This window comes from Tachyglossus aculeatus, chromosome 2 (genome assembly GCF_015852505.1).
Source record: "Tachyglossus aculeatus isolate mTacAcu1 chromosome 2, mTacAcu1.pri, whole genome shotgun sequence".
Classification (NCBI taxonomy): domain Eukaryota; kingdom Metazoa; phylum Chordata; class Mammalia; order Monotremata; family Tachyglossidae; genus Tachyglossus; species Tachyglossus aculeatus.
The window spans coordinates 72,447,791-72,591,969 of record NC_052067.1 but is presented as its reverse complement, the minus strand read 5'-3'; the positions used below and the strand labels follow the sequence as shown (position 1 = coordinate 72,591,969).

Genomic DNA, 144,179 nt, shown 5'->3' with positions numbered 1-144,179 from the left:
TAATGCAGAGATGGGTGGGCAACCATTGGATGTTTGTGAGGGTTAGGGAACCATAAATATCTGGGCACCAGAATAAAGTATGGATGGGATACAGGGAGGCTGATGCAGTAGTTGAGTCAGGATACAACAAGTGCTTGGACTGGTCTGGTGGTAGTTGAGATGGGATTATTCACTCAATTCATTCAATCATATTTATTGAGCACTTACTGTGTGCAGAGCACTGTACTAAGCATGGCCTCTGACTCCCAAGCCCGTGCTCTTTTTACTGAGCCACGCTGCTTCAAAATAAAGATAAAGATCAAGAGACTGTTTGGTAACTTCTATTTCCTCATGCACCACTACTGTTACTAAAACTTTGCAGCAACAAAGCGTATGGTTACAAGGTATAAAAATGAAGAGATTGGTGGAGGTGAGGGGTTTGTGTAATTGAGACAAAAATAATAGCTGAACTCCATCATAATTCATACAACTGCTTTCTTACCTTAATGGCTACTCCATGTGACTCTAATATATTATTAAATCCATCATTTGGTGATGACAACCTCAGTATCATGATTTGTCCCCTTCCTCCCCATTATATAAAGGCACTTACTGAGGAGATAAAAAGCTTTTGGACTCTGGTGAATTATTTTCTGTATCATTTGGTACTCACAAAGTAAATTGATTTATTATGGCTCTTGTGGAAGTGAAGGTGGAAAGCTTGATTTAAAGTGGTACCAAGTTATATTAAATGTTCTTTCACAATAAACCTCAGCCTTCTTCACAAGTTAGAACTCAGAAATGTACTTGTATGACCAAAAATTAAAAAGAAAATGAAAAGAATTCATCTCTATCCTCTCCTCTCACCAATATAAAACAAAGGCCATTCATAATCTCCCCTGCTGCCTGAAACAATTTAAAACAGTCACAGAAAGAGATTGGTGGGATCATTGGATCATAGCCTTTATTTTTGTGTTTCACACTTTCTGAAGGTGATCAGTTAGAATGCCATTCTGATTCAATCAAAGTTAACTTTGAAGCAGGCAGCAAAGGGCCTGAGGGTCTGAGAGGTATTACAGAGAACACCTGCTTCCCCAACATCCACTTTGAACTCCCTGCTAATGCTGAAGTGGTTCTGAGGGCAGTGAGCAACCTAGCAGTGAGGCTAGTGCAAAGTTTCAAGCTAAATCCATTCTGAAATGAAATGGAGAAGCTAAAAATGCCAAATGTAGAAGAGTCTCCTGGAATCAGCCAATTTGTTCACCCTTCGAGTGAGTGAATGGAAAACCAGAGCCCCCTTTCCAAACGATATTCAGAGTCTAAATATCTGTCAGATAAGTGATATGTGTTAACATCCCTGAGAAGTTAACTGGTGGTCTGGAGCAGGGATTCATATCAGACAGGTCAAATGAGGGTCTGAGGAGGCAGTTCTGGACATGCTTAGGCCTCATAGGTTGTGATTGGGGCTCATAGGAACCCTTTGATGAGGGGCTATGGCCCCCCAATTCCTTGAACTGGACTCCTAGCTTTGCTTATCTCCCGTCTCTGGAGAAAAATGAGCCTTTACAGTCAGGGCTGAGAAGTCTCGAAGTCATGGCATTCTGACCTGTTAGCTCTTTGAAACCCTGCCCCTTGTTATCCCTGAACAACGATGAGAAGTTGGCACCTCTGATGAGGACTTCCAGACAGCTAGAAGAATGGGTGCAGAGGAGCTGGGTAAGGACATGGGTTGGTGATGGTAACACAGAACCAGGGCATTCCTAACAGAGCATGCTATGGAACTAATGGAGGTGGCAGGAGAACAGAGCTGGAGGAACAGCAGCTATCCACAGAACCTGAAGAGATCTGTAAGTAGCTAAATCCTATACTTTTGTTCTATAAAGCATGCAGTGGCTGGTTTGTAGAACAGCTGATTTAACTTCATGACTTCAACTATAAACAGTTAATTATAAATGTTTCGAGATCAGGGACTTTTTTTTAACTTTACTCTTCCAAATAGCCACATAGTAGGCACTCAGCTACAAATGACTCAATGAATTGTCATCTTCTGATTCTTGCTGCGTCTTCTGACACTAGAGGTGTGGGAAAATCATGTGGTTCACCAATAGATTTCAGAGGTTAATGACTTGTAGAACTATTAATACAGTTAGTTCTGGCACTATGAGAAGTAACAAGGGGACTGAAGTTGACCAGATCAGGCATTGGCCAGAAGGCTATTGATGTCCTTGCCTTCTTTGTTAGCCCCTGGGTTTGGCTTTGCTGGAAAGCCTAATGGTATTTGAAAACTATGTGCAAAGCTGATAATAATAGTAATGTTGGTATTTGTTAAGCGCTTACTATGTGCCGATCACTGTTCTAAGTGCTACAGTAGGTGCAAGGTAATCAGGTTGTCCCATATAGGGCTCACAGTCTTCATCCCCATTTTACAGATAAGGTAACTGAGGCACAAAGAAGTTAAATGACTTGCCCAAGGCCACACAGCTGACAAGTGGTGGAGTCGGCACTAGAACCCATGCCCTCTGACTTTAAAGCCCATCTTCTTTCCACTAAGCCACGCTGCTTCTCAATGTGATATCACATTGGGGGCTGAAAATCAGAATGAGTGGCTGGATGAGAGAAAAGATGAAATAGAATGGAAAATCCAAAATGGATTACAATGCATCTTGATTAGTGGACTTTGCTTAAGATAAAAAATATCCCAGTCCCATCTACTCATAAAAGAAAATACTTTTCCCAGTCATGAAAAGGCCTAAAAGATTAATGCATCTCCAAGTAATAACCAGTATTTAAGGATATATATTTTCATACATCTATACCCCCATCCACCCCAATGTCCAACACACTATTTCAACCTACATGGAATTCCCAATAGAAATCCCCAAAATGCCATTACTTAAACTAATGTTCAATCCAGCCCAGAATCCTTTCTGGCAGAATAGAGGATCAGTGTGGCTTAGTGTTAAGAGAACAAGCCTGGGAGCTAAAGGACTTGGGTTCTAATCCCTGCTCTGTTGTCTGCTGTATGGCCTTGGGTAGCTCACTTAACTTCTCTGTGCCTTAGTAACCTCATTTGTAAAATGGAAACTAGGATTATGAGCCCTATGTGGGACAGGGACTGTGCCCTACCTGATTATCTTGTATGTACCCCAATGCTTAGTACAATGCTTGAGACATAGTAAGCACTTAAATACCATTAAATCAAAAAAAGGAAGGGTTAATGCAATGACTTTCCTCCTTAACCTCCTTCTTCATACCTACACACCTAACTTTGAGTAATCTACTATGGACTGCTCATTCTTTAACAGTTCATTGTGGATAGGGGGCGAATCTGATGATGAAAATGGCATTTCTTAAATGCTTACTATGCGCCAAGTACTGGGCTAAGTGCTGGGGTAGACTTAAGATAATCACATAGTCCCTTGTTCCTCATGAGTCTGTCTGTGGTCACAGACCAAGTACTAGTATTTCCCAAACTCATAGTTCAGTCCACCAATTTCCTCACCTCCAAAACTCTCCTGAAATCATATCTCCAAGAGGCCTTGCCTGACCAAGCCTTCATTTCCCATGCTTCATTACAGAAGCAGCGTCGCTCAGTGGAAAGAGCAGAGGCTTGGGAGTCAGAGGTCATGGGTTCTAATCCTGACTGCCACTTGACAGCTGTGTGACTTTGGGCAAATCACTTAACTTCTCTGTGCTTCAGTTACCTCATCTGTAAAATGGGGATTAAGACTGGGAGCCCCAGGTGGGACAACCTGATCACCTTGTATTCTCCCCCAGCGCTTGGAACAGTGCCTCACACAAAGGAAGCGCTTAACAAATGCAATCATTATTATTATTTGCCCCACCAATCCTCCTCTCTGCCTCAACTATGCACTTGGCTGTGTACCCCTTAAGCACTCTGATACTCATTCCACCCCCAGAGCACTTATGTACATATTCTTTAACAGCATTTACCCTAGCTGCACCTTATTTTGTTGTCTGTCCCTGACCACTTGCTACTTTACAGATGGAGAAATGATAGCAGACTGAATCATCCAATGAACTCTTCACTCCTGTCAGAATTTTAATCCATTCTAACATCTGGGCCCAGGTAATAGCAAGTTACTAGTGAACATTTATTTTTTCAGTTGATATGATTTTTTCATATACTTCATAATTTTTCTCTACAATATTGAGCACTTGAGATTTAAATATTTGGTAAAGTCAGAGAAGCAGCGTGGCTCAGTGGAAAGAGCACGGGCTTGGGAGTCAGAGGTCATGGGTTCTAATCCCAGCTCCACCACATATCTGCTGTGTGACCTTGGGCAAGTCATTTAATTTCTCTGAGCCTCAGTTACCTCATCTGTAAAATGGGGATTAAGACTGTGAGCCCCACGAGGGACACCCTGATCACCTTGTATCCCCCCAGCACTTAGAACAGTGCTTTGCGCATAGTAAGCACTTAATAAATGCCATTATTATCATTATTATTCAAGTATAACAGTATTACTCTATTTTACTTGTACATATTTATTCTACTTATTTTATTTTGTTAATATGTTTTGTTTTGTTCTCTGTCTCCGCCTTCTAGACTGTGAGCCCACTGTTGGGTAGGGACCGTCTCTATGTGTTGCCATCTTCCCAAGCACTTAGTACAGTGCTCTGCACACAGTAAGCACTCAAATACGATTGAATGAATGAATAACATACAAATAAGTGAACGGAGATTGATATTAAAATGATGTGGTACATTGAAGTGTTTTTTTCGTTTAGCGTTTCCTCCCTCCCCCCATAGGCGGTGCTGGAAGTAAATTTTATTGAAATATAGTTTGTATGCTGCACACTGAATTAGCCTTCAAGACAACACCTAAAGCTATAATTTTTAAAAGGAATTAAAATGGAGTGGATGTATTGTGGCCAATTTTGTAATAGCAACTCCCACAGAAAGTTTTGTTCCTCCAAGTACTGTTTTACTACATCAACTTGAATGAAAAGAGAGACGACAGTCTATCTGGTGAGCACTGTAATTTGCAAGTTATGAAAGCCTGGTTAGAGAAGCAAAAAATTGTAACTGGATGCCAGAAAAAGCTAAAATGAGTTCCTTTTGCAATATGAATAAGTTGTTTGCCACCTAATTATGCATTGAAATGATTTTAATACAGATTCACTATGAATGTTATCTACCATGAGTCCACATTAAAAAAAAAAGAATCATTGCTAAGTCCTAATACTAAAATTATTATTCTTCTGGAAAACGCTGATGGCAAGACATTAATTTTTCACTTTCCAGTTTTTCTAATAAACACACTAATACCCATATCTTGATGCCGTTAATATTAGGATTACTGAAAATGCATGCTCTTGGTTTCATGGATGTATTCAGGAAAGAACATAATTACAGATTACTTTCCCAGGAGTTCAGATCCTGCAGAAAGGAAGAGACCCATTACCATAAGGGATGGCCTTATGACAGATCCTGATAAGGCACACTCCTGTCCCACCTCCTCCTCCTGGGTGGGTGGAGAGGTGGGCTGGAGTGTCATTAAGAGGAGGTGGAGAAGGAACACGAACAGATGAAGAGGATACCCTTGTTGGCAGAGAACTGCTGAGCCTGCTGTTTGTTTTCCCTACCTCCATTCTCTTTAATCAACTACAAACCCCATTTAGGGCACTGAGGTCCCGGGTTCTGGGGAAGAGCCTGCTTTCTTGTCAAGGCTGTCTTCACTGGGCACATCTCAGAGTCCCCCTAAAGTGGAGATGTGTAAGACAAGAAAATAGAGAGCCAGAGGATTTCTTCAGCCACCCATCAGACCTTTGATTATCGGGTCAGAGAGGCTTAATGATGGCTCAGGAGCCTGGTGACCCCAGGCATTGTGGAGGTGCTGAAATTAACTGATTCAGGAGACAGACTTCATTATCCAATCTGGGCTCCATATAGCATATTTCTGGAAGTGCCTTACTGCTTTAAATTTCTTAATTTCAATAATTTTACCATTAATTAGCATTACTTATGTAGCAGAGCTCAGTAACTTACTATTCCTCCTAACTTCCTGGGATTTTCATGAGCTGGAATATCCTCTGGGAAAGCTAGCCATATCAAAAGTTCTGTCAGACTCAAGGCTCCATTTTTGTATGGGGTAGGGTGCCCAACAGTACCCCAGAAGAAATTAGAAGATTCTTTTTCCAAGTCACACTCCTTGCTTGTCCCTAAAATTATTCAAGTCTAAAGCAGTTCCTCTGTGTTTCTATGCCCTGTCAGGAACAGTCCTGTATGAGCAATTTCTCAATAGTAATAACGTTTTTCCCTCACCAGGAAGTTCTGTTTGTACAAAAGGATAGTCTAGACTTCCAGGAGCAGGTGTTATTTCATTCTACAGCTAAATGCCTGGTGCTCTGAGACTCGGGGTCACTGATTCAACCCAGCGGGAAGCATCGGAGCCAGTGGCAGAGCCAGATTGGAACATTCATTTATGATGGTTCAATCACAAAGACTTTTCAAAAACATCACAACTCATAAACTAAAGCAGCATGACCTAAAGGATAAAGCACAGCCCTGAGAATCAGAGGACCTGGGTTCTAATCCCAATTCTAGCTCTGGTCTGCTGTGTAACCTTGGGAACAATAACTTCTCTGTGTCTGTTACCATTTTTTTAATATGGTATTTGTTAAGCATGAACTATGTACCAGGTAATAATTATAATGTTGGTATTTGTTAAGTGCTTACTATGTGCAAAGCACTGTTCTAAGCGCTGGGAAGGTTACGAGGTGATCAGGTTACGAGGTGATCAGGTTGTCCCACGGGGGGCTCACAATCTTCATCCCCATTTTACAGATGAGGTAACTGAGGCACAGAGAAGTTAAATGACTTGCCCAGAGTCTCACAGCTGACAATTGGTGGAGGTGGGATTTGAACCCATGACCACTGACTCCAAAGCCCGTGCTTTTTCCACTGAGCCACACTGCTTCCCCTTAAGGTACTGCTTCCCCTTCCAGGTACTGTTCTATGTGCTGGAGTAAATATAAGGTAATCAGTTTGGATATAGTCCATGTCCTGCATGGGGCTCACAGTCTCAATCCCTATTTTAAAGATGAGGGAACTGAGGCACAGGGAAGTGAAGTGTCTTATCCAAGGTCACAAAGCAGACAAGTGGCAGAGCCAGTATTAGAATCAGGGTCAATCAATCAATCAATCAATCGTATTTATTGAGCACTTACTGTGTGCAGAGCACTGTACTAAGCGCTTGGGAAGTACAAGTTGGCAACATATAGAGACGGTCTCTACCCAACAGTGGGCTCACAGTCTCCTGACTCCGAGGCCCGTGCTCTATCCACTAGGCCATGCTGCTGCTTATCTGTAAAATGAGATTAAAACTGAGTCCCAAAGAATATAAACTGTTTACACCCTGTTTAGATTGTATCTACTCCAGTACTTAGGACAGTGTCTGGAACATAGTAAATGCTTAACAAATGTCATAAAAACCCTATATTGCCCCTACTCTCCACTCATTTGCCTCCTTCTCCCCTTCAAACTTGACCAGACCCAACTGCATCAGTCTTTAGCTGTATCGCTCCTTTTAGAGCAGAGGTTTCTTCATGCAGAAGATAGAGTAAGTTCCCTCTGAAAGCTAACCTCAAGGGTATCAAAAAGAGGAAGAAGCTTCCTGGAGGCCCCTCCTGTTGTATAATCCTCACTCGTTGCACCTTGGTTTCTGAAGGGCCAGGATCTGAGTTGGTGTTTATTTTCATTACAGATCATGTACTGTGGATGAAGCATTGTCCAAAGTGCTTAGGGAAGTATCTCACAATAGTTGGCAGACACAATCCCTACTATTGAGGTTTACAATCTAGTGGAAGGTACTTTATCTTATAGGTCAGAAAATTCTGGAGCATGTTGAATAGATTCAACTACCCCTGGAAGCTTAAATCTAAAACTGGATTTTCACTGATGGAGTTTTTCCCCCACTGAAACACCTCCTCCTTTGGATGAACAATGATTCTAGGGTATGGCTCTGGTATCTCTCAACATTTATTCTGCCAGCAAACCAAGTAAAGGATGATTTGTTGCTGGGCAATATTGCCCAATGAGAGGGAAGTACAGTTATCCAGGAAGTCAGTGGATTAATTATCCATAAAATCATCACCTAATATATGAAATTCAAACCTTGAAGTAGATTATTGGCAAATTACCTGATCAGACTAAACATGAAATTCAGTCAATCAGCAAATGAAAATTTGTATTTGCTCATGTGACATGTCTGAAATAATACAAAATAATACAAAAAAATTTTTTTTGGGGTGTAGACATGGAGGTTCCCAGCCAATTGAATGCCTATGTTTCTAATTTTTTCCTCTCCATACTGTTTTTTTTTTTCTTGATTCCATTTTTTTTCATACTCTACTTTTATCAGGCCATTATGAAGTGTAGTGCTTGTTGTTCATTTGAAAATCAAGATGGTACTGCTCTATTCAATCAAGGGTTTTTGAGCACTTACTACGTGCAGTGCACTGTACTAAGCACTTGGGAGAGTACAGTGCAGCAGAGCTGGCAGACATGTTTCCTACCCATAGTGAGATAGTCTAGAGGGGGAGACGGATAAAGATAATTCATAATTACAAAGATATGTACATAAATGCTGTGGAATTGGGGTTGGGGCAAATACTGCAGTACTTCATGACCTCAAAGGAAACTTGAGGAGGAGTGTTGTGCTGGGAAGTATTGGGCATAGATGGCCAGCTGTCCACCTGCTCTGTGAGTTGGGTATTGGAACTAGCAAACATCAAAATTGCCTAAGTCTGGTAGTTGAAGTGGATGTATGGACTGAGGAGAGCATTCAATTAATGCCTGAAAGCTTTGGGACAGGACAGTATTTTGTGTATGTATAATTTTAGGAGATTAAATTTCAATTCATATTCTCTGATACATGTTTACACTGATTTCCATACAATAATTACGATATTTAAGTACTTACTATGTGCCAAGCACTGTTCTAGGCATTGGATAATCAAGTAAAGATAGATACTGATTATTACCATAAAACTGTTAGTCCATATTTGGATCCATAGTCCATAATTTGCATTACATTATGCCCTAAGGGAAAACACTGTTATTTCCGTATAATAATCATGGTATTTAAGCACTTACTATGTGCCAAGCACTGTTCTAAATGCTGGGTAATCAAGTAAAGATAGATACTGATTATTACCATAAAACTGTTAGTCCATATTTGGATCCTGGAAAGTCATTAATTTTCTTTACATTATGCCCAAAGGGAAATTGTATTTCCCTTCACTGTCTTTCATTTTCATTCTATTTTTCCAGAACTAATTACGAGGTTAACCAGGTCCAAAGTTCCCGAAGAAAAGCCAAAGAGAAGAAGCATGGCCTAATGGCTAGAGCATTATCCTGGGAGTCAGAAGGACCTGGCTTCTAATGCCAGTTCTGCTATTTGTCTGCTGTGTGACCTTGGGAAAGTCACTTAACTTTTCTGTGCCTGTTACCTCACCTGTAAAATAGAGATTAATACTGTGAGGCCCATGTGGGACATGGACTGTGTCCAACCTGATTAACTTTTATCTCCCCCAGTGCTTAGTACAGTGCTTGGCACAAAGCAAGCACTAAAATACCATAAAACCCTTAGCAATATAAAGAACTCTAAAGGAGAACAAAGTGCATGAATTAAATGTTTCAGTGTGTTTAAAATTTTTGTATTATTATTCTCTAAAACCTGTAAGCTCATTGTGGGCAGAGAATGTGTCTGTTACATTTTAGTCTCCCAAGAGCTCAGTACAGTGCTCTGCACACGGTAAGCACTCAATAAATAAGATTGACTGACTCCTGCAGATGTTTTTATTTATTTTGAAACCATTTCACCCGCCTCTGCCCCCTCCATAAAGACACTGAGGACAGAAAAGGAAACACTCATGAGCAGGGTGTGATTTGCAGATGAGGAATTTAGATGATGAGATTTTTCTGGACATCTTATCAGTGCTACCAATCCTGAGTCAAAGAGGTTGAAGTACAACCCAACATGGGACCACTTCCCTCTTTCAGTCCTTTGATGCAATCTGATGCAGGCCGCCTGGGCCCCCCCTCCCATATGCCTCCTGTGCAACTGCATTGGAGGCAGCCCAGGCAGTGCTTCTCAGGATCAGGCAAGGGGTCCCAGGTGCTTTCCTGCTTATGCTGCCCTGGAGCACCAGCAATGAGCGAGGAGACAGATTTTGTTTCCCCTATTCCCAGAATGACCTTTCTATCCCCTATCAGGGAATGGCTTCTCTCTATCAGCAGGGCTCAGTGGAAAGTTCCCACAAAGCCCGGGCTTTGGAGTCAGAGGTCATGGGTTCAAATCCCAGCTCCTCCAATTGTCAGCTGTGTGACTTTGGACAAGTCACTTCACTTCTCTGTGCCTCAGTTCCCTCATCTGTAAAATGAGGATTAAGACTGTGAGCCCCATGTGGGACAACCTAATCACATTGCAACCTCCCCAGTGCTTAGAATAGTGCTTTGCACACAGTAAGTGCTTAATAAATACCATTATTATTATTGTTATTATTATTGTTAGGGATAGTGGATAGACCACAGGCTGGGGAGTCAGAAGGTCATGTTTCAGATCCCCGCTCCGCCACTTGTCAGCTGTGTGGCCTTGAGCAAGTCACTTCATTTCTCTGGGCCTCACTGTCCTCATCTGTAACATGGGGATTGAGACTGTGAACCACACATGGGAAAGGGACTGTGTCCAACTCGATTTGCTTGTATACACCCCAGTGCTTAGTACAATGTCTGGCAATAGTAAACACTTAACAAATGCCATTATTATTATTATCCCCTGGTCCAGTGATGGAAACTGGGGATGTGCATCGATCTACATGCACTCCCTTGGTGACCTCATTCGCTCCCATGGCTTCAACTATCATCTCTACGCTGATGACACCCAGATCTACATCTCTGCCCCTGCTCTCTCCCCCTCTTTCCAGGCTCGCATCTCCTCCTGCCTTCAGGACATCTCCATCTGGATGTCTGCCCGCCACCTAACGCTCAACATGTCGAAGACTGAACTCCTTGTCTTCCCTCCCAAACCTGGCCCTCTCCCTGACTCTCTCATCTCTGTGGACGGCACTACCATCCTTCCCGTCTCACAAGCCCGCAACCTTGGTGTCATCCTCGACTCCGCTCTCTCATTCACCCCTCACATCCAAGCTGTCACCAAAACCTGCCGGTCTCAGCTCCACAACATTGCCAAGATCCGCCCTTTCCTCTCCATCCAAACCGCTACCCTGCTCGTTCAAGCTCTCATCCTATCCCGTCTGGACTACTGCACCAGCCTTCTCTCTGATCTCCCAATCTTGTGTCTCTCCCCACTTCAATCCATACTTCATGCCGCTGCCTGAATTGTCTTTGTCCAGAGACGCTCTGGGCATGTTACTCCCCTCCTCAAAAATCTCCAGTGGCTACCAATCAATCTGCACATCAGGCAGAAACTCCTCACCCTGGGCTTCAGGGCTCTCCATCACCTCGCCCCCTCCTACCTCACCTCCCTTCTCTCCTTCTACAGCCCAGCCCGCACCCTCCGCTCCTCTGCTGTTAATCTCCTCACCGTACCTCGTTCTCGCCTGTCCCGCCATCGACCCCCGGCCCACGTCATCCCCCGGGCCTGGAATGCCCTCCCTCTGCCCATCCGCCAAGCTAGCTCTCTTCCTCCCTTCAAAGGCCTACTGAGAGCTCACCTCCTCCAGGAGGCCTTCCCAGACTGAGCTCCTTCCTTCCTCTCCCCCTCGTCCCCCTCTCCATCCCCCCATCTTACCTCCTTCCCTTCCCCACAGCACCTGTATATCTGTATATATGTTTGTACATATTTATTACTCTATTTTACTTGTACATACCCATTCTATTTATTTTATTTTGTTAGTATGTTTGGTTTTGTTCTCTGTCTCCCCCTTTTAGACTGTGAGCCCACTGCTGGGTAGAGACTGTCTCCATATGTTGCCAACTTGTACTTCCCAAGCGCTTAGTACAGTGCTCTGCACACAGTAAGCGCTCAATAAATATGATTGATGATGATAATGATGATGTGCATATGCTCTTTTTACCTTCTCTCCCCGCTGGTCCTCCAGTACATATTGGGTGTACAGCTCTCTCTTCACTCACAAACACCTTGGTTTTGGAGGAAACCTTACCTCCTGCCTCCCTCTTCCCTGGTGCCAGTCCCTGCTTGGAAGATTTGACAACGTAATAGTTCAAACTATGAGCCAATTGATCAGTAGCCATTATAAACTCCCTATCATCCACTGGAAGAATTTCACCAGGTTAACCTCTTGGAGCAAAATGCGCGAACTCATAGTGGAACTATAATGAAGCCTTTTTCCCCATCCAAGTAAACAGGGAGAAACCTGGGCCAGGGTCACTCCAGAGAGGTGGGGTTCATTCTGGTCTCTCCACCTTGCAGAAGGAGGGAGGATAGCCATTCTCCTAACGATAGTGCAGTCCTGGGAGCTTGGAGAGCAAATCTGGGCACTTAGTACAGTGCTCTGCATACAGGAAGTGCTCAATAAATACAAATGAATGAATCTGGGGCTGAGCTAGGAGTCAGGATAGTAGCCGTTTAGGTGGCAGTCTGACCTCCAGCCCAGAACAGCCGGGAGAAGTCTCTGGGCTAGGTGCAACATACTAGAACTCACTCCCAGTGCACAGAGGACCTAAGCACAGCTTTGGGTCCACACTGACTTATCCTGAGGGGTCTGAGCCACCCCCAAGACTTAGACCTGGAACCCCTGCCCTACATTAGAGGTCAGGAAGCCCATACTGCAGAGCATCCAGGGGCCTGGAGCAGCTCAGGGGATTTGGAGCTGCTGGGATCCAGGTGCCTGGATGATTCAGAGACTGAGCCAGCATTCACAGAGTAAACCGGTCAAAGAGATTTTAGTTAAAATGCTCCTTAGAGAAATAAATTACATAACGGGACCTCTTTGAACAGTAAATCTTCCTGACTTCCTTTCACTACATAAGCAAACACAGCCTGGCAATAAAGTTTACAGTGAAGTTCATTCAAAATGCAACAGCTCATCTCTCGTTTTTTAAGGTATTTATTAAGCACTTACTACATGCCGGGAGGCACTGTACTAAGCACTGGGATAGACACAAGCTAATCAGGTTGGACACAGTCCCTATCTCATGTGAGGCTCCGTCAATCCCCATTTAATCCCCAGTCTTAATTTTCTCACTTCCTCAGCCCATTAATATAGTTTGGCACACTCATTTGTCCAATCAGAATAACATACTGTAGCAAATTTTTTTAAAAAATGCAAATATATTAGTTTTCCAAACAATAACAATATCATCATGACCTAGATTCCCCTAGAGTGAGTGTCTAGGAGAATTTCCTCTTCCTTCTATAATGAATGCATTTGGCATAATTTTCCTCACCTAAATTGAGTATCTAAATGGTTCCAAGGCTTTACAGCGTGGTTAAGCATCATAATTTCCATATCGCAAAGTACTCTCTCAAAATTTTCAGTAAAATGAGCAAGATTTTCTTTTAAATATTTCACCATCATGTCATTCCACCACATTAGACCCAGTGCTATAATTCCCTTTATCTGATCAATCACCTACCAATATTAAAGCCTGTTCAAGTCCCACCTTGCAAAGAGTCACATGCCTGTCATTGATAGTGTTATTAGGTTCCTTGTTTTAAGAATGAAAGTTTGATTTTTAAAATATTTTTCATGGTGTAGTGTATAGAGAACGGGCTTGGGAGTCAGAAGGTCATGGGTTCTAACACTTGCCTGCTTTGTGACCTTGGGCACATCACTTCTCTGTGCCTCAGTTACCTCATCTGTAAAATGGGGAGTGAGACTGTGAGCCCCAGTTGGGATAGCCACTGTGTCCAGCCCAATTTGCTTATATCCACCCCTGCACTTAGTACAGTGCCTGGATCATAGTAAGCACTTAAATGACAAAATTACCATTATTATTACTATGATCATGTCTACTCAGTAATTCAAGAATGCTCTTTTTTGAATGGTATCAAGTGTGCTTAGCACATAGCAAGTGCTTAACAAATACTATTAAAAAAAGTGCTTACTATGTGCCCCACACTGTACTAAGTGCTGGGGTAGACAGAAAATAATCCCATATGGATCTCAGTCTTATCCCCATTCTACAGTTGCAGTAACTGAGGTATAGGGAATTTAAGTGATTGGCCCAAGGTCACACAGCAGGTAAGTGGCAGAGCTGGAACTAGAACACAGGTCTAACTCCTAGGTAGTCCTATGCCTCTTCCCCTAGGCCATGCTGCTTGTGCTCTTCTTTCTTTCCTATCTCTTTAAACCTACACATCCTGCTCATCTCACAAGCCCATAACCTTGAACATCTCTATCATTCAACCCACGTATTCAATCTGTCACCAAATCCTGTCCTCAGAGAATCACTAAAATCCATTCTTTCCTCTCCATCCAAACTGTTACTATGCTGATTCAAGGACTTAAACTAAACCTATCTTCACTACTGCATCAACCTCCTTATTGGCCTCTCCCTACTCAATCCATATGCCACTGTCCAGATAACTTTACTAAAAAAAAAAAAAAAAAAAAAAGAATTCAATCCAAATCCCCCAAATTCTCACGAACCTCCACTTGAATCAGAAAAAACTCCTTAACATCAGCTTTAAAATACTCAGTTTGGCACCTCCTCTCTTACCTCCTTGATTTCCTACTGCAGATTGCTTTGCACACTTGGATCCTCTAACACCAACCTTCTCACTGTAGCTTGATCTCATTTAACTGGTCACAGACCCCTTGCCTACATCCCCCCTGTGGCCTGGAATTCTCTCCCCACCTTCAAAGCCTTATTAAAATTACATCTCCAAGTGACCTTCCCTTACTGTGTTCTTTCCCTACACCCTCTCCTTTCCGTGTCACCCTTGCACTTAAATCTGTGCCCTTTAATCACTTGATATTCTGTCACCCTCAGCCCCACAGCTCTTATGTACATTTCCATAATTATGGTTAATTTCTCTCTTCCCCTCTAAACTGTAAGCTCGTTGTGGGCAGGAAAAGTGTCTGCTAACTCTGTTGTATTGCTTTGAACATAATAGGTGCTCAGTAAGTACCACCGATTGATATATTATTCCAAGTACAGTGCTCTGCACACAGTAAACACTCAAATACCACTGATTGACATATTTATTCATTCACACCAAGCTCCCTCCAATAGCCTGGATAGAAATGGGCATGCTTCTAAGGTTCCTCAAAAACCATTCTCTCTCTTCTCACTCTCTCATGGTAGATTCAAAATAATCAGATCAGATACAGGTCCTCTTCGAAATAGGGCTCACAGTTTAAGAGGAGGAGTGGATGTTTCACTCCCATTTTACATATGAGGAAACTGAGGGAAAGAAAAGTTAAGCAATTTGCCCAAGGTCACAGAGAAAGCAAGTGGCAGAGGTAGGATTAGAACCCAGGTCTCCTGATTCCCAAGCCTGTGTGCTTTCCAATAGACCATGCTGCTTTTTTATAATGACATTTATTAAGCACTTACTATGTGCAAAGCACTGTTCTAAGCGCTGGGGGAGGTTACAAGGTGATCAGGTTGTCCCACGGGGGGCTCACAAACTTAATCCCCATTTTACAGATGAGGTAACTGAGGCACAGAGAAGTGAAGTGACTGGCCCAAAGTCACACAGCTGACAATTGGTGGAGTGGGGGTTTGAACCCATGACCGCTGACTCCAAAGCCCCGAGCTCTTTCCACTGAGCCACGCTGCTTCTAGGAATTACCTATGGATTTATAGATATTCTTGCAGTTCTTTTGTAATGCCTGTTTTCTCTTCATGTTTTGTAAAGACTTAGGGAATTAGTGAATGTTCTGTTGTGGATAGAACAATGGTATGACGTCAGAAGAAGTGATTGTGTTCATGTGAACTACAGTGCAGCTTTTCCTTAATGTGAGGCTTGTTAGAAATCTTCTCCCCACATTCTAGGACAACCAAGTGCATCTGGAATTCTTTGCAAGTTCAGAATAAGATTGACATTTCTTAGGTAATATAAAATGACTTCATCCTTTTAGCAATAATGTATTCAAGCTCTACCAGCTATTGGCACACACTTAGATCCAGTTATCCATACACCCCTACAATAAAAACCCATTGTAGACAGGGAACATGCCTGCCAACTCAACTGTATTGTACTCTCCCAAGTGCTTAGTACAATGCTCTGCATATAGTAAGTATACAATCAATACCATTGTCTGATTGATCTCTTTAACTTAATATCTTAACATTTACATCTAGTAGCAGTTGCAAAACTTACACTATATTTCTTCTCTAAACCAGAATCTTCCTAGGGCCTACATCACCCTGGAAGTAATACAGCACTCAGTGTGGTTGAGCCAGATTGCTCCCTTTTCCCCAGTCTCATCTAGATCACCACCAACCCATTCCCAATCATTCCTCTACTCCCTACCACTCCATATATGCCAGACCACCACTCTTGCATCTTCAAACCCTTAAGGTCACATTTTCTCCAAGAGGACATCCCAGATTAAGCCCTCCTTTCCCCAACTTCCTCTACCTTCTGCACCATCTATGCACTTGGGTCTGTGACCTTTGGGCACTTGATATTCACCCCACCCTCAGCCCCACAGCACTTATGTACATATCAATAAATTATTTTAATGTCTTTCTCCCCATCTAGGCTGTAAGCTTGTTGTGGGAAGGGAGCATAACTACCATCTGAAGATCACTTTTTTTGGTAGGGTGGGCAGGAGGCGGGGGTGGGTGTTCAAATGGAGGCAACATTAGAAAAAGTGAAAACAAAGATGAATTTCGTGGGGAAATAGTATAAGGTAAAATATTAACAATTTTTGTTAAAGAGCCCAATCAATACTTACAGCAGTTAACCCAGAAACTATTTATGGGGTGGTAGCATTAGGCAACAGAAAAAATATGATAGAGTTGGAGCCTTGACAACCGAGGAGAGTATGCTCAAATAACTGGAATTGGATTAATTAAAACTTCTTCATCTATTACATTGAGATTACCAGACTGTGTCAAGTGAAAAGTCTATTCACTTGTGGGATGAAATGGCTTCCTCCAGAGACCCAAATTGCAGTCACGTACATCTTTTCCCAGAAGTAGCATGGCTGAGAACCCTTGGGTGAAGTTGTAAAATATCTCATTCATTTCCTACTACAAACCAGCCCAAAAGCTTCACTTTTTTAATGCCAATTTACTCCCTATACCTCAGTCTCATAGCCGACCCCTAGCCCACACCCTCCCTTTGATTTAGAGCTACTTCCCCCTTCATTTATGACAGACTCCAGGCAATAAGCTCTTTGTGGGAAGGAATGTGTCCATTATATTGTTGTTTTGTACTCTCCCAAGCATTTAGTGCAGTGCTCTGCACACAGTTAGCACTCAATAAAACCAATAGATTGATAGATGGATTACTACTATCCCCACCTTCAGGACTTTAATAAAAGTCACATCTCCTCCAAGAGGCCTTCTCTAAGCCCTCTTTTTCATTACTTTCTTCTGCATCACCGTTGCACTTGGCTCTATACCCTTGAAGCACTTGGTATTCACCCCACACTCAGCCCCATGACACTTAAGTACATAACTGTAATTTACTGTAATGTCTGTCTTCCCCTCTAGACTGTAAGCTCCTGTTTGGCAAGAAATGTCTACCAACTCTTTATTGTACTCTCTCAAGTGCTAGTACAGTGCTCTGCACACAAGAGCTGCTCAATAAATACACTGAAAGATTGTTCCTGGCACAGGTCAGAATCTATGAAAGCCATTCAAGGTGTTATCAAATGAGCAAAGCAGGTTATCTATGAAGAAATTGTCTTCATATGAGGCAGGCAGGTACCAGTCTGAGTCAAACTCCAAGGACCCCACAAATTAAAAATTTCTTACCAAATGGGAAGCAGGGGTTCTTACTTTTGACTGCTGAAATCCAAATTCTCATTCTTCCTCCAAGGCTGACTGACCTTGAGAAAGTTGTGATGCTCTTATCCTCCTAGAGATAGTGGTGGAGATCTCAGCCAATTGTATACTAGTAATTAAAATGGTCATATTTGTTAAGCCTTTGCTTTGTGCCAAACACTGTATTAAGTGTCAAGGTAGGTCAGTTGGGAGCCTTGTGGCACATGGGGCTCGGAGACTAAGAAGGGGGAAATTATTGAATCCCCATTTTACAGATGAGGAAACTGAGAACAAAGAAGTCAAGGGAGATTAAGGAGAAAGATTTAATCAGTGTTATGTCTACAAGAACTAGTTTGGGCTGTCCAATTCCTTCTACGCTCTTTATGTAAGGATTTTCTTTTACTGTGTTACTGCGTTTACCTTCAGTTCTCCCTCTTGGTGAATTGATTGGCCAAACAGCTAGACTTCTTTGGGTTTAGCCAAGCAAAAATGATTGGAAGTCTCTTTTACTACTTAATACAAGAGAAATAGGAGTCTCATCAATAATACGGCTTGCTGTCTGTCATAGCCACCCACCCCAGCCAGCTAGCCCAGCCAAACCCTACAGCCCAGAGCATCCATGTAGCTCAGCCCTCTGACCAATCCTAGCCACTCAGCCATCCAACTCAATCATCCAACAACTCAATCAAGATGTCTAACCCAGCCCAGCCATCCAGGCCAAATCAGTCCAGCCATCTAACCCAGCCCAGCACAACTGCTAAACCTGATGCAGGCCAGCCCAGGTCAGCCCGACTTAGCTCAGCCATGTAGATTAGCTAAATGCAGCCCTCTCACCCAATAATAATAATATTTATGTCTTTGGTAAGCTATTACTATGTGTTGGGCACTCCACAAGCTAATCAAGTTGGACTCAGTTCATTGTCATACATAGTGCTCATAGCCTAAATCTCCATTTTATGGGTAAGGTAACAGGCACAGAGAGGTTAAATGACTTTGCCCAAGATCTCACAGCAGACCAATGGCAGAGTCAGGATTAAAAACCAGGTCCTTTGACTCCCAAGGCCCATGGTCTGTCCACTAGGCCATGCTGCTTCTTAATAATAGTGGTATTTGTTAAGCACTCATTATGTGCTATGTGCCAAGCACTGTACTAAGTGCTGGAAAAGATACATCTATCTTGGCCTAGCACAGTAATCTAACCCATCTTGGCCCAGCCCTCTAGCAAATTTTCATTTCCAAGTTATTAAGCAAATCATTTTTAGAATAATTATGGATACCAGGATGAATGAATACTTAGATTGGAGCTTCATAGCTCTTCTTGTGGCTCTCTTCTATAGAGAAGCAGCATGGCTTGGTGGAAAGAGCACAGGCTTTGGAGTCAGAGGTTGTGGGTTCTAATCCTGGCTCTGCCATTTATCAGTTGTGTGACCATTATTATTATTATTTTCGGCAAGTCACTTCACTTCTCAGTGCCTCAGTTATGTCACCTATAAAACGGGGATTAAGACTGTGAGCCCCACATGGGACAACCTCATTATCTTGTATGTACTCCAGTGTGTAACAAAAGTTACATTTTTTTTCTAAGATTTTTAGTTTCCATCATTTTTCTTTAAAACCAGTTTTGATCTGGATTCCCCCTCTAAACATGATCTGTTTCAGTGAAGTCATGCTCACTATCAGCTTTAGTAGTTGTTGATATTCTTGCTAAATGTGTTACATTCATGGAACAAGATTGGCCATCAAAATATATGCCAAAGAGTGATACATTAAGCCACTCTCTAGCATGCCAGCCTCACCCCACAGCTGAGGCATCAATGCCAGTTGTTTGCCAGCTGCTGCAAACTCCAGTCGTTGCCCATTCACCTCCACATCAAATAGAAACTCCTTACCATCAATTTTTAGCATGTAATCACCTGGTGCCCTCCTACCTTATCACGTTGTTTTCCTACTACCATCCAGACCACAAACTTCACTCTTCTAATGCCAATTTACCCACTGTACCTCGATCTCATCTACCTCACTGCCCACCTCTCACCCATGTCCTGTCTTGGGCCTGGAATGCCCTCTTTTTTCATATCTGACAGTCACTCTCCCCACCTTTAAAGCCTTATTAAAAAAAAACAACTCCTCCAAGAGGCCTTCCCCAACTAAGATCTCATTTCCTCTTTTCCCACTGTCTTGTGCATCATCCTTTCAATTTGATTCGCACACTTTATTCACACCCCTCCCCCCAGCCCCATAGCACTTAAGGGTACATATTCATAATATCAATTATTTATATTAATGTTTGCTCCCCCTCTAGACTGTAAACTCACTGTTGGCAGGGAATCTGTCTACCAACTGTTATATCGCACTCTCCCAAGTGCTTGGTAGATTTCTCTGCAAGCACTAAGCACTCAATATGGCCCAGTGGCAAGAGCACAGGCTTGGGAGTCAGAAGATATGGGTTCAAATCCCAGCTCCGCCACTTGTCTGCTATGTGATCTTGGGGAAGTCATTTCACTTCTCTGTGCCTCAGTTACCTCATTTGTAAAATGGGGATTAAGACTGTGAGCCCCACGTGGGACAACCTGATTACCTTTTATCCACCCCAGTGCTTGGCACATAGTAAGGGCTTAACAAATACCATCATTATTATTATTATTATCTACATGACCATCCCAAAGCCCCTCTCCCCTCTCCACAACCAGCTTCTGATTGCTTATTCCAGCACTGCACTGGTGACTGGGAGGTGGAAAACAGCTGGTTTCTCTAGGGTGGGTCTGGTGTCAGTCCCTACCTCTCCCTCTCGGAACCCCAGGTGTAATCACTTCCTGAACCCCTACCTGGGTTCAGAATGGCTGCTAATACCTACTGTAGAATTAGTAGAAAGTGGACTGATTATATGCCATTCACTTCTGGAAAATCAAATCCACCTCAGCCTGTCTTTGTGCTTTGGCTTCACGTAATTCTACCTTCAGTAGCACACTCTGCAATCAATGGTATTTACTGCTTACTATGTACAGAGAACTGTACTAAGCACATGGGACAGATACAAAAGAGTTGGTAGCCACATTCCCTGACCAAAATGAACTTACAACCTAGATGGGGAGGCAGACTTTAATATAAATAAGTACAAGTGACTTAAGAAAAAGTCTCACCATGAACATCCTATATACTTATGATATGCAGTATGGTCTAGCAGAAAGATCCTAAGCTGGAGAATCAGAGGGCCTGGGTTCTAATGCTGGCTCCACCATAAACCTGTTGTGTGACCTGGGTCAAGTCACTTCACTGTGTCTCAGTTCCCTCATCAACAAAATGGGGATTCCATCCATTCCCTTCTGCTTTGCCCTGATTTGCTCCCTTCCTTCAGTTCCTGCCCCACAGCACTTTTTTATTTCTCTGTCATTTGTGTATTAATGTCTGTTTCCCCCTCTAGACTGTGAGCTCATTGTGGGCAGGGAATGTATCTGTTTATTGTTATATTATACTCCCTCAAGCACTTAGTACAGACTGTGAGCCTGTTGTCTCTGTTACTGAATTGTACTTTCCAAGCCGTTAGTACAGTGTTCTGCACACAGTAAGTGCTCAAAAAATACAATTGAATGAATGAATACGGTGCTTTGTACACAGTAAGGGGTCAATAAATATGATTAAATGAATACCTGTTCTCCCTCCTACTTACACTATAAGCCCCATGTGTGGAACCTGATTGTCTTGAATCTCTTCCAGAGTTTAGAACAGTGGTTGACACTTAGTGAGTGCTTAATATATATAATAATTATTATAATCATTACTACTATTATCTTGGTATACAACCATGAAAGACCCAGAAGTTTCTAGAACAGCATGACTACTTCTTTCCCAGGATCCTTCCCAGAGGGATTGTTGTTGTGCATGGGCTGTCAGTCACTCATCTAGTGACAGCAGCCAAGACCGTGTCCAACCCACTTTACTTGTAACCCCCCACCCCCCAGTGCTTAAGAAAGTGCCTGGCACATAGGAAATACTTAAATACCACAAATTATGATGAACAGGGGAGCATTTGGGACAAGGAAGAGGAGGCTAGGATTGTAAGCTCTCAGAGGGCAAGGGTCAAGTCTACAAACTCCATTGTTCTCTCTCAAGTGCTTAGTATAGTGCTCGGCACACAGTAAGTGCTCACTACCTACCACTGATTAATTGATTGCTAAGAAAGAAGAAAAAGCCCCAGAGCCAGGAGAAGTTGGAGTCCATGTTAAGCATTATCCTTGAGCAATGGATGTGGAAAGCAGAACTCCTGCTGTATGACTAAAGGGAAGAGGCCGGGGAAGCCAATGTCCAACACGAAGGCCTTGGGGAGCTTGGTGAACTGCCAGGGCAGGATAAGAGGGCTGGTCTTCAGGAGAGCTGTTGACACACACCCAGGCATGGGTTCAAGGAACAGCAAAACCCCTGGGTTTAAGACAAGTTCCAGAACAATGATAGGATGTTATTCTGTTGTGCAACTACTGATGATGAGGAAAACCTTTAACAGTAAATATTAGTGATCACTTTCTAACCAAAGTGTGTGCTTGAGTAAGCTCTCTGTATGAAACCTTCCAATTCAGAGACTCACTATTACAAGGAGGGAGCTAAGGATGAAGGTATGGGCAAAGCCAAGAGTGAAGGTAAGGTCAAAGGTCAAGGCAAAGCCAAAGCTGAAGCTGAGGATGAAGATGAGGGCAAAACTGAGTGTGAAAATATGGGCAAAGTACAGGTGAAGGGAAAGAATGAAGGTAATAATAATAATAATAATGATGTTTGTTAAGCGTTTCCTATGTGCCAAGCACTATTCCAAGCTCTGGGATAGATACAAGCTAATCAGGTTTTCCCACATCATCATCATCATCAATCATATTTATTGAGTGCTTACTGTGTGCAGAGCACTGTACTAAGCGCTTGGGAAGTACAAGTTGGCAACATATAGAGACAGTCCCTACCCAACAGTGGGGGCTCACAGTCTTAAATCCCCATTTTACAGATGAGGTAACAGGCACAGAGAAGTTAAGTGGCTTGCCCAAGGTCACACAGCAGATGAGTGGCAGAGTCAGGATTAGAACCCATGTCCTTGGACTCCCAAGCTCATGCTCTTTCCACTAAGCCATGCTGCTTCTCTAGCTTATGGCACTAGTGAAGGCAAAGCTGAGGATGAAGGTGAGAGCCAAAGTAAGGGCAAAGTACAGCTGAAGCTGAATGTGAAGGCAAAGTTAGAATGAAGCTAAGGGAGAAAGGAAAGGTGAAGTTGAGGCTAAAGTAAAACTTAAGCTGAGGGCAAAGTAAGCGGGGAGGGAGGGTTATCCTAAGAGTGAAAGTAAGGACAAATGACAAGAGTGTAGGTAAGGCAGAGATGAGGGGCAAAGTATGGGCAAAGCTGAGAGCAAAGGTGACTACAAAGCCAAGGGCGAAAGGTGAGGGTAAAACAGAAGGTGAAGGCAAACTAAAAGTAAGGGTGAGGACAAGGTAAGGGTAAAGTTGAGAGCTGAGTTTGAGGATAAATGGAAAAGACAAGAGTGAAGGAAGGTAAGTGTAAAGCTGAAGATGAGAACAAAAGTAAGGGCAAAGGGAAAGGTGAAGCTGAGAGAGATAGTAAGGATAAAGCTTAAGGCTAACTAAGGGAGTAATAATAATAATAATTTTGGTATTTGTTAAGTGCTTACTATGTGCAAAACACTGTTCTAAGCACTGGGGAGGATACAAGGTGATCAGGTTGTCCCATGTGGGGCTCACAATCTTAATCCCATTTTACAGATGAGGTAACTGAGGCACAGAGAAGTTAAGTGACTTACTCAAAGTCACACAGCTGACAAGCAAAGCCACGAGTGAAGATAGGGGTGTAGCTCAGGTTGAAGCAAATGTTGAGGCTCTGTGTGAAGGTGAATTCGAGTATGACGGCAAGGATAAAGTAAGGTTGAACTGAGGGCTAAAAATGAAAGTCAGGAAAAAGGCAATAGTGAAAGTAAGGTCAAAGCTGAAGGTGAAACCGAGGCTGAAGCCGAGATTGAAGTTGAGGGCAAAGCTGAATGTGAAGGCATGAGCAAAATACAGGAAAAGGGAAAAAGTGAAGCTGAGGCAGTAGTAAAGGTCAAGCTGAGGGTGAATGTGAGAGCCAAAGTGAGGGCAAAATAAAGGTAAAACTGAGGGTCATGAAAGGGTGAAAGGAAAGGTGAAAGTGAGGCCAAAGTAAGAAGCACCTGGAGAAGCAGCATGGCCTTATTGAAAGAGCACAGGCCTAGGAATTAGGGGACCTGGGTTCTAATCCCAGCTTCTCCACTCCTCTGCTGTGAGACCTTGGGCAAGTCACTTCACTGTGCCTCAGTTACCTCATCTGTAAAATGGGAATTAAGACTGTAGCCCCATGTGGGACAGAGACTGTGACCACTTGGTTAGTTTGTATGTATCCCAGTGCTTTGCACATAGTAAGAGTTTAACAAATACCATCATCAAAGGTGAAGATGAGGGTGATAATGAAAGTAAAGCTGAGGGCTAAATAAGGGAGAAGGCAAGGGAAAAGTCACGAGTGAAGGTAAAGCTGAGGCCATAGCAAAGGTTGTAGCTGATTCAAGGTAAAAGCAAAAGTGAGTGTGAAATCAATCAAGCAATTGTATTTATTGATCATTTGGTATGTTCAGAACACTACTAGGGAGGTTCTTGAGAGGGTACAATATAACAAAACTGGTAAACGTACTCCCTGTCTACAAGGAGCTTACAAACTAGAGAGAGATAAATTAAAGTAACTTATGGATATGTACATAAATGTGGTGGGGTGAATATCAAGTCATTAAAAGGTTCAAATCCAAGTGCAAGGGCACTTGTTAACCACCCTGCCTCTCCCCACTCCAGTCCATATTTCATTCCACTGCCCAGATCATCTTTCTACAAAATCATTCAGGACATGTCACCTCCATCTTCAAAAATCTCCACCTCCTTATCAAACAAAACCTTCTCATCATTGGCTTTAAAGCACTCCATTACCTTGTACCTTTCTACCTCATCTCACTTCTCTCCTTTTTACAACCAACCAGCATACTTCACTCCTCTAGTGCTAAAACCCTCTCACTGTGCCTCAATCTTGCCACTGACCCCTGGCCCACATCCTGCCTCTGGCCTGGAATTCCTTCTCTCCTCAACTCCGACAATTACTCCTCCCCTCCTCAAAGCCTTACTGAAGGCACATCTCCTCCAAGAGGCCTTCCCAGATTAAGTCCCAGCTCTGCCAACTGTCAGCTGTGTGACTCTGGGCAAGTCACTTAACTTCTCTGTGCCTCAGTTACCTCATCTGTAAAATGGGGATTAAGACGGTGAGCCCCTTGTGGGACAACCTGATCACCTTGTAACCTCCCCAGCTCTTAGAACAGTGCTTTGCACATAGTAAGCGCTTAAAAAAAGTCCATTAAAAAAAGTCCCACTTTTCCTCATCTCTCACTCCCATCTACATTGCCCTGACTTACTCCCTTTGCTTTTCCTTTCTCTCCCAACCCCATAGCACTTATGTATATATCTGTAATTGTATTTATTTGTATTGATGTCTGTCTTTCCACCTCTAGATGAGCTCATTGTGGAGATTGTCACTCTTTATTGTTGTATTGTACTTTCCCAAGTGCTTAGTACAGTGCTTTGCACACAGTAAGTACTTAATACAATTGAATAAGTGAATAGGGGATATTAGGGCATAGTGAGGGAAGGCCTCTTGGAGTTGTGCCTTCAATAAAGCTTTGAAGGTAGGGAGAGTGATCGTTGGATAAGAAGAGGGAGTGCATTCCAGGCCAAAGGCGGGACATGGGTACGAGGTTAGCGGCAAGAATAGATAAAATCAAGATGCATTGAGTAGGTTGGTGTTAGAGGAGGGAAGTGTGCTGGCTGGGTTATCATAGGAGAGCAACAAGGTGATGTTGGATGGGGGGTGGGGGGGGCAGGTAGTTGAATGATTTAAAGCCAATGGGAAGGCATTTCTATTTGATGAGGAGATGGATGGGAAGCTACTGGAGGTTCTTGAGGAGTGGGAAAATGGACTGAAAGTTCTTGTAGAAAAATTATCAAGACAACAGACTGAAGTATGGACTGGATGGGTAGAGACAGGAGGCAGGGTGGTTAACAAGGAGGCTGATGCAGTAGTCAAGGAGGGATAGGATATGTGATTGGATTAACATGGTAGCAGTTGGAATGGAGAGGAAGGGTGTATTTTAGCAATGCTGTGATTTAGTGACATTGAATATGTGAGTTCAATGAGAGATATGATTTGAGGGAAGCACCAAGGTCATGGGCTTGTGAGAGAAGGATAGTGAGGCTGTGACGGGAGAATCGGGGGGAGGACAGGGTTTAGTTGGAAAGATAAGGACTTCTGTTTTGTATGTGTTAAATTTGAGGTGTAGGTGGGTTATCCAAGTAGAGATGTCCTAAAGGCAGTAGGAGATGCAAGTCTACAGAGAAGGAGAGAGATGAGGGCTGGAGATGTAGATTTGGAAATCATCCACATAGAGATGGTAGTTGAAATCATGGAAGGGAATGAGTTCTCCAAGGTAATGGGTGTAGATGGAGAATAGAAAGGGACATCCCCAGCACCTAGAACAGTGCTTTGCACATAGTAAGTATTTAACAAATACCATCGTTATTATTATTATCCACAGTTACAGGGTGGGAGGTAGAGGAGGAACCCATGAAAGAGACTGCAAATGAGTGGCCAAAGAGATAGGAGGAGAACCAGGAGAGGACAGTGTCAGTGAAGCAAAAATTGGATAATATTTCCAGGAGAAGCGGGTAGAAGGCAGCTGAGAAGTCGAGGAGTAGTAGGATAGAATAGAGACTGATGGATTTGGCAAGAAGGAGATCATTTTTCACCTTTGAGAGGGTGGTTTCTGTGGAGGGAAGTGGGTGGAAACCAGATTGGAGGAAATCGAGAGAAATGGAGAAGAACTGAAAACAGGGAGGTGTAGACAATTTTCTCAAGGAGTAGGATTTAACCCTCCCACCACAGTACTCTCCCAAACACTTAGTACACCTAGTGCTCAATATGATTTAACAATTGAAACACCACAATGTCACTTTTTTTTTTCTTTTACGGTAACTGTTGAGTGCTTACTCAGTGTCAAATATAGGCCTCAAAGAAAGAACGTGGGTTTGGGAATAAGGCTAATCTGACCCAGGATAAACTGAATCTAATTTGGTCCCCAGTAAACCAACAAAGGCTATTTGACACCCCCTACTCCCCCGGTAAACTAACAAAGTCTCAACTGAATAGGGATAAACTGTTGCAGGCTAACCTGCTGTGGAATACATTGATACAAGATAAACCTACTCATGATGAATTGATGCAGATGAATCTAATTTGGGATGAAGTGATGTAGGTTAATCTGATCCCAGATAAACTGATGCAGGCTAATCTGACCCACAATAAACTGAAAGTGGATAATCTAACTGGGATAAACAGATGTAGGTAATGTGACCAAGGATGGACTGATGCATGATAATCAGATGAAAAATAAACTCAGGTGGTCTGGGATCTATTCAAGGAGATTATTATAACAATATGACACAGCAAGAATTTATAACAAACATAAAAGGGATGATGATTAGTCAAATGAAAATCATGATGGTTCCCACCAAAATTAGGTACTTGTTAAGTACAAGTTTTCTTTTTTTTTTTAAATGGGATTTGTTAAGCAGTCACTATGTGGCAGGCACTGTCTTAAGGTCTGGGGTAGATACAAGACCATCAGGTTGGACACAGTCCCTGTCTCACTTGGGCCTCACACTCAATAGGAGGGAATAGGTTTCAATCCCCTGCTGCCACAGGAAACACTATAATATTATGTTTCTGATTTGTTTTGGGGTTTTTTTCCTTTTATGGTATTTATTAAGTGCTTACTCTGTCACACAGACCTAGTGGAAAGAATGTGGTCCTGGGCATCAGGAGACCTGGATTCTAATCTCAGCTCCACCTCTTATCCTCTGGGTCACGTGGGCTAATTCACTTCCCATGCTTTCAGTTTCCCCATCAGTAAAAAGGGAATTCAGTTGGAAGGGCAAGGGCACAATATAAGAGATTTGGTGGACATGTTCCCTGTCCATAAGGAGCTTACAGTCTGGAGAACAGTCCACCCACTTATTGTGGGAAGTCATTGTAGTGGTCACTACTGTGTAATCCCTCTTGCCCCTACCAAACAGCCCATTAATGAGAGGAGTGGGCAGTGAGATGCCTATCACATTTTAGTTCAGGGATGAGAGAAGGGAGTTACTCCTTTATTTCCACATTTCATTTATTCATTCAATTAGATTTGGGCACTTACTGTGTACAGAGCACTGTATTAAATGCTTGGAAAGTACAATTCACCAACAGGTTCACATTTAAAGTGATATGTGGATGCAGGTTACCATTCGCTTGACAGTTCTTCAGTCACTTCATTTATTAAACATAAGCTTCTTTTTTGGCCTGTTATAATTGTTGTTGTGGATGTCTTGGTATTCACCTCAGATATCCCATAAAACATTTTGGCTTTGGAGAAGGAGAAGTGCTAAACTTGAATTGAGCCTGCTCAGAGGGTTTCAAAGAAATGAAAAATTAGAACAAAGTTTTAGACAATTGATGGTATGGAAGGAGTGTTGCTTTTTTAGGGGGACATCAAGTTTAAAAGACCTGAAGACATTTGTGAGGTTCAACGTTGTAAGCAGAATAAGATTCCCCAGGGTATCTTAGTAGGCTATTTGTTGAACCAAGTATAAATTTAGTTATGATGGACACAGTATCTGTCTCACATGGGGCTGCTCCAGATAATCACAAGAAAAATGTTGTTGGAGATGGAAATATTGTGAACAGGCAAAAACAGGATAATATTCATTCAAGTCATCCTTCTCCAGGGTGTTCAGATAACAGGAATCCTGTACTATTTTAGTTTTCATCCCCATTGAACACTGGAGAGAAAAAAGAAAAAAGAAAACAGGACAATCTATGGTATTTAGTATTTAGACTCAGTGCTGCATAGTATATGGGCTGTTAAGTCTTGATGTGTCTAATTCATGGGACATCTTCAGTTTCTCTGATTTGACTAAATACTAGTTCCATGCAATTTTCAAAAGGAATAGGTCTCAACCAGTGAATTGACCTCATCTAACTTTGCTCATCACGTTGAACAGAAAGCGCTCAATACAAATGAATGAACAAAGATTCTTTTTTTAAGTAGTATTTGTTAAATGCTTACTATATGCTGGACACTACTAGACACTAGGATAGACACCATACAAATCAGATTGGATACAGTTCATGTTCCACTTGGGGCTCAGTTTTAATTCCCATTTTACAGATGAGGGAACTGAGGTACAGAGAATTGAAGTGCCCTGTCCAAGGTCACTCAGCAGATGAGCAGTGGAGCTGGAATTATAACCTAAATCCAGGCTCTATCCACCAGGCCCTATTCTCATGCGTTCTAAGTGTGAACACATGTGTATAGCTATCGTTCAGGTTCAATGAGATTTATTCTCTAATCAAAAATTTTGTAAGTGAGAATTTTGTATGAAATCTGGTCAATCCAAACCATATGGAGTTGAACTCTTGACTCAACTTTGGTGTGGCAGAGAATAGGAAAATTGAGCACCTTCCTTGATTGTGAGCTCCAAAGGAACAGGGACCATGTCTACTTCTGATATGCGTATTCTCTCCCAGCATTTAGTACACTGCTGGACATCCATTAAGTGCTTAATAACCAGTAGAAGCAGGGAAGCAGCGTGGCTCAGTAGAAGGAGCACAGGCTTGAGAGTCAGAGGCTGTGGGTTCTAATCCCTGCTCTGCCACTTGTCAGCTCTGTGACCTAGGGCAAGTCACTTAACTTTTCTGTGCCTCAGTTCCCTCATCTGTAAAATGGGGGTGAAGACTGAGCCCCACATGGGGCAACCTGATTACCTTGTATCCCCCCAGCACTTAGAACAGTGCTTGGCACATAGTAAGCACTTAACACATGCCATTATCCCATCTGTCACTTATCGGCTGTGTGACTTTGGGCTAGTCACTTAACTTCTCTGCTCTGTGCATCAGTTATCTCATCTGAAAAATGGGGATTAAGACTGTGAGCCTCACGTGGGACAACCTGATTACCTTGTATCTACCCAGCACTTAGAGCAGTGCTTGGCACACAGTAAGTGCTTAATACCAAAATTATCATTATTAGCACTATTACGGTCATTTGACCATTTCACTGGGCTTCTGTGGAGCATGCTAACAAAGGAAGAATTAAAAGGAGATTTTGTGAAATTCAAAATCAGTCAAAAAAGTTCTCATTCACTAGCAATTACAGGCCAAGTGTCTGGAAACTAAGTAGCTAAAATTAAGTTTACCTAAGAGTTTTACTGATCAATTACTATGGGTATTCAAGAATTGCAGATTAGAAAATTTCATTCTGAGTTGAATTCAAGTCACTCAAGCATTTCCATCTACATAGACAATTTAGCTACTACAGTTATTTCTGATGCAGTGGCAAGAACAAAGTAATTGATATTTGTTCTTTTACAGGGAACAAAATATTTTTTAAAATTCCAACTTGTCCTTTCACAATGAGAAACAGCTAGTGGCTCAGGAACCACAAAAAACATTATTTATGACCAACCATAATTGGGTTATTACTGACCATTCACCATATAGCTACCTGTAAGTGCTTAAGATATTATAGCGGCTAAAATGGAAAAGTTACTGCCCATTTCAATATCCAACTTCATAATGATCAACTTCAAAGTAATCTCAAACAACTTGTAGCACTATCCTTCTTTATATAAAATGAACCAAGAGGAGAATTCTGGGAAAGATTGCTACTGCTCAGGAGACTAATAACAGCCAGAATTAGCCAACCCTAGCCAATAGCACCAAGACCTAGCACAGAATAACCATCTGGAATATTGGGCCTAAACCCCTTAAAATTCCTTCCATAAGCAAAAGGGGCAGAAGCCCAAATTGGTGCCCAGCCACAAAGTGTGGAGGATCAACTATAGGAGAGAGGGACAAAAAAAAGGAGACATCTGTTGACCACTGAAGGGGCAAGAAGTTATAAGGATGGATAAGTATTAAAAAATAGGCCACAGTGGGAACTCTGAGCAGGTATACCCCAGGTACAGCTACAGGACTCTGCTCCCCATTCTAATAATAATAATAATAATGATAATAGTGGTGTTTCTTGAGCACTTACTATGTGCCAGGGACTGTGCTAAGTGCTGGGGTAGGTACAAGCTAATTGGGTTGGACACAGACAGTCCCATATGGGGATTAAGACTGTGAGCCCTATTTTTACAGATGAGTGAACTGAGGCACAGAGAAGTTAAATGACTTGCCCAAAGCCACACATCAGACAAGTGGCAGAGTCATGATTAGAGGCCAGGTCCTTTTGATTACCAGGTCTGTGCTCTATGCACTAGACTATGCTGCTTCTCTGTTATTTACAGTGGAATCTAAAGTTCTGGGGAGCTCCTGGGTGCTAACCCACCAAGACTGTCTCTTGCAGTAACCCCTGGACATCATGTGGCCCGTGTGACATTTCCAGAGTGTGCATTTGTGGTAAGCTCTGGTAATTTGGGACATTCTCTGATGTCAGGGCTTCTAAGGTTGAAGGGTAGGCAGACCCATAAATTCACTCTTGCTAGGGGTTTGTACACATATGAGGGCTGGTCATCCCAGAGAGGTTGGGCTCAGCCACTCCAGCCTGTGTTCAAGAAGGTTAGGCAATTGGGCCAACTCTACCATGAATGGCAGAGGAACAGGGCTCAGTGGGGTTGAAAAAAAAAATGCCTTCTTCCCATCAGCCTCCTATTAGGATATTTATTATGCTACTGATGAGTTCTCACCCATTCATGTGGCTTTGACTGAAAAGCCCAATAAGTCATCAACAGTCCACTCAACACCACAGGCACCAATGCTGAAAGGTTGTTTTTTTTTTTAAAAAAAAAACAAACGATTACTCCCAAAAGGCCAGAAACGCCAGCCACTTAGGGCCGCAGGTTTTCCCAGAATTGGAGAGGGAGTGGAAGCAGTGATGCCAATGGTGGCAACAAAGTAGGCTGCCAGCCAGCCATTAAAGACTATGTCTGACCTTTATATCCAGGGCTTGCAGCAGGGGAGAAAGTGAATATTCAAGTATTTAGGTGATGAGGAAGCGCTGGAGTGACAGTAGGGAGGAAATAAGCATGGAGATGAGCCAGCCTTCTAGAAGAGTTGTGAAAGTCTATTAGATATGAAGGGGGAAGGAGTGCATGAGCATGAAGTTGGTAGCAAGTTAGCTAAGAGTGGGGCACAGTGAATACATGTTCCTTTGAGGTACAGAGAACGTAAGATGGGTTCTAGTGAGAAAGGAGCAAGGATAAGTAATGGGGAGAGCTGATTGAGGGCCTTAAAGCCAACTGACAGGAGTTTCTTCTTGATGCAGAGATGAATCAATCAGTTTGATGCAGAGGAGAATAGGAAAACTAGGGAATTTTGATGAGGATGTGTGCAAAATGTTGTTTTATAAAGTGATTCAGGCAGGACAGTGAAGTGCAGTCTGGAGAGGGGATAGACCAGAGGCAGGGAGGTATGAGAGAGAAGTTACATAAATAACTGTGATATTTGTTAAGTGCATACAATGTGCCAAGCATTGTAGTAGGTATAGGATGATCAGGTCTGATAGTCCCTATCCTACATGGGACTCACAGTAGGAAGAATCGATATGGAATACCATTTTACAGATGAGAGTGGGGAGAAGATAGGGTAAATTTTAAGTGGTCAATGAAAAGATGCTTTGACCCAAATTGAGTGCTAGCTGGCATTTCCTATTATACACAGTCATGCAAAGCTTCCTGGCTAGATACAATTTTATACATGATTTAAGTGAGTAAAGCAGATGCATGCAGGAAATTATGTAGATGACACTGGGCCATGAGGAAAAGAAGTCAAGAACCAGGATATGGTGTAATGTGAAGTGGGGAGAGTAGGAGAGGAAAACAAAGAAAATTAAGTGGAATTTTCCCCCATAGATGTAATGGCATCGTGTATCAAGGTATTTAAAATTTTAGCCTCTTGTTATACAAGTCATAATAGACAAAAAAAAGATTTTGCAGGAGTTAGTCTTCAACACCACAAATGGCTAGCTTTGCAATTAGAAAACTACATCTAAAGCCATTTTCACCCAAGTATGCCAAGTGGCAATTTCACAGATGTATAAGGACCTCTCAGGCTGAGGAGCCCACATTGTCCCACTGCTGAAGGCAGTCAGGGGCAGAAGAAGCAGACTGCCCTGGCCAAACCCAGCTACAAATCCTGCCAGTTCTACACTATTGCTGTGCCTTACTTTTCAAAAACATACCTTGGTTTTATTTAGTAAGTGTTAAACTTTGAAGTATCATACTACTATTCAGTGATACAAGCAAGCTACCTTCCCCACCCCCAGTGCAGATTTGAAACCAATATAGCCCATTTGATCATCATTTGATCAGGACACTGTACTAAACACTTGGAAAAGTATAACAATAGAGTTGGTAGACACGATCCCTACCCATAAGGAGTTTACAGTGTACAGGAAGGAATTTACAGTCTGAAATCATGAGCCATGGAGACATAATATGGGGAGGGGGAAAAAAAAGGGAAAAAAAAAGCCTTTCTTTGCTGCTTGACTACCCTAAAGTTTTCAAAGGCTCATAGGAGCAGGGAAGGGCTTGATTCCAAACACTCACACAGAATGGACCTGTATCCTAAAAGCTATCAAATTCTGACACCATGAAGGGTTTCTTCCTCAAGTTTGTCAGTATCTGTGAAAAGGGGAAGCAACAAAATAACTAAGCCAAGTAGAAAGTTTATGGAAATCAAGTGTTCTGTGTGAAGGTGGATACTTTCTTGCAATAGTAGCAAGGGGAAGGGAGGCAGAAGGGGTGCAGGGGGTGGTGGGAAAGAGGCCCATAGGGTGCCCTGTTTTGAGTTACAAGCCAACTATGATTCTACAGGAGTAGGATACTATTGCCTGAACTTGCATCAATCAGTAAGTAAAGCCTGCTGGTGCTGAGGGATGGGGAGAGAAACTGAGTATCACAGAAATAGCATGGCCTAATAGAAAGAACATGGGCCTGGAGGCAGAGGACCTGGGTTTTAATCCCAGCTGTGTCAGTTGCTTACTGTATGACCTGCTGGGCCTCAGTTTCCTTGTGTTTAAAAAAAAAAAAAAAAAAAAAGAAGTGAGGATTCTGTACCCTTTCTCTCTCCTATGTAGGACTGTGAACCCCATGTGGGACAGGGCATTTCTGACTTATCTTGTATCTACCCTAGTGCTTAGAACAGTGTTTGACACATGGTAAGTATAAGCTAATAATATCTTAACTTCTCTGGTGGACATTTTGCCAACATAAAATAAAAATTAAAAACCCATATACCCAGAGCATCAAAACCAACTATCTGAGCACTAAATATATGGAGAGTACTGTAAGCAGAATGCTCAGAAATATAAAAACTAATTGGCTTATACACTGTGAGCCCGCTGTTGGGTAGGAACCATCTCTATGTGTTGCCAACTTGTACTTCCCAAGCGCTTAGTACGGTGCTCTGCACACAGTAAGCACTCAAATACGATTGAATGAGTGGGGCTACACATTAGCCAGGCAGAAGCCACTTGGAATGATTTTCTTTCCATATTTAAGCATTAACTATGTTCAAAGCATAGCACTAAGCAATCCTTACCCTCCCCACAGCATCTGTATATATGTATGTTTGTACATATTTATTACTCCATTTTACTTGTACATATTTATTCTACTTATTTTATTTTGTTAAAATGTTTTGTTGTCTGTCTCCCCCTTCTAGACTGTGAGCCTGCTGTTGGGTAGGGACCATCTCTATACGTTGCCAACTTGTACTTCCCAAGCGCTTAGTACAGTGGTCTGCACACAGTAAGCTCTCAATAAATACAATTGAATGAATGAATATAAAGTAATCAGATCAGAAATTTTGGTCTCCATTGTTTTAAGTTAACTAGAGTTGTTTCACCCATTACTTCCTAGTTAGCCTCCCATTGATTTCCTGGATTCTTTCCTGTACCCAAGCTTACAACTCCCTCTCATCTCTATTGTAGAAAAATTATTTTTGTATCTTCTGCCCATGGCTCCCATGAGGTGGACCTCATCACTGCTTCTGGTGACCCCTACCCCCTAGTCAGGGGGCGGAGTATGGACCAGAGATGCCATAAATAATAATACTACTACTAATAGTGACATTTATTAAGTGCTATGTGCAAAGCACTGTTCTAAGCACTGGGGAGGTTACAAGGTGATCAGGTTGTCCCTCGCGGGGCTCACCGTCTTAATCCCCATTTTATAGATGAGGTAACAGGCACATAGAAATTAAGTGACTGTCCCAAAGTCACAGCTGACAACTGGCGGAGTCAGGATTAGAACCCACGACCTCTGACTCCCAAGCATGGGCTCTTTCCACTAAGCCATGCTGCTTCTCTTAAGTCTAACCCTCTCCAGAATGACTCAGCATAGTTGATTCTCACTTCTCCATTCCCTTCAGTCTTCAGCCACCCTTACATTCTATGGGCAACAGCACCTTGGGCTCTCAGGGCACAAAGCCTCTATTCTGAGAGGTGGAGGGGAGGGCAAGTTGCTGCCTAGGCTAATGCCCAAAGTTTTACTTTTTAAAGTTCCAGACAGGTTTATTTCTAAATGAAATATGCATATTGTTGTAATGTACTCTCTCAAGTGCTTAGTATAATAATGATGGCATTTGTTAAGTACTTACTACATGCAAAGCACTGTTCTAAGCACTAGTGCTCTATACACAGTAAGTACTCAATAAAATGATTGAATAATAATAACGGTATTAAGCACTCACTATTTGCCAAGCACTGGGGTAGATGCAAGGTAATCAGATCGTCCCACATGAAGTTCACAGTCTTAATCCCTATTTTGTAGATGAGGTAACAGGCTCAGAGAAGTTAAGTGGCTTTCCCAAGGTCACACAGCAGGCAAGTGACAGAGCTGTGATTAGAACCCATGTCCTCTGACTCTCTAGCCCATGCTGTTTTCACTAAGCTCCACTGCTTTATGACACTAGCATTCCAATGGGGAAACAAGTACATTTAAGGCCTGCATAGAACAACAGAGGAATTTTTTCCATAGGAGTACCCAGACCTGATCATGTGCAAAGTGAAATCAGAAATAGCAAAATCCTTCTGGGGATAGATAAGAAAAACTAACTTTGAAGCTTGAAAAGTGTTACAGGTTAGTTGAAAAACCGTGCATTTATACAGCATTTTCACAGCAATCATATTGTTTTCAACATCTGTGAGGTAAGGAAAAGAGCATAAGTAATTTAGTTAAATGCCAAAGAGCATTTTGGAACCATAGTAGGAGACTATCAAGAAAGAAACATTCACCAGAAAAAATTTCACCCTTAAGCTCATGAGACACCTGGTGCAAAATGCTTCCAATTAAAATTTAGATAATTAAACACAGGCTCATGTTATATAAATAAAAGTAACTATCACCCCAAATCATTTAAAATTTCTATTCTTTAAAAACAATATTTAGAAGGTAGACCAGCCAATTGATTACTCAAAGAATAAGACTTCACTTGAGTTGGGTCCTTGTTGGTTATTCTTCTTGGATACCTACCTGTAGCTGGTTTCACTGTTACCTGACAATCCATGAGGTGGGAAACCACAGATGGGTAGAGAAAGGGGAGTACTGGATTTTCCCTAGGCTTTTTATTAGCAGCCCTGTTAAAAGGTTTGCTGGAGATTGAAGGCCAGTAGCTAAAATGGGTGTGTGGGTCTCAATTACCCATGTCCCTACTAAACCCAAGTCAGAACTGTCTGTAACAGTCAATTCTCATTTTATACACAAAACAGCAAAAAATAATCATTCCTAAAGGCAAGTTAAGAGTAAACTGTACTTCACATTTAAGCCTATTAAAACTTGTAAGTTCTCTTTTCCTTGATTCCTCTGGCTCAGAGTTGAAACCCCCATGACTTTCAAAAGGCTAGTAACACCCTTCCTTATGTCCTTCTATTGCCTCTATTTATTAAACAAAACTCTTTATAGTTATCTTACCTGGTCTAGGAGCAGTTGGGAAAACATCATTCCTCTTCTTGCAGGGCAAGGCCAAACTCAATCCTTCAACTCAGACCCTCTTTAGGAGAAAGAATGATCTAACATCCAAACTTGCCTCTCCCAACCTCAGCTGAATTATATTCTCATTGTAATTAGCCTTCATGAGGTACAGCTGGGCTCAGTGCAGCCTATAACTTGAACATGGAGCTCTTTTAAAGTGGCAGGATTTCCCCCTTGTCACTGAGGTCTAAAGTTGTTCTTGAATGTGGGAATTTAATATTTGCCCTATTCTCAGTCCCACAGCTCTTTTGTACATATCTGTAAACTATAAAGTATTCATTTATATGAATGTCTGTCTCCCTCTCGAGACTGTAAGCTCTCATGAGCAGGAAACATATCTACCAACACTGTTGTATTGCACTATCCCAAGTGCTTAGTACAGTGCTATGCACATGGTAAGCACTCAATAAATCCCATTGATTGATTGAATAAATACCATTGATTGATTGAATTTGATCTGCAGGGGTTGCTGAAAATCCAGAATATTGACTGACAAACCCTTCATCCTGCACACACCTACAAATCTCCCCTGCTGGGCTTGTGCCTTTGTGAGCTGCATGTGGGGTCAATTTCAATGTTCATTTTTAGTATGCCAATCTTCTTTAAGTTTCTTATTTAAAAGATCCATCATTGCCAATCATGGTACTCCAGATTGTTCAGCCTGACACACCTGTCTCCTAACAATTCTCTGGTATTTAAGCTACTTGAGAACAGGGATAATAATAATAATAATAATAATAAGGGTTTTTGTTAAACGCTTACTATGTGCCAAGCACTGTTCTAAGCACTGGGAGAGATACAAGGCAATCAGGTTGTCCCACATGGGATTAAGTCTTAATCCCCATTTTACAGATGAGGTAACTGAGGCACAGAGAAGTGACTTGCCCAAAGTTACACAGCTGATAAGCAGGGTGGCTAAATGGAAAGAGCCCAGGCTTTGGAGTCAGAGGTCATGGGTTCAAATCCTGGCTCTGACACTTGTCAGCTGGGTGACTTTAGGCAAGTCACTTAACTTCTCTGGGCCTCAGTTACCTCATCTGTAAAATGGGTTAAGTCTGTGAGCCCCCTTGGGACAACCTGATCACCTTGTAACCACCCCTGCGCTTAGAACAGTGCTTTGCACATAGTAAGCGCTTAATAAATGCCATTAAAAAAAAAGTAGCAGAGTCAGGATTAGAACCCATGACCTCTGACTCCAAAGCCCGTGGTTTTTCCACAAACCCATGCTGCTTCTCAGGCCTATTCACTCTCTCCAGTGCTTAGAATAGTGCTCTGCACCGAGTAAGCATTCAATAGAAATCACATATAGAAAGTCATTAATTATGATTTTAAAGTTCTTCTTCTACCCCCTTTCTTAGAGTGACCCTATTTCAGCTCACTGCATAGAATCTGCTTGGATGTGTGGGAGCAGTGCGGCCTCATAGAAGGAGCATTGGGCATGGGATTCAGTAGACCCGGCTTCTAATTCTGCTTCACCATTTGACTACTATATGATCTTGGACAGGTCACTTCACTTGACTCTGCCTCAGTTGCCTCATCTGTGAAATGGAGATGCAATAGCTTTTCTCCCTCCTACTGTGACTCTGAGCCACATATGGGATAGGGACCGTGTCCATCCTCTATAACTTGTACCTTCTCCAGAGCTTAGAGGGGTATATTCTCATTCTCGCCTGTCCTGCTGTCGACCCCCAGCCCACATCATCCCCCTGGCCTGGAATGCCCTCCCTCTGCATATCTGCCAAGCTAGCTCTCTTCCTCCCTTCAAAGCCCTACTGAGAGCTCACCTCCCCCAGGAGGCCTTCCCAGACTGAGCCTCCTCCTTCCTCTCCCTCTCCTTCCCCTCCCCATCTCCCTGCCTTACCTCCTTCCCCTTCCCACAGCACCTGTATATATGTATATATGTTTGTATGTATTTATTACTCCATTTATTTATTTATTTTATTTGTACATATTTATTCTATTTATTTTATTCTGTTAATATGCTTTGTTTTGTTGTCTGTCTCCCCCTTCTAAACTGTGAGCCTGCTGTTGGGTAGAGACCATCTCTTTATGTTGCCAACTTGTACTTCCCAAGCGCTTAGTACAGTGCTCTGCACACAGTAAACGCTCAATACGATTGAATGAATGAATGAATGAATGTGACACACAATAAGCATTTAACAAATACCACAATTACTATTGCTATTATTTTTATTAGTATTACATTATCACGTTTATTATTTCTGTCCTGATGTCTCTCATTCTTCTCATTTCTCTTCCAGGAAGTTGGGTGTTGATTTTTTTTAAAATAACTCCTTCTTATACATCTTCCTGCCTGCCAAACTCATTTATTCTTCATCCTTCACATGACTTACTGGAAATACCATGGAACAAGTGAATTCTATAATCTTCTTCTTACCAAATGATCTTCTTGCCAAATACAATGGCCTCTACTCCATTCTACTCCTCCTTGACCACTCAGCTGCCTTCGACACTGCTGAATGCCCCCTTCTCCTGGAAACATTATCCAACCTTGGTTTCACTGATACTGTCTTCTCCTGGTTTCCTGCCCATCTCTCTGGCAATTTATTCTCATTTTTTTTTCGTGGGCTCCTCCTCTGCCTCACATTCCCTAACTGTGGACTGTGAGAGTCCCTCAAGGTTCAGTTTTCGGTCCCCTTCCATTCTCCATCTACACCCACTTAGTTGGAGAACTCATTCCTGTCCACTCTCTCTGTGGGGTTGATTCCCAAATCTACATCTCCAGCCCTGATCACTCTCCTTCTCTGCAGTCTTGGGTTTCCTCCTGCCTTCAGAATACCTCAGCTTGGGTGTCCTGCTGACACTTCCAACTTAACATGTCCAGAGTAGAATTTCTTATCTTCCCACTCAAACCCTGTCCTCTCTCTGATTTTCTAATCACTGTAGATAGCACTGGAGAAGCAGCATAGCTTAGTGGAATGAGCACGAGCCTGGGAGACAGAGGTCAATCAATCAATCAATCAATCGTATTTATTGAGCGCTTACTGTGTGCAGAGCACTGTACTAAGCGCTTGGGAAGTACAAGTTGGCAACATATAGAGACAGTCCCTACTCAACAGTGGGCTCACAGTCTAAAAGAAGGTCATGGGTTCTAATCCCAGCTCCACCACTTGTCAGCTGTGTGACTTTGGGCAAGTCACTTCACTTCTCTGTGCCTCAGTTCCCTCATCTGAAAATGGGGATTGACTGTGAGCCCCTTGTGGGACAATCTGATAGCCTTGTATCTAACCCAGCACTTAGAACAGTGCTCAACCCATAGTAAGCGCTTAACAAATACCATCATTATTATTATAGCACCACCATCCCTCCGGCTTCACAAGCCCGTAATCTTGCGTTATCCTAAACTCATCTTTCTCATTCAACTCACGTATTCAATCTGTCACTAAATCCTGTTGGTTCAACCTTCACACATGGGGAAAATCGGCCTTTTACATATAAATTGCTTCCACGTTTATCCAAACACTTATCCTAACCCGTCTTCATTACTGCATCCGTCTCCTTGCCATACTTCACTCTGCTGCTCAGGTCATTTTTCTACAAAAATATTCAGTCCACTCCTCAAGAACCTCCAGTGGTTGCCCATCCACCTCCACATCAAACAGAAACTCCTTACTAATAGCTTTAAAGCACTCAATCACCCCGCCCCCTCCTATCTTACCTCCCTGCTTTCCTACTGCAACCCAGCCCACACTCCTCACTCCTCTGATGCCAACTTACTGTAACTGGTTCACGTTTATCTTGCCATTGATCTCTTTCCCGTGTCCTGCCTCTGGCCTGGAACATCTACCCTCTTCATAGCTGACAGATGATCACTCTACCTACCTTTAAAGCCTTATTGAAGGCACATCTCCTCTAAGAAGCCTTTTCTGACTAGGCCCTCATTTCCTGTTCTCCCACTCCCTTCTGTGTTACCCTTCCACTTGGATTTGCACCATTCATTAACCCTGACCTCAGCCCCACAGCACTTGTGTACTTATACATAATTCATTTGATTATATAAATGTCTGACTCCCCCCTCTAGACTGTAAGCTCCTTGTGGGCAAGGAACGTGTCTATCAACTCTGTTACACTGTATTCTCCCAAGCGCTTAGTACATTGCTCTGCAAAAGGTAAACACTCAATAAATATGATTGACTGATTGAGTGATTGAGTCTAACCCCGGCACTGCCTCTTGCCTGCTGTGTGACCTTGAACAAGTCACTATTCAGTTTCTGTAAAATGGTGATTAAATGCCAGTTCTTTTTCCCCGTTATATCATGAATAAATCAGTCACATTGATTGAGCACTTACTATTGAATGATATTGATTGTCATATTGATTGATTGAGTCATGTTGATTGAGCCCTCTCCTCTCCATCCAAACCGCTATCTTGCTGTTCATCCTATCCCTCTCATCCTTCCCAGACTGAGCCCCTTCCTTCCTCTCCCCCTCGCCCCCCTCTCCATCCCCCCATCTTACCTCCTTCCCTTCCCCACAGCACCTGTATATATGTATATATGGTTGTACATATTTATTACTCTATTTATTTATTTATTTTACTTGTACATTTCTTTCCTATTTATTTTATTTTGTTGGTATGTTTGGTTCTGTTCTCTGTCTCCCCCTTTTAGACTGTGAGCCCACTGTTGGGTAGGGACTGTCTCTATGTGTTGCCAATTTGTACTTCCCAAGCGCTTAGTACAGTGCTCTGCACATAGTAAGCGCTCAATAAATACGATTGATTGATTGATTGATTGATCCTATCCTGACTGGTTACTGCATCAGCCTCCTCTCTGATCTCCTATCCTCCTGTCGCTCCCCATTTCAGTGTATACCTCACGCTGCTGCCCAGATCATCTTTGTGCAGAAACGCTATGGGCATGTTACTCCCCTCCTCAAAAATCTCCAGTGGCTGCCAGTCAACCTACGCATCAAGCAAAAACTCCTCACTCTCGGCTTCAAGGCTCTACATCACCTCGCCGCTTCCTACCTCACCTCCCTTCTCTCCTTCTACAGCCCAGCCCACACCCTCCGCTCCTCTGTCACTAACCTCCTCACTGTACCTCATTCTTGCCTGTCCTGCCGTCGACCCCCGGCCCACGTCCTGGGCCCCTGGCCTGGAATGCCCTCCCTCTGCATGTCTGCCAAGCTAGCTCTCTTCCTCCCTTTAAAGCCCTATGGAGAGCTCACCTCCTCCAGGAGGCCTTCCCAGACTGAGCCCCCTTTTTCTTCTCCTCCTCCCCATCCCCCCCGCCCTACCTCCTTCCCCTCCCCACAGCACCTATATATATGTTTGTACAGATTTATTACTCTATTTTACTTGTACATATTTACTGTTCTATCTATTTTATTAAGGATGTGCATCTAGCTTTATTTCTATTTATTCTGATGACTTGACACCCATCCACATGTTTTGTTTTGTTGTCTGTCTCCCCCTTCTAGACTGTGAGCCCATTGTTGGGTAGGGGCTGTCTCTATATTTTGCCAACTTGTACTTCCCAAGCGCTTAGTGCAGTGCTCTGCACACAGTAAGTGCTCACTAAATACGATTGAATGAATGAATGAATGAATACTATGTGCAGAGCACTGTACTAAGCAAGTATGCTCCATATGGACAGGGACTATGTTTGATCTGATTATATCAATCTAACTCAGCACTCAGTATAGTGTAATTAACAACTACACCACGCCTTATCATTATTCATCCTTTTCCCATTGTTCCTCACTCCTATCTCTCTCCCACCCCAGCCCAATTCTTCATCAATCCTCCTGTATCGTTTACCCCAACTCCTTTGCTTAACCTTTCAGTCACCCAAATCCTCTTTGCTTTTCCCCTCAGTATTCCAATCTCTCATCATCTCTCCTTGTTGTCCATCTGCTGGACCTCTTGACCTATTAACCACATCCTTCTCCACCTTGTCCATCCTCTCCTCTCCTCCCATCCTCTTCCCTCCCTGGGACAATCTTCCTGCAGTGTTCATGGGCAACTGCTTGGGTGCCAAAAACTGCCTCCAAGAAGTAGCCTGTCTTTGGGGAGAGGAACTCTTGCTGATACGGGTATTTGGTAGCCAGGAGAACAAAGCCATGGAAGCCTGTGGCTTCCAAAATTCCTTTGCCTTATCCCCAGATAAACTAAAATGAATATAATTAGGCAATAGCGGAAGACTGCCAGGAAGGGAGGAGAATTCTTTCTAGCCAGCACACCTTCAGCAAGGCATCCTATACAATGAGATATAGGGCAAGAAGCAAACTCACTACATCACATTTTCTTTCATTGAATTCAATCAATCAATCAATCATATTTATTGAGTGCTACTGTTTGCGGAGCATTGAACTTAGTGCTTGGGAGAAGCAACATAACTGAATTGGTAGGCACGTTCCTTGTCTACAGTGAGTTTATAGTTTAGAGGGGGAAGCATACATTAATATAAATAAATTACAGATATGATCATCTGCTGTGGGGCTAAGAAGGTGGTGAATAAAGGGTGCAAATCCTAGTTAATTCCTATGGTTTCTATTTCAATCCTGTCACAAAGCTGTATCCTAATATATGATGAGATGGAACAAAAATGAACCATGTTTCCCACATGCTCTGAGATTCTACTTCTAAAGATTCCCCTCTTCTACCTCACTTCCTGCTACTTCCTTTGATTTTCTTTGGTCATTGCCGCTGTCCATGAACACTCTGATAATATTCTCAATGGTGCAGGTAGTAGGAATGTGCTTGGGGAGCTCTCTGAACCCACTTCAACACTGTAACTGAAGAGAGTCCCTTCTGTAACTGTTCAGAATTCCCTTTGAGGATGGCCAGCAGCATCTATAAGGGTTTCTTTGTTGTAGTTTTTCAAGCCTTGGAGAAACCAAGCCTATTAAAATAGTATCTATCGTCCCTTGTCCCCATCCTTTGATTTTCCTTTTTTTTTTTTGGAGTTCAGCCTAACCAAAAAAATTCTTTTCATCACTTTGTCAAGTAGCTCCAAGAACAATTTCTACTCTGGTTTTGTCAAACTGAGTTATTCTGTGTCTCTCCTTGCTCCTTTGCTGTACCCTCACGTTTTAGTCATGCCACCAATATTTTGATCAGCTAATGAGGGAATGGGGGTGATTGTCCCCATTTTGAATTAAGCAGCCTACTCCTATGAATTTCAGATAGAATCAGTCACTTTTTTTAAAAAAAAGGAAAAGTCTGAACTGAATGCCATTAAAATGATTTTATTAGCAACACACTTCTAATCTTGTTTCAAACTGCATGATACACATTATGTATTAAAGATAATGGAATAATGTAATGTACTTTTAATTAGCCTTGCCTTCCCTTCACAAATTAGAACAAATGGAAAAAAAGGTTTAGGAAAGCATCATAAGGAGGCAAGTTTTTGTCACGTAATATAGATTTTCTAGGGATAAAGGCAATATGCATCAAACATTTTGAATGCCATTGATTTCCAACTCCTTGTGACTGAAATGCTAACAGGTTTTGGTCTCCAGCAAATAACCTTGAGTGGTTGCCATGCAGAAAGAAAGTTTCACCCTTTAAAAACAAGACAACCTTGCATCCCGCCCATCATCTAGGCAAGGAGTGTATCCTACGGAACACGTGGTCTTCATTGCTCATGTAATCTGGGAAGTCTATGGATCCTCAGAGAGCCCACTTGCATCTGTCCATACTACCTCATGCCCTTTCAACCCATGTGAAGCAGATATGATGTGCTTGCCCCCAGAGAGCTAGCAGAAGCAGTCTGTATCATGTTGAGTACAAGAGGTCATGACAGGAAGTTGCATGGGTGATAAATGGGGTTACTAAGATAGGCAGCCTATATTCCTAGACTTACCTAGGCATGAATCTGGCCTCCTTCCCCAGTGAGGCCCAGGAAAATGGAAAGCAATGCTCAGTCCAATTTTCCTCCGGGAGCAGAGGGGGACAGAGAGGCATGGGAGGCATAAGAATAGCGCCAGACTGCTGATAGCAGAGAGAGGAGTGTAAGAGTGCGTGATAAATTAAGTGAACAGTGCTGCTGTCACCACTCCCTCCCACTCTCCTGCTGAGACTGCCTGACCTTAAGGCAAGATTCTGCAGGTGAGCAAGAGGCTGGGACCCCAGCACCTTAGCTGTTCTTGTCATCAAAAATCTCCAAATCAATAAACTACTGAGCACTTATTGTGTGCATAGCACTCTACTAAGCACTTAGGAGATGGCTGGGGGTAGTAGGAAATCAGTGAGGTAAGGCAGGAAGGAGAAAGGTAATTGTGTGTTTTAAATCTGATGGTAAGGAGTTTCTGTTTCAGGTGGAGGTGGATGGGCAACTATTGCAGGTTCTTTAGAAGTGGGGAGATAATAATAACATAATAATAATAATGGCATTTATTAAGAGCTTACTATGTGCAAAGCACTGTTCTAAGTGCTGGGGAGGTTACAAGGTGATCAGGTTGTCCCACGGGGGGCTCACAATCTTAATCCCCATTTTACAGATGAGGGTAACTGAGGCACAAAGAAGTTAAGTGACCTGCCCAAAGTCACACAGCTGACAATTGGCGAATATGGGATTTGAACCCATGACCTCTGACTCCAAAGCCGTGCACTTTTCCACTGAGCTGAACTTTTTTGAAAAATGATCTGGGCAGCAGAGTGAAATATGGGCTGGAGAAGGGAGAGAGGAGGCAGGGAGATCAGCGAGGAGACAGATGCAGCAGTTAAGGAGGGATATGATAAAGTGCTTGGAATCCAGGATGGGGCCTCGAATGGCCCTGTAGAAAGGCCAGGCAGGCTTCGAGGCACCTAAAGGGTCAGAAAGCAGTTCTAAACGCCTTTAGAAACAGTTTAGAATGCTGCTCTGCTAAACTGTAGGAGCTGGTGCAGAGCCTGGTCTGCAAGCTTGAGCCTGAGCCCTTCCGAAACTGTCTACCCAGCCCAAACAGCACCAGCAGGCCAACAGCTTTTGGAATGATTCAGCCTATTTCAGGATGGCAACAGCTCGCTTTCAGAAAAGACACCATCTGCATAACTAATTTCTTCCCTCCTGTATGGCAAGTAGTTAAGACCCATACCACAGTAAAATTCAGCCTCAAAGGTTTTACAGAATGGGTACATGGAAGTCACTCCTTTCCCTCCTGACACCAATGTGGTCAATCTCTGTGCCTTAGAACTGCCCAGGCCAGTGCCCTTTGGCTTTTCTCACTAGTTATTTTCTAAAGCATCCCAAACCAATCTATTCTAAGAGCAAAAATCACATATCACAAAATAAAACCCTGCCTCATGCAGATAGACTCTTCATTATTGTTTCTTCATGGAGAGGTGTGTGAAGGTAAAACGTCACCTAGAAACAGCAGAGAGAAGTATGAACCTTCCCAAATTTCTGATAAAAATCTTCCTCTGCACGATCCAGTGCTTCTTCATCGATGTATACAGCGGGTCTTTTGGCCATCACGAAGTACTGCACTTTCCTCATATTCCAGCCCTTGACGTACCTCAGCCAGCCACACACAGCAGCGGTTGATCTGCCGACCCCAGCATTGCAGTGAACATAGACAGTGTGTCCATTCCTCAGTAGTCCATGCAGAAGGTGGACAGCCTGAGGCAACATCTGTACTCTACCTGTGAACGGGAAATTGAGGCACAGTCACAAGAATAACAAAATCTTACATCACAGAAATAACTCTTCCGATATTCAACAAAATCAAAATACCACTCAGGGTGAGACCTATGCACTGTGGCTTGTTTCTTTCCCTTTTGGGGGGGAAATGAGGGAAGTTGGTAAGTTTTTTTTTCTTTTTAATCACATTTTGGTCTAGGCCAGATGGGAAAGATCCATCAACTGTCCCCAAAGGACTTTCATTTTTTTTACCTGCCTCTCTGCCAAACACAGCTCGATGAACCTATTTCAGAGTTGTGTAGCTACATTTGACAGAAAGTGACAAAGATCAAAGGGGATGTGATGGCTTTCTGATAAAGATGACAGCTCTCAGATGTGGCAGCTGTAGTCTAGGCAGCAGTTTAAATGATTTCACAGGTCATTTCTCAGCATCCATTTTATGGCTAAGTCAACCCAATTCCCAGTCCTCCATGGATGTTTCCCCAAGAAGAAGGAGGGGGGACATTTGCTTCCTCATGCTTCATTTTTTTCATTCAATTTAGAAGACTTGACAGAATCAGGACGCACAATTTAAAGAGGTCAATTTATGAGGTGTAGCATGTGCTCATTTAAATTTATAAAACTGGAATGGATACAGCAGACACAACGTATGACAAAATTAGTTGATGATGTTAATTAAATTCACCATCCCCAAATATAAGGATAACTGCAAAACAGAAACTCCCATGTTGTCAAACCACCAAACTAATGAAAAGTTGTTTTTACACATATTCACACTGATTTATGAAGTTTATTCAATTGATATTTTGAATAAAAACTAAGACAGTTATATAGAAAGTGACTCTTCTCCTTTAAATCTTGGGACCCAATCTGCATATTCCACTAAATGTGTGTGAGAGTTGTAGTTATGAAAAATATAAAATCAATCTTCATCTTCCACAATATGTATGCGGCAGTGGTCTTTATAGTGTACTAAAAATTTAAAATCTACTGTCTGGTTTTAGGATGACATTCTGATAGTGAGATTGTGTGTATGCATATGGATGGGGCGACAGGGAAGGGTGGAGGAGGGAGGGCTGAAAAAGTCATGCATTATTAACAATTCCTATTTCCTGAAACCCATATGAAGGACCACAGACTAAGAACAACTGTTTATACCTTCAGTGACTTACTGCCTGACTAGTTATTGTCACCATATCTGTTACTTATATCTTGTTATTCACAAGACACCCTGATTTGTCCCTTTGTGAGGAAAGTGAATGGTCTGTCTCAATTCTGTGTGGAGACATTTGTGCAAATAATAATGATGGCATTTATTAAGCGCTTATTATGTGCAAAGCACTGTTCTAAGTGCTAGGGAGGCTACAAGGTGATCAGGTTGTCCCACAGGGGGGCTCAGTCTTAATCCCCATTTTACAGATGAGGTAACTGAGGCACAGAGAAGTTAAGTGACTTGCCCAGAGTCACACAGCTGACAACTGGCAGATCAGGGACTTGAACCCATGACCTCTGACTCCAAAGCCCGTGCTCTTTCCACTGAGCCACACAAATGTAAATAGAGGGGTTGGAAGAGAGGAGGAGGGTATTGTATCCCTCAACAGTGCTTTCTGTACTCGCCCAAGAGCTTAGTACGAACGTTCTGCACATTGTAAGTGCTCAATGAATATGACTGATGGATTGGCTCTTCTCCTCCTGGCTGGGACACTTTGAGGTTGGAGGATCTGAAATTCTTCTAATTCCACATCACATCAGCTTCTGGGGACCAGTAACTATGGATCACAGACCTTCATCAGTGTTTAGTTCAGTGCTCCATACCCATTAAGCATTTAATAAATCAATTTACTACTACTACTACTACTACTACCACTACTACTACTACTACTACTACTACTACTACTACTACTACTGCAGGAATGTGTCTGTTTGTTGTTATGTTGTATTCTCCCAAGCACTTAGTACAGTGCTTTGCACACAGTAAGTGCTCAATAAATACGATTGAATGAATGAATGAATAGTCCCCTTAGCAGCTGTCTCCAGTCAATTTCTGAGGCAATGCCACCCTGGGATCAGTTCACCCAGCCCAGTATTCTGGATCCAATGGGGCAACAGAAGATCCTGGGGAAACAGTATGATGGCTATCCTCTTGAAACCCCTCCATCTTCGGGATTATATATGAACCCTCAAATGGAGAATAAAAGAGGGGCGGAAGGTGGTTGCTTTCCTCCCTTGAGCTCCAGAGTGTGCACTGCTGCCCTCTCTAGAGCCACGGAAAGGGGAGATGAGTTTGTAATTCATATTTCATTTCATTGTTTCAGCCTCAAATGGGAACAGCAAAATTTCTTAGCAGATAACATATGATCTCCTGAGGCTTGTATTGTCTTTATATATAATTTTAATGGTCATTTTTGTGACTGCCAGGGAAATACTAAAATGGACAATAGAATAGGACTTACTGAGATGCATACATAGATATGGCAATTCCAAAGTCTTGCTGGGCCATTTGAAGAGCAAAAGAAAGACAGAAATGTTACCCCTAGGACCCAGTGAAATAAAGTTGCAAGAGAAGACTTTCAAGTAAATAGTAGGCTGAGGGACTTTTTGTTCTTAAGCCAAATAGCATATGCCAGGAAAAATTTAAACAATGATGCCTGCACAAGACAAAATGAAAAGAATATCTACTGTTAGAACAAATAATTTTAACTTGGTTATGACTATTATAAATGGCAATCTTACCTAACAGCATAAGACACCTTCATTTTTATCCAAAAGTATTTTCCTGCTAATTCAAAACACTTTCAGAGGACTTTTCTCTAAAGCTCTAAAAACAAGCTGCTGAATTCAGCTATATGTTCAATGGGCCATGGCAGATGCATTGGTTCCTTATGAAAGCATGTTTCTTAGATGCAGGACTGTTCATCGGCCCTGCAATTACAGAGCTCAGGCCTTGAAGACAGAGGACCTGGGTTCTAATCCAGTCACCACTTATATGCTGTGTGACCTTGGAAAAGTCACTTCACATCTCTGTGTTTTGTTTTCCTCATCTGTAAAATAGGAATATCAAACCTCTCCTCCCTACTCTACTTAAACTCTGAGCCCTCAACAATGTGGTATAGGGACTATGACCAACCTTATTATCCTGAACCTACCAAAACACTTAGGACAGTACTTAGCACACCATGAACACTTAACAACTACTTGATTTCTAATTACTCCTACATGTAAAAGTGCTTCCCAGAAAAAAGGAAATCCCTTTAGCCAATGAGGCTCAGCTAGGCAGCGTGGCCTAGTGGATAAAGCATGGGCCTGGGAATCAGAAGGACCTGGGTTCTAATCCCGGCTTGGCCACTCATCTGCTCTTGGACTTGGGCAAGTCACTTCACTTCTCTGTGCCTGTTACCTCATATGTAAAATGGGAATTAAAACTGTGAGCCCCACATGGGACAACCTGATTACCTTGTATCTCCCCCAGTGCTTAGAACAGTGCTAAGCACATTGCAAGCACTTAACAAATACCATTCTTATTATTATTTTTATTATTATTATTCTCCATGCCTTAATTCTCTCATCTGTAAAACGGGGATTAAAAGTGTGAGCCTCATATGGGACAGGGGCTGCGCCCAACCCAATTTGCTTGTATCCAGTGCCTAGTACTGTGCCTGGTACGTAGTAAGTGCTTAACAAATATCACAATTATTATTATTCTTAGGCACTACATCTTCTTGACAGGCATTGTTCCTGCACTTTATTTTCCCTCCATTGTGCATTTTTACCCCTTGGTAGGTGCCTCATCTGTAAAATGGGAATTACAAACTTCCCTCCTCCACTTAAACTAATGACTAATGGAATGAAGAGCTGTGACTCTTAGATATTAAAAAGGCCTTTGGTTAAAACCATAGTAGGTCTTAAGTGTACTGGGTTTTGACTCACCTTCTGGCATCCCTCTGGCAATTAATCAACATGGGGCAAGGGGGTGAACTTCAGCCAGTCAGTGTTCAGAGCACAGGATGAGATTTGAAGCCAGAGGAATATGTTATCTCTTGTCTAGTTCAAGGGCATCCTAGCAATGATTCTGCTTATAACTGGATCAGTTCAAACTTGAGGAAAAGACATGGACAGGGGAGCAGAAAATTCTATTTCCATTTTCCAAACCACATTCCACATTTTGAAACCTTAAATTTAGAAATAAAACATGGGTGCAGACTGTGAGCCAAGCTTCCCTCTCCTGCTGCTGGATAAACTTCGTGGTGGAGAGGATCTCGCCCCCTCCGTGAAAACTTCCTTTTCCAGAAAGTCAGTCCTGGTCAGCCCTGGATCTGCTTGGTGCATCTAGTCCAGTTTGGAGTGGTCTCTGCCTCAGTGAATGGCTTGTCTCTGGGGAGTTCTCAGGGGTGACTATATGAGTGGACTCAAATCCCGGGAAGGGCCTGGAATCAACCCACCTCTCAGGTCCCTCTGACAAGAGATGAAGGCCTCTCAGACCTTCAAGGGGGAGATTGCACCTTTTCAGGTCAACCCAATCAGAAGCAACACCAGGAGATTCATTCATTCATTCATTCATATTTATTGAGCACTTACTGTGTGCAGAGCACTATACTAAGTGCTTGAGAGAGTACAATGCTACAATAAACAGACACATTTCCTGCCCACAACAAGTTTACAGTATACACTAAGGGAGGCAGATATCTATATAAATAAATAAATTACAGATATTTACCTAAATGTTGTGAGGTTGAGAGCGAGGAAGAACTAAGGGAGCAAGTCAGGTTGATGCAGAAGGGAGTGGGAGAAGAGGAAAGGGGGGCACTTAATCTGGGAAGCCCTCTTGGAGGAGATGTGCCAGTACTTTGGTGGTAGAGATCAAAATGTACAGGGTGCTAGGAGGTGGGGTGTCTTTTCTGAGCCCTGGGTCAAGGCAGAGATGGCAAGAAAAACATGGCTAAGCACTCGGAATCGATGAGGGTGCTGATCTGAATGCATAATGTTGCAATCCTAGAATAATTTAATCACTATTCTGGAAGGGATTTGGACTCTTCTGTCTGAAAAGATAAAGACGGAGAAGGGAAAGTGTTGAAGTTTTCAAAATTGATGATGCCGATGATGGAGTCTTCCATTGAGAGAGTCAGTGAGGCCTCAATCCTGAGACTTCAGAACCAAGAACCTGTATGAGGGAGAAGGGGGGTGACCAAGAAGACGGATCACAGGTCTGGAGGTCAGAAAACCTGGGTGCTACTCTCAGTTCCACCACTTACCTGCTTTGTGATACTGGGCAAATCACATAACTTCTCTGTGCTTCAGTTTCCTCATCTATAAATTGGGGATTCAATAGCTGTTCTCCCTCCCACTTAGACTCAGACTGCATCCAGTCTGGTTGTATTGAATCTATCCCTGTGCTTAGTTCAGTGCTTGGCACCTAATAAGTCCTTAACAAATGCCAAAATTCTTATAACAGTTATCATAAAGGAATTTATTCAAGTGATAGTTTGCATAGCACCCATTTTACAAAGGATTTGGTGGGGCCAACTGGCCCCCTGACATAAACTGGAAAATCTTGGGAGGACAATGTCTATGGGCTGCCCTGGGCAGAGACTGACTCTGACTGACTTCTTGCTTACTTATTTGGAATCCAGAGCAAGCAAGGGGTCATCTGAAGCCAGTTGGGGGATCAGCTGGTAAACATGAAGGGAGGTGGGCTAAAGGTCTTTTATTATTATTATCATTAACATTATATTTGTTAAGCACTATAAGTAGAAACAGGGTAATCAGGTTGGACACAATCCCTGCACCATGTGGAACTCAAAGTCTAGGTAAGAGGGAGAACTGGTATTGAATTCCTACTTCACAGTTGAGAAAATTGAGGTCCAGAAAAGTTAAGTGACTTGCCCAAGGTCATACAGCGGGCAATTGGCAGAGCTGGGATTAGAACCAGATCCTCTGATTCCCAGGCCCATGCTCTTTCCACTAGGCCACGCTGTTCCTTATCAATCAATCAATCAATCAATCAATCGTATTTATTGAGCGCTTACTATGTGCAGAGCACTGTACTAAGCGCTTGGGAAGTAAAATTGGCAACACATAGAGACAGTCCCTACCCAACAGTGGGCTCACAGTCTAAAAGGGGGAGACAGAGAACAGAACCAAACATACCAACAAAATAAAATAAATAGGATAGAAATGTACAAGTAAAATAAATAAATAAATAGAGTAATAAATATGTACAACCATATATACATATATACAGGTGCTGTGGGGAAGGGAAGGAGGTAAGATGGGGGGATGGAGAGGGGGACGAGGGGGAGAGGAAGGAAGGGGCTCCCACAGTCTTCCTGACCCTAAGAGGAATCAGGGTACCCAAGGTATTGTTACTTACTAAATAATAATATTTGTTAAGAACTACTATGTGCCAGGCACTGTACTAAGTGTTGGGGCACTGTACTAATCTCACAATGTCACAGCGAGGGGACAACACTGAAGTGAAAAGGCCAAAACAAAGACAAAGAAGTATTTCACAGAGCAGGTGGGAAGCATAGGGAAGTCTTATCATAGAAAATTGAGCAGGCTGAAAATCTCAGTAGGTTTATGCAGGATCTAGACTAAAGACTACTAGAAGAAAGTTAAGGAAGTAGATGGAAAGGAAGGCGACATTGGAGGAGATCAGGGTGGGCATCAAGAAGGGAAGCCCACAAACTGTTCCTCCAAGAATTGTGTTTCCACGATGGGAAGCACGCAGATCACACCATTAACGGATGGTCCACCTATCTCATCCAGTGGCATTGCTTACCGTCTTATATTCTCAATAAGGCTTTATTTTCCAGGCAGAGTCAAAAACAGGAAAATCATATGTACTTAAATCTATACTTAGTGCTTGGAGTTAGTGCATTAAAAAAAACCCTCTATACTGTTAGCTACCCCTCTAGTGAATCCCCATCTTGACTGTCAACTTGTTGTGGGCAGGGAACATGTCTACCAACTCTGGTATTCTCCCAAAAGCTTTGTAAATGCTCTACACACAGTAAGCTCTCAAAAAATTACATCGCTGATGAATACCTGATTTTAAACTTTGCCTGAGCAGACAGATACGCTCACCCCCTTTTTCATTCTCAAGGAAACAGAAATGTAAGAGAACTAGAAATGTAAGAGGAAGATAGGTTTTTATCACTGTTATTTTGTGTCATCATCTGAGGTATGAATGAAGGTCATAGGCAGTTATTATTGACATTGATAAACCATTTAAGTGTCTTCCTGTCAACTATCAGCCATTTTACCTGAATTCTAAGGCCAAACCATAGATACCTATAAGTTATATACATGACCAGAATTCCAACCTAGAACTATTTCTCAAAAATGCATATATTTTACCTGAATTTTTGCAAAATGCATTTAGCAAAAAAATCTAAAGAGTAACAATCATGCTTACTCATAGGTGACTTGTACTTCCATTGATGTCTCCTTTGAATATGGACTATGAGTACTGAGAGCAAGAATCAGCTGATCATCCCACTTGCCTCCTTACCTTCTGTACACATATCGGGTGTAGGCATCCATATATAGGCCAGGCCTTCTTCCTTATACAGCCTGATCATGGTCTCGGGGGCCATGGGTTCTGGATAGCGGTTGCAGCCTGATGAATTTTGAACTACATCCCATTCAGTCTGGAAGTTCATCACAGCTGTTATCCCCAACTCGTGTTTTAGCTTGATGGTTACATGTTCGACCTGCCGAGGACAGCTTCCCAACCAGATGTTTGGGAGAATTCTAAGATTGAGAAATAAGATGAAAATATTTGAATTGTTTCTATTCAGTGTGCTGTAGGACATGTGTTGGCAAAAGGCCAGGTGTGGAATTGTTCAAACTACTACTGCAGGTTGAATTACAGTTGGATCATAGGCTCCAAGAGGCAGCAATTGTATCTATCTACTTAGTTCAGCTCTGGGCACAGAATAAATGCTCAATAAACACTCTATTAAAGGCACTGAAAATTCACTAGGATGCCTATCTATTCAATTCTTTCTCCTAGGAATTACTGCCTTTACTTGTAAAATTGCTCCACTTTTTTGGATAATTTTCCCAACTGAAAAAGGGGAGGGGCTGTTAGTGTCACAGAAGAATTAAGTCTAGTAATAAGGGAAACAGGAGAAAAAGAAGAAAATAGAGGAGGAGGAAAAGAGGGGAGAAGGAAGAGAAGGGTAAGAGGGTCCTTGAGACTGTGCCTCTTAGTTCTACTGCACTCTCTGAAGTGCTGCTTACAATAGACAGTCAATGATTAATGACCCCTCCCTCCTCCTTATCTTCTTCCTAATTCATAATTCACACAGATCAATCTATCAGGTCATAATCACTGCTGAAAAAAATAATCTTTAATTTCCTCCTCAAAAATCTGGTACATTGCCCAGAGTTGAGCAAAATGACATTTACCAGAATCCTTTGGGAGACAGGGATTCTTTAGGGAGAAAGGTGAGAGCCAATCTGGCTCATCTCTCTCTTTCTACTTGAATGGATGAAGGATAGGGTGGTCATCTGGCTGGCTTCACATGAAACAATCTGGTTTTCTGCTGTTCTGGAGAACCAGTATAATGGTCACAATATGACATATATCTCTTCTTTAAGGGTCATTAAAGATCTGTCCAGTATCTGCAAGGGCTGTTGGTGGCCATCCTCATGAACGAAGCACTGACCTTGCATAGGGGTCATGCAATTGCCGGATTATGCTTTTATCTTCCAAAATCGGATTACATAAAGATCAAAGTGCTTGAATTTAATTGTTTGAATCTTTTGATAGTCTTACATTGCCTGAAGCCATTCATATAGCCCTTCATATGGGGTTTATTAGACTGATCACACGCTAAATAATAGTTGTGATAGTCCCAGAATGTGGATTTCCTAGTACCCTGGCTAGTTACTGAAACTTTACACAACATTCTATTTATGTCCAAGGTCTGCCTTTGGGGACTTTAAAAAGCAACCAAGAAATGCTATAGCCTGGTAAGAGAAAGCAGGAAGTGGCCAGGAGGAAGGGAAATGTTTCCCAATAGGTCTCTGTTTTAGACCATGGAAAAATTTAGACTTTATTTCTTAAATCATTCATTTTGAATTTTTTTTACTTTAAAAATATCTACCATTAGTTACAGCAGCATGATTTGAATGTTGCAATAAAAAATTCACATTCAAGCCTGTGCAAGGTCTTCGTTTCCTTAACAAAATGATATAGTGATATGACCGGACGCTTTAGTTCCCTTGAAGCCAGGAACCTCAGGCCCGACATGAAAGTTCCCAAGCAAAGGTCAGCAGAGACCTCATGAGGGCATAGTTACCCTCAGGGCTGAGAATTCCAAGAACTAGGGTTGCATTATTCATCATTGGACCAGACATTCAGCTTCTGATACAAGTACATTTCAAAATAAATAATTCATCACTGAGCTAGGGTGATCAGAGTTATGGCAATCCGGAGGTAAGGTGCCTTGGCTCCTTATGCCACCCCTCCTCCCTAAGCCCCCAAGTCCTCAGTTCTCGATTTCAGTGTGTGAAAGAGATTTTCTTGGTCATCAAGCATCTGAAACCCCTCTCAGGGTTGCAGTAGAGTTTCCAGTTCTCTACCAGTCTCAACTTTGGGAGGGAGAGTCAAGCAGATGCATATCCATGCTCTGCACACAGTAAGCACTCAATAAATACAATTGAATGAATGAATAAATGAATATCCATTCCATTCCTAGCTGGGGCAGTGGCTAGTGAGTGGAAGGCAATCTGCTGCAAGTCAAAACTAATCTGTACTGGGCAGCAGCAGCATGGGAGAGAGTCGAGAACAGAGACTGAAGTTTACTGCGTGGAAGGAGTCAATGGTAAACCACTTCTATATTTTTACCAAGAAAACTCTATGGATACACTACCAGAACGACTGCAGATGGAGGTGGGGCCTTCTGGGAGAGATGTGTCCATGGCATCACTATGGGTCAGAGATGACTCGACAGCATACAAGACAAGCATCTGAAAATGCAACTAAATGATTCTCTGGGGAGCTGGGGATAAGGAGAGGAGGTGGGAGAGTAGCCAGGGCATACTAATTGCCTAAGGTGCATGTGATATTCCTGGGTGCCCCATCTGGTCTTCCTCCACCCAACTGAAGGGGCCAATTTACCACCCACTAATGAGCCATGTCCTCTGATTGCTTCCTGCAGAAGGTATCAGTCAATTAATCGGTGGTATTTATTAAGTGCTTGCTCTATAATAACAATAATAATGATGGCATTTATTAAGTGCTTACTATGTGCAAAGCACTGTTTTAAGTGCTGGGGAGGTTACAAGATGATCAGGTTGTCCCACGGGGGGGGCTCACAGTCTTCATCCCCATTTTACAGATGAGGTAACTGAGGCCCAGAGATGTGAAGTGGCTTGCCCAAAGTCACACAGCTGACAAGTGGTGGAGCCGGGAATTGAACCAAAGCCCGTGAACTTTCCGCTGAGCCACACTGCTTCTCTAGTATGCAGAGCACTATACTAAGCGCTTGGGAGAGTACAGAGTAACCGCATTTGTTTGCATCACGTCAGCCATATGTAGCAGGCAATGGCCAAAATTAAGAACACATAAAAGCCTAGAGCAGGGATGATAGCCCATTATCTTTGTAACTGTCCTCAACCATTTCTTCACTGCTTCCAGCTGGGTTAATTCTTTCATGACTGGAGGGTACAATTATATTCACTGAAGTGATGCTGTATTGTATAGCTGCAATTATCTTTAGGAATTAAAACAGACACAGTCAGGGAGTAGCACAGACACTGGAAGAAACAAACTCTAAGCAAGCCTTATAAATTGTCGATAAATGTCAACTATGTTGTTTATTGAGCCACAAGAAAAATTTCCTTGCAGGGGGTGGCTTTGAGATATCTCACACCACCTGAAAAGAACTAAAGGTGGGGTGGGTGGAGGAAGGGCAGGGAAGAGAATTTAAGAATACTTAAATTATGCTCTTCTCCCTTTTTCAGAAATGGCCATGGTAGAACCTGCCTTTGCTGGTAAATTCATTTATTTTCTAGGTTGTTGGAAAGTTGGGAGTGGGGGCGATTTTATTACAGATGAGCTGACTGTTCCCCCTTCTAGACTGTGATTCCGTTGTTGGGTAGGGACCATCTCTATATGTTGCCAACTTGCACTTCACAAGCGCTTAGTACGGTGCTCTGCACACAGTAAGCACTCAATAAATATGATTGAATGAATGAGTGACTATGACCCATCGGAGTCCTCGGTGTCTCTTTCCTCGCCTTCCACCCTCCCCTAAGAAAATCAAGTGTCTGAATTTCATTCACTCATCTGTGATTGTTTAGAAAATATTCCATCCGTAGTTTCTGTGATTTGTATTTCATCATTTTCTTCTTGATCAACTCGTTTACTTAATTATAAACGCAGCCACTCTCCTTTAAATTATGTTTTTCATACCTCTCTGAAGTGAGTCAATCAATCATTAATTTTATACTAAATTCCCACTATTTATTCATTCATTCATTTGTATTTTTTGAGTGCTTACTGTGTGCAAAGCACTGTACTAAGAGCTTGGGAGAGTACAACACAACAATAAATGGACACATTCCCTGCCCACAAACGTGTTGAGTGCTGTCCTGGACACTGAAGAGGATGGCTGCAAATTGGATGAATGAATGAAATCAGTATGAATAAAATTACTCCATTTTTTTCAGAGTTCATTATTTTGACCATCAATTCTCAATTCTGAACTTAGTTTCTATTTTAAGCCAACTCTGGTTTCTACAAATAGTTGTTCCTATGTTGAGACAAAATAAGAGAAAAATCACCCATTTGAACATTTTCATTTTAACATATGATGTTTTTCACAAGCCTTACTTTTTTCATAAATACTGAGGATATAAATTGGAGAATGAGAAACAAATTTAAGTGTTATTTTTGCACTGACTATGCAATCTGATTTTTATAATAATAATAATAGTATTTGTTAAGCACTTACTATGTGCCAGGCACTGTGTTCTAAGCACTGGGGGAGATACAAGGTCATCAGGTTGTCCTACATGGGGCTCACAGTTTTAATCCCCATTTTACAGATGAGGTCACTGAGGTCAGGAGAAGTGAAGTGATTTGCCCAAAGTCACACAGCTGACAAGTGGTGGAGCTGTGAATTAGAACCCATGACATCTGACTTCCAAGCCCGGGCTCTTTCCACTGAGCCACGCTACTTCTCTATAATGATGGTATCTGTTAAGCGCTTACTATGTGCCTAGCACTGATCTAAGCACTGGGGAGGATACAAGGTGATCAGGTTGTCCCACGTGGGGCTCACAGTCTTAATCCCCGTTTTACAGATATGGTAACTGAGGTACAGAGAAGTTAAGTGACTTGCTCAAAGTCACACAGCTGACAAGCGGCAGAGCTGGGATTTGAACCCATGACCTCTGACTCCCAAGCCCATGCTCTTTCCACTGAGCCACACTGCTTCTCTAATAATAATTGTGGTATTTATTAAGTGCTATGTACAAAGTGCTGGGGTGTATACCAGCAAATTGGGTTGGACACAGTCCCTGTCTCCCTTGGGGCTCACAGTCTCAATTCTCATTTTACAGATGAGGTAACAGAGGCACAGAGAAGTGAAGTGACTTGCCCAAGGTCACACCACAGACAAGTGGCAGAGCTAGGATTAGAACTCATGACCTTCTGACTCCCAGGCCTGTGCTCTATCCACTGTGCCAAATAACTCCTGGCATCAGCTGTCTTTCACACAGTACTCCTCAGGCTTACTTTATTATAAAGTAAGTTGATCAACTTTACACAGAGTTAACTACAAAATCTCCCTGAAAAATAAAATTACAATCATTTCCCAACACACATCAACATAACTAAGTAGTTAAAATGAATGTGCTTTTATATGAAACTCAGTTATTGCTTTGTCAATTGTCTTGTTACCCTGAGAATACTGAGACAAAAAGAAGTTAAATGACTTAGCCAAGGTCACATGGCAGGCAAATGGTTAAGCCGGGATTAGAATCCAAGTCCAAATCCAAATCTACATCCCTGCCCCTGCTCTCTCTCCCTCCCTCCAGGCTCGCATCTCCTCCTGCCTTCAGGACATCTCCATCTGGATGTCTGCCCGCCATCTAAAACTCAACATGTCCAAGACTGAACTGCTTGTCTTCCCTCCCAAACCCTGCCCTCTCCCTGACTTTCCCATCACTGTTGACGGCACTACCATCCTTCCCGTCTCACAAGCCCGCAACCTTGGTGTCATCCTCGACTCCTCTCTCTCGTTCACCCCTCATGTCCAATCCGTCACCAAAACCTGCCGGTCTCACCTCCGCAACATCGCCAAGATCCACCCTTTCGTCTCCATCCAAACTGCTACCCTGCTCGTTCAAGCTCTCATCCTATCCAGTCTGGATTACTGCATCAGCCTCCTCTCCGATCTCCCATCCTCCTGTCTCTCCCCACTTCAATCCATACTTCACGCCACTGCCTGGATCGTCTTTGTCCAGAAACACTCTGGGCATGTCACTCCCCTCCTCAAAAATCTCCAGTGGCTACCAATCAACCTATGCATCAGGCAAAAACTCCTCACCCTCGGCTTCAAGGCTCTCCATCACCTCGCCCCCTCCTACCTCATCTCCCCTCTCTCTTTCTACAGCCCAGCCCGCACCCTCTGCTCCTCTTTCACTAATCTCCTCACCGTGCCTCGTTCTCACCTGTCCCGCCGTCAACCCCCGGCCCACGTCATCCCCCTGGCCTGGAATGCCCTCCCTCTGCACATCCGCCAAGCTAGCTCTCTTCCTTCCTTCAAGGCCCTACTGAGAGCTCACCTCCTCCAGGAGGACTTCCCAGACTGAGACTCCTCCTTCCTCTCCCCCTCCTCCCCCCCCATCCCCTCTGTCTTACCTCCTTCCCCTCCCCACAGCACCTGTATATATGTATATATGTTTGTACATATTTATTACTCTTATTTGTACATATTTATTCTATTTTGTTAATATGTTTTGTTTTGTTCTCTGTCTCCCTCTTCTAGACTGTGAGCACACTGTTGGGTAGGGACCGTCTCTATATGTTGCCAACTTGTACTTCCCAAGTGCTTAGTACAGTGCTCTGAACACAGTAAGCGCTCAATAAATACGATTGAATGAATGAATGAATGAATGAATGAATGAAAAGTCCCCTGAATCTCAGCCCTGGGCTCTATCCACTGGGCTCCTCCCTGCACCTCTCTGTAGTATCCCCAGGACTAAGAGCAGGGGCAAAATGATAGGAAGGAGGGTAAACGCTTCCTCTTCAACCACTTTTTCTGCTGGTGCTGCTGTCTTCTTTGCTCCCAGTGCTTTTCTGGCCCACCCAATGCAGATGAAGATGTTGACAGGGATAGGGAAGACATCCCACCATCCTTAGTGGCAGGCCTAGGGCAAAAGCCCAATTTACCACTTATGTACACATCCTTATGAAATGTATTATAATGTCCATCTCTCCATCTAGTCTGTAAACTCCTCGTGAACAGGCATTGTCTATACCTACTCTTTCATATTGTGCTCTCCCAAATGCTTAGTACAGTGTACTGCACACAGTAAGTGCTCAATAAATACCATTGATTGATTGGATGAGAAAGTCCAGGTCCCCAATTGACATGGTGGGTGACTGACATCAAATCATTTCACCTCTGAGGCCCATTTTTTTCCAGTTTGCAAAAGATCATGCTTCCCTCAGAGAGATCTTGGGAAGAGAAATTGTAGATTTCCTCTACATTTGGACAGTAGGAGCCTTGCGTGCTGAGATCCTAACTGATCAGCACTTGACAGGGTAAAAAGTCAGTGGGAAGTGGGTCATTCATGATGGCCAGCCATTCTTGAGGAATGGGTGTAAGTTCATTTTGTGGGCAGGGAATGTGTCTGTTTATTGTTATACTGTACTCTCCCATGTGCTTAGTACAGTGCTCTGCACTCAGTATGTGCTCAATAAATAAGAATGAAAGAAATATAATTGAATGACTCTGGAGTGGAGGCAGGTACGCAGAGAATTAAAATTTTTGCTTCAGGAAAGGGGATCAGGCTGTTGACTGCCTCACAGTGTGGCGCAGTGGCAAGAGCTCGGGCTTTGGAGTCAGAGGTCATGGGTTCAAATCCCAGCTCCACCAATTGTCAGCTGTGTGACTTTGGACAAGTCAATTCACTTCTCTAGGCCTCAGTTACTGCATCTGTAATATGGGGATTAAGACTGTGAGCCCCCCACCCATGGGACAAGCTGATCACCTTGTAACCTCCCTAGTACGTAGTACAGGGCTTTACACATAGTAAGTGCTTAATAAATGCCATCGTATTATTATTACCTTCTAGACTGTGAGCCCACTGTTGGGTAGGGACCGTCTCTAAATGTTGTCAACTTGTACTTCCCAAGTGCTTAGTACAGTGCTCTGCACACAGTAAGCGCTCAATAAATACGATTGAATGAATGAATGAATGAGAAGACAAGATTTTAGTAGGGTTTTGGAAATAGAGAGATTAGTGGTCTGTCTGATAGGAAGGGGACAGTAAGGAGTTCCAGGCAGGAGAGAGGATATGAGTAAGGGGTCTATGGCAAGAGAGGAGAAGCAGGAAGAAAAACCAAAGTGTGAGGGCTGATATTTCTTTGCCTAAAAAAACCCCTAGGAGTTATGACCAGAGAGAGAGAGAGAGAGGAAGAGAGAAAATATCTCAGAAAAACCAAAATTAGTGTCTTTCCTCATCCTTATTACCCTGCTGCAGCTGCTGCCAATGCAAAATCCCTAATTCCCCTGGCCGGTCTGTCACTGCTGTTGAGCCCACATCCACCTCACAGCCTGCAGCTGCCCAGGTGAAGAGCAGGAGCAGGAACAAAAACTGAAGTTGCAGCAGATCCGGCGGTCATGTCGGTTTCTTGGCTGTGCTCCCTGGAAGTGGGACAGAAGGATGTCTCCAGGAGTGGGAGCCGGGCTCACCAATGTCCCACCCTCCATCTTCCCCAACTCCTTGGGGGTGGTGTTTGTTTTGTGGCTGCTTCTCCTGGGAAGGGGAGAGAGAGACTGTTGGGAGGGGGTGAGATGGGAGGGAAATGGGGATGAATGAGGAGGAACAGTGGTCACCAACTGCTCCACCTCCTTCTTCCCCAGCTACACACCCTTGTCGCTAGGCCATAGTTTTAGCCACCACTGGCAGTGGATGAGTCACCAAAATAAAGCAGTCACTTGTCAAGACATCATGAAGGACTCCACCTGCTAAACAGGTTGTAGCTCAAAACGGCACTAAGCCTTCATGGAACCCAGGGGCAACACAGGAACACAATATTCTTTGGTGGAACACAGCCAGGCACAAGTCCAACAAGCCTCAGAAAATTTCCATGGGGAATAAAGGGAACGTTTTCTCTCTCCTCCTTGACGTGCCCTTCCCAGGGTAGGAGAAAATGGGTCTCAAAAAGAGTTGAAGGGGCTCAAAGAGTTGAAGGGGCTCCTTGTGACTTCATCACAACAGAAACCCTAGAATTTAGTTGGTTTGCTGGAAACCTACCATGGTTATGAAGTGACTAGTGATATAGGACTTTTACAGAAGATGGGCTTCTCCCAGACTTTATTAGACTGTAAGGTTGTTGTGGGCATGGAATGTGCCTGCTTATTGTTGTATTGTACTCTCCACAGTGGTTAGTACTGTGCTCTGCTCACAGTAAGCGCTAAATAAATACAACTGAATGAATGAATAGTGAATTGTAGACCTACAAGGGACAGATTTATTAGGTGACTATCGCATCACGAAGATTGTCAGTTCAGGTTTATTGATAGCAATTTCTATTATGTCAGTCCAGGGTTATTGATAGCAGCTTCTATTATGTCACTATGTATGTGTCCAGAGAGGGTTTGGATAGACACAGGTCATTAAATTCTGCTTTAATTAGTTTGCATGCTTCTTATTAATATACTAGATTAGCCTGATGATGTCTTTCCCTCCCCTAGAGCTAGATGATGTACTAGGCCCAACATAATTCATGAAATGTTTTCTAAATAGTAATCAGCTCTCTCATTATCCAAAAAAAGTGATTTTAGGCTATCAAAATCTCCTCTTGAGTCATTCATGGTGATAAAATATCTGTTCTCCTCTCAGGCTGTGACCTCCACGTGGGCATACACTGTATGCAATCTAACTGTCTAGTATCTACCCCAGTACTTAGCGCAGTGTTTGGAACAAGGTAATTGCTTAATACCATCATTATTACTGCCATTACTATCATATTATCACCTCTCCCTTTAGATTGTAAGCTTCCTGTGGGCAGGGAGTGTGTCTACCAACTCTTGTATTGCACTCTCCCAAGCACTTAGTACAGTGCTTTGTACACAGTAAGTGCTCAAAAAAAACCTTTAATTTATTTATTCCTTTTTATGTCTCTTTCACTCCCAACGTCTAGCAACTTAAACAAAGAATTGGATCGATTGCATTAATAAATGCAATCTCCTCTACTGCAAACCAAAAAAGGTATAATTTGCTGAAGTGAATTTGTAGTTCCAACTAGGCACATCTTGAGACTTCGGGACTATCTTCACTTTGTCAGGAATAGTCCTTCATCTTCTAGACTGTGAGCCTTTTGTTGGGTAGGAATTGTCTCTACCTGTTGCCAAATTGTATTTTCCAAGTGCTTAGTACAGTGCTCTGTACATAGTAAGTGCTCAGTAAATATGATTGAATGAATCTGAGACCAGCTGATGTCCTCTGATCAGCAACCCACCTGACCTATATAAACTGTCAATCCAAGGAGTCCTTGGACTCCTGAGTAGTTCAAGCAGAATAGAGCAAAATGAGCATCATCATTATCATCATCATCAATGGTATTTATTGAGTGCTTACTCTGTGCAAAGCACTGTACTAAGTACTTAGGACAGCACAATAGAAATAGAGTTAGTAGGCACATTCTCTGCTCACAACAACCAAACAAACACTCTAAATAAAATGATAGAAGGAAGGAGCACAGAAGACTGTCCATTTCTAATGGCCATGGGACGGCAAAATAGGAAAGGAAAATTTAGTTCACCTTTCCCCCTTTAATTAAGAAAAGAAGAATAAGATATAAGCTTAATTGTTTGGGTAGTCATTCATTCAATCATATTTATTGAGCACTGACTTTGTACAGAGCACTGTACTGCTTGGGGAGTACAACACAACAATAAACAGCCACATTCCCTGTCCACAATGAGTTTACAGTCTGGACGGGGGGAGTAAAAGAAACACCCACTGGGGGACGTGGAACCTGAAACCTAAGTTTTTTCCCATTAGAATAATTTTCAGTCTCATTTTCAATGCAACAAATGGAAGCAACACTCAAAGTAAGGCAGCTCCACTGGGTGGGACATGAGGGAAGAATGGACAACAGCAGGACAGCCAAACAGCTGGTTTATGGTAAACTAAAACAGGGCAGATGCAAGCCAGCTGTATGGTCTAGTGGATAGAGAAGAGGCATGGGAGGCCAAAGGACCTGGGTTCTAATCCACTCTCCACCACTTGTCTGCTGTATGGCCTTGGGCAAGTCACTTCACTTATCTGTGCCTCAGTTACCTCATCTATAAAATGCGGATTAAGAGTATAAGCCCAATGTGGGACATGGACTGTGTCCAACCTGGTTACCTCATACCTACCCCTTACTTAGAACAGTGACTGGCACATAGTAAGTGCTTATCAAATAATATTAAACAAAAAGCCAGCAAAGCAGAGAAATGAATTATAGACATAGTGAAACATAGCCTCATTGTGACATAACAGTGGACTGTTGAAAAACCACTACAACAGACAAATCAGCCTGATGTGCAGTCATCAAGGGAGGGAGATGGATTGTTGTGCTTCCTTGAGGAAACACCGTGCAAAGATTGGGATATCAAAAGGTAGATTCATAAGATAGATAGGCATTGGATGGGACAAACCGATTAACACAACAAGGATCTATTCTTAAATGAAAACAATGACACCAGGGTGTGTCTATCACACACTGGTATTTCAAGTCACACAGGCACATACAGATAGGATCTTACCAACAATAGCATTATCTTTGAAGACAAAAGACCATTCTTTACTTGTACACAAACACAATCATATTAAAAATAGCAATTCTGAGATTGACGATTAACAAAATGGAATTACAGCCCCCACCCTCTCCCCATATAGCATAGTGATGATTGATGGAGCCTCATCTCTGTAATATATATACACATATATATCTCCTACGTCCTCCTATCAATAATTCATCCTAGTGTCTGATTCCCCTGTTAGACTGTAAGGTCCTAGAGAGCGAGGCTCACGCCTACTAATTCGATTGAACTCTCCCAAGTGGTCAGTGCCATGCTCTGTAGACAGAAGGCACAAAGTGACTTTTACTGGTTGACTGAGAATGACAGACCAGACCTGGCTCCCTGACACTTCAGGTCCCAGAACCAGGGTAGGAATTAATTCTAGCCACAGTTATTTGTGCAGCCCAACTCGTACTGTCTCGTCCCTGCCAGCTGCATTCTGGCTGAAGTTCAGAGTGCAACCTGTGAGTAGGCAGTCAGGGATGCAGCACAAGCAGCATGGCTCAATGGAAAGAGCACGGGCTTGGGAGTCAGAGGTCTTGGGTTCTAATCCTGGCTCTGCCACTTGTTAGCTGTGTGACTTTGGGCAAGTCACTTAACTTCTCTGTGCCTCAGTTACCTCATCTGTAAAATAGGGATTAAGACTGTGAGCTCCAGGTGGGACAACCTGATCTCCTTGTATACCCCCAGTGCTTAGAACAGTGCTTTGCACATAGTAAGCGCTTAACAAATGCCATATTATTGTTATTGTTATTATTGGTGAAGGTGTTGCATGTGCAGAACCCATTTACACCCCAAATGACCACTGACTAGTGGTAAAACTGTGTCACTGCACCAATAGCCAGTCGTGGGTTACCTGAGTAGCTTCCTCAATCACAGATAATCTGGGCCTTGGCCCGCAACCTTGGTTTCATCTCATCCTCAACTCCACTCTCTCGTTCACCCCACACATCCAATCCGTCACCAAAACCTGCCGGTCTCACCTCCACAACATCGCCAAGATCCTCCCTTTCCTCCCTATCCAAACCACTCCCTTGCTGGTTCAATTTCTCATGCTATCCCGACTGGATTACTGCATCAGCCTCCTCTGTGTCTCCCATCCTCCTGTCTCTCCCCACATCAGTCTATTATTCACTCTGCTGCCCGGATCATCTTTGTGCAGAAACGCTCTGGGCATGTTACTCCCCTCTTCAAAAATCTCCAGTGGCTGCCTGTCAACATACACATCAAGCACAAACTCCTCACTCTCGGCTTCAAGGCTCACCATCACCTTGCCCCCTCCTACCTCACCTCCCTTCTCTCCTTCTACAGCCCAGCCCACACCCTCTGCTCCTCTGCCGCTAACCTCCTCACTGTACCTTGTTCTCGTCTGTCCTGCCATCGACCCCCGGCCCATGTCCTCCCCCTGGCCTGGAATGCCCTCCCTCCACACATCTGCCAAGCTATCTCTCTTCCTCCCTTCAAAGCCCTACTGAGAACTCACCTCCTCTGAGGCCTTCCCAGAATGAGCTCCCTTTTTCCTCTCCTCCTCCCCGTCCCCCCTGCCCTACCTCCTTCCCCTCCCCACGGCACTTGTATATATTTGTATACTCTATTTATTTTACTTGTACATATTTACTACTCCATTTATTTTGTTAATGATGTGCATATAGCTTTAATTCTATATGTTCTGATGACTTTGACACCTGCCTAAATGTTTTGTTTTGTTGTCTGTCTCCCCCTTCTAGACTGTGAGCCTGTTTTTGGGTAGGGACCATCTCTATATGTTGCCAACTTGTACTTCCCAGCACTTAGTACAGTGCTCTGCACACGGTAAGCACTCAATAAATATGACTGAATGAATGAATGGGCCCGTCTACCTTCCAGAATACCTTAGGTAATTCTTCTATCAGAAATCTTTCCTACTGATGGCATAATAGTAGTAATAGCATTTATTCATTCAATCGTATTTATTAAGCCCTTACTGTGTGCAGAGCACTTTACTAAGCACTGTATTAAGCAATTACTGTGTGCAAACACTGTTCTATGCACTGGGAAAGACTACCAGATGGAAATTAGACAAGGGGCTCACAATCTAAGGAGAGGTAACACATGTAAGCTTGTTATGGGTAGGGAACATGTCTGCTAATTCCGTTGTAAGTATTCCCTCTAGACTGTAAGCTCCCTCTAGACTGTAAGCTAATTGTGAGCAGGGAATGTGTCTGTTTATTGTTATATTGTACTCCCCCAAGCGCTTAGTGCAGTACTTTGCGCACAGTAAGCGCTCAATAAATACGAGTGAATGAAAGCAGTAAGTACAGTGCTCTGCATATAGTAAGTGTTCAGTGAATACTGACTGATAAGGACAGATGACACAAAAATCTGAATTGTACTTTCTAAGCACTCAGTACAGTGCTTTGCACATAATAAGTGCTCAATAAATACAGTTGAATGAATGAGTGAAAAACCCCCACTAGGACCATATGTGCCAAGTCTAAGTACACAAAATAAAAATGGAGTAGCAGGAAAATACTGTGGCTAATGGAGTAGAGTTTCAGGTTCCTCAAGGCTCAAAGTCCATCAGTCACCACCATAGGTGACTGACCACCAGAGCTTCAGCAACCAGCGGAGCCTTCCCAGTGTTTTGTGCTGCCCAGTGCTCATGTCATCCTGCCTCATGGGTTCAAAGCATGATGGGGACGAGGCTCCAGCATGACACGAAGGGGCCTAGCACAGGTTGCCAGTCAGGCAGCATGGTGGCCCAGTGATTGGGAGGCTGAAGGCATGTTGAGGTTACATAATAATAATAATTTTGGTATCTTGTTAAGTGCTTACTATGTGCCAAGCTCTATTCTAAGCTCTGGGGGAGATACAAGGTAATCAGTTTGTCCCACATGGGGCTCACCGCCTTAGTCCCCATTTTACAGATGAGGTAACTGAGGCACAGAGAAGTTAAGTGACTTGCCCAAGGTCACCCAGCTGACAAGTGGCAGAGCCGGGATTTGAAACCAGGACCTCTGACTCCCAAGCCCGGGCTCTTTCCATTGAGCCACGCTGCTTCTACATAGCACCAGCAGGCAGAACCAGGATTGGCATTCATAATAATAATAATTATTATAGTATTTGTTAAGTGCTTACTATGTGCCAAGCACTGTTCTAAGCACTGAAAAGTCTACAGCACCTGGTATTCCCAGGCAGTTTCCCATCCAATACTAACCAGGCCTGCCCCTGCTTAGCTGCCAAGATCATAGGAGATCGGGCGCATGCAGGGTGGCATTATATTGTACTCTCCCAAGCACTTAGTATAATCCTTCGCACATAGTAAGTGCTCAATAAACACAACTGAATGAATGAACGAACAATAATAATAATAATAGTGGAATTTATTAAGTGCTTACTATGTGCAAAGCACTGTTCTAAGCATTGGGGAGGTTACAAGGTGATCAATCAATCATATTTATTGAGCGCTTACTGTGTGCAGAGCACTGTACTAAGAGCTTGGGAAGTACAAGATGGCAACATATAGAGACAGTCCCTACCCAACAGTGGGCTCACAGTCTAGAAGACTGTGATCAGGTGATCAGGTTGTCCCACAGAGGGCTCACACAGTCTTCATCCCCAATTTACAGATGAGGCACAGAGAAGTTAAGTGACTTGCCCAAAGTCACACAGCTGACAGTTGGCGGAGCCGAGATTTGAACCCATGACCTCTGACTCCAAAGCCCAGGCTCTTTCCATAGCCTTAGACAATGGCCATAGACAATGCTCCTCATTCCCAGAGTAGCTCTCTTTCCACTGGACCATCAGCAGGACTCACGGCCAAATATGTGGAGCGTAGAAGTGACACAATAAGTTTGGATAGATTTCTGCCTATCTATTCAGACATTCCCTTAAATCCCTATGTTTTTACAGGGCTGTAACTGCCTTGCTGGTTGCCTATTTAGTATTTTGGGGGCAATGCAAATTGAAACATGCTCATTTTTAAATCACACAGAAAGAAAAAAAATCTATCAGTACTGTACTTTAGATTCCATTAGTGTGAACCTAAGAGAAACATTAAAATCCACTTCCAAGAAGCAAGAGTTTCATTAGAACCTACAGCTCCTTCTGCTGAAAGGTTGCTCTCTAGTGTCTAGTGTTAAGCTGCTTACAACAAAATCCTCAGGAAATGGCAAGGTTTAATTTGGTCCAGAGTAAATGCTAAATAACTGTTCAAAGGCGGCACTCAAATTAGAGAAGTGATCATCATTAACTTTATTTTCTTTATTAAAGGACTATTCCTATTCTAATTCACTTTCAGTTCAGAGGCTCCACTATGCGTGCAGCACATTATGAGTTCCATGAATTCACTTCATTTCTTAAATGAAGAGAACCAAGTAGTGCGGCAAGCTACAGACTGTGCATGCAAGTTACATGGATAAAAGAAGCCTAAAAATATTCCTTGGTCTAAATTATTCAAAACACATCAGGCAAAAATGGAATTCTGATAAGCAGAACATCTTAGTGGAAAGAGCACGGGCTTGGGAGTCAGAGAACATGGGTTCTAATCCCGTCTCTGCCACTTGTCTGCTTTGTGACCTTGGGCAAGTCACTTAACTTACAGTGCTCTGCACATAGTAAGCGCTCAATAAATACGATTGATTGATTGATTCTCTGTGCCTCAGTTACCTCATCTCTAAAATGGTGATTAACCAGGTGAGCCCCATGTGGGACAACCTGATTACCCTGTATCTATCCCAGTGCTTTGAACAGTGCTTGGCACATAATAAGCGCTTAACAAATACCATAATAATAATTATTAGTATTATCATTATTCCATCTGGTGATTTAGGTCAAAGCCAATTCTGAGGGACCTGACTAATCCGGTGATTCCTCCTACTCAATGCACCAAGTGCTTTGACTTCCTTTTGTGTATTTTGGCTCTCCCAGGATCAGCTAAATGCAAAGGCATTTTTTCAAAGTGTTCAGGAACATTCAGTCCATTTTCCATTTAGTTTCTGATAAATCCATACATAGTTGAATGAGCGGATGCCTAGAGTAATAATAATAATAATAATGGCATTTGTTAAGTGCTTACTGTGTGCCAAGCACTGTTCTAAGCACTGGGGGGATACAAGGTGATCAGGTTGTCCCACGTGGGGCTCACAGTCATAATCCCCATTTTCCAAATGAGGTAACTAGGCACAGAGAAGTTAAGTGGCTTGCCCAAGGTCACACAGCTGACAAGTGGTGGAGCCAGGATTCAAACCCATGTCCTCTGACTCCCAAGCCCGGGCTCTTTCCACTGAGCCACACTGCTTCTCTCAGAGTGGGCATGATCTACTGATTTAGCCTGTTTCACTTCAAATCCTCAGTTCAAGGTTAGTTTTTTTTTCTGAAATAGAACCTCAAACCAATCCATAGATAGATGCATAAGATCCTAACTACCCTGCCCTTGTTATCCTCACCTGTCCTCTTAAGTCCTTTGTCTTCTGTGGATCAGGTTCCCGAGCAGGCTCAGGAGGAAATATCATGTCAAAAGCCAGGTTCCTACATCCAATTTTAGCCTCATCTTTTCACTGGAAGCTATGCACTAAAGTTTCATTTTCATTCATTATTCAATTGAATTTATTGAGTGCTCACTGTGTACAAAGCACTCTACTAAGCGCTTGGGAAAGTACAATATAACAACAGACACATTCCTGCCTACAACGAGCTCACAGTCTAGAGATGTGCCAAATGTGCCTAATGATGTTTTAGGAAGATGATTCTGACATCTGCAATGCATATAGACTGAACTGGGGGTGGGGGAGAGGATGCAGATAGGAAGACCAGTAGATAGGAGGCTAAATCAGCATCATATTTTTAAAACTCTGAGAGCTAAAACCAAAGGGAGGACTGCTTGGGTGGAGAGAAGAGTGTGATCTAGTGGAAAGAACCCAGGCCAGAGTCAGAGGACTTGGATTCTAAACCCAGTATCTGCACTTGCCTGCTCTGTGACCAAGCGCTTAGTACAATGCTCTGCACAAAGGAAATGCTCAATAAATGCGATTGAATGAGTGAATGACCATGGGCAAGTCACTTAATTTCTCAGTGCTTCAGTTTCCTCATCTGTATTGGGATTAAGTACCTGTTTTCCTACCCCATTAGACAGGGACTGTGTCTGATCTAATTGCCCTAATTGTCCTGCATGTGCCCCAGTGTTTAGTAACACTTCAAGGCCCTGCTGAGAGCTCACCTCCTCCAGGAGGCCTTCCCAGACTGAGCCCCTTCCTTCCTCTTCCCCTCGTCCCCCTCTCCATCCCCCCATCTTACCTCCTTCCCTTCCCCACAGCACCTGTATATATGTATATATGGTTGTACATATTTATTACTCTATTTATTTATTTATCTTACTTGTACATTTCTATCCTATTTACTTTATTTTGTTGGTATGTTTGGTTCTGTTCTCTGTCTCCCCCTTTTAGACTGTGAGCCCACTGTTGGGTAGGGACTGTCTCTATGTGTTGCCAATTTGTACTTCCCAAGCGCTTAGTACAGTGCTCTGCACATAGTAAGTGCTCAATAAATACGATTGATTGATTGATTGATTGATAGTACAGTGCTTGGCATATCATGCAGGATAAGGAATAACATAATAATAATAATAATAATAGTTATATACCTCCAGATTATCTCCACTTCTATGTTCTGCCAGCACCTCAAACTTATCTGTCTTGAACTGAGCTTCTCATCTTTCCCCATCCATCCAACACCTCTCAGTTTCCTCATTCCATCAATAACAACACCATCCTCTCCATCCTCAAAGCCTCCGACTTTGGTGCTGTCCTTGATTCCTCACTGACCTTTAGCTCACTAAGCCTGCTAGTTAAATCTGGAGAATAGCAACATAGATAAGAAGCTAACATTAGTAATATTGACAGATCTGTGATTTACCCCTTCCACCCATCATTAAAGAAGCTAATGAGCAGTGAAAATGGCCAGGAGAAAAAACAGGAAAAGTCAGGAATCTGGATTATCATTATTATTATTATTATTAGAGGAAGAGACAGATTAGGGAAATATTATCAAGAAAAAACTAGCAGGTTTGGTGAGCTAAAAGTCAGTGAGGAATCAAGGACAGCACCAAAGTCAGAGGCTTTGAGGATGGAGAGGATGGTGTTGTTGCTGATAGAATGAGGAAACTGAGAGGTGTTGGATGGATGGGGAAAGATGAGAAGCTCAGTTCAAAACAGATAAATTTGAGGTGCTTGCAGAACATAGAAGTGGAGATATCCTGGAGGTAATAGGAAATCCAAAGCTGTGTAGCAGGCAGGAATCTGGACTAGAGAAATGGACCTGGGAAAGGACCCGGGAGAAATGGAAAGCAGAGGATCTTTCAAAGACAGCAGATGTTCAGCAAGAACAGTAGAGGACCTATAACTGAAGCCTGTGGAACAGTCACAGTGAGGGATCAACAGTGGAAGATGAGCCAGTGAATGAGACTTAAAAAGGATCATGGGGTCTAATCCCTGCTCCACCACTTGTCTGTTGTGTGGCCTTGGACAAGTCACTTCCCTTCTCTGTGCCTCAGTTACCTCATCTGTAGAATGGGGATTAAGACTGTGAGCCACACATGGGGCTGGGACTGTGTCCAATCGATTACCTTCTATCCACCCCAGCACTTTTTACAGTGTCTGGCACATAGTAAGCACTTAACAAATACTACAATTATCTGTCAGGGAGGTAACCCAAGGTCAAACAGTAGGAAATAGTCCATGGAGTTAAAAGCAGCCAAGAGGTAGAGGAATATTAAGCTGGATACAGCCCATTGGACTTGACGATTTGACCAAGAGGGTCATTGGTGCCTGGGAGGGTGCAATCCCAGTGGCATGGAGAGGCAGAGTTGAGTTGATGGAGGGGAAACATGACTACATCAATCCTTTTTCTCTCCAAAAGGATTTTGTCCTCCTGTAATTACAGCCTAATAATCATCTCTCAATTCTGTGGTTGCAGAGGAGCATGAATGAAATAAATAAAACCAAAGTCTCTTTTAGTATCTCACTTCCCCAAACCATTCACCTGAGTTGCTCGTGAATAGCAACATAGATAAGAAGCTAACATTAGTAATATTGACAGATCTGTGATTCACCCTTCCACCCATCATTAGAGATGCTAATGAGCAGTGAAAATGGCCAGGAGAAAAAACAGGAAAATTCAGGAATCTGTATAATCCACGAACCACCTAATTAGCCCCAGAATGATCCAGGAGTCACTGGCCTAAACAAGATCACTAATTGTACTACTTACTGATCTTAAAAGTTACGCATCTCTGTAGCATGAATAGATATTTGAGTTCACTCACAGAGCTCAGATATGACAAACATAAGAAAACGTCTTGAGTTTGATTAAGACTGTAGTGATTATGGTTTGTGTTTTTCATTCATTCATTCAATCATATTTATTGAGCGCTTACTGTGTGCAGAGCACTGTACTAATTACTTGGGAAGTACAAGTTGGCAACATATAGAGATGGTCCCTACCCAACAATAGGCTCACAGTCTAGAAGGGGGAGACCGACAACAAAACAAATCAGGTGGACAGGTGTCAAGTCATCAGAACAAACAGAATTAAAGCTATAAATTATGATATAATGAATATATAATAATCATAAAACATATAATTATGATATAATGTGCAATTATAGATGAATTGTAATTATATAACTTGTGCTTTATAATTATATAATATATAATAAATGTAATTATAATAGGTATATTGTTATTATTCATTCATTCATTCAATCATATTTACTGAGCGCTTACTGTGCGCAGAGCACTGTACTAAGCACTTGGGAAGTACAAGTTGGCAACATATAGAGACAGTCCCTACCGAACAGCAGGCTCACAGTCTAGAATTATTATGGTATTTGTTAAGCACTTATTATGTCCCAAGCCCTGTTCTGTGCGCTGGTGTAGGTAGAAGGTAATCAGGTTGGAGACAGTCGCTGTCCCACGTGGGGTTCAGAGTCTCAATCCCCATTTTCCAGATGAGGTCCCCGAGGCCCAGAGAAGCGAAGTGACCTAAATTGAGATCTGATGATGTGAAAACAAGAGGCAGAACTGAGATTTTGGAGTCATATGGATCCCCTCATTGAGCCTCATGGGTTGATCCACTTTGCCCTGCTTTAATTCTGTGGCTTCCATCAACATACTTGTGTGAGCACTGAATGTGGGAAATCATGATGCCAAAACAGGAAAAAACAGAACATCAATTAAATGATGGGTAAACAAGTTGCTGCAGTAGCTCCAGAGATTTTCATGGCAAGCTTAGTGACAAATTCTACAATTTCTTGTTGAGGTACAGTCATAAGAACAACCCCAGAACTTCTACACACTTTTCATACCTCTTGCCAAATCAATTCATACCATCAGCATTTAATACCTGGAAAATACTAAGCAAATTTGTCTGCCCTGGAAAGTTCACCAGAAGCAACTTTATGACAACATGTCTGGCCAGGTCAGAGCTCGGATTTCTCTGTCTGATACATTCACCATAACCAATGAAGAAACTTAGGGATATTAATGATAATTAATATTATTATTAATATTACTAACGGCATTTCCTAAGTGCTTAATTTGTGCCAAGCAATGCACCAAGTGTTAAGGTAGACATAACACAGTCAGATTGGATACAGTCCTTAACCCACATTGGGCTCACAGTTTAAGAGGGAGGGGAAACTGGCACCTTATGTCTATTTTCCAGATGAGGTAACTGAGGCACAGCTTACTCATCAGGCAAGTGTCAGAGCTGGGATTAGAACCCAGGTCCTCTGACTCTCAGACTATGCCCTAGTCAAACTCCTTCTCCAATGCATCAGGGAGCCAGTCCTGTCCAACTTATTCTATGCAGCCGTGCTGCACTGGGACCTGGATGCAGGAATTACAATATGCTTTCACATCTCTGGGAAACTCTTTACAACTCAGCAGACTCTGTGCATGATCCCAAAATCCTAAAAACAGTCATAAAAGCATTTCTATATGCAGATGACTGTGCCATAGAGGCCCACACCCAAGACACACAAACAATTGCAAACTGTTTAACTGGATCAGCCAGGAATTGTGGCCTGAGTACAAGTCTAAAGAAAACCAAGGGGATGTCTCATCCTGCACAAGATGAGCCAAACATACAACCAAAAGCTGTCATAGAATTCTTTTACATAGGCAACACCTAATCGATGACCCAGTGATAGACCAGAAGGTAGAAAAGTGAATCAAGAAGGCCAGGACATCCTTTAGGAGGCCATTAAACAGAGTGTGGTGGGCAGTGTGCAATCAGGCTCCAGAAGAAACTAAAAGTCTACAGATCTGTGGTGTTGTCTACCTTTTCTGTGGCTGCGAGACCTGGACCACAGCTGTTAGAAACAGTTCTACCAGGGTCACTCACAGACCACATTATATACTAAATGGAAAGGCAAGATTATGAACAATAGGATTCTGGAATGTAGTCAGTATCTTAGCATCAAAGCTATGCTCACTTTAGAACAGCAACATCGAAGCTATGCTCACTTTAGCACAGCAACACTGAGCAGGCTAGGGGAGGAGAATGGGCAACAGAAAGATAATCAAATAGCTGACGCTTGCAGAACTGAAATTGGGAAACCTAAAGCAAGGAGAGCAGAGGAAGTGTTTTAAGGACATGGTAAAACAAAGGCTCAGACAATGCTTCTTCTCAGGTGAAAAATGAGAGTCAGTTGCTCCTGCCATTAAGAAAGGAGTGGTTCTCTTTGAGCAAGAGCTTTATATGGAAGGTGAAACAAGGAGGCAAAAGTAGGGCCCTTCAAGGCCCTACTGAGAGCTCACCTCCTCCAGGAGGCCTTCCCAAACTGAGCCCCTTCCTTCCTCTCCCCCTCCTCCCCCTCTCCATCCTCCCATCTTACCTCCTTCCCTTCCCCACAGCACCTGTATATATGTATATGTTTGTACATATTTATTACTCTATTTATTTATTTATTTTACTTGTACATATGTATTCTATTTATTTTATTTTGTTAGTATGTTTGGTTTTGTTCTCTGTCTCCCCCTTTTAGACTGTGAGCCCACTGTTGGGTAGGGACTGTCTCTATATGTTGCCAATTTGTACTTCCCAAGCACTTAGTACAGTGCTCTGCACACAGTAAGCACTCAATAAATATGATTGATGATGATGAAAAGAGAAAACAGCAGCTGGTGCTGCAAATATTATATTCATTCACTCTATTGTATTTATTGAGCACTTACTGTGTGCAGTGCACTGTACTAAGTACAATACAATAATAAACAGTCACATTCCTTGCCCACAATGAGCTAGACAATAACACAACAAGGGAGAACCTTGTCGTGTGCCCAGTTTAGCCAGGACTGTGAATCACACATGGGCTTTTGCAGCCACACACACACTCATAGGTGAACTTCATCATGAGGAGTGTCTTCTTTATGGACAACTCTATTTTGGGGTAGATTGTGTGTTTGAGGTGTAACCAAAACTAGTGTCATGCCTGTAAATGGTGGCAGCCACCACACTAAAAGGGATAATCTAAACATGTAGTTTGTGGGGAAGGAATTCTTCATTTTTTTCGATCACTCCCACACAACTAGTGTAATGCTGATATTTACTAGGTGTGTCCTAACTGCCAAACAGATTGGATATGGTACCAATCCCACCTAGGCTCACAGTCTATTTTACAGATAAGGAACCTGAGGCACAGAGAAGTTAATGTCTTGCCCAAGGTCATGCAATAGACAGGTAGCAGAGTTGGGCCTGGAACTCAGGTCTCCTAATGGCTATTCCCAAGATCTTCATACTATGCCATACTGTTTCCTCACATATACCAAGAGGGATGATTGCATCAAAATCCAAAAAAAGAAAAAAACAAATGAGGAGGTTGGGAGAGGGGTGGTGGAGAGAGAGAAAGAGAGAGAGCGAGAGAGAGAGAGAGGGTGGGGGTGGGGGCTCTATTCATCTTGAATAGAACTGCAGGAAGTTGTGGATTTGAACATATGTATATATATGTATATATACATATATATATATTTATTCATTCAATCATATTTATTGAGCGCTTACTGTGTGCAGAGCACTGTTCTAAGTGCTTGGGAAGTACAAGTCGGCAACATATAGAGACGGTCCCTACTCAACAATGGGCTCACAGTCTAGAAAATATACATACATATATGTATACGTAAATATAGAGAGAGAAAGAGAGAATTTTCAGACTCACAGCTGCAAACTTTGTTACTTTGATTTCAAAGTTAAAAAGACCAAGTCTGCTTTTCTCAGTCAAAATACAGAATTAAGAGAAATATAATTGTTTAGAAAATATGTCTAATTTACTGCCAAACTTATACAGTTTGCTTTAAGGGAGGAATTCTAAATCAGTTCTTTAATATGGCAATGATTCAATAGGCTACAATTTGCTTCCAGTGTTCTTTCCTCTTCATTATTTGAGGCACCCTGATGAAAAGGAATTAAGCTTTAGCATATTTTCTTCTTATATGTAATTTGGACTACTTATCTGTGATTCTCACAAGGGAGCTGACTTGGCAACCCAGAAGGAACACCTGTTTCCACATTGTAAAATGACTTTGCTTAGTGAGATGCATTTCTACAGAAGGAAAATACAAAGTGCCAAGCTAACATATTGTTTCATTTACCCAGCAATCTAGGGTTTGTTTTTAATAAAGCTTAAATTTGAGTTTTAGTCAAGATAAGGCAGCAATGCTTTTTACAGGCAAAAAGAGGCAAAAAAAGTCCAAAGAAATCTGTCCAGATACTGAGGGACAGCATAAGCTGTACTGTTTGATGTAATGTTTTGCATACAATAGCACCTAATAAATACTATTTCTACAACTATTTTGGCCTCTTGACTGACTTCATTATGATTATAATGCCCTTCTCAGGTTTATGTTTTTATGCTGTACCTTTTTCTGGGTTATGGAATTTAAAATTAATAGATGAGAGCTTAGAACAGTGCTTCGCACATAGTAAGCACTTAATGCCATCATTATTATTATTATTATTAATAATTATTGGCACATTTATGCTTGTATTGTCGTTTCTACTTTCAAGTGAAATCAATGCCCATGAACCTTTGTTCAAAGAGAAACAGCATGACCAAGCATATAGAGCACGGTCCTGGGAGTCATAAGAACCTGGGTTATAATCCCGGATCTGCCATTTGTCTACTGTGTGACATTGGGCAAGTCACTTCACTTTTCTGTGCCTCAGTTACCTCATCTGTAAAATGGGGATATCATTTGAGCCCCATGTGGGACATGGACTGTGTCCAACTTGATTAGCTTGTATCTACCCCAGAGCTAAGTACAGTGTCTGGCCCATAATAAGTGCTTGAGAAATACCATTAAAAAAAAGTTTGGAGCTGGAAACTGCCCTTCTACTTGGCCACCTTTTCTTTCGATGGACAACAGACTGGATTTATCTTGGTTTCTTGCCAAGGATGTGTGATGCTTTTAGGAAGCATTCTTGCTCCTTTTATGATATGTAAAACTATTTATTGAGCACCCACTGGATTGCAGAACACAAGTGCGTGGATGATATCAAGAATATAAAAGTCTCACTCCCCTTTCCTCCAGAGAACCCAACTCATTTTCTCTTATTATGATGTTCATCTTCAAAACATCCCCATCGGGTAGTAAGCTACCTTTAAAATAAGCATTTAGCCATATGTCCAAAAGTAACTAAGATAGAGCTAGTGAAAATCAGAAAGATATCCACATCCACACCTGTGTTGCATCTTCCAACATGGCTGCAGAACATGACCAGGCTCACTTGAAGCCTACCCTCTCATAACCACCTAAAATCTTTGCCCTCTTTCTACTCCTGCACTCATAATGCCAAATTGGCACCCATGCTCCCTCTATCACTTGTGCTTCTCTACATCATCCTCTTCCGCTAATCTGGTTCCCTGCTCTCCCTAACAGTGTTTCTACTTCCATTTTTTTCATGTTCATTCTTCCTCTGAGTTTGACTTCCTTAGTTTCAATTCCCAGACCACCACTACCCTCAGTCTCCCTCAGTTACCATTTCCTTCATCACTCTCCCCACATTCTTTACTGTCTACTCCACCTCTTCTGTCCTTTTGTCCCTTTTTTTCCCCTGCACAAGATCAAGTCAATCAATCAATGATATTTAATGAGCAACTACTGGGTGCAGAGCACTGCACTAAGCTCTCAGTGGAGTGCAATACAACAGAGTTAGTAGACAGGTTCCCGGCCCACAAGGAGCTTGTAGTCTAGAAGGGGAGACAGACATTAAAATAAATTTCAGATGTGTACATAACTGTTGTGGGGCTGCGGGTGTGGTGATTATCAAGTGCTTAAAGGATAGAGACCGACTGCATAGATGTAGCAGAAATGAGGGCTTAGCTGGGGATGGCCTCTTGGAGGAGATGTGATTTTAATAAGGCTTTGAAGGTGAGGAAAGTGATCATTTGTCATATATGATGTGGGAGAGAATTCCAGGGCAGATGGAGGATGTGGGCAAGGAGTTGGTGATAAGATAGACGAGATTGAGATACAGTGAGTAGGTTGGTGTTAAAAGAGCTAAATGTGTGGGCTACATTGTTGTTTGAAATCAAGAAGATGAAAAGGGAAGAACTGATTGAGTGCTTTAATAATAATAATAATTTTTATTACGATATTTGTTAAGCTTTTACTATGTGCCAGGCACTGTACTAAGCACTGGGGTGGATACAAGCAAATCGGTCAGGACACAGTCCCTGTCCCCTGTGGGGCTCACGGCCTCAATCCCCATTTTACAGATGAGGTAACTGAGGCACAAAGAAGTGAAGTGACTTGCCCTAGGTCACACAGCAGACAAGTGGTGGAGCCAGGATTAGAACCCATGACACCCAGGCCTGTGTTCTATCCACTATGCCATGCTGCTTTAAAGCCAGTGGTGAGGAATTTCTGTTTGATGTGGAGGTGGATAAGCAACCACTGGAGGTTCTTGAGGGATGGGAAGGTATGAACTGATTTTTTTTTTTAGAAAAATGACCTCAGTAGCAGAGTGAAGTGTTGACTGGAGTGGAGAGAGAAAGGAGGCAGGGAGGTCAGTGAAGAGGCTAATTCAGTGTGTGAAAACATCAATTCAATGTTTTCAGTATGTGAAAACATCAATTCATGTTCTAATTCAGCTCCCCAAAAATCGAATATGTTCTAAAAAAGGAGCTGAAGTTATTCAAATAAAACACATAGAGTAGACACTAAAGACTCACTGCCAATTACAGCTGTATATATATATGCATATATATGCCAATTAGAGGTACATATATACGTGGACCTACTTATTTGTATTAAATCCCAATTAAAACCCAATGATCTTCAATTTATGTTAAAACCATTAAATTTAGAAGATGAAAATTTATCTTTGATACAACAAAAATGTATTTTTTTCTTCACCTTGGCAGAAACTAATGCCATTTTCATAAACAGTGATTTTCTTCCATTTTATTTTGAGATACCTAAAATAAAACTAACAAAGATGAAATTATTGTGAACTGCAAGCACTGTCATTCTGTGAATTTGATATTGTTGTATATTAGCTAAAATTCTAAGTATCAATGGTACTATGCATTTTTCAAAGGCCAAACTACCTTAATTTTTCTGGGGGATATTAAACATTTAAAAGTAACTTGTGACCTGTATCACATCATCACCAAACACCAAAAATAACTTCAATCCATGCATACTAAAATGCTTAATACTTTAGTCTAGTTTACCAGTAACGGCAATAGTATTTATTAAGCATTTGCTGTTTGCAGAACATTATACTAAGTTCTGGGAAAGAGTACACAGGTGGGAATTACCACGCTATAATTTTTAAATGTGGTTCTTTTTTATTTTCTTTATTATCTTAAATGTGGTTCTTTTATTTATCATTCTATCTGCTAATAAAAGAAATCCAAAATGAGAGCTTTTACTACAACTTACTTATGTAACTAATTTTATTACTGAACATTAAATGACTGGTAAGGCAAAGATAAGCCAGCTTTCCTCCAATAAGGGTAGAGTGTATAGGCCCTCATTTCTGGAAGGGTTAATCTTGGTATTTAATCATTAAAGCAGATTGTCCATTACCACATCATATGAGTAATACCAAAATAATCAAGAGTCAGGATTTTGGCATTTGCACAGGTTAGGATTAATGATTTGCTGTGCGTAAACCAGCATTCAAGTTTGTTCTGAATTAGGACTAATTACAAATACAAGGAACTCAGGCTGCCTGGGAAGCCAGCTAGTAATGAGCTGTGACTTCCTCGGCATTGGGAAGCAGAACTTTATGCATCAGTGCTTAGGAATGGGAGCATTGCCAAGGTGGGCTCCTATACATGTTTTGCAGCATAATCTCATAAACCATTGGTGGAAAGAGTATAGAGGGGACTGAGAAGCAGCTGAGAAGCAGCATGGCTCAGTGAAAAGAGCACAGCTTGGGAGTCAGAGGTCATGGGTTCAAATCCCAGCTCCACCAACTGTCAGCTGTGTGACTTTGGGCAAGTCACTTAACTTCTCTGGGCCTCGGTTACCTCATCTGTAAAATGGGGAATAAAACTGGGAGCCCAACATGGGGCAACCTGATTACCTTGTATCCTCCCCAGCACTTAGAACAGTGATTTGCACATAGTAAGCGCTTAGCAAATACCATCATCATTATTATTATTATTATAGTGAACATTTTTCCATTAAGCCTCATACCTAGAGCAGCTCAAAAAATTTCTGATAAACATTCTTTTTCTTGGCCAATAAAAAATTAACCTGTGTTTTTTTATTCCTAATTGCCTTTCTGGGTTACACAATTCTGTATTAATCAAAGCCTAACAGACCAACTTCACTATCACACTCTTGACTGTTGCATAACTTCGAGTAAGTCACTTAACTTCTCTGTGCCTCAATTTCATCATCTGTAAAAATGAGGATTAAATACCTGTCCTCCCTCCCTTTAGACTGTGAGCCTCATGTGGAACAGAGGCTGTCCAACCTAATTAACTTGTATCTATCCCAATGTTTTGTATAGTATTTCACATGCATTACGTGCTTATCAAATCATAATTATTATTAGCTTTATTATTATTACCATTATCATTAGTATTATTGTTAATGCTAATTGGTAGTCATTGAAATAAGTCGATCAGTAGTGTTTATTGAATGCTTAATTGTGTGCCAAGCACTGATTAGGTGCTTGGGAGAGTACAATAAAGTTAGAAGATATGAACCCTGCCTTCAAGAAGCTCACAGCTGAGAGGAGCTCACCATTCCACTGGCCACAGTACAGAAGGCTAAGTGGGGCATCCGACATCAGGACGCCATTAAATTTCTCCTTCTCCCTCCATCCTGTTGATCAACTCCTTGCTGAGACCACCCCAATTCATTCCATTCAGTCTGCCCTGTAGGTTACCTCCCACTTCAGACCACACAGCATCTCCCTCCCCCCCCCACTTGCAGATCACCTACCATGCCTTTTTTTAAATGGTACTTGTTAAGCACTCACTGTATGCCAGGCACTGTACTTACGCACTGGGGTAGACACAAAGTAATCAGGTTGTACCCAACTTCGTACCACATGGGGCTCACAGTCTAAAAGCTGGTGGAGGAGGACTGAATCCCTATTTTTCACAGATGAGGTAACTGAAGCGCAGAGAAGTTAAATGACTTGTCCGAAATCACAGAGCAAACAATAGGCAGAGCCAGGGTTAGAACCCAAGTTCTCTGAGTTCCAGTGCTCTTTCCACTAAGCCATGTTGCCTCCCAACTTTTATTCACCTTGCACGCTTTACTAACAGACAGTGTTTCCAGGAGAAGAAGGGGCCTGCAATGTTAAAGGCAGCCAACAGATCTAGGTGAAATTGAACAGTCCATCCATGAGATTTGGCAAAAAAAAAAAAGGCCAAATTGCTCACCTTGGATTGAACAGTCTCAGGGGAGTGAAAAGGGTAGAAAGCGGATTGCAGGATATTGGAGAAGAGAATGCAGTGGGTGTGTACAACCCACTTGAGAGTTTATACAAGAATGGGAGTAAGGGAGTAACAACAACAATAATAATAATTGAATTATCTGTTAAGTGTTTTCCATATGCCACAAACTGGGGGAGATACATAATAACTGGGTGGACAGAGTTCCAGTCCCAAAGTCTAAGAAGGAGGGAGAAAAAGCAGTAAATCCCCATTTTACAGATGGGGAACTGAAGCACAGAGAAGTTAAATGACTGGGCGAAGGTTACACAGCATAGAAGTGGTACATCCGAGATTAGAACCCAGGTCTCCTAATCCCAGTCCTGTCCACTAGGCCACAGCAGAAGTAAAAGACATGGGCCCTGCCCTCAAGGAGTTTCCAATCTAATGGTAGAGACAAGCAAACCCAAATGACAAAGTTGCAGCAGGTACCAGAGTAAACCCACAGGTGTGATAGAAACAAAAGTAGACTAAAAATAATTGAATAATTCATAGATTGGAATGTTGAGGATTGCTAAAGGGTTGACCAGACAGGAAAGTGGGGACAGTTTGGGGTATCCTGGAGAAGAGTTCTCTGCTTGGTTCTGCATCCTTCTCTCCCGTAAGCTAACTGATCCCTTTCTTTGAGGTCAGGGAATAGGGTCATCTACCTCTATTGCATTTTCCCCAGCACTTAGTACAGTTCCCTGTACTTAATAGGCACTCGGTAAGTACTATGCGCTGTATGATTGATAGGGGGGCCTGGATATTCCTGCCTCTCCCAGGTTTCCACAAACTTCACCCTCCCACCTAAAGTAAGCCTGGACAAAGGGGAAAACAGCAGCAGGACCAGAGGGAGGCACTTTTCCTGCACTCAGGAGGAAGTTCAGCTGACACCTTCATGAGCAACTTTGAATTGGAAACCGCAAGGCCTTTGATGAAAACATCGAAAGAGGCCCTAGTCTCACTGAGGCTCAAGCAGAATGCTATATCTTCTGCTTAAAGGCAATTTCATGTTTCCTAAAGGGTTTATTTGATTCCATCTTAATAGATGACACCATGAGGCTTTCCCTTTCTTCTCATTATACCAGTCCCCAATGCTGTATTTCATTAGGGCCACAGTGACATTTTAATAAAGACTTTAGCACATTAGCCACACTGTAGAATAATTACATTTACAATTCTGACTCACCGACTGTGTCAGCTTTGTTTCAGAGGGTCAATGCTGCAGAGGGATGGAAGGGCTACAGAGCAAAACTGAGTAGATCGTGAACATTCATAGAGCTAGGATGGCAGGGCAGTTTTACCTCTGTTTCCTTTTACAGCTCTCCAACATCTCTCGCTCCCAGCTACCACTCTTCCATATCCCAAAGACTACTTTATTCCCCTATAATCACCTCAGCTCTTCATGAGCTTCCAGTTCCGCCCAGGAAGTCAGAGGGCCTGGGTTCTAATCCCAGCTCTACCAATTGCTTGCTGTGTGATCTTGGGTGAGTCACTTAAAATTTCTGTGCCTCAGCTTCCTCATCTGTAAAATGGGGATTCAATCCTCCTCCCTCAGCATTTAGACTGTGAGTCCCATTTGGGAAAGGGACTATGTCTAACCTGATTAACTTGTAGATACAAGTGCTTACTGCAGTGCTCAGAACAGTTCTGGACACCTAGTAAGCACTTAATAAATACCATTATTATCATTATCATTATTATCAGAATTCAGCACAGATGTTAGCAGATGTTTCCCTCTGCTAAAGTATATCTCCTCTAAGAGGTATTCCCTGACTAACCCCTCATTTCCCCACCCCAATCACCCTTTCCTCTGCATGGCCTATGGACCTAATAATAATAATAATAATGGCATTTATTAAGTACTTACTATGTGCAAAGCACTGTTCTAAGCGCTGGGGAGGCTACAAGGTGATCAGGTTGTCCCACGGGGGGGCTCACAGTCTTAATCCCCATTTTACAGATGAGGTAACTGAGGCCCAGAGAAGTTAAGTGACTTACCCAAAGTCACACAGCTGACAATTGGCTGCCTGCAGTTTCCACCCCACCTCTTTCCTATCTTTCTTCTCCATATCCCTAGAGCAAGTTTTCTACACCTGCTGCTTCCAGTTCCTCTCCTCCAATTCTCTCCTTGACTTTCTCCAATCTGGCTTCCACCCCTTTCACTCCACAGAAAATGCCCTCTCAGTGATCTCCTTCTTGCCAAATCCAAAGGTCTCTACCCCATTCTAATCATCCTTGACCTCACAGCTGCTTTGGACACTGTCAATCTCCCCCTTCTCCTGGAAACACTATCCAACCTTGGCTTCACTGACACTGTCTTCTCTTGGTTCTCCTCCTATCTCTCTGAACGTTTATTCTCAGTCTCCTCCTCTGCCTCCCACACATTAACAGTGGGAGCTCCTTTCCTCAAGCCTCAGTTCTGAGTCCCCTTCTATTCTCTATTTACCCTTTCTCCTTGAGGATGATTATGATGTTGACACTTTTGAGTCCTGTGGACTTTCTTCAGTATACCAAATGTTGGGGAAGAAAATCTGTGCTAGTGATCATAACATCAAGACTTGCTGCTACTTCTAGATATTTGAATGAAATGCCATCAGATTCAGGTGCCTAGACATTGTTATTTCCTGGTAGTGACATTCTCAAAATTTGGAGCAAAGGCCATTTCATCTAATTTTGGCATATTCTATTTCAAAACATCTCTCTTGATTGCTTCTTTCATCATTTAAAGAGCTCTTTTCTTTTGATGTATTTATTGGTTATTCACAATTGAATGAATGAATAAATGAATTAATTCACTTCGGAAAATGTGATGCCAGGTTCTATAATTTCTCCTTTCTGAGTACTTACAACAAATCCTAAGGTGCCTGTTGTGGATAAAACACGCTCAGAAATAAGAAAGTAAATTTATTGCTTCCCTTTCCTCACTAAAATAACTTACAAATGATAAACCTGCCTCAGGAGGTAAGTTGTAAAACATGTCATTAGACATGTGACATATAGAGTCTCATATTTACATAAATCACTCCATTTTACAACTCTGGGTGTGTTTAATTGGCATCAGGTTGTTATTGCTTTTCCCTTTTTAAAACTCATCAATTTTAAAACTCTAAGCATTGAAGTATCATTAAATTTTCCCTATATATCTAAATGTTAAATGCTCATTCTATGCTAAAATTATCATTGACATTGTCAGATCTACACACATTCCAACTTCCCCTCTAAAGTGTAAGCTTGCTGTAGGCTTGAAATGTGTCTACCAACTCTGTTGCACTGTACTATCCCAAGCACTCAATACAGTGCTCTGCACACAGTAAGTGCTCAATAAATACCATTGATTATTGATTGATGGATTGATTCAATTTCCAGATTTGGTTCTTCTTTAATATTTTCCACTCAGTCAGAAGTCACCAATCTGCCAATGAATCAACTTTCTTCTTTGCAGCTATTTTGGAACATCTGGAATTGTTAATGTGACCTAAAGACCCAAAGGTCTGATGTCATGGAAATGCCATTCACTAGCTATGATGCTATTCTCAAGCTACCCTTGCTCACCTTTCCTTGGCAAGATGAATGAAGAAAGAGGTTTTCAGGCTAACCCTAATGAGTTGTATTCCCTTCTGTTCACTTCAGCTGGCTAGTTTCCAAACCTGCCCTGGTTTGATTTCAAGAGCTAAGCACTTTAACCACTTTCTTCAAGGCTGTTGGATTGATGTGCTAAAATAAATAGCAGCTGCAGGGAATCTGCTGCTTTACTGGATCTGTTAAAGAATGGGCCCAACAAACACAGCCAAATAATGTACTCCTTCACTAAAGTGCACACTGGACTTGTCTAATGTCAGGGAAATTAAATAATAATAAGTAATAATAATAATTGTGATATTTGTTAAATGCTATGTGCCAGCCACTGTACTAAGCACTTTGGGGTGGATACAAGTGAATTGGGTTGGACACAGTCTCTGTCCCGTGTGGGTCTCATAGTCTCAATCCTAATTTTATAGATAAGGTAACTGAGGCCCAGAGAAGTGAAGTTCATTCAATTGTATTTATTCAATCGTATGTATTGAGCGCTTACTGTGTGCAGAGCACCGTACTAAGTGCTTGGGAAGTATGAATCAGCAACATATAGAGATGGTCCCTACTCAACAACGGGCTCACAATCTAGAATTGTCTTGCCCAAGGTCACACAGCAGACAACTGGTGGCGCTGGGATTAGAACCCATGATTTTGTGACTCTCAAGCCATGCTGCTTCAACTGTTTACAATACAAGCTCTATTCTGAGGATGTTATTTATTGCAGATACACTGCTATGGAGTTTTTTTATTTGGGGGAATAATAATGGTGGCATTTGTTAAGCACTTACTATGTGCAAAGCACTGTTCTAAGCACTGGGGGGATACAAGGTGATCACGTTGTCCCACATGGGGCTCACAGTCTTAATCCCCATTTTACAGATGAGGTAACTGAGGCTCAGAGAAGTTAAATGACTTGCCCAAGGTCACACAGCAGATATGTGGGGGAGCCGGGATTAAAACCCATGACCTCTGACTCCCAAGCTGTGCTCTTTCCACTGAGCCATGCTGCTTCTAATGAATGAATGAATAGATGGGGGGTGAGAAGGCATGAATAACTCCCATTAGTCTGTAAATGCTGCCTTTATAAACTTACAGACTTCCCTACACTGCTATGTAGATTTGAACAGGCATTATCTTGAAGAGTAACAACTGTGAAACATAGACCAAAATCAACATTAAGTGGTTCCTGCAAATACATAATAATTAATGATAATAATGGCATTTGTTAAGTGCTTACTGTGTACCAGGCGCTGTACTAAGTGCTGGGGTGGATTCAAGCAAATTGGTTTGGACACAGTCCGTGTTCCAAGTGGGATTCACAGTTTCAATCCCCATTTTACAGCTGAGGTAACTGAGTCACAGAGAAGTTAAGTGACTTGCCCAAGATTGCACAGCAGACAAATGGTGGAGCCGGTATTAGTACACGTGACCTTCCGACTCCCAGGCCTGTGTTTTATCCACTATGCCATGCTGTTTTCCAAAGAAATAAATGAATAAATAGCAATTAAACTCAAACACCGAAGTCCAGCACTTTGGCAATCACAACAGGAGATTTCAGTTTTCTTGTAACAGTTGAACTCTAGAGCATTAACCCTCTATTTTGATATCATTTTTCCAATGGCACACTACATCCTGGGCTTTTCACATGTTCAGTGTGCACTCTTAAGGGGCCTATGTCATCCAGTTCGTGCTTCAGGAGATTTTGTAAAAGCATTTTACAGTAGTTCCTGTATTTACACATATTAAAATGCTGTGCTGCATGTGATTCTAAAAAGCATTTTTCTAAGCTAAACAAATAAATAGCAAATAGCGTTAGCCCACAGTCAAAATGTAATACAGACTATCACTATTCAAAATTAAATCATCTTGCAGCTCCAAGAGATGAGAAACTTCCAACAGTAAGAAATAACGCCCCTTTCCAATCTCTCAAGATTGATGAAAATTTAAATATTGAGTTTTAAACTACATTAATGATTAAGGGCTTGTAGAGGACAAGTGGGGGAGTGGAAAAACTGAGATCACCCAATTTTTGTTGTTTCAAATACAAATCCCACACATTTTTCTGCCATCAATCAATCAGTGGCATTTATTGAGCACTTACTTATTTTATTTATATGTTATTTGTTAAGCACTTACTCTGTACTAGGCACTGTACTAAGCACAGGGGTAAATACAAGATAATCAAGCTGGACACTGCCCATGTCCCCCATGGGGCTCACAAGTCTTATCCCCATTTTAAAGATGGGGTAACTGAGGCACAGAGAAGTTAAGTGACTTGCTCAAGGTCACACGACAGACAAGTGTCAGAGATAGGATCAGAACTGAGATCCACACTCTATCCACTAAGCCATGCTTGTTGTGTGCAGAGCACAAAGTGGCTAGACCCATTCCCTGCCTGCAAGGAGCTGATAACCTAGAGGGGGAAACAGACATTAAAGTAAATTTTGGATAGGTACATAAGTGCTGTGAGGCTGAAGTGCCTCACTTCAGCCTCAGATAGAGATAGAGATTTCTATCTCTAGATAGAAATCAAGCAGACATCAAGCTTATAAATTATCCATCCCCCAAACAGTCACCCAATAAACATTTTTGCTTCCAAACCCGCTTACTCTTCAATCTCTTTACTTGCTGTAAAAACATAACTGCTTTTACCTTGAATAATGCATGGTTTGATGGCCTGCGATGCTGAAATAGAAGCAAGTTGTGTGCTTCATCTCATCAGTGTGTCCCGAAGCCTCGATCCAGTGTCCTACTGGGACACAGTACACACCATCCACCACGTTTTTTTCATCGAAAGTACAGCAGCGATCATGGTGAGGTCCATTGCCTAGAAGGAGAAGAAATATTACCGACACTAAAATCCGTTTATGCTTTAACAGGCTCAAATGAACTGATGAAAATGCAAGGCTGAGCTGCAAAGAAGTACCAAAGCGGCACATACATTATAATTAGACCACCAAAAATGCCTCTCACAAACAAGAAATTGGCGCAGAGAGACATGTGAAAGAGGGGGCCTTGCTCCAGTAAGGTAAATGCTGAGGGCTTTGCTCCAGTAAGGTACAAACTTGGCAAGACCTATTAATTCCTTCAGGTCTCAGGAGTATTATTCAGGACATGCATAGGGTGGTCCTTCATACATTTTTATTCTGAAGTTTCAGCTGGCCTGATCCCTGTCCAATTCAGATGGACAGCGGATGGCTTTATGTTTGGTATTTTTAAGAGAACTCTCCCTGGGTTAGGCTCTTGCTATAGAGTGCCGTGGCTCAGAAACAGTGCCCATTTTGACAAGGAGCTTGGATGGGAACATAAAGCTCTAGACAAAGAGGGGTAGGGGCCAAGGGACATCCTAGAGAAGTTCTCTAGGCTTGGGTGGCCTCAGATGGCTTCTGCCAAATGGTGATTTATCATTACTTCACTGCCCAGACATCATAATCAATTCATCAGTGGTCGTTTCTGAGCACTTCTTGTGGGCAGCAGACTGTACTAAGCAATTGGGAGAGTACAATACAAAAGAGTTAGTAGACATAATAATAATAATGTTGGCATTTGTTAAATGCTTACTATGTGCAAAGCACTGTTCTAAGCACTGGAGGGATAGAAGGTAGTCAGGTTGTCCCACATGGGGCTCACAGTGTTAATCCCCATTTTACAAATGAGGTAACCGAGGCACAGAGAAGTTAAGTGACTTGCCCAAAGTCACACAGCAGACAAGTGGTGGAGTCGGCGTTAGAACCCATGACCTCTGACTCCCAAACCTGTGCTCTTTCCACTGAGCCATGCTGCCAACAAGGAGCTTAGAGTCTAGATGGGGAGACACACATTAAATTATGGATGTGTACATAAGTGCTGTGGGGCTGGGGGTTGGGGTATGGCCTATGGAAGCAGCCTGGCCTAGTGGCAAGAGTGCAGGCTTGAGAGTCAGAGGACTTGGGTTCTAACCCCAGCTCCGCCTCTTGGTCTGCTGTGTGACCTTGGGCAAGTTACTTAACTTCTCTGTGACTCAGTTACCTCATCGGTAAAATGGAGATTGAGACCGTGAGCCCCACATGGGACAACCTGATTACTTTGTATCTACCCCAGTGCTTAGAAGAGAGCTTGGCATGTAGTAAGCGCTTAACAAATAACAAAACTATTATCATTATTATTATTATTATTATTATCAAGAATTTAAAGGGTTCAGATCCAATTGCATAGACAACAGAGAAGGGAAAGGGAGTAGGAGAGATGAGGACACTGGTGTCCAGCTCTTGCTGATTAATATGTAAAGAAGTAAACCGGAGTTTATTTTGGGTAAGTAAAAATTTTAATCAATGAATAGTATTTTGAGCATTTACTTTGTACAGAACTCTACAATAAGCACTTGGGAGAATAAAATTGTTAGTTGACATGATTTCTGCCCTCAAGGATCATATCATATATTCTGAGCTATTAGCTCATTGTGGGCAGGAACTATGTCTGCCAATTCTGTTATACTGTAATAATAATAATAATGGCATTTATTAAGCGCTTACTATGTGCAAAGCACTGTTCTAAGCACTGGGGAGGTTACAAGGTGATCAGGTTGTCCTGCGTGGGGCTCACAGTCTTAATCCCCATTTTACATATGAGGTAACTGAGGCACAGAGAAGAAGTGACTTGCCCAAAATCACACAGCTGACAATTGGCGGAGCCGGGATTTGAACCCATGACCTCTGACTCCAAAGCCCATGCTATTTCCACTGAGCCACGCTGCTTCTCTATTGTACTCTCCCAAGAGCTGAGTACAGTGCTTTGCACATAGTAAGTGTGCAATAAATGTGGTTTATTGATTGGAAGGTCTCATGGAGATATAATTTTAGAAAGGCTTTGAAGGTGGGGAGAGTGGTGATCTGTCTTAAGATGGGGAAGGGACTTCCAGGCAAGAGGGGGGAACATGGGAAAAGGGTCAGCAGTGAGAGAGACGAGACTGAGGTACAGTGAGTAAATTTGTGTTAGAAGAGCAAAGTGTGCAGGCTGGGTTGTAGTAGGAAATCATGAGTCAAGGTAGGAGGCAGGGAAAGCTGATTGAGTTCTTTAGTCTCCATGATAAGGAGTTTCTGTTTGATGCAGAGGTGAAAAATAATAATGATAATGATAGCATTTATTAAGTGCTTACTATATGGAAAGCACTGTTCTAAGCACTGGGGAGGTTACAAGGTGATGAGGTTGTCCCACGGGGGGCTCACAGTCTTAACCCCCATTTTATAGATGAGGGAACTGAGGCCCAGAGAAGTGAAGTGACTTGCCCAAAGTCACATAGTTGACAGTTGGTGGAGCCGGGATTTGAACCCATGACCTCTGATTCCAAATCCCGTGCTCTTTCCACTGTGCCATGCTGCTTCTCAGCATGAATGGGCAACCATTTGAGTTTTTTGAGGAGCAGGGTGACGTGTCCAGAACATTTTTCTAGAAAAATGATCTGGGCAGCAGAGTGAAGTATGGACTGGTGTGTGGAGAAACAGGAGGCTGGGAGATCAATCAATCAATCAATCAATCAATCATATTTATTGAGTGCTTACTGTGTGCAGAGCACTGTACTAAGCGCTTGGGAAGTACAAGTTGGCAACATATAGAGACGGTCCCTACCCAACAGTGGGCTCACAGTCTAAAAGGGGGAGACAGAGAACAAAACCAAACATACTAACAAAATAAAATAAATAGAATAGAATAGAATAGGGAGATCAGCAAGGAGGCTGATGCTGTAATCCAGTTGGGATAGGATGACTGATTGTATTAAGTAGAAATTTGGATGGAGAGGAAAGGACAGATTTTAGCGATGTTGTGAAGGTGGAACCGACAGGATTTAGTAATGGATTGAACATGTGGGTGAATGAGAGAGAAGAGTCAAGGATAACACCAAGGTTATGGGCTTGTGAGACAGGAAGGATTATGGTGCCTTCTACAGTGATGGGAAAGTCAGGGGGGAATGGGGTTTGGGTGGGAAGATAAGGAGTTCTGTTTTGGACATGTTAAGCTTGAGGTGACGGCAGGACATCCAGGTAGAGATGTCTTAAAGGCAAGATATGAAGGTAACCCTCTTAGGGCCTAACATAGCCCCGCCCCTACCCCCCAGAGAATCTGGTTCATTATGTCAGAAGTGGTGAAATTAGTGAGTAGATGTGGAAAACATTTATGTAATTAAGACAACTGAACTCAGAGAATTCTGTACTTTGGTAATCTAATTGCAATTATCATTGTTCTCTTTATTTTGGATTGAAGAGTATTCTATAGTATTTAACTCAAAAGATTCTATAATTTTGCACAGAATTCGAATTGCAATTATTATCATTCTCTTTATTTGGAATTAAGTAGTATTCTATAGTATGTAATGAAACACCTGATATCTGAGAGCAAATTCCTGCACTGCACAGTATTTTACTAGGCAAGGAGAGACTATTAGATCCTAATAACTTTCTACAATTATGAAATAAATCCCCTTAACTGGCCTGTCCAAGCCTGAAATCAAGATTTCCTATTTCTGCTTGGAAGAATAGCGGTTATAAAACACTTTAGAGATACTCAGCATTCAACTTCTTTTTGATTCAAGATACTTCTGCTATCTGTTACCCAGAAAGATTCTGAGTGCAGATTAAAAATGTATTTACTTGAAGAGTTTTACATAATGGGAAACACACGAATCTGTTTATGATTCACAGTTCAAAACATCCTTCTGTTGCTTTTTAAGTACTATCACTTGTAAATGTCAATGGCTCAGTGAAAAGTTTAATAAATAGAGAGGTTTCCTTAATGACACATCCCAAAAATTTTTTCTTCAACAGTCAAGAAAACCTCACTGTTGAATCTGAATTCATTTTGGCTGGTTCCTCTATTTAGGTGTCCTGCAAGTACTTCACAGCATAGCTAAAACAGAAGTAAACATCTTCCCTCCTAAACCCACTCTTCCTCCTCTTTTCCTGTCATTGTTAAAACACCAGCCTCCTTCCTGTCTCAGAAGCCCATAACCTTGGTGTCAACCTCAATCAATGGTATTTAATAAGAGCTGGCTATGTGCAGAACACTGTACTAAACACTTGGAAGAATACTATACAACAGAATTAGCAGACACGTTCCTTGTTCATAACTCTTCACTGTCTTTCAGCTCTTTCAATCTACCTCCAAATCCTGGTGATTCTTCCTACACATTTTCCAGCTAGGACCCGTCTTTACCACCCAAACTACCTTTATCCAAATTCTGTGATTTTGCAACCAGACTATTGCATAAGCCTCCTTGCTAGTCTCCCTGACTCTGTACTCTTCCCCTTTCGGTCTATACAATACTCTGTTATGCAGTTCATCCAACCTCTTGAAGGAGCACTTGGCTTACATTCCTCCAATTCTCAAAAACATCCAGGCTTTTCACTTCTTTCCACATCAAGCCACAGTTCCTCACAGTCGGTTTTAAGACTACCACCAAATAGCCCCACTTTACTTTTCTGCTCTCTTCATTTGCTATGCTCCAGCTTGCTCTTTGGTTTCTCCCAAAATGAACCTAACTTCCCTTCACCCTTGACTTTCCTGCCTCTGTCACCTCACTCAAGTTGTTCTCCCAATCTGAAATTCCCTTCCCTCTCAAATCTGAAAGACCTATGCTCAAAGTCCTATACATCTAAAGAGCTTTCCCTGATGAATTCTCAACACCTCGTCATATCATCTAACCAGACTTCTATAGCGCTTCTCTAGTGATTTATTACCACACAGCCCTTGCCCATCTATGTAGTCAATTGTTTATGCTAATTACTCCATTTTGAAATATTTTTGTCTATCTTCCTCATTAGATAAAGTATGTCTGCCCTTTCTACTGTACTTCTCAAGAGCTAAGCACAGCACATTGCAAACGGTGTACTACCTAATACGCTATCACTCAATCATTCAGTGCTATTTACCTTGTGCAGTTAAATCAATCAATCATATTTATTGTGTGCTTCTGGTGCAAGTTCACTGTACTAAGCCCTTGGGAGAGTACAAAATAACAGAGTTGGTAGACATGTTCCCTGTCCATAACAAACTTATAGTCTAGAGGTGGCACTAGAGTCTAGAGAAGCAGCATGGCTCAATGGAAAGAGCATGGGCTTTGGAGTCAGAGGTCATGGGTTCAAATCCTGTCCCTGCCACTTGTCAGCTGTGTGACTTTGGGCAAGTCACCTCACTTCTCTGGGCCTCAGTTCCCTTAACTGTAAAATGGGGATTAAGACTTTGAGCCCCCTTGGGACAACCTGATCACCTTGTAACCTCCCCAGTGCTTAGAACAGTGCTTTGCACATAGTAAGTGCTTAATAAATTCTATTATTATTATTATTAGTAGTAGTAGTAGTAGTAGTACTACAGTATACACTGCAGAGCACTGTAGTAAGTGCTTGGAAGAGTACAGTACAATTTTATTCATACTGTGTTTGTTAAGCACTTACTATATGCCAGACACTATTCTGAGCACTAGAGTAGATACAAGAGAATCAGGTTGGACACAGCTAATGTCCCATCTGGGGCTCACAGTCTTAATCCCCATTTTACAGATAAGGTAACTGAGGCAAAGTGAGGTAAAGTGACTTGCCCAAGGTCACACAGCAGATATGTGGTGGAGCCAGGATTAGGTCCTTCTGATTCCCAGGTCTGTGCACTCTCCACTAGACCACATTGCTTCTCAAGTTCATAGGTGATAAAGAAATGCCTCCTCCCCATCCCCCCCCGCCCTACCTCCTTCCCCTTCCCACAGCACTTGTATATTTTTGTACAGATTTATTACTCTATTCATTTTACTCGTACATATTTACTATTCTATTTATTTTGTTAGTGATGTGCATATGGCTATAATTCTATTTATTCTGACGATTTTGACACCTGTCTACATATTTTGTCTTGTTGTCTGTCTCCCCCTTCTAGACTGTGAGCCTGTTATTGGGTAGGGACCGTCTCTATATGTTGCCTACTTGTACTTCCCAAGTGCTTATTATAGTGCTCTGCACACAGTAAGCACTCAATAAATACGATTGATTGAATGAATTAATGAATGAATGAATGAGGGTGAATAATTGAGGAAATGAAGTGTTAGGGAAGGCCTATTGAAGGAGGTGTGATTTTAGTAAGGCATCAAAGATGGGGAGAGTGGTGTACTGGCAGATATGAAGGAGGAGGGAGTTTCAGGCTAGAAAGAGGACATGAGCAAGAGGTCATCGATGAGACAGACAAAATCAAGGTACAGGGAGTGCATTTGTACTGAAAGAGCGATGTGTGCAGGCTGAGTTGTGGGAGATTAGCAAGGTTAGGTAGGGAAGGGGGAGCTGATTGAGCTCCTTAAAGCCAGTGGTAAGGAGTTTCTGCTTGATTCTGGGATGAACAGGCAATCACTGAGTATTTTTGAGGAGCAAGGAGGTTGATGCAGTAATCAAGACAGAATATGGTAAGTACTTGAACCAACTTGACAGCAGTTTTTATGAAGAGGAAGGGATGGAGTCTAGAGATGCTATGAAGGAAGAACAGACAAGATTATAAATCATTTACTTATATTAACATGTGTCTCCCCCCTCTAGACTGTACATTCGTCATGGGCGGGGAACACATCAATCAATCTGAAAGTCCAATTATATATTATAAATTATTTATTTCCTTAATATTAGTGTCTGTCACCCCCTCTAGACTGTAAGCTCATTATGGCCAAGGAGCGTATCAATCAGTCAATAAATCCAAGTAGGGATGTCCTGAAGGCAGGAAGAAAATCAAGTTGCAAAGAAAGAGAAGTTGAGGAGGGAACAGTAGATTTGGGAATCTTCTGCACAGAGGTGGTAGTTGAATCCGTGGGAGTGAATGAGTTCTCCAAGAGAGTGCGTGTAGATGGGGAAGAAAAGGGGGATCCAGAACTGAGCCTCAAAGGACTCCCACAGTGAAGGGGTGGGAGGGATGGGAGGAACTGGCAAAAGAGACTGAGAAGTAGTGGCAAGAGATATAGGAGGAGAATCAGGAGAGGACAGTGGCAGGGAAGTCAAGGTTAGATACTGTTTCAAGGAGAAGGGAGTGGTCCACAGTGTTAAATTTAGCTCAGAGGTATAGGAGTATTGGGATGGAGTAGAGGCCACTGGATTTAGTAAAAGGTGGTACACGGGAATGTTATTTCAAGCAATAAATTCTACTAGCACTATAACCACTACTACTACTTCAACAACAACGATTACTACTACTACTAAACACGATAATGTAGAAATTCAGCTAGCAGTCTTTCATTAACATTATAAAGGGAGTCAATTGAAAGTATTTAAAATATACTGGTTATTAGGAACACATTTTAAGCAGTTCAAATAGCTTCCCCTTGAGATGCTCATGACTAACTGAAGCAGTGGGAATCAAGATGGCCTAGTGGAAAGAGCATGGGCCTGAGAGCCGAGGACCTGGTTTTAATCCAGGCCTACTGTGTCACCTTGGGCAAATCATTTAACGTACCTGTCCCTCAGTCTCCCCAACTGTAAAATGGGGATTCAAAGCCTGGAAGAAGACAGAACCTCCTATTTTGACTGTGAGTCCCATGTGTGGCAGGGACTCTTTCTAACTGAATTAACTTATATCCAACCCAGTGCTTAGAACAGGACTTGACACCTGGTAAATGCTTAACAAAAAATAACCATAATGAGTGCTACACTAGTGTCAAAGAAATAGGTCAAAATACAATTGTCCACTTCAAGTACATGTTCACCTTTCATAACCTTCCCAGATTCATCTGATATAACCCAAACCAGATACTATGTGAGTTTTCTAACCATCGTTCTCCTAACCCATTTCCCATTGGAATAATGTTTGTCAAACATGAATTCTGGATAATGCGGCAGAAGGTTGCAGAAACACCAGTACTATATAGTAGAAGAAATGGCATTATCAAAAGTGAAAAAAATCCTTTCCTAGCTGAGCAAATCATTATTATGGATCAGTATCAATAAACCTAGGGGGTTGGGAATCTACAAAAGGGGCAAAGGATGGAATACAAATGAGGTAAACCCTGCCCTCACAATCTTAAGGGTGTGACAGACATAAAAGTGACAACCTAAAAGTAGTAGTAAAAGTTAAGAGTAATAGTAGTGGCTCCCACTTGGGGCACTACACTGTACTATATTATGGGTTCAAATCCCGGCTTCACTACTTGTCAGCTGTGTGAACCTGTGTGACCTTGGGCAAGCCACTGAACTTCTCTATGCCTCAGTTACCTCATCTGTAAAATGGGGAATAAGACTGTGAGCCCCACGTGGGACAACCTGATCACCTTGTATCCCCCCAGCGCCTAGAACAGTTCTTGGCACATAGTAAGGGCTTAACAAATACCATCATGATTATTAATCATCTGGGACATACAAATCAAAGTGACATGTTTGCTTACCGCAAAAGCTTATTCTTCTCTAATAGGGAAAACATATATAAAAATATATAAGTAGAGTAGTTAAGATAGGTAATTGACTATACAATTGAATGAGCATATATATGAATGCTCAGGATGAGAATTAATAAATTCATATGGGCTAAAACTGGTTGATGGATTTATGTGACGGAGTGCTGGAATTAATCAAGTAAGGCTTTCTGGAGGAGGTGGAATTTTAGGAGGGTTCAGAATTTGGGTTTGGGAAGGGAGTTTCATGCTGAGGGAACAGTGCAAATGAGGGGAATGAGGCAGGAGGGCTGAAAGCAAGATACTGTTGAAGGTTAGTTTGGAATGAATGGAGACAGTGAGTTGTGGAGAAGTGGGTGCAGAGAGCAAAACGATAGTCCATCAGTGGTATTTATTGAGTCCTTACTGTGTGCAGAGTACTGTACTACACGCTTGGGAAAGTACAAAATAAACAAGTTGGTAAGGAAAGGGGGGAAAAGTTGGTGGAGAGCCTTCAAGACAGTAGTGTAAACTTTGTGTTTGATGTGGAGGGATACAGGAAGCTGTAGAAGGTTTTGATGAGACAAGAGATTAGGGCCAAGTTATGCTTCAAGAAGATGCTCTGTGCAGCATCGTGCAGTATGATTGGAGTGGGGAGAGGCTAAAGATGGGGAGACTTGCAAAGAAGATAATGCAATTGTCCATCAGGGATATGACCAGCGTGACAGATATTTGGGTGTGGTGAAAAGGGCAGAGTACAGATGTAAATAACAAACACAAGTGAAGAGATTATTGTTCTTCTTTTACTGTGTTTGTTACGCACTTATGTACCAAGCACTGTTGTAAGCACTGGGGTAGATCCAAGTTGATTGGGTCAGACATAATCCCTGTCCCACATAGGGCTCACAGTCTAAGGAGAAGAACAGATTTTGAATCCCAATTTTCCAGATGAGATAAATGAGGCACAGAGAAGTGAAATAACTTGCCCAAGGTCACACAGCAGACAAGTGGCAGAGCCAGGACTAGTACACAGGTCTTGATTCCCAGACCTGTGCTCTTTCCATTAGACCACACTGCTTCAACATGAATAGAAAGATTGGGGTACTTTCTGTTTGTTTAGTAAGCTTAATTCTTCCAACCTCCCCACCAAAGGAGGAAGAATTACTGTAGAACACAGTAAATGCTCGATAAATACTATTGACTGATTGATTGTATACAAGCCCAAGGCTTAGATAGGGAAGAAGGGAAACTTCAAGGAGGCCTCTTTGGGGACCAGAGGTGTCAGAGCCAAGAAGAGCTCTGCTATGACAGTTTTCCTGTGGGATTCCTTGCCCTGGTTCTGGAACCAACATTTCTACAAGCAAATTTTCAATAGAGAGAAAAGTTTTCTCACACCTCTCATACCCTAACTCACTGAATGACAATTTCTGCTGCACTGGGGAGAGTGCAATCAAACTAAGTGCCCTCTTACCTTTCTCTTTCTTTTCATCTTCCTTCCCTCCTCCTTTTTTGTTTCTCTTGATTTTTCTCCTGCTCCCTTAATTATTATACTTAATTCTCAGCAAATACTCCCCTCCATTGTTTTGAGGTTGCAAAAATAACACAAAAAATGAGGCAATTTTATAAGCAAATGTGACCTCCTATTTCACACCTTTAGATATTCCTTGTGGAACAGTTATAGTGGAATTCAATGCTCTGAGAGTAGAAAAGGTCTACTTGGCATATCATTTTGGTTATGAATGCCCCTGAATCAGATTCTTTTACAACTCACCAATTGGTTCCCTATGCCTGTGATCACTGCTCCCTGGTTGCTACATGTCCAGAACAGGCCTTAAAATAATGGACATCAGTACAGTCCTTCCTATATAGTAACCTCCAGAAATGGTATTCCTACTAAGCCTGCAAACACTGTTCATAGAATGTGAATGTGAATGCCCAGCAGATAATGTGTTTAAAAAAAAAAAGTCAGACGTAAGCTGAGAAAGCTTTTGGTGAGTTATCATACACACATGAGCTATCAATCAATGGTATTTATTGAGCATTTCCTTTGTGCAGAGCACTGTACTGAGCATATGGGAGAAAGCAACACAACACTGTTGGTAGACACCTTTCCTGTCCACCAAGAGCTTACAGTCCTCAACATTTAAACAGCAAAGGTCTTATTTTTAGAGTGAAATCTAGAATAATAATAAACTCTGGCCATAATTAAGGGGATAAAGACTGTGGTGTTCATAGATTAGGGACCATAGCAACCTCAGGGGAAGGGGAGGAAAATTAAATATCAAATTGATATCCTAGATTGAAACAAATCACCTTGAACAAATGGCTGCTGCCTGGGCGAGCTGAAGGAATTCAAAGTGTAAGTCCTGTCAAAAGTGTCACCTACCATTTAAACTCCATCACTGTGCTAGGAAGCTGAGAAATTGCTAATGTTGCCCCCAGTTGATAAAAAGAGCTCCAAAAGGAACTATAGGGTTGATAGACTAGTGATTCTCATTTAGATACATAGAAAACTCCAAGAATCCACAATATGGTTTAGAATCAGTAAGCCCTTAGACTAGCACAATCTGCTGGAGAAGAGACAAAATGGTTTCTTTACGATAAAATCTCATTCCATTCATCTGCTGGAGTTTTTTTGTGGGACTGAGTAACATATTGTGAAAGAGGAAGCAGTAGAATAACAGATAAGAGAAGTAATATGGCCTGGGAGTCAGAAGGATCTGGGTTCTAATCCTGCCTCTGCCAATTGTCTGCTGTGTGACCTTAGGCAAATTTTTCTTTTTTGATGGTATTTATTGAGCGCTTACCGTATGCCGAGCACTGTATTAAGTGCTTGGGAAAGTACAATGCAGCAATAAAGACCATCCCTGCCCACAGCAAGTTCACAGTCTCCAAGTGCTTACTGTGTATCAAACACAGTTCTAAGCACTAGAGTAGGTACAAATTAATTAGATCAGACACAGTTCCTGTCCTGCATGGGGCTTACAGTCTAAGTAGAAGGGAGGACAGGTATCCCCATTTTACAGTTGAGGGAACTGACACAGACTAGTTAAGTGACTTGACAATTGGCAGAGGCAGAATTAGAATACAGGCCCTTCCGAAGCCCAGGCCCATGCTCTCTTCACTAGGCCATGCTGCTTCTAAACTGAAAATCACATAACTTCTCTGGGCCTCAGTTGTTAACTCATCTGTAAAATGGGATAAGATTTATGATGACTAGTGAGCCCCATTTGGAACATTAACTGTGTCCAACCTGAGTAGGCCTGTATCTACTCCAGTGCTTAGTACGGTGCCTGGCACAGGATAAGCACTTAACAAATAACGTAAGAAAAGATTTTCAATTTTCCAAAGACCATGGACAAGGTTCCACATGGAAAGCTCTCTGAAAAATTGAATTATCAAGGGATTGGAAGGAGTATTCTGTAAAGAATGTAAAGCTGGCTTGAAAGACAAGAAACGAAAGGTAGGCATAAATGACTACTCTTCTAGATAGAAGAGTTTAAGTAGTGGTGTCCCACAAGGATTGGTGAGAAGATTTATAACTGAAGCTCAGCTAAATTGTAAACTCTGCCATATATTGTAAACTCCGCTTAGAATGTAAACTCCTGGAGGGCAGGAATCATATCTACCTTTTCTATTGTACTCTTCCAAGGCCTTAGTACCATGCTCTGCACACATACACGCTCAAATACCAGAGATCAATCCCAAATGTGGGATTGATCTCTGGTATTGATCTGGGATTGATCCATCACCTCGCCCCCTCCTACCTCCTACCTCACCTCCCTTCTCTCTCCTTCTCCAGCCCAGCCCGCACCCTCCGTTCCTCTGCCGCTAATCTCCTCACCGTGCCTCTTTCCCCCCTGTCCCGCCGTCGACCCCCGGCCCACGTCATCCCCTTCGCCTGGAATGCCCTCCCTCCCCACATCCGCCAAGCTAGCTCTCTTCCTCCCTTCAAGGCCCTACTGAGAGCTCACCTCCTCCAGGAGGCCTTCCCAGACTGAGCCCACTCCTTCCTCTCCCCCTTGTCCCCCTCTCCATCCCCATCGTCTTACCTCCTTCCCTTCCCCACAGCACCTGTATATATGTATATGTGTTTGTACATATTTATTACTCTATTTATTTATTTATTTTACTTGTACATATCTATTCTATTTATTTTATTTTGTTAATATGTTTGGTTTTGTTCTCTGTCTCCCCCTTCTAGACTGTGAGCCCACTGTTGGGTAGGGACTGTCTCTATATGTTGCCAACTTGTACTTCCCAAGTGCTTAGTACAGTGCTGTGCACACAGTAAGCACTCAGTAAATATGATTGATTGATTGATTGATTGATTGATTGATTGGGAAAAGGACTGCACATCTTCACAGAGCCTAATGACATGAAGATCTTAAGGCAAACAAGAACATAAATGCCATTCTTGAACAGCTCAATTTTCAACCAGCCTGGTTTCTACCACTTTAAAGTAGTATTAAAACATGTTTTTTTCTGGGTGGTAAAATACCATGTTTTTGCTGGGGGAATAAACTGCAGAAATATTTCATAAAGCTGAGGTGGTGGACAGAAAAGCAATAGATGTTTGCTAGAGCACAATAATGCATCCAAGGAAAAATTAGTCCTGATTACAACTATAATGAGAGTCTCTAAGGCTCTTGCCTCAGAAAAGAGATTTTTGAGCCAATGTTGGCAGTTTCTTTCAAATGACTGGAGTCAGTGGGTGGTGGCAGTTAAAAATGTCAACAAATTGTTAGGCATTATCAGGAGCAATTTTGAAAGCATGCAAAAAGCATAGTTTTGCCAGGACACAATGCCACGGAATGTGTATAGTTCTGGTCAGTCAGTGAGAGACTGGACTTATTAAAGGTGCACATATATACAATCACTCACCCTATCCCACCTAGATTACTGTATCAGCCTCCTTTCTGACCTCCCAACCTCCTTCCTCTCCCCACTCCAGTCCATACTTCACTCCACTGCCCGGATCATCTTTCTACGTAAACGTTCAGGACATGCCACCCCTCTCCTCAAAAATCTCCAGTGGTTGCCTATCCACCTCTGTAACAAACATAAACTTCTCACCATTGACTTTAAAGCACTCCTTCATCTTGTCCTCTCCTACCTCACTTCTCTCCTTCTACAACCCATCCGACATATTTTTTTCCTCTGGTGCTAACCTCACTGTTACTTGATCTCACCTGTCTTGCCTCCCACCACTGGCCCACGTCCTGCCTCTGTTCTGTAATGTCCTCCTTCCTCAGATCCGCCAGACAATTACTCTCCCCCACTTCAAACCCTTATTGAAGGCCGATTTCCTCCAAGGAGGCTGTCTCAGACTAAGCCTCATTTTTCCTTATCTCCCATTCTCTTCTGAGTCACCCTGATTTGCTCCCTTTGCTCTTCCCCCTGCTTCCAGCCCCAGAGCCCTTTTGTATATATCTAAATTTTATTTATTTGTATTGATGTCTGTTTATTCGTATTGATGTCTGTCTCCTCCTCTCTAGACTGTGAGCTTGTTGTGGGCAAAGACTGTCACTGTTTATTGTTGTAATGTATTTCCCCAAATGCTTAATACAGTGCTGTGCACACAGTAAGCACTTAATAAATAAGACTGAATGAATGAATGCAGAGGAGAATGCCAGGGAATGGAACAGCTTCCATATGAGGACAATCTGAAGAGATCAGCACCCTTCAATCTGACAAGGTGTTGACAGGCAAGGGATCAACAAAAACATGAAGAGTGCAGCAGGGTCAACATGAAATAGTTATTCACCAAATCCCGCATTAATAGGACGTCGGGGAAACCGCTGAAATATGGAGCTGGTAGACTCAGGATAACTAAAATGACATAGTTCTTTTCATTCATCTCCCTCTTCTAAACTGTAAATTCATCCTCTAGACTGTAAGCTTGTTGTGGGCAGGAAATATGCCTGTTTCTTGTTATATTGAACTTTCCCAAGCACTTAGTGTGCTCTGCTCACAGTAAATGCTCAATAAATACGACTGCCTGACTGATGTGCCAGAAGATTGAGAAGGTAGAACATATCACTAGGTTCAAGATAGGTTTGGGTAGGTATCTCAGTCAAGCCCATCTAACCCCATACCATATAATTGTGGCCCATTTCACTTGTGCAGTGAGCACAAATATTCTGCATATTTCTCAGACTCCTCTGGCTTTCAGAACTGTGTGCAGCAGTTGGGAACAAGATCCCATCTTCTAGCAATTCTTGTAGTACTGCTTGTACCCCTAGAAACACAAACTTACAGGCCTAAATTAATGCTCCCACCCCTGTCAAACTTCATACTGAGTGGAGCTTCAACCAACCAACCTGGACCTCTTTTAAGGGAGAGGGAGAGTAAGGAGGAGAACCAAAAGACATAGGGTTGTGACACTGCTGCATTACTCAGCTCTGAAAACTAAAAATCAACTAATCAATCATATTTACTGAATGCTTACTGTGTGCAGAACACTGTACTAAGTGCTTTAGAGAGAACAATATAACAGCGGTGGTAGACATATTCTCTTCCTACAGTGAGCTTATTGACAGAAGGGGTTATAGACATTGATATAAATAAATAAGTTATGGCTCTATCCAGAAGTGCTGCTGTGGGGCTGAGGGAGAGGTGAATAAAAGGTGCAAATCCAAGAGCAAAGGTAATGCAGAATGGAGTGGGAGGAGAGGAAATTAGGGCTTAGTTGGGGAAGGCCTATTGGAAATGTGCTCTTAATAAAGGTTTGAAGGTGGGGAGAGGGATTGTCTATTAGATATAAAGAGGAAAAGCAGCATGGCTCTGGGGATATACCATGGGCCTGGGATTCAGGAGGACCTATATTCTAATCCTGAATCTGCCCCTTGTGTGCTGTGTGACCTTGGGTAAGTCACTTAACTTCTCTGTGCCTCAGTTACCTCATCTGTAAAATGGGGATTAAGACTTTGAGCCCCCTGTGGGATCAGGGAATCGAAGCAGCATGGCTCAGTGGAAAAAGCATGGGCTTTGGCATCAGAGGTCATGGGTTCAAAACCCAGCTCCACCACTTGTCAGCTGTGTGACTTTGGGCAAGTCACTTAGCTTCTCTGTGCCTCAGTTACTTCATCTGTAAAATGGGGATTAAGACTGTGAGACCCCCGTGGGACAACCTGGTCACCATGTAACCTCCCCAGAGCTTAGAACAGTGCTTTGCACATAGTAAGCGCTTAATAAATGCCATTGTTATTATTATTATTATTATTACTATCTAGACTGTGTCCAACCTGGTTAGCTTGTATCTACCCCAGCGCTTAATACAGTGACTGGTACATAATGAGTACCATAAAAAAGAGGGAGGGAGTTCCAGGGCATAGCAGGATGGGTAGACAAGAGGTCAGTGGTGAGATAGACAAGATTGAGGTATGGTGAGTAGGTTGGCATTAGAGGAGCAAAGTGTGCAGGCTGGGGTGTAGTTACGTGATGCTCCAAAGCCTTACTGAAGGCACATCTCCTTCAAAAGGCCTTCCCTGCCTAACCCCTCATTGCCTCTATTCCTACTCCTTCCTGCATCGCCTTGACTTTCTCCCTTTTCTCACCACCCATCCACCAAGCCCCACAAACTTATGTACCTATCGATAATTTATTTATGTAAATGTCTGTCTCCCCCACTGATAATAATGATAATAATGATGATGGCATTTATTAAGCACGTCATTCAACCTTGGCTTCGCTGACGCTGTTCTCTCCAGATTCTCCGCCTAATAATAATAATAATGGCATTTATTAAGCACTTACTATGTGCAAAGCACTGTTCTAAGCGCTGGGGAGATTACAAGGTGATCAGGTTGTCCCACATGGGGCTCACAGTCTTCATCCCCATTTTACAGATGAGGGAACTGAGGCCCAGAGAAGTTAAGTGACTTGCCCAAAGTCACACAGCTGACAAGTGGCGGAGCTGGGATTTGAACCCATGACCTCTGACTCCAAAGCCCGAGCTCTTTCCACTGAGCCATGCTGCTTCTCTAGACCGTAAGCTCATTGTGGGCAGGGAATATGCCTGTTTATTATTATATTGTACTCTCCCAAGTAAGATGCCCAGAACACAGTAAGTACTCAGTAAATATGATTGATTGATTTGCTTGATAGATAGTAGAGTCAACTGGCTTGCAGTTTCTGTGCTATCTGTTTTTTTAAAAAAAGTGTTAATTCTGTTTTTAATGTATAGCCATAATAGAAGTTGATTTGTGATACATCATGGGTGATAGGATAATAATAATAAATAGTAGTAGTAGTAATAGTATTTATTAAGCAATTACTATGTGTCAAGCACCATACTAAGCACTAGGGTAGACAGAAAGTAAGCAGGTGGGACACAGTCCCAGTCCCATAAGGGGCTCATAGTCTAAGTAGGTAGGAGTAGGATTTAATCTCAATTTTACAAATGAGGAAACTGAGGCACATAGAAGTTAAGTGACGTGCCCAAGTCACCCAGCAGGCAAGTGGCCGAGCCGGGAATAGAACACAGGACCTCCACCTCCCACGTCTATGCTCTATCCACTAGGCCACACTATTGGATGGAAACACTAGAAATGTAAGAAATTCATTCATTAATTCAATCATATTTTTTGAGTGCTTACTGTGTGCAGAGCACTGTACTAAGTGCTTGGGAAGTACAAGTCGGCAACATATAGAGACGGTTCCTACCCAACAACGGGCTCGCAGTCTAGAAGGGGGATACAGACAACAAAAAACATGTGGACAGGTGTCAAAAATCGTCAGAACAAATAGAATTAAACCTATATACACATCATTAACAAAATAAATAGAAAAGTAAATACGTACAAGTAAAATAAATAGAGTAATAAATCTATACAATGATATACAAGTGCTGTGGGGAGGGGAAGGAGATAGATCAGGGAGGGATGGGGAGGAGGAGAGGAAAAAGGAGGCTCAGTCTGGGAAGGCCTCCTGGAGGAGGTGAGCTCTCAGTAGGGCTTTGAAGGGAGGAAAAGAGCTAGTTTGGCGGGTGTGTGGAGGGAGGGCATTCCAGGCCAGGGGGAGGATGTGGGATGGGGGTCGACAGCAGGACAGGTGAGAATGAGGCCCAGTGAGGAGGTTAGCGGCAGAGGAGCAGAGGGTGTGGGCTGGGCTGTAGAAGGAGAGAAGGGAAGTGAGGTAGGAGGGGGCCAGGTGATGGAGAGCCTTGAAGCCGGGAATGAGGAGTTTGAAATGAAATGAAATGAAATCCCTAACACAAGAATGAACATAAAGAAGGCCTAATTCCTCTAAGCAATAGACATTCTCAGGGACAGAATACCATTAGTGCGATCCACTATGCCATTGTTTATGTTTTTATAGTACATACATTTATGTTGACTGTTCTAATCCATCTTTTGTACTTCTTAAAGATGATAAGATTCTTCAAAACAGAGACCAAGTCTATTCTTGAATATGCAATCAAAGTGCCTATCAAAGTGGTGTACCATCTGTGGGGACTGAATACTTTTTGACTTCCGAATTAAATTCCAACCATCAATCTTGAAAGTTGTTTGTAAAAAGAGTCCTAGTTTTAAAGTTGTAAAGAATCATTCATAGGTAATTGGGATGTGAGCTAAGTTAGGGTCCTACATTACACACATAGTTTAGACCAGTCTTTCTAAAAGAGCAGGTTCCCAATTATTTTGAAGGCTGGGTTATAATTACGTGTTTCTCTGATAGCTCTTTAAAGATCCCAAATACTGAGAGGGGAAGATTTTTTTGTGTCAAACAAGAAAAGAGGCTATAATGAATTCAAATAATTATGACAAGGAGATTTAAGATTATCAAAATATGAAATAGTTTGAAAAAGAGTATTCTTACTCTTTAAAGACATAAATTCTCAGAGTTTTGTCCAGATTATGTTTTAATCTCCAAATAATACATTGCTGAACAATGCCTTTATCAGGCATGATTAATTGAGCTTCCACTGTTTCCTAGGAAATGCTCAGATTTGCTTCTCTAATACATTAGATCCTGCCATGGATGTCTCCCTACTGTCTAATATTTTGAGTGAAATTCAATCTTGGATGGTTTGTAGTAGGCTCTACTGCAACCCAGATAAGTCTGAATTGCTATTGATTGGTTCGTCATGGCGGTATAGGAGAGGAGAACATTCCTCATCTGAATTCAGATGCAGCAAATCTTTTGGCTGCTGATTCTGCCAAGACCCACATTAGAGACTCAGTTCTTTACTACTAAGCATATTTGCAAGCTCTGAGAGGATAAGGAAGGAGACAAGAGGGAGTGTTGCAACTGAACACAGTACTATTAAAATGAAAATGATTCTCTCACATTTGAGTAATTCTCTTTACCTGCTCAACAAATGTAGCTCTCAATCCTATAATGCCTATTAATAATGATCTCCCTGCTATCATTGTGACATGCTTTCTGGTAATTTCAAAATAAAACGTCTTGCTTTCTTTCAGTGATTGAATGCGCTGTCCACATTTCATCTAGGCAGAACTCAGCTCATCAATCAATGAACGGTACGTATTGAGCACTTACTGTGCTAAGAGTACTCTACTAAGCACTTGGGAGAGTACAAGGGAATGAACAGATAAGATCCCTGACCACGAGGAGTTTACAATCTAGAAGCAGCATGGCCTAGTAGTTCCCTCACCTGCAAAATGGGGAATCCATACCTGTTCTCCCTCCTATTTAGACTGTGAGCCCCATATGGGACCTGATAATCCTACATCCACCCCAGTACTTAGTACAGTGTTTGAGACATAGTAAGTACTTCTAGACTGTAAGCTTGTTGAGGGCAGGGAATGTGCCTATTGTTGTATTGCACTCTTCCAAGTGCTTAGTGCAGTGCTCTGCACACAGTAAATGCTCAATAAATACAATCTAATGAATGAATGAACAAATACTACAATTAGGAGAGACACTAAAACAGTTTATAGAGAGGAGAAAAAAAGGAAAGGGGATATGTACATTTGTTAGACCTTAAGTAAAGGTAATGGAAGGTATGTATGAGTGCTATGGTCTGAGAGTACACTAATGCTTAGGTGGCACAGAAATCCTGAAGTGAGGATTGAGGGAGTAACCTGGGAAGATTAGAGATTAATTGGGGAAGGCTTTTGAAGAAGAGGTAATTTCAGAAAGACTTTAAAAGATGAGGAGAGCTGTTTGTGAAATTTGAAGGACTAGGGAGTTTCCAGGCAGGAGAAATGGGATAAACAAGAGGTAAATTAGCTTAAGAGGAACAAAGAGTATGAGATGGGGTGTAGTGGGAAAGAGAGTGGATAGGTGGGAGGTACAGAAATGGTGGAGTGCCTTAAAGTGAATGGTCATGTGTTTCTGCTTGACACCAAGAGGAATGAGAAAACATTCAGAATTTTTGAGGAGTGGGAAGATGTGTGCAGCAGAAAATAGACTGGAAATGGGAGACGCTAGTGAAGAGGGGGATGCAATAGCCAGTCTGGGACATGACAAGTGCCGGGATGAGCGGGATAGCAGCTTGAATGGAAAGGAAGGAAAATGACAGGATTTTGCCACAGACTGAATATGTGTCTTAAAAAAAGAGAGAGGAGTCAAGGATTACGTCAACACTAAAGTTTGGGAAGCAGGGAGGATGATGACATCAACTGATATCATAGAAGAGGCAGTTTGAAAGGCAAGAGGAGGAGTTCAGTTTTTGACATACTAAGCTTGAGGTGCCAGTGACATCTGCATGTAGAAAAGTCATGAAGGCAGGAGGAAATGCGAGATTAAAGAGAAGAAGGGAGATCGGGGCTGGAGAGAGAGAGAGAGAGAGAGAGAGAGAGAGAGAGAGAGAGAGAGAGAGAGAGAGAGAGAGAGTTATGCACTTGGAGGTGGTAGTTGAAACCATAGGAGTGGATGAGCTTCCCAAGGGAGTGAGTGTAAAGTGCAAAAAGATGGGGACCAGAATAGAACAATGAAGAACAACACAGTTAGCTGGTAGAAGTTCACTGGCTTCTTGTTCATAAAAGAATATATACCATTTGCAAACACCAAATGTCATATTACCATATTGTACTTCTCTTTATTTGTCAAAGCACTTAGTCTTCATTTCTATTTAATATTGTAAGAATGTCCACTAATCAATGGTGAGTAACAATTGACATTGGTCAAGTTGTAAAAAATACTGATTCATTTATTTTTTTACCTAATCAATCACACTGACTGAGTGCTTACTGTGGGTCGAACAAAAAAACGGAATTAGTAGACATGTTCCCTATCCACAAGGGCCTGGACTCCCAAGCCCTGACTCTTTTCACTGAACCACGCTGCTTCTCTAATAATGGTATTTGTTAAGCATTTACTATGTGCCAAGCACTGTTCTAAGCACTGGGTGGATACGAGGTAACCAGGTTGTCCCACATGGGGCTCACAGTCTTCATCCCCATTTTACAGATGAGGTAACTGAGACCCAGAGACATTAAGTGACTTGCCCGAAGTCACACAGCTGACAAGTGAGCTGGGATTAGAACTCACGTCTCTATGTGCTGCCAACTTGTACTTCCCAAGTGTTTAGTACAGTGCTCTACACACAGTAAGCCCTCAATAAATACAATTGAATGATTGAAAAGTCATGGGTTCTAATCCTAGCTCTGCCACTTGTCAGCTGTGTGACTTTGGACAAGTCACTTAACTTCTCTGTGCCTCAGTTACCTCATCTGGAACATGGGGATTATGACTGTGAGCCCCCTGTGGGACAACCTGATCACCTTGTATACTCCACAGTGCATAGAACAGTGCTTTGCACATAGTAAGCGCTTAACAAATGTCATCATTATTACAACTGATTGATTGACAGGTGGAATCTGAAATTTGTTCAGTTTGCTACTGCGTTTTCATGGGCACAGTATGCAAGAGATTCTCTCTCAATGCCACTTCCAGATATAATCTCACTGTCAGATGCATTATCTTCAAAAAAAAGTCAACTGGAAAGCAGCGTGGCCTAGTGGAAAGAGCACAGGACTGGGAGTCAGATGAGCTGGGTTCTAAATCTGGCTCCACCATACATCTGCTATGTGACCCTGGAGAGTTTTTGGTTTTTGTTGTTGTTGTTGTTGTATTTGTTAAGTGCTTACTATGTCCAGGCATAAACACTGGGGAAGATGTAAGCTAATCAGGTTGGACCCAATCTACGTTCCATGTGGGGCTCAAAGTCTTAATCCCCATTTTACAAATGAGATAATTGAGACCCAGAGAAGTTAAGTGACTTGTCCAAGGTCATATAGCAGAGAAGTGGCAGAGTCAGGACAAGAACCCAGGTCCTTCTGCATCCCAGGCCCATGATCTATCCATTAAGCCATGCTGCTTCCCAAAAATCACTTAATTTCTCTAGACTGTAAACTTATGGTGGGCAGGGAATGTCTCTGCTAACTTTGTTGTATTATACTTTCCCTCCAAATGCTTAGTAGCTGAGAAGCAGCATGGCTCAGTGGAAAGAGCACGGGCTTTCGAGTCAGAGGTTATGGGTTCGAATTCTGACTCCGCCACGTCAGCTGTGTGATCTTGGGCAAGTCACTTAACTTCTCTGGGCCTCAGTTACCTCATCTGTAAAATGGGGATTAAGACTGCGAGCCCCATGTGGGACAACCTGATCACCTTGTATCCTCCCCAGTGCTTAGAACAGTGCTTTACACATAGTAAGCACTTAACAAATGCCAATTAGTAGTAGTAGTAGTAGTAGTAGTAGTAGTAGTAGTAGTAGTAGTACAGTGCCCTGCACATAGTAACCACTCAGTAAATACCACTGATTGACTGATTCTCGGTGCCTCAGTTACCTCATCTGTAAAATGAGGATTAAGACTATGAGCCTCAAGTGGGACATAGACTGTATCCAACCTGATTATTTTGTATATACTCCAGCCCTTAGCACAGTGTCTGGCACATAGTAAGTGCTTAATACCCTTGAAAAATGCAAAACAAAAACACTGTATATAAGGTTGGCCCATGCAGACATGGCCACATCTGTACCAGGCAGGCTCCTTTATATCTCTTACTCTGAGTTTATCTAAATGAAAAAAATGAAAAAAGGACGGTCGTCTTCTATTCGCACAGAGTCCATCAAACTCCTGCTAGTTAAAAACTGTAATTTGGAGAAGCTCCTTGGAAGCATATAATTATAAAGATATTTTTTGCATTACAAGTGGAAATTTCAGTTTGGTGATCAATCAATGGATTGGTGTTGAAATAAATATGACAGATGGAGCACAGAAGAAGAAAGATCTAAGACTTTCACTAGGGCTTCTTCTTTAATCTCCCTTTTTTGACTAATTAAAAAACCAGTCTATTTTTCCAAAATTAACAAAATGATTTCAGGCAGCAATGAAAATCTTCCACATCCAAGCATTTCCATAATAAGTTATATCTCTTTCACATCAAGCTTTAGCTTGGGGTTGTTAGCTGCCCAATTAATCAGATCATTTCTTATTTAAGATTTTTAAAAATAAAATAAAAGTTTTCTCATTTGCAAAAACTGAATGGTTAGAGCCCTTATAATTGTTTTACACATAAAATACGGCAACACCCTGTTCTCCTAAATACACTGTTCTTGTCCATGCTTCAGGGCAAGGAGTCTGTAGTACATTTGGGCCACCAGCTATATTAAAATTGCATTATCAACATAACATTTAGGAAGCTACCATCCATTAAGCTTTACAAATGTACGTTTCCTCATTTATCTCCCATCGTAGAGTTAAAGCCTCTATGCAATTCTGCCATAGAATAAACTGATATGAAGCCATAATAAATTGGTTCTCAAATATGGCATAAAGAGAGCTAAGGAGTGACTCCCTGCATAGGGGAGATAAAATACAGTCATACCAATATTATGAATCCAAAAAAGAATTTATATGGGGAACACTGCATTTTGATGCATAAGTGATGGGCAAGGAGTAGGGTTGAATGAGTGATTTCAAACGGTTTCTGATTTATGTTGGTCAACACCATTTCCTGCCAACATCAGAAAGCTTAAAGCTATTTACAAGGAAGACATGGTTCAATAATAAATTCACATGAATGGGGTTCTTTTGGTTATTGGGAAGTATTGATTCCTGATGTTCTGTATCTCACATTACTAATGATGATGATGATGATGATGATAGCATTTGTTAAGCACTTACTATGTGCAAAGCACTGTTCTAAGCACTGGGGGGGGACATAAGGTGATTAGGTTGTCCCACGTGGGGCTCACAGTCTTAATCCCCATTTTACAGATGAGGTAACAGAGGCTCAGAGAAGTTAAGTGACTCGCCCAAGGTCACACAGCAGACATGTGGGGGAGCCAGAATTCGAACCCATGACCTCTGACTCCAAAGTCCGTGCTCTTTCCACTGAGCCACGCTGCTTCTCTAATGTTTTGAAAACATGAAGAAAAAAGTTCATTTCATCCAAAATTGTTTCACAAAAGATGCATTTATCTAAAATGGTGAATAAATCCCTAGGGAGTAGTTTGGGTTAAAAAAAAAAATAAACATATCAAGAGAAATAGTGCCACCCAGTGGAAATATGATGTCAGAATAGCAAAGCTGAAAAAACAATACAATTTGCACAATCCAGTAAGATTAAAAAATTCCAGTTTTAAAAACTGAGTAAAATATTTTAGATCACTTTTTTATTTTACCAGAAATGTACTTATTAAAATAGAAACTAACAGCCCTACTCATTTTCCTGTTTAGGGGGAAATTTCCACTAAGGGGAAAAAACAAACATGACCGTAAGAGCTATTACAGAGTCAAACTAGCTACTTGACTCAGTTGGTCTTTAAAATTTCAATTATTTGAGAAACTGAGCCACTCTTTGGGCAATGGATGAACAAATAATTTACAAAATAAATGGATTTTGGCATTTACTGTGTTCCACTCCCAGGTATGTGATAAATACCCTTATTTCCCTGGCAACGTATCAATGTCATTTTGAAAACCCCAACTCTCACAACTATGACTTTGTACCAAAAATTAAGAATCAGTAATCTGAGGGATTTCTGGGTTTGTGAAATAGTTTGTGAAATTTTATTTTTAAAACTTCAAAAAGAGCCCTCTCCTGAATCAAAGTCTCTTTTTTGAAACCCTTGAGTCTGTCAAAGGCTTCAAAAGTGAAAACACTTGCAAATCAATAGGTAACAATGAAACCTTCATTTAAACTACTAATGAATGAAGCGCCCCTGAAGTTTAAGTGCCTAGTCATTTATTTCAAGTGCAATCAAGAAAGAAAGCATCATAAACAACTAGCTCCCCTCTCCATCCCCCCATCTTACTTCCTTTCCTTCCCCACAGCACCTGTATATATGTATATATGTTTGTACATATTTATTACTCTATTTATTTATTTATTTTACTTGTACATATCTATTCTATTTATTTTATTTTGTTAGTATGTTTGGTTTTGTTCTCTGTCTCCCCCTTCTAGACTGTGAGCCCACTGTTGGGTAGGGACTGTCTATATATTTTGCCAGCTTGTACTTCCCAAGTGCTTAGTCCAGTGCTCTGCACACAGTAAGCGCTCAATAAATACGATTGATGATGATGATGATGATAACTAGCTGTGGCTTCTCCTGCTTGGGGAGTTTGTTTTTGTTTTGTTTTGTTGTTTTTGCACCAGAGGTTAAGATGTCTGGTTGCCTTGTTTTTCCAGAGGCCTAGAGCCATTCATTTTTGAATCAGTTAATCAGTCAATCAATCAATAGTATTTATTGAGCACTTACTATGTGCAGAGTACTGTACTAAGCACTTGGAAGAGTACAACAGAATTAGCAGACACATTCCCTGCCCACAGTGAGTTTACAGACTTCAGGGACTCGTCACCAATGGTATTTACTGAGTGCTTACTATTTGCAGAGTAACATACCAAGCGGTTGGGAGAGTACTGTGTAACAGAATAGTGGACACAGTCCCTGCTCATAATGAACTTACAGTTTGAACTGATGGAATATCAAGCTACTGTTTTCAAAAGCAACTAGTTTCAGGAATCACCCTTTGCTTGGCTGATTACATTTGCTAGAATGCCAGTCCTGAAATGGATGGTGTGGCACGAGATCCCACCCAGGCATTTTCTACTTCATCACCGGACCCACAATTGTTGAAGCCCTGAAGCCTCCTGGTGGGGCTCCTCCCTGTGCTTGCCTTCAAGGACCTCCCTTCTCTGCTGATTTCTCCCCCGTCTCAGACACCAGCCTGCAGACACCCTGAGGCCTAATGGGACATCCTCTCCCCATGCTCTGCACACATCTCCCCACTCCTCAAAAACCTCCATTGTTTTCCCATCCACTTCTATATCAAGAAGAAACTCCTGACCAACAGCTTTAAGGCCCTCAATCAGCTCTCTTCCCCTTACTTCTCCTGGTTTCTCCCCGACTCCAACCCTGCCTGCATGCTTTGCTCTTCTAATACCAGCCCACTCACTGTGCCTCCCTCTCTCCTCTCTCATCATTGACACCTTGCTCAAGTCCTCCCTCCTGCCTGAAATCCCCTCCTGCTTCATATCTAACAGACCATCATCACTCTCCCCATCTTCAAGGCCCTACTAAAATCACATCTCCTCCAGGAAGCCTTCCTTGACAAACCTCTCAAGTCCTTACCCCATTTCCCTCCTCACTGCATCACCTATACACTTCAGTCCAAATTCCCTCAGCACTTAATTACTCACCTTATTCCCAGGGCACTTTGGCACACATCTTTAAACTTTGTTGCTTCCCCCTACCTGTAATGTATTTTGGTGATGGCTCCCCTATTAGACTGACATTCCTTGAGAGGAGGGATTTTGTCTACTTACTCTATTGTACTCTCCCAAGCCCTTAGTATGTGCTCTGCCCACAGTAAATAGTAAATACAATTGATTGCTTGATCACTGTCCAGAGCGCATGCCTTCACAACTTTAAAAAGTTGGGGATCCAGAGCCTCCTGGGGCCAAAGACCAGAAGCCATGGTCACTGGGGACCAGGGACCAGAAACTATGGTCACTCAGGACTTGAGACTTCACCATGACCCCCCACCCCACACTATGTCTCATCACATCCCCAAGATCCTCTCTTGCTACTGCCCCAAACCATCCATCCCTAGCAACTCACCCAATCAGCTGCAGTCCATCCAACCCATCCTCTACCATCACCCCTTATGCCAAGATGTGACTGAAGAATCCCCCTCCATCGTGGGAGACTTCTTCCTGGCCCAGTCACTCCTCCTCCTTCTCCCATCATCAAAATGTGGTTCACTGCCAGATGAATCATCATCATCACATCAATGGTATTTATTGAGTACTCACTATGTGCAGAGCACTGTACTGAGTGCTTGGGAGAGTACAATACCACAGAGTTGGTAGGCACATTCCCTCCCCACACTGAGCTTCCAGTCCAGAGGGGGAGACAGACATTAATACAAACAAATATTTTTTAATATATAATTTATAGACTTGTACATAAGTGCTGTGGGGCAAAAATCAAATGCCCCAAAGGTCACAGATCCAACTGCAAAGACTTAGCCAAGTGCACAAATCCATGGACAAAGATATCCATTGGCTCTCATCACTAGTCACAGTACCACTTCTAACCACATCAGCATTGAAATCTCACTCTCTGACACAACCTCTTAACCTGCCTTTTCCCCATACCTCCCCTCCGTGCCGAACTTTTCTCTCTCCCACACAGAGACCACTGATCTCTTGACCATATCTACTTGCCACTTGGACAAACTAGGTATCCTCCTCTCTTGATGCATGAATCCATGCCTTCAACTCCACCCTCTCCGAGAAACTCAATTCCTTCATCCCCTATCCCTCTCTCCATCTCTCACCACCAACCTTCGACATCACCACCAACACATGCTTCCTCTGCTCCTGTTCTCCTGCTGTGGAATATTGGTGGTGAAAACCTTGGAACTTGACTGTGGTCACTTCAAATTCTTCCTGGCCCAGTCATCACCTCCTCCTCCTCCTCCTCCTCCTCCTCCTCCTCCTCCTCCTCCTCTCATCACTAAAATCTGGCTCACTCCCAGATGATACAGAATAATAATAATAATAATAATGATAATAATAATAATGGCATTTGTTAAGCACTTACTATGTGCCAAGCACTGTTCTAAGAGATAAGGGAGATACAAGGTGATCAGGTTGTCCCACGTGGGGCTCTTCGCACTGAGCCACTCTGCTTCTCCAATTACCATTATCATCATCACCATCATTATCAGTGGTATTTGAACCCACCTTCTCTTCCACTTGGCAACATTACTTCACCTCTTTCTGATTGATTCCAGATCCTTAACTGCCTTCTGAAGTCTTCAAGGCCGCCATCTTCACCCTCTTTTGCCCCTGATGGCCTTGCCACTGCTTTGATGCAATAAAAACCACCAGGCATGAGCTTATCCAGGTTCTCCACTACTACTGACATCCAGACCATCAGAGAAGCAGTGTTGCTCAGTGGAAAGAGCATAGGCTTGGGAATCAGAGGTTGTGGGTTCTAATCCCTGCTCCACCACTTGTCAGCTGTGTGACTTTGGGCAAGTCACTTAACTTCTCTGTGCCTCAGTTACCTCATCTGCAAAATGGGGATTAAAACTGTGAGCCCCACGTGGACAACCTGAAAATCTTGTAACCTCCCCAGCACTGAGAACAGTGCTTGGCACATAGTAAGTGCTTAACAAATGTCATTATTATTATAATTGTTATTATTATTATTATTACTATCTGCTCTCCAGAAGAGATCTTCCACCTGCTTTTGAAACCTGTGCCTTCATTCCAACCCTTCTCTCCTTCTACAAGACAGATGGGCCCAAATGCCTTCCTCCCTGGTTGCCATCTTAAACCACTCACTTTCTGATGCATTCATTCATTCAATCGTATTTACTGAGCACTTACTGTGTGCAGAGCACTGTACTAAGTGCTTGGGAAGTACAAGGTGGCAACATATAGAGACAGTCCCTACCCAACAGCGGGCTCACAGTCTAGAAGGGGGAGACAGACAACAAAACAAAACATATTAACAAAATAAAATAAATAGAATAAATATGTACGAGTAAAATAAATAAATAAATAGAGTAGTAAATACGTACAAACATATATACATATATAAAGGTGCTGTGGGGAGGGGAAGGATGTAAGGCGGGGGATGGGGAGGGGGAGGAGGGGGAGAGGAAGGAGGGGGCTCAGTCTGGGAAGGCCTCCTGGAGGAGGTGAGCTCTCAGTAGGACTTTGAAGAGAGGAAGAGAGCTAGCTTGGCGGATGTGCGGAGGGAGGGCATTCCAGGCCGGGGGAGGACGTGGGCCGGCGGTCGATGGCGGGACAGGCGAGAATGAGGCACAGTGAGGAGGTTAGCGGCAGAGGAGTGGAGAGTGTGGGCTGGGCTGTAGAAGGAGAGAAGGGAGGTGAGGTAGGAGGGGGCGAGGTGATGGACAGCCTTGAAGCCGAGAGTGAGGAGTTTTTGCCTGATGCGTAGGTTGATTGGTAGCCACTGGAGATTTTTGAGGAGGGGAGTAACATGCCCAGAGCATTTCTGCACAAAGACGATCCGGGCAGCGGCAAGAAGTATAGACTGAAGTGGGGGGAGACAGGAGGATGGGAGATCAGAGAGAAGGCTGATGCAGTAATCCAGTCAGGATAGGATGAGAGATTGAACGAGCAGGGTAGTGGTTTGAATGGAGAGGAAAGGGCAGATCTTGGCGATGTTGCAGAGGTGAGACCAGCAGGTTTTGGTGAAGGATTGGATGTGAGGGGTGAACGAAAGAGCGGAGTCAAGGATGACACCAAGGTTGCGGGCTTGTGAGATGGGAAGGATGGTAGTGCCGTCAACATTCATTCATTCATTCATTCAATCACATTTATTGAGCACTTACTGTGTGCAGAGCACTGTACTAAGTCCTTGGGAAGTACACGTTGGCAACATATACAGATGGTCCCTACCCAACAGTGGGCTCACAGTCTAGAAGGGGATGATGGGAAACAGTGATGGGAAAGTCAGGGAGAGGGCAGGGTTTGGGAGGGAAGATAAGGAGTTCAGTCTTCTGATGGCCCCTTTCCTTCTGCCTTCAAACATACTCATATCCTATTCTAAAAAAGCCTGATGATTCCTCTGTACCCACCAGCTACTGCCCTCGAATGGGTTGTAAACACTCACCAAAGTTGTAAACACCCACCACCCCTTTGCCCTCTCCTCCAACTCCCTTCTTGTCCTTCTGCAATCCAGTTTCTGCCCCCTTGATTCAACTGAGATGACTCTCTCTCTCCCCAAAGGTCACCATTGACTTGCTCCTTGCTGACGCTACCCTATCCTCATCCTCCTCAGCCTCTCTCCCATCTTTTAACTGTAACTACTCCCTACTCCAGGAAAAACAATCTAACTGGGGGGTGTGCCAATGTGCCAGTGTGCCAGCTCTCAACCACCTTGGAGCTACGATTCTCAGCATCCTCCATGCAGTCAATCATGTTTATTGAGCACTTACTGCATTCAGAGCACTGTACTAAGCACTTGGGAGAGTACAGTATAATGATAAACAGACACATTCCCTGTCCACAACAAGCTCCAGGCCTTAAGGACCTTCCCTGTCCTCCTCCAAAATATGGGAGTCCCCAGATAAGAATGCCCTGCCCTTTGACCCAAGAGAAAGTTGTTCCACCAAAGTTGATTTGTTTTCCAGCTTAAAAATTGTCTCTAGTTGGCTGCTATTGAAATGAAGTAATGTTTTCAAAACATGTTCAAGTTATTCTTCAAGTTGAAAGTCTGACAACGTTCTAATGACAAAATCCTCAAAAGCATTAGTGAGCCTCTTTGTTCTAGGCAGAGTACTGATATATTCAAAACACCTGTTTTCAGTACTAATATATGCAAAACAACTACTTTTTTAAAAAAGAAAATATTGTAGTTTGCTGTTACTAATTTTCTCCACTAACTGGATCACTTCACTAATAAAACCTAACTTCACCATTCAGAAAATTGATTAAACAATAAACACCCTGCTTCAGCCTATTCAAAAAACAGTTTTTCGCATGAAAGACTGCAATTCAATTCCACTGCCTTCCCTGGGTGAGTGCGAAAAATGCTTTCTAAAATGAATTTCCCCCCAAATTCTACCATAAGGCATTAACTGATCTTGAAATGCAGAGAAAAACTAGGCGGACAGATTTCATCTAAGCCAGAGAAAAGTCCCCTGGTGACAAAGTCAAATGAACACAGACCGATATGTGAAGCTTTCAGTTGTCAAAAGTGGTTGATGGAATTCAGTGACTTTCAAGGGCAGGTAATGGTGTATCCTTCAAATTCAGCCTGCTCAAATCTCAATGCAAAGCACTGTAGTTGTGAGACACTGGGCCAGACTAAGCAGATTGGAGAGGCATGTCCATCTTGCTAGTAAATGGGAAAAGATTACATTCTACTAGTTTAAATGCAACCCGGGAACATAAATCTTACTGTCAAAATAACCTGTTTTTGAATGTGTAAAGAAACACCAAAAGGAGCAAGTAGTATTTCCTAGAACACTATAACAGTGCCAGGGGACAACATGACATTATAGAAAAGCAGTTTGAGCTAGTGGATAGATCACGGCTCTGGGAACCAGAAGGATCTGAGTTCTAATCCTGGCTCCACCACTTGTCTGCTATATGACCTTGGGCAAGTAAGCCTGATGTTGGGTAGGGACCATCTCTATATGTTGCCGATTTGTACTTACCAAGCGATTAGTACAGTGCTCTTCACACAGTAAGCGCTCAATAAATACGATTGAATGAATGAATGAACTTCTCTCTGTCTCAGTTACCTCACCTATAAAATGAGAATTATAACTGTGAGCCCCATGGGAGACAGGGACTATATCCAACCTAATTATACTATAAACTCACTGTGGGCAGGGAATGTGTCTGTTTATTTCTGTATTGTACTCTCCCAAGTGCTTAGTACAGTGTTCTGCATACAGTAAGTGCTCAATAAATGCGACTGATTGAATAAATGAATTAGTGTGTATCTACCCCAGTGCTTAGTCCAGTGCCTGGCACATATTAAATGCTGAACAAATGCCGTAACAAAGCACTGCATAATCTCATTGGAAAAATTTTGGAAGCTTAATCATAATTTTTGCTGCCTAACTTTTTAAATCCTGTCATAATAATCCCTTCAATCCCCTAAAATTTAAATGAGCAAAAGCTTAGAGAAAAAAAATACATGATTATGTGACATTACAATTGAATATTGTGAGCACATGAATCAGGAAATTAAAACTGCTAAGCTTCTTACCTTATACATATCTTATACTTCTAATATATATACTTCTGATGTGCAGGGCGCTCAGTTATCTGCAACTTTATAGCCAAGTCTCCCTGGTCAGTGTAGAAAATTGAAACAATTATCAGTTGGAGGAGACCCAACTAATCTTGAATATGGAATTACTCATTTAAATAAGCCTTTCAAAATGAACATAAGAGCAGCTCATTAAAGCAGGACCTAGCCATAATAGTATAAAGACTCAACATCTCTCACCCTGTAGGCTTCTCCTAGCATACTCTCTCCCCATCGTGACCCAATCAATCAATCATATTTATTGAGCACTTACTGTGTGCTTAGGAGAGTAAAATTCAACAAAGTTGGTAGACACGTTCCCTGCCCACAGTGAGCTTACAGTCTAAAGGAGGAGGCAAACATTATATAAATAAATGAATTAAGGCTATGTACATGGGTGCTGCTGTGGGGCTGAGGGGCGGGGGGTGAAAAAAGGAGACAAATCCAAGTTCAAGGGCAACGCAGAAGGAAGTGGGAGAAGAGGAAATGAGGTCAAAGTCAGGAAAGGCCTCTACCCACTGTTGGGTAGGGACTGTCTCTATATGTTGCCAACTTGCACTTCCCAAGTGCTTAGTAGAGTGCTCTGCACACAGTAAGTGCTCAATAAATACGATTGATTGATTGATTGAAGGATATTTTGATATTCAATCTGTCACCAAATCCCGTCGGTTTTACCTTCACAACATTGCTAAAATCTGCCCTTTCCTCTCCACCCAAGCTGCTACCATCCTTATCTAAGCACTTATCCATTCCTTCCTTCATTCGTTCATTCAATCGTATTTATTGAACGCTTACTGTGGGCAGAGCACTGTACTAAGCACTTGGGAAGTATAAGTTGGCAATATATAGAGATGGCCCCTACCCAAAAATGGGCTCACAGTCTAGAAGGGGAAGACAGACAACAAAACAAAACGAAAACAAAACAAAAAAAACCCACATATCCTATTCCACCTTGATTACTGCACCTGCCTCCTTGCTGACCTCCCTGCGTTCTGTCTCTTCCCACTTCATCCCATACTTTACACTGCTGCATGGATCATTTATCAACAAAAAGCATTCAGTCCATCTCTCCCCACTTCAGTCACTCAACCTATCATGACTGGATTACTGTATCAGCATCCTTTCTGACCTCCCAACCTCCTGTCTCTCCCCACTTCAGTATATACTTCACTTTGCTGCGCAGATTATCTGTCCAGAGAAATGCACTGGGCATGTCAGCCTCTCCTCAAAAATCTCCAGTGGTTGCCTATCAACCTCTGTATCAAGCAAAAGATCCTCATTATTGGCTTCAAAGCTCTCCATAACCTTGCCCCCTCCTACCTCACCTCTGGTGCTAACCCTCTCACTGTGCCTCGTTCTCGCCTGTCCCGCTGTCGACCCCTGGCCCACGTCCCACCTCTGGCCTGGAATGCCCTCCCTCCTCAAATCCGCCAAACAATCACATTCCCCACTTCAAAGTCCTACTGAAGGCTCACCTCCTCCAAGAGGCCTTCCCAGACTTAGCCCCCCTTTTCCTCAGCTCCCCCACCCCTCCCCATTGCCCCGACTTGCTCCCTTTGCTCTACCCCCGACCCCACAGCACTTTTGTACTTATGTACATATCTATAATTCTATTTATTTATATTAATGCCTGTTTACTTGTTTTGATGTGTACATATCTATAATTCTATTTATTTATATTGATGCTATTGATGTCTGTTTACTTGTTTCGATGTCTGTCTCCTCCCTTCTAGACTGTGATCCCGTTATGGCAGGGATTGTCTCTATTGCGGAATTGTACTTTCCAAGCACTTAGTACAGTGCTCTGTACACAGTAAGCAGAACACTGTACTAAGTAAATATTATTGAATGAATGAATGAATGAGTGGGGAAACATGAACCTAACGTTTCTGTTCAGACCCATCAAGTTCTTTCCCTTTCCTCATTTAAACAGAGCTACTCTACCTCTTCAATAACTTTAAACAAAGGATGATTTCTCAATCTACCTGCCTCCACCTAAATCTTCCCTCAGTAGGCAACTCATGCAACTCCCTTCTTCCCTCAGATAGTAACATAGGCATACAGCCAGTACACACATGTAAATAAACTATGTATTCATTGTGCCCTGTTGCCTGGGGTTGATGATGATAATGGTGTTTGTTAAGCACTTTCTATGTGACAAGCACTGTACTAAGAGCCATAACTTTGTTATACTGTCCTCTCCCAAGTGCTTAGTACAGTGGTCTGCAAACAGTAAGGGCTTAATAGCTGCAATTGATTGATTCATGTCTTTTTAGACAAGCATTTTTCAACGGTATTTGTTAAATGCTTATTATGTGCCAGGCAGTGTATTAAGCGCTGGGGTAGATACAAGATAATCGGGTTGGACATAGTCCCTGTCCTACATAGGGCTCACAGTTTTAATCCCCATTTTACAGATGACTTAACTGAGGCCCAGAGAAGTTACGTGACTTGCCTAAAGTCCCATAGCAGACAAGGAGTGGAGCCGGAATTAGAACCCAGGTCCTCTGACTCCCAGTCCCATGCTCTTTCTACTAGCCCACGTTGCTTCTGAGGGCTAAGCTTTGGCTAAACCATTGCCCATAAACATTGCCCATATTTGGTGGATGTGTCCTGTGCAGAACAAAGTTCTTTCAGGACAAGAAGCTTAGTACTAGTCCTAAGCATGTACTATAGCTCTCTGCTTCTAGACTGCAAGCCCATTGTTGGGTAGGGACTGTCTCTATATGTCACCTACTTGTATTTCCCAAGTGCTAAGTACAGTGTTCTGCACACAGTAAGTGCTCAATAAATACGATTGAATGAATGAATGCACAAAGTAAGCATTCAGTAAATACTGCTGATTGATCGAATTGACTGACCTATGAATTCAAGAGTTGAAGACATGCTCTCCCTCTCCATCCCCCCATCTTACCTCCTTCCCTTCCCCACAGCACCTGTATATATGTATATATGTTTGTAAATATTTATTTCTCTATTTATTTATTTATTTTACTTGTACATATCTATTCTATTTATTTTATTTTGTTAGTATGTATGGTTTTGTTCTTTGTCTCCCCTTTTAGACTGTGAGCCCACTGTTGGGTAGGGACTGTCTCTATATGTTGCCAACTTGTACTTCCCAAGCGCTTAGTACAGTGCTCTGCACACAGTAAGTGCTCAATAAATATGATTGATTGATTGATTGATGCTGCATAACAATGAGAAGAAGCTCTGTAATCTTCATTCTTGACCATTTTTTGAAAAGCTTTGATTCAGTACTGAGCAGATGTATTACAGGGTAGTTGCAAATATTTCTAGGGAATAACATAATAAAGCTTTGAATACACACAGTACCTTTCTGTAGAGAAAGTCAAAAACTTTAGAAAATAAGTCACTGATCCTCACAATGCCTTGTCAGGAATGATGCAGGAATTACTACATCTGTTTCAGTGTGACTTAGTGGAAAGAGCACAGGCTTGGGAGTCAGAGGTCATGGGTTCTAATCCCCGCTTCACCACTTGCCTCTTCTGTGACTGGGCAAGTCACTTAACTTCTGTGGGCCTCAGTTACCTCATCTGTAAAATGGGGATTAAGACTGTGAGCCCATGTGGGACAACCTGATAACCTTGTATCTACCCCAGCTCTTAGAACAGTGCTTGGCACAAAGCGATTAACAAATGCCATCATTATTATTACTATTTTCAACATGAATAAATTGAGCTACTGAGAAAAGTAACTAAATGATTCTACAAAAATAAAATGCCCCATTCATAGTAAATGCTTAGCAGAGACTACTATTATTTTAATGACTACCCTAGTGAATCACTGGTGAAACCAATGGCATCAAGAATAAGCTGGCTTGTGGTCATCTACTATACTGTATGTTCCTGGGGAAAAGCAAACTTGGCCACTTGTTATGATTAATTGGTTATTTTTAATTTAATGTATTTATTAGCATCTTTACCACACACTTGCTTCTGAACATTGTAAAGTTTATTTTATGCTCAAAATAGGCCTTTTTTTTTCAACTCCCCAGATCAGGCACTCCTTGCATTCAAGTTACATTATAAACTCGAAAAGCTGTTCCTGCCCTAAGGCGAGCCCTGAAGAACATATTACTTAGAAACAACTCTCCAAGCTTATTTCTTGCTTTTTATCATTACTAACAAATAAAACAATGTAATTTGATTGAAGCATTCGTCATTGTTTTCTTCTTCTCGTTGTGGACAGGGAATGTATCCGTTATTTTGTACTCTCCCAAAAGGTTAGAACGACGCTCTGTGCACAGTAAAAGCTCAATAAATGCAATTGATTGATAATATTCTATTATTATATATCTACTTATTATCAAAAAGGTGGTGCACAGTCTTATGGCAACAAATAAAGGTGAACCCAGAAGAACAAATGAATATAAAAACCCATGTTAAAATTAAAAATAATTGAATGCAAAAACATGAGAATGCTCTCAATAGAAGTTGGAGGGGGCAGAGAAGGAGGACTGAGGAGGACTGTAGTTGGTCACAAGATAGGTTGTTACTACAATTCCTGTTCTAAAATAGTCCAGGGACATAAGGAATTACTTTTGAGATTTGGGAAGCTAAGGATGGCCCTGCATTTTGGAGATCTCGCTTCAAACACATTAAAAGCTCTCTATATCTCTTTGCTAATCCCTGGGTCTATGGTGGCATATTGCAGTTTTTAATATATGCCAACTGGAGGCTATGCCACAATTTTTCTTCAGCTACAAAGAGACATGATGGAATAGCTGATCTTTAGGGAAAAGAGAAGTCAGACAGAGTCAGTATTCAGCTAGAACTCAGCAGCTGATTGTTCCCAGGTTTAACCTGGTAAGAATTGAGGAAAAGTTTTCTCAGAATAGGTCTAATGCTAGAAAATTCACTCTATCACTAACATAATGATTAGGTCCAGACATCAGAATGAACTGGACCCTTTTTTGTGCCATTGGATTTAGAACCGTCTTAAGTCAGATGAACTTCCATAGCTTAGTTCTTAGACTGCTGTTTAAGGCAAAATAGATACCTAAGGTAAAGGAAATTATTCTATTTTCTAATAATTTGTGCTAAGATGGTTCATTTGTCCAAAGTGCCAAATTGAGACTGTGATAAAACGATGATAATCATACATGTTAAGGTTCCCAATATTGGCATCTCTGACTACGCAAGTGAGTGCTTCAGCAGACTATCTCTGCTGAGAGGGGAATCGTGAACAAGACAGAAACTTGTAAACCTCAGTTCAATCCACCAGTGAAAGTTACTGATGTACACTTTATGGCAGCCATCTGTGCCTGGGACACAGATGGGCAGGGAATGTGTCTGTTTATTCTTATACTGTGCTCTCCCAAGCGCTCCCTGGGTAGACTGTAAGCTCCTTCGGGGCAGACGTGATTACTCTTGTTATCCCTCCCCTTTGACTTTCTCAAGCACTTGGTACAGTGCTCTGATCACAGTAAGTGCTTAATGCAAATAATAATAATAATAATAATGGCATTTATTACACACTTACTATGTGCAAAGCACTGTTCTAAGCACTGGGGAAGTTCCAAGTTGATCAGGTTGTCCCACGGGGGGCTCACAGTCTTAATCCCCATTTTACAAGATGAGGTAACTGAGGCACAGAGAAGTGAAGTGACTTGCCCAAAGTCACAGCTGGCAATTGGCGGAGGCAGGATTTGAACCCATGACATCTGACTCCAAAGCCTGTGCTCCATCCACCTCCTCAGACCTCCCTACCTCCTGTCTTTACCCACTTCAGTCCATACTTCATCCTACTGCCTGAATCATTTTTTTTTCCGAAAAATAAATCCATCCAAAGCTTTCCATTCTTCAAAAACCTTTACTGTTTCCCCACCCAGCTCCTCATCAAACATGCCTTACCATGAGCATGCAATCAGTTCTCTTCCCCGTACCTCACCACACTGAGCAATCAATCAGTCGTATTTATTGAGCACTTACCATGTACAGAGAACGGTAAGCACTTGGGAAAGTACAAAATAATTACAACCCAATCAGCACACTTCACTTCTCTAATGCCAACCTAGTCTCTGTACCTCAATCTTATCTCTCCTGCAGCTAATCCCTTGCCCAGGTACTCTCTCTGGCCTAGTACCGTGCTCTGCACACAGTAAGCGCTCAATAAATACGATTGAATGAATGAATGAATGGAACTCCCTCCTCTTTCATATCTGACAGTCCACCACCCTCCCCACCTTCACAACCCTCCTTAGATCCATCTTAGGAGGTCTTCCTTCACTAAGTCCTCATTTCTCCTACCCACCCTCCCCTCTGCATCACCTAAGTACTTGGTCGTGAGTACCACTTTGTTACACACCCCAGGCCCACAGGACTTAGAAACACCTCCAAGATTCTACTATTTCCATTTCCTGAAATTCATTTTAATGTTTCCCCTTGTACGCTACAAGCTCGTCATGGCCAGGGATCATATCTACCACCTCACCTCTATGACACTGGACTTTTCCACACAGTAAGCGCTCAGTATGTACCACTGATAAATGGAATGATACTTCAGACAAAATGGAGATAATGCTTTCCAACCAATTTATACAGTTGAATGGGGACAGTCAGGTGAAGCTGAGAAACGGAGCAACCTGTTTTGTTTTTAATGGCATTTGATAAGTGTTTACTATGTGCCAGGCACTGTACTAAGTGCTGGTGTAGATATAAATTAATCAGGTTGGACGGAGTCCCTGTCCCACATGAGGTTCACAGTCTTAATCCCCATTTTACAGATGAAGAAACTGATGCACAGAGAAGTTAAATGACTTGCCCTAAGTCCCACAGCTGACAATTGGCAGAGCCGGGATTTGAACCCATGAACTCTGACTACAAAGCCCTGCTCTTTCTACTGATCCATGCTGCTTCTAAGCGACCTGTCAACATGGGGTACAGCATTCTGGAAGGGGGTGTTCCCCTCTTCTATCACTCATTCATTCATTTAATCATATTTACTGAGCGCTTACTGTGTGCAGAGCACTGTAGTAAATGCTTGGGAAAGTACCATAGGGCAACAGAGTGATAATAATAATGATAACAATGTTGGTATTTGCTAAGCCTCAGTTACCTCATCTGTAAAATGGGGATGAAGACCGTGAGCCCCACAAGGGACAACCTGATCACCTTGTAACCTCCACAGTGCTTGGCACATAGTAAGCACTTAATAAATGCTATTATTATTGCTAAGCACTTAATAAATGCTATTATTATTATTGTTAAGCACTTACTATGTGCCAAGCACTGTTCTAAGCACTGGGGTGGATACAAGATAATCAGGTTGTCCCCTGTGGGGCTCACAGCCTTCATCCCCATTCTACAGATGAGGTAACTGAGGCACAGAGAAGGTAAGTTACTTGCCCAAGGTCATACAGCTGACAAGTGGCAGAGCCAGGATTAGAACCCATGACCTCTTTCTAGCCCAAAACGAGTTCACAGTCTAGGGGGTATAGCATGAGCCTTAGAGTCAGAAGGACCTGGGTACTGGTCCTGGACCTGCCCGTGTCTGCTATATGACCTTGGGCATGTCACTTCACTTTTCAGTGCCTCAGCTACCCCATCTGTAAAATGGGAATGGAGACTGTAGGCCCCATGTGGGACAGGAACTGTGTCCAACTCGTGTCCAACCCAGTGCAAGCGCTTAGTACAGTGCTCTGCACACAGCAAACACTCAATAAATATGATTGAATGAATGACTAGTTTAATCAATCAATCAATCATATTTATTGAGCGCTTACTGTGTGCAAAGCACTGTACTAAGGGCTTGGGAAGTACAAGTTGGCAACATATAGAGACAGTCCCTACCCAACAGTGGGCTCACAGTCTAAAAGGGGGAGACAGAAAACAAAACCAAACATAACAATAATAATAATAATAATAATAATAATAATAACAGTGGCATTTGTTAAGTACTTACTATGCCAAGCACTGTTCTAAGCACTGGGGGGATACAAGGTAATCAGGTTGCCCCACACGGGGCTCACAGTCTTAATTCCCATTTTCCAGATGAGGGAACTGAGGCCTAGGGAAGTGAGCCCACTGTTGGGTAGGGACTGTCTATATGTTGCCAACTTGTACTTCCCAAGCGCTTAGTACAGTGCTCTGCACACAGTAAGCGCTCAATAAATACGATTGATTGATTGATTAAGTGACTTACCCAAAGTCACACAGCTGACAAGCGGCAGAGCTGGAATTAGAACCCATGACCTCTGACTCCCAAACCCGGGCTCTTTCCACTGAGACACGTTGCTCCCTTCGCGCACGTAGTAAGCGCTTAACAAACACTGCAATCGTTATTCTTATGGTTGTTGTTGGGTAGGGAGCGCCTCTATGTGTTGCCGACTTAATGATAATAATAATGATGGCATTTGTTAAGCGCTTACTATGTGCAAAGCACTGTTCTAAGCGCTGGGGAGGTTACAAGGTGATCAGGTTGTCCCACGGGAGGCTCACAGTCTTTATCCCCATTTTCCAGATGGGGTAACTGAGGCCCAGAGAAGTGAAGTGACTTGCCCAAAGTCACCCAGCTGACAATTGGCGGAGCCGGGGTTTGAACCCATGACCTCTGACTCCAAAGCCCGCGCTCTTTCCACTAAGCCACACTGCTTCTCCTTGTACTTCCCACGTGCTTAGTCCAGTGCTCTGCAATCAATCAATCAATCAATCATATTTATTGAGCGCTTACTATGTGCACAGCACTGTACTAAGCGCTTGGGAAGTACAAATTGGCAACATATAGAGACAGTCCCTACCCAACATTGGGCTCACGGTCTAAAAGGGGGAGACAGAGGAAAAAAAAAAAATCAAACATACTAACAAAATAAAATAAATAGAATAGATATGTACAAGTAAAATAAGTAAATAAATAAATAGAGTAATAAATATGTACAAACATATATACATATATACAGGCGCTGTGGGGAAGGGAAGGAGGTAAGATGGGGGGGATGGAGAGGGGGACGAGGGGGAGGAGGGGGAGAGGGGGAGAGTATTGACCTCTTACTGCACACAGTAGGCGGTTAATAAATAGGATTGAATGAATGTTGTTGTTTTTGGTTATTACCCTCCCAGGTAAGGTCTCCGCCGGGCTCGCGTTTCAGGAACTTGTACCAGAAAGTGTCCCAAGAGGGGGGGTCCTGCCCCTGCTGCGGATGCTGGTCCTGATCCCGGTGGTGATCGCCCGTGGGTCCGGCCGCTAGCCGCACCTCTCCGAGCCACAGTCCGGGCCCCTGGCCGGGCCCCTGTCCGGCCCGCTCCAAGGCCACTGCCCCGCTGGGCTCCCAGCGGCCCAGCTCCGGCCGGGAGCCCACCACCCACAGCTCCGGACAGGCCCCAAACGACGGGCTGACCACCACGCCGAAACGCAGCAGCATCGCCCCGATGGACTGACCCCCCGGACCTCACCGGACCGGACCGGACCCCCGGGACCTGACCTGAGCGGGCCGGACAAGGCCGGACCCCGGGACCTGACCTGACCGGACCCCCGGGACCAGGCCGGACCGAACCCCAGGGGTCAGACCGGACCGGACCCCCGGGACCTGACCTGAGCGGGCCGGACAAGGCCGGACCTCTGGGACCAGACCGGACCGGACCCCCGGGACCTAATCTGAGCGGGCCGGACAAGGCCGGACCTCTGGGACCAGACAGAACCGCCCCCCCCCGGGACCTGACCTGACCGGGCCGGACAGGACCGGACCTCTAGGACTAGACCGGACCGGACCCCCGGGACCAGACCGGACCGGACCCCCAGGACCTGACCTGATCTGAGTGGGCCGGACCGGACCCCTGGACCTGATGTGACAGAGCCAAACCGGGCCGGACCTCCGGGACCAGACCGGACCGGACCTCTGGGACTAGACCAGACCGGACCCCCGGGACCAGACCGGACCGGACCCCCGGGACCTGACCTGATCTGAGTGGACCGGACCGGACCCCTGGACCTGACGTGACAGGGCCAAACCGGGCCGGACCTCCGGGACCAAACCGGACCGGACCCCCGGGACCTGACCTGAGCGGGCCAAACCGAGCCGAATCCCCGGGAACAGACTGGACTGGACCCCCGGGACCTGACCTAATCTCGGGCCAAACCGAGCCGAATCCCTGGGACCAGACTGGACCGGACCCCCGGGACCAGACCGGACCGGACCCCCAGGACCTGACCTGATCTGAGTGGGCCGGACCGGACCCCTGGACCTGATCTGACAGGGCCAAACCGGGCCGGACCCCCGGGACCTGACCTGAGCGGGCCGGACAAGGCCGGACCTCTGGGACCAGACCGGACCGGACCCCCGGGATCAGACCAGACCGGACCCCCGGGACCTGACCTGCTCTGAGCGGGCCGGACCGGGCCGGACCTCCAGGACCGGACCTGACTGGGCCCCCCGGCACCTGATCAGATGTGAGGAGCGGGCCGGACCCCCGGGACCGGACCTGAGCGGACCCCCGGGCCCTGACCTGAGCGGACCGGGCCGGCCGGACCTCGGGGAGCAGACCTGAGCGTCCCACAGGACCGGCCCCCCGGGATCAGAGCGGCCCGGACCCCCGGGGCTCCGATGGGCGGGTCCCGGCTAGGGGCGGGGCTGGCAGAGGACCGCTAGATTAGGGCCGGCCGGGCCCCGAGGCCCATCCCGCCCTCGTCCGGCCTCTCCCCGACCCCCGGACCCCGACCCCCGACCCCCAACCTCGGACCCGGCCCCCCGATCCTCGGCCCCCGGCCCCCTGATCCTGAGACCCCCAACCCCCCAGTCCCTGGCACTACACCGCACTATGTTATGGGTTTCGAATCCCGGCCCCACCACTCCTCAGCTGTGTGACCTTGTGTGACCTCGGGCAAGCCACTTAAGTTCTCTGTGCCTCAGCTCCCTCGTCTGTAAAATGGGGAATAAGACTGTGAGCCCCACGTGGGACAACCTGATCACCTTGTAAACCCCAGCGCCTAGAACAGCGCTTGGCAGCGTGGCTCAGTGAAAATCAATCAATCAATCAATCAATCGTATTTAGTGAGCCCTTACTGGGTGCAGAGCACTGTACTAAGCGCTTGGGAAGTACAAGTTGGCAACATATAGAGACAGTCCCTACCCAACAGTGGGCTCACAGTCTAAAAGGGGGAGACGGAGAACAAAACCATACATACTAAAAAAAAAATTAAATAAATAGAATAGATATGTACAAATACAATAAATAGAGTAATAAATACGTACAAACATATATACATATATACAGGTGCTGTGGGGAAGGGAAGGAGGTAAGATGGGGGGATGGAGAGGGGGTTGAGGGAGAGAGGAAAGAAGGGGCTTAGTCTGGGAAGGCCTCCTGGAGGAGGTGAGCTCTCAGTAGGGCCTTGAAGGGAGGAAGAGAGCTAGCTTGGCAGATGGGCAGAGGGAGGGCATTCCAGGCCCGGGGGATGACGTGGGCCCCCATCCTCGGCCCCCGGCCCCCAGGCCCGCCCCCACCACCCTTATCCTCGGACCCCGCTCCCCGAGCCCCCGATTCCCGGACCCCGACCCCCGCCCCCCATCCTCGGACCCATCCCCCCGATCCTCGGCCCCCGGCCCCCGATCCTGAGACCCCCCCGCCCCCGACCCCCCAGTCCCTGGCACTACACCGCACTATGTTAAGGGTTTCGAATCCCGGCTCCACCACTTCTCAGCTGTGTGACCTTGTGTGACCTTGGGCAAGCCACTTAAGTTCTCTGTGCCGCAGTTCCCTCATCTGTAAAATGGGGAATAATAAGACTGTGAGCCTCACGTGGGACAACCTGATCACCTTGTAACCCCCAGCGCCTAGAACAGTGCTTGGCAGCACGGCTCAGTGGAAAGAGCCCGGGCTTTGGAGTCAGAGGTCATGGGTTCAACTCCCGGCTCCGCCACGTGTCAGCTGTGTGACTCACTTAACTTCTCTGGGCCTCAGTTCCCTCATCTGTAAAATGGGGATGAAGACTATGAGCCCCCCGTGGGACAGACTGATCACCTTGTTAATCAATCAATCAATCGTATTTATTGAGCACTTACTGCGTGCAGAGCACTGTACTAAGCACTTGGGAAGTACAAGTTGACAACATAGAGACAGTCCCTACCCAACAGTGGGCTCACAGTCTAAAAGGGGGAGACAGAGAACAAAACCAAACATACTAACAAAATAAAATAAATAGAATAGATATGTACAAGTAAAATAAATAGAGTAATAAATATGTACAAACATATATGCATATATACAGGTGCTGTGGGGAAGGGAGGGAGGTAAGATGGGGGGATGGAGAGGAGGACAAGGGGGAGAGGAAGGAGGGGGCTCAGTCTGGGAAGGCCTCCTGGAGGAGGTGAGCTCTCAGTAGGGCCTTGAAGGGAGGAAGAGAGCTAGCTTGGCGGATGGGCAGAGGGAGGGCATTCCAGGACCAGGGGATGACGTGGGCTGGGGGTCGATGGCGGGACAGGCGAGAACGAGGCACGGTGAGGAGAGCCCAGGCTTTGGAGTCAGAGATCATGGGTTCAAATCCCAGCTCCTCCACGTGTCAGCTGTGTGACTTTGGGCAAGTCACTTAACTTCTCTGGGCCTCAGTTCCCTCATCTGTAAAATGGGGATGAAGACTGTGAGCCCCCCGTGGGACAACCGGATCACCTTCTTAACCTCCCCAGCGTTTAGAACAGTGCTTTGCACATAGTAAGCGCTTAATAAATGCTATCATTATTATTATTGGCACATATTAAGCACTTAACAAATACCATTATTATTATTATTATTATTATTATTATTATTATTATTATTATTATTATCCTTGGACTCCGCCCCCCGACCCTAAACCTCCCGCCCCCGGCCCCCCGAAGGCCCCTGATCTTCGGCCCCCAGGGCAGGGCGAGGGTGTGGTGAGAGGGGCTGAGCGATTCGGCCCAGCTTGTACTTCCCGAGCGCTTAGTACAGTGCTCTGCACACAATAAGCGCTCAATAAATACGATTGATTGATTGATTGATTGATTGATTGATTGATTGATTGACCCTCGCCGCTTTTGTGCAGAGCGCTGTAAATTCGCCCCTCCGGGACCCGGCCCAGGCCCAGTCCTAGGCCGGCCAAGGCGACACTGCACTCATTCATTCATTCATTCATTCATTCATTCATGCATGCATGGGAGAAGCAGCGTGGCTCAGTGGAAAGAGCACCGGCTTGGGAGTCAGAGGTCATGGGTTCTAATCCAGGCTCCACCACTTGTCCCCTGTGTGACCTTGGGCAAGTCACTTAACTTCTCTGAGCCTCAGTTACCTCATCTGTAAAATGGGGATGAAGACTGTGAGCCCCACGTGGGACAACGTGATCATCTTGTATCCCCCAGCGCTTAGAACAGTGCTTTGCACATAGCGCTTAACAAATGCCATTATTATTATTTACACATGCATTCATTCATTCATTCGCATTTATTGAGCACTTACGGGGTGCAGAGCACTGTACTTAGCTCTTGGAAAGTCCAATTCAGCAACAAAGAGAGACACTCCCTGCCCACAAAGGGCTCACAGTCTAGAAAGGGGGTGACAGACATCAAAACAAGTAAACAGGCATCGGTAGCATCATTATAAAGAAATAAAATTATAGATTCATTCATTCATTCAATCGTATTTATTATCATCATCATCATCATCAGTCGTATTTACTGAGTGCTTACTGTGTGCAGAGCACTGGACTAAGCGCTTGGGAAGTACAAATTGGCAACATATAGAGACAGTCCCTACCCAACAGTGGGCTCACAGTCTAAAAGGGAGAGACAGAGAACAAAACCAAACATACTAATAAAATAAAATAGAATAGATATGTACAAGTAAAATAAATAAATAAATAAATAGAGTAATAAATATGTACAAACATATATACAGGTACTGTGGGGAAGGGAAGGAGGTAAGATGGGGGGATGGAGAGGGGGACGAGGAGGAGAGGAATGAAGGGGCTCAGTCTGGGAAGGCCTCCTGGAGGAGGTGAGCTCTCAGCAGGGCCTTGAAGGGAGGAAGAGAGCTATTTTGGCGGAGGGGCAGAGGGAGGGCATTCCAGGCCCGGAGGATGACGTGGGCCGGGGGTCGATGGCGGGACAGGCGAGAACGAGGTACGGTGAGGGCCAGGGAGGCAGAGGCAGGGGCAGACCGTCAGGGCCAGGGGGGCAGGGGCAGACGGTCAGGGCCAGGGAGGCAGGGGCAGGGGCAGACGGTCAGGGCCAGTGAGCCAGGGGCAGACGGTCAGGGCCAGGGCGGCAGAGGGGCATGCGCAGACGGTCAGGGCCAGGGAGGCAGAGGGGCAGGGGCAGACGGTCAATGCCAGGGAGGCAGAGGCAAGGGAAGACGGTCAGGGCCAGGGAGGCAGGGGCAGAGGCAGGCGGTCAGGGCCAGGGGGGCAGAGGGACAGGGGCAGACTGTCAGGGCCAGGGAGGCAGGGACAGGGGAAAATGGTCAGGGCCAGGGAGGTAGAGGCAGGGGAAGACGGTCAGGGCCAGGGAGGCAGGGGCAGGGGCAGACGGTCAGGGCCAGGGCGGAAGAGGGGGTAAGGGCAGATGGTCAGGGCCGGGGAGGCAGGGGTAGGGGCAGACAGTCAGGTCGAGGGAGGCAGGGGCAGGGGCAGAAGGTCAGGTCAAGGAGGAAGGGGCAGGGGCTGACGGTCAGAGCCAAAGCGGCAGAGGGGCAGGGGCAGACAGTCAATGCCAGGGAGGCAGAGGGAAGGGAAGATGGTCAGGGCCAGGGAGGCAGGGGCACAGGCAGCCGGTCATGGCCGGGGGGCAGAGGGACAGGGGCAGACTGTCAGGGCCAGAGAGGCAAGGACAGGGAAAGACGGTCAGGGCCAGGGAGGCAGAGGGGCAGGGGCAGACGGTCAGGGCCAGGGGAGCAGAGGGACAGGGGCAGACAGTCAGGGCCAGGGAGGTAGAGGCAGGGGCAGACGGTCAAGGCCAGGGAGGTAGAGGAAGGGGCAGACGGTCAAGGCCAGGGAGACAGAGGCAGGGGCAGACAGTCAAGGCCAGGGAGGCAGAGGCAGGGGCAGACAGTCAAGGCCAGGGAGGCAGAGGCAGGGGCAGATGGTCAGGGCCAGGGAGGCAGAGGCAGGGGCAGATGGTCAGGGCCGGGAGGCAGAGACAGACGGTCGGGGCCAAGGAGGCAGGGGCAGACGGTCAGGGCCAGGGAGTCAGATGGGCAGGGGCAGACGGTCAGGGCCAGGGGGGCAGACGGGCAGGAGCAGACTGTCAGGGCCAGGGGGGCAGAGGCAGACGGTCAGCACCAGGGCTGCAGAGGGGCAGGGGCAGACGGTCAGGGCCAGGAAGGCAGAGGCAAGGGCAGATGGTCAGGGCCAGGGAGGCAGAGGCAGGGGCAGACGGTCAGTGCCAGGGAGGCAGGGGCAGACGGTCAGGGCCAGGGGAGGCAGAAGGGCAGGGGCAGACAGTCAGGGCCAGGGAGGCAGATGGGCAGGGGCAGACGGTCAGGGCCATCATCATCATCAATCATATTTATTGAGCGCTTACTGTGTGCAGAGCACTGGACTAAGAGCTTGGGAAGTACAAATTGGCAACATATAGAAACAGTCCCTACCCAACAGTGGGCTCACAGTCTAAAAGGGGGAGACAGAGAACAAAACCAAACATACTAACAAAATAAAATAAACAGAATAGATATGTACAAGTAAAATAAATAAATAGAGTAATAAATATGTACAAACATATATACAGGTGCTGTGGGGAAGGGAAGGAGGTAAGATGGGGGGGATGGAGAGGGGCACGAGGGGGAGAGGAAGGAAGGGACTCAGTCTAGGAAGGCCTCCTGGAGGAGGTGAGCTCTCAGTAGGGCCTTGAAGGGAGGAAGAGAGCTAGCTTGGCGGATGGGCAGAGGGAGGACATTCCAGGCCCGGGGGATGACGTGGGCCGGGGGTCGACGGCGGGACAGGCGAGAACTAGGTACGGTGAGGGCCAGGGAGGCAGAGGCAGGGGCAGACCGTCAGGGCCAGGGGGGCAGAGGCAGACGGTCAGGGCCAGGGAGGCAGGGGCAGGGGCAGACGGTCAGGGCCAGTGAGCCAGGGGCAGACGGTCAGGGCCAGGGAGGCAGAGGGGCATGCGCAGAGGGTCAGGGCCAGGGAGGCAGAGGGGCAGGGGCAGACGGTCAATGCCAGGGCGGCAGAGGCAAGGGAAGACGGTCAGGGCCAGGGAGGCAGGGGCAGATGCAGGCGGTCAGGGCCAGGGGGGCAGAGGGTCAGGGGCAGACTGTCAGGGCCAGGGAGGCAGGGACAGGGGAAGACGGTCAGGGCCAGGGAGGCAGAGGCAGGGGAAGACGCTCAGGGCCAGGGAGGCAGGGGCAGACGGTCAGGGCCAGGGAAGCAGTGGCAGACGGTCAGGGCCAGGGAGGCAGAGAGGCAGGGGCAGACGGTCAAGGCCAGGGAGGCAGAGGCGGGGGCAGACGGTCAGAGCCAGGGAGGCACAGGCAGGGGCAGATGGTGAGGGCCGGGGGGCAGAGGTAGGCGGTCAGGGCCAGGGAGGCAGGGGCAGACGACAGGGCCAGGGAGGCAGACGGGCAGGGGCAGACGGTCAGGGTCATGGAGGCAGAGGCAGACGGTCAGCGCCAGGGCTGCAGAGGGGCAGGGGCAGACGGTCAGGGCCAGGGAGGCAGGTGCAGGGGCAGAAGGTCATGGCGAGGGAGGCAGAGGGGCAGGGGCAGTCGGTCAGGGCCAGGGAGGCAGGGGCAGACGGTCATGGCCAGGGGAGTAGAGGGGCAGGGGCAGACTGTCAGGACCAGAGAGGCAGGGGCAGGGGAAGACGGTCAGGGCCAGGGAGGGAGGCAGGGGCAGACGGTCAGGGCCAGGGAGGCAGAGGCAGGGGCAGACCGTCAGGGTCAGGGGAGCAGAGGCAGACGGTCAGGGCCAGGGAAGCAGGGGCAGGGGCAGACGGTCAGGGCCAGTGAGGCAGGGGCAGACGGTCAGGGCCAGGGCGGCAGAGGGGCATGCGCAGACGGTCAGGGCCAGAGAGGCAGAGGGGCAGGGGCAGACGGTCAATGCCAGGGAGGCAGAGGCAAGGGAAGACGGTCAGGGCCAGGGAGGCAGGGGCAGATGCAGGTGGTCAGGGCCAGGGGGGCAGAGGGACAGGGGCAGACTGTCAGGGCCAGGGAGGCAGAGGCAGGGGAAGACGCTCAGGGCCAGGGAGGCAGGGGCAGACGGTCAGGGCCAGGGAGGCAGTGGCAGGCGAAGACGGTCAGGGCCAGGGAGGAAGGGGCAGATGGTCAGGGCCAGGGAGGCAGGGGCAGGGGCAGACGGTCAGGGCCAGGGAGGCAAGGGCAGATGCAGGTGGTCAGGGCCAGGGGGGGCAGAGGGACAGGGGCAGACTGTCAGGGCCAGGGAGGCAGAGGCAGGGGAAGACGCTCAGGGCCAGGGAGGCAGGGGGCAGACGGTCAGGGCCAGGGAGGCAGTGGCAGGCGGTCAGGGCCAGGGGGGTAGAGGGACAGGGGCAGACTGTCAGGACCAGAGAGGCAGGGGCAGGGGAAGACGGTCAGGGCCAGGGAGGCAGAGGCAGGGGCAGACCGTCAGGGCCAGGGAGGCAGAGGCAGGGGCAGACGGTCAGGGCCAGGGAGGCAGGGGCAGACGGTCAGGGCCAGGGAGGCAGGGGCAGGGGCAGACGGTCAGGGCCTGTGAGCCAGGGGCAGACGGTCTGGGCCAGGGCGGCAGAGGGGCACGCGCAGACGGTCAGGGCCAGGGAGGCAGAGGGGAAGGGGCAGACGGTCAATGCCAGAGAGGCAGAGTCAAGGGAAGACGGTCAGGGCCAGGGAGGCAGGGGCAGAGGCAGGCGGTCAGGGCCAGGGGGGTAGAGGGACAGGGGCAGAATGTCAGGGCCAGAGAGACAGGGGCAGGGGAAGATGGTCAGGGCCAGGGAGGCAGGGGCAGAGGAAGATGGTCAGGGCCAGAGAGGCAGAGGCAGGGGAAGACGGTCAGGGCCAGGGAGGCAGAGGCAGGGGAAGACGGTCAGGGCCAGGGAGGAAGGGGCAGATGGTCAGGGCCAGGGAGGCAAGGGCAGATGCAGGTGGTCAGGGCCAGGGGGGCAGAGGGACAGGGGCAGACTGTCAGGGCCAGGGAGGCAGAGGCAGGGGAAGACGCTCAGGGCCAGGGAGGCAGAGGCAGGGGAAGACGGTCAGGGCCAGGGAGGCAAGGGCAGATGCAGGTGGTCAGGGCCAGGGGGGCAGAGGGACAGGGGCAGACTGTCAGGGCCAGGGAGGCAGAGGCAGAGGAAGATGGTCAGGGCCAGAGAGGCAGAGGCAGGGGAAGACGGTCAGGGCCAGGGAGGCAGAGGCAGGGGAAGACGGTCAGGGCCAGGGAGGAAGGGGCAGATGGTCAGGGCCAGGGAGGCAGAGGCAAGGGAAGACGGGCAGGGCCAGGGAGGCAAGGGCAGATGCAGGTGGTCAGGGCCAGGGGGGCAGAGGGACAGGGGCAGACTGTCAGGGCCAGGGAGGCAGTGACAGGGGAAGATGGTCAGGGCCAGAGAGGCAGAGGCAGGGGAAGACGGTCAGGGCCAGGGAGGCAGAGGCAGGGGAAGACGGTCAGGGCCAGGGAGGAAGGGGCAGATGGTCAGGGCCAGGGAGGCAGAGGCAAGGGAAGACGGGCAGGGCCAGGGAGGCAAGGGCAGATGCAGGTGGTCAGGGCCAGGGGGGGCAGAGGGACAGGGGCAGACTGTCAGGGCCAGGGAGGCAGAGGCAGGGGAAGACGCTCAGGGCCAGGGAGGCAGGGGCAGACGGTCAGGGCCAGGGAGGCAGTGGCAGGCGGTCAGGGCCAGGGGGGTAGAGGGACAGGGGCAGACTGTCAGGACCAGAGAGGCAGGGGCAGGGGAAGACGGTCAGGGCCAGGGAGGCAGAGGCAGGGGCAGACCGTCAGGGCCAGGGAGGCAGAGGCAGGGGCAGACGGTCAGGGCCAGGGAGGCAGGGGCAGACGGTCAGGGCCAGGGAGGCAGGGGCAGGGGCAGACGGTCAGGGCCTGTGAGCCAGGGGCAGACGGTCTGGGCCAGGGCGGCAGAGGGGCACGCGCAGACGGTCAGGGCCAGGGAGGCAGAGGGGAAGGGGCAGACGGTCAATGCCAGAGAGGCAGAGTCAAGGGAAGACGGTCAGGGCCAGGGAGGCAGGGGCAGAGGCAGGCGGTCAGGGCCAGGGGGGTAGAGGGACAGGGGCAGAATGTCAGGGCCAGAGAGACAGGGGCAGGGGAAGATGGTCAGGGCCAGGGAGGCAGGGGCAGAGGAAGATGGTCAGGGCCAGAGAGGCAGAGGCAGGGGAAGACGGTCAGGGCCAGGGAGGCAGAGGCAGGGGAAGACGGTCAGGGCCAGGGAGGAAGGGGCAGATGGTCAGGGCCAGGGAGGCAGGGGCAGGGGCAGACGGTCAGGGCCAGGGCGGAAGAGGGGGTAGGGGCAGATGGTCAAGGTCGGGGAGACAGGGGTAGGGGCAGACAGTCAGATCGAGGGAGGCAGGGGCAGGGGCAGAAGGTCAGGTCAAGGAGGAAGGGGCAGGGGCTGATGGTCAGAGCCAAAGCGACAGAGGGGCAGGGGCAGACGGTCAATGTCAGGGAGGCAGAGGCAAGGGAAGATGGTCAGGGCCAGAGAGGCAGGGGCACAGGCAGCCGGTCATGGCCGGGGGGCAGAGGGACAGGGGCAGACTGTCAGGGCCAGAGAGGCAGGGACAGGGGAAGACGGTCAGGGCCAGGGAGGCAGAGGGGCAGGGGCAGACGGTCAGGGCCAGGGGAGCAGAGGGACAGGGGCAGACAGTCAGGGCCAGGGAGGTAGAGGCAGGGGCAGATGGTCAAGGCCAGGGAGGGAGACGCATGGGCAGACGGTCAAGGCCAGGGAGGCAGAGGCAGGGGCAGACGGTCAAGGCCAGGGAGACAGAGGCAGGGGCAGACGGTCAAGGCCAGGGAGACAGAGGCAGGGGCAGACGGTCAAGGCCAGGGAGGCAGAGGCAGGGGCAGATGGTCAAGGACAGGGAGGCAGAGGCAGGGGCAGACGGTCAAGGCCAGGGAGACAGAGGCAGAGGCAGACGGTCAAGGTCAGGGAGACAGAGGTAGGGGCAGACGGTGAAGGCCAGGGAGGCAGAGGCAGGGGCAGACGGTCAAGGCCAGGGAGGCAGAGGCAGGGGCAGACGGTCAAGGCCAGGGAGGTAGAGGAAGGGGCAGACGGGCAGGGCCAGAGAGGCAGAGGCAGGGGCAGATGGTCAGGGCCAGGAGGCAGAGGCAGACGGTCAGGGCCAGGGAGGCAGATGGGCAGGGGCAGACGGTCAGGGCCAGGGAGGCAGACGGTCAGGGCCAGGGAGGCAGACGGGCAGGGGCAGACTGTCAGGGCCAGGGGGGCAGAGGCAGATGGTCAGCGCCAGGGCTGCAGAGGGGCAGGGGCAGACGGTTAGGGCCAGGAAGGCAGAGGGGCAGGGGGTCAGGGCCAGGGAGGCAGGGGCAGACGGTCATGGCCAGAGAGGTAGAGGCAGGGGCAGACGGTCAAGGTCAGGGAGGCAGAGGCAGGGGCAGACGGTCAGGGCCAGGGAGGCAGAGGCAGACGGTCAGGGCCAGCGAGGCTGGGGCAGACGGTCAGGGCCAGGGAGGCAGAAGGGCAGGGGCAGACGGTCAGGGCCATCATCATCATCAATCATATTTATTGAGTGCTTACTGTGTGCAGAGCACTGTACTAAGCGCTTGGGAAGTACAAACTGGCAACATATAGAGACAGTCCCTACCCAACAGTGGGCTCACAGTCTGAAAGGGGGAGACAGAGAACAAAACCAAACATACTAACAAAATAAAATAAACAGAATAGATATGTACAAGTAAAATAAATAAATAAATAAACAGAGTAATAAATATGTACAAACATATATACAGGGGCTGTGGGGAAGGGAAGGAGGTAAGATGGGGGGATGGAGAGGGGGACGAGGGGGAGAGGAAGGAAGGGGCTCAGTCTGGGAAGGCCTCCTGGAGGAGGTGAGCTCTCAGTAGGGCCTTGAAGGGAGGAAGAGAGCTAGCTTGGTGGATGGGCAGAGGGAGGGCATTCCAGGCCCGGGGGATGACGTGGGCCGGGGGTCGATGGCGGGACAGGCGAGAACGAGGTACGGTGAGGGCCAGGGAGGCAGAGGTAGGGGCAGACCGTCAGGGCCAGGGGGGCAAGGGAAGACGGTCATGGCCAGGGAGGCAGGGGCAGGGGCAGACGGTCAGGGCCAGTGAGCCAGGGGCAGACGGTCAGGGCCAGGGCGGCAGAGGGGCATGCGCAGACGGTCAGGGCCAGGGAGGCAGAGGGGCAGGGGCAGACGGTCATTGCCAGGGAGGCAGAGGCAAGGGAAGACGGTCAGGGCCAGGGAGGCAGGGGTAGATGCAGGCGGTCAGGGCCAGGGGGGCAGAGGGACAGGGGCAGACTGTCAGGGCCAGAGAGACAGGGACAGGGGCAGACGGTCAGGGCCAGGGAGGCAGGGGCAGACGCTCTGGGCCAGGGAGGCAGTGGCAGACGGTCAGGGCCAGGGGGGCAGAGGGGCAGGGGCATACTGTCAGGGCCAGTGAGGTAGAGGCAGGGGCAGATGGTCATGGCCAGGGAGGCAGAGGCAGAGGCAGACTGTCAGGGCCCGTGCAGCAGAGCGGCAGCAGCAGACGGTCAGGGCCGGGGGGCAGAGGTAGGTCGTGAGGGCCAGGGAGGCAGGGGTAGGGGCAGACGATCAGGGCCAGGGAGGCACGGGCAGATGGACAGGGCCAGGGAGGCAGACGGGCAGGGGCAGACGGTCAGGGCCATGGAGGCAGAGGCAGGGGCAGACTGTCAGGGCCAGGGGGGCAGAGGCAGACGGTCAGGGCTAGGGATACAGGGGTAGGGGCAGACAGTCAGGGCCAGGGTGGTAGAGGGGCACGCGCAGACGGTCAGAGCCAGGGAGGCAGAGGCAGGGGCAGACAGTCATGGCCAGGGAGGCAGGGGCAGACGGTCAGGGCCAGGGAGGCAGGGGCAGGGGAAGGCGGTCAGGGCCAGGGAGGCAGAGGCAGGGGCAGACAGCCATGGCCAGGGAGGCAGAGGCAGGGGCAGATGGTCAGGGCCAGGGAGGCAGGGGCAGAGGCAGACGGTCAGGGCAAGGGGGGCAGATGGACAGGGGCACACTGTCAGGGCCAGGGACACAGGGGCAGGGGAAGACGGTCAGGGCCAGGGAGGCAGGGGCAGATGGTCAGGACCAGGGGCAGACAGTCAGTGCCAGGGAGGCAGGGGTAGGGGCAGACGGTCAGGGCCAGGGAGGCAGGGGCAGACGGTCAAGGCCAGGGAGGCAGAGGGGCACGGGCAGACAGTCTGGGGCAGGGAGGCAAAGGAAGGGGAATACAATCAAGGCCAGGGAGGCAGGGGCAGACTGTCAGGGCCTTCCAGCGAAGCGGATTCCCTGGAAGGAGCTCGGAAATGGCTGCGGCAGTTCATCGACGGCCCCCCGGAAGTAATCCAAGCGTTGAAGACCGTGGTTTCATCGGGGAAAGAACTACAGATGGAAGAAGCGTTACAGA

General features: G+C 44.4%; 1 protein-coding gene across 2 annotated transcripts; it reads right to left on the bottom strand.

The window, feature by feature from the left end:
• Positions 1-45,600: 45,600 nt before the first annotated feature.
• Positions 45,601-132,218, bottom strand: EPM2A (EPM2A glucan phosphatase, laforin). 2 transcript variants are annotated; one of them, XM_038742158.1, is made up of 4 exons: positions 132,031-132,218; positions 89,764-89,938; positions 54,083-54,324; positions 45,601-46,574 (listed from the first exon to the last, which is right to left on the bottom strand). In XM_038742158.1, the coding sequence occupies exons 2-4, from the start codon at positions 89,823-89,825 to the stop codon at positions 46,297-46,299; spliced, it is 582 nt and encodes a 193-aa protein (XP_038598086.1). In that variant the 5' UTR covers positions 89,826-89,938; positions 132,031-132,218; the 3' UTR covers positions 45,601-46,296. The 2 variants fall into 2 exon arrangements, with proteins under 2 accessions (XP_038598086.1, XP_038598085.1); XM_038742157.1 differs by having other exon boundaries at positions 130,770-132,123.
• Positions 132,219-144,179: the final 11,961 nt, after the last annotated feature.

Coding starts and splice junctions, on each gene's coding strand:
- EPM2A (XM_038742157.1), bottom strand. CDS start 131,079: ATGCTGCTGCGTTTCGGCGTGGTGGTCAGCCCGTCGTTTGGGGCCTGT. Junction 89,939..130,769: donor CGGAGACCTTACCTGGGAGG/GTAATAACCAAA, acceptor TTCTCCTTCTAG/GCAATGGACCTCACCATGAT. Junction 46,575..54,082: donor ACCCGATATGTGTACAGAAG/GTAAGGAGGCAA, acceptor TCCCGTTCACAG/GTAGAGTACAGATGTTGCCT.